Source organism: Lucilia sericata, unplaced genomic scaffold (genome assembly GCF_015586225.1).
Source record: "Lucilia sericata isolate MDLA Ls3-8-SP2 unplaced genomic scaffold, ASM1558622v1 Contig000079F_arrow, whole genome shotgun sequence".
In the NCBI taxonomy this organism is placed as follows: Eukaryota; Metazoa; Arthropoda; class Insecta; order Diptera; family Calliphoridae; genus Lucilia; species Lucilia sericata.
In genome coordinates this window covers 655,470-799,648 of record NW_023994112.1, presented here as the reverse complement: position 1 = coordinate 799,648, position 144,179 = coordinate 655,470, and the positions used below count along the sequence as shown (strand labels likewise).

Sequence of the window (144,179 nt, the reverse complement as noted above, 5' to 3'; positions counted from 1 at the left end):
GAAATTTTTCGTCAAATTTTCCTTTCTTATAAAAATTTTTCGTCAAATTTTCCTTTCTTATAGAAAATTTTCGTTAAATTTTCCTTTTTATATAAAATTTTCGTTAAATTTTCTTTTTATAGAAAATTTTCTTTTCTTTTTATATAAAATTTTCGTTAAATTATCCTTTTATAGAAAATGTTCGCTAAATTTAATTTTACTTTTTATAAAAAATTTTCTTTAAATTTCCTTTTTTATAAACAATTTTCGTTAAATTTCCCTTTTATATATAAAATTTTCGTTAAATTTTCCTTTCTTATAGAAATTTTTCGTCAAATTTTCCTTTCTTATAGAAAATTTTCGTTAAATTATCCTTTTTAATAGAAAATTTTCGTTAAATTTTTTATATAAATTTTTCGTTAAATTTTCTTTTTATAGAAAATTTTCATTAAATTTTCTTTTTATAGAAAATTCTTAGAAAATTTTTAATGAAAATGGTGTTGTTAAAATTCTACACTTAGTCTCTTTCACAGTTTTTTTTTTAAGTTCAACAGCCATTATAAATTTCATTTCTTTTTCTTTATTCATGGAATTTTTATTTAATTTTTCTTTTTATTTATTTCTTTATTGTGTGGAACTACTAGGAAAATTTAGAAGAAAAAAATTAAAAAGGATTTTCTTGTAATGTGTTTCTCAATCTCGATGTAGAATTTCGTTATCTCCAAGTAATAAACATGACTAAATAACCGGGCTAAAAGACTCGCAAGAAAAGATATAAAATGTTGGCAAAAAACAGGAAAAAAACACACAGTGAAAAGAATATTTTAGCATAAAGAATTATGTAACAATTAATGTACATAAAAAATGGCTAAAGCTCCATTAAAAATGGCCTAAATTGTGTTGTGTCGTTAAAAGCCAAGCACTCCAACTGGCAAAGAAACTCATAAATGAATGACAAAGGCTGGTGGATGTGTCAGTGTCTGTGTCTCTGTCACTGACTCTGGCACTGTCGTCGCAGCCTGTCTAAGCGTTGTACTAGATTTAATTTACTTTATAGTGCCGCATTGTCGTTAATATTGTTGGACTAAAAGAAGGAGCAAAAAAAAACTTAAAAAACATCTTTGATTGTTGGAAACAACTCTGTGAGTTTGTTTGAATATTAAATGTTTTTGTGTGAGTAAGCGCGGTAATTATTGAATTGTCTAGATCAAAGGCACGAGTTTAACATTTAAATGTTTGAATTAAAATACTTTTCTGGTTGTTATTTATAAATAACCCCTCTTTTTTATTTTTATTATAATTTATTAAGAGAAATAAAAGAAAAAGGAAGTAAATGTTTAAAGTTTCTTTAGCAAGGATGGGGTTATAAAACAGGGTCATTTCCGGTATAATTGTTTATATTTTATAATTGATTAAATTTCTCTATTAATTAAATATACACGGTCTTTATATTTTCGTTCGTTCGTTACCTTTTCTTCTTTTTCGAAATATATTTTGCTGTTTTGAACATTTATCAAGAGTTCTGGCTTATTTAATTTAGCTTAAAATCCTAAATAAATTTAATCATTAGTATAAGTTCTTTATGTTTTGTTTGTTTTTCAAGTTTTTAATGTTAAAATTGAAATAAATGTTAAGTTATTATTGCTAAATTCAAGATTTAATAAAAATGATTTATTTAATGGCAACAACAATTTAATAAAATTTAATTTATTGCAGATAAATGGAGGAATGATAATCCTTCATTTATCTGCAATAAATATATATATTTTCTATTTAGAGAACATATTGCACAAAGTTTAAAGGAAAATTTACAATTTTAAAGTTTAAAAGAAAAATACAATTTTAAGCAAAATTTGCAATAATTTTTTTTACAGACATTTTTTCAAAATTAAAATTTTTAAAAAATTTTCAATTTGATTTTCTTTTATAGAAAATTTTAATAAAATTTTCTTTTTATAAAAAATGTTCGATAAAATTGACTTTTTATAGAAAATTTTCGATATTTTCTTTTTATATAACATTTTTGATAAAATTTACTTTCTTTTTAGAGAAAATTTTCGATAAAATTTTCTTTTTAGAAAATATTTTCGATAAAATTTTCTTTTTAGAAAATATTATCGATAAAATTTTCTTTTTAGAGAAAATTTTCGATAACATTTTCTTTTTATAGAAAATTTTCGATAACATTTTCTTTTTATAGAAAATTTTCGATAACATTTTCTTTTTAAAGAAAATTTTCGATAAAATTTTCTTTTTATAGAAAATTTTCGATAAAAATTTCTTTTTATAGAAAATTTTCGATAAAAATTTCTTTTTATAGAAAATTTTCGATAAAAATTTCTTTTTATAGAAAATTTTCGATAAAATTTTCTTTTTATAGAAAATTTTCGATAAAAGTTTCTTTTTATAGAAAATTTTCGATAAAAGTTTCTTTTATAGAAAATTTTCGATAAAAGTTTCTTTTTATAGAAAATTTTCGATAAAAGTTTCTTTTTATAGAAAATTTTCGATAAAAGTTTCTTTTTATAGAAAATTTTCGATAAAAGTTTCTTTTTATAGAAAATTTTCGATAAAAGTTTCTTTTTATAGAAAATTTTCGATAAAAGTTTCTTTTTATAGAAAATTTTCGATAAAAGTTTCTTTTTATAGAAAATTTTCGATAAAAGTTTCTTTTTATAGAAAATTTTCGATAAAAGTTTCTTTTTATAGAAAATTTTCGATAAAATTTTCTTTTTATAGAAAATTTTCGATAAAATTTTCTTTTTATAGAAAATTTTCGATAAAATTTTCTTTTTATAGAAAATTTTCGATAAAATTTTCTTTTTATAGAAAATTTTCGATAAAATTTTCTTTTTATAGAAAATTTTCGATAAAATTTTCTTTTTATAGAAAATTTTCGATAAAATTTTCTTTTTATAGAAAATTTTCGATAAAATTTTCTTTTTATAGAAAATTTTCGATAAAATTTTATTTTTATAGAAAATTTTCGATAAAATTTTCTTTTTATAGAAAATTTTCGATAAAATTTTCTTTTTATAGAAAATTTTCGATAAAATTTTCTTTTTATAGAAAATTTTCGAAAGAATTTTCTTTTTATAGAAAATTTTTGAAAAAATTTTCTTTTTATAGAAAATTTTTGAAAAAATTTTCTTTTTATAGAAAATTTTTGAAAAAATTTTCTTGTTATAGAAAATTTTGAAAAAATTTTCTTTTTATAGAAAATTTTGAAAAAATTTTCTTTTTATAGAAAATTTTCGATAAAGTTTAAGAAAGTTATGGAAAATTTTCTATAAAATTTTCTTTTTATAGAAAATATTCCTAAAATTTTCCTTTTTTAGAAAATTTTTGATAAAATTTTACTTTTATAGAAAATTTTTGATAAAATTTTACTTTTATAGAAAATGTTCGATAAAAGTTTCCTTTTATAGACCATTTTCGATACAAATTTTTTCTATAAAAAGTAAATTTTATTAAAAATTTTCGAAAAAATTTTCTGTTTATGGATTTATGGATTAAGGGTTTCGATAAAATTTTCTCTTTTATAGAAAATTTTCGATAAAAATTTCCCTTTTACAGAAAATTTTCGATAAAAATTTCCCTTTTACAGAAAATTTTCGATAAAAATTTCCCTTTTACAGAAAATTTTCGAAAAAATTTTCTCTTTTATAGAAAACTTTCGATAAAATATTCTTTTTTATAAAAAAATTTTCAATAAAATTATGTCTTTAATGGAAGATTTTCGCTAAAATTCTTTTTTATGGAAAATTTTTGAAATAATTTTCTCTTTTATAGAAAATTTTCGATAAATTTTTCTCTTTTAAAGAAAATTTTCGATAAAGTTTTCTCATTTAAAGAAAATTTTCGATAAAATTTTCTCATTTAAAGAAAATTTTCTATAAATCTCTTCTTTTTATAGAAAGGTTTCGATAAATCTCTTCTTTTTATAGAAAATGTTCGATACATCTCTTCTTTTTATAGAAAATTTTCGTTATTTTCTTTTTATAGTAAATTTTCAATAAATCTCTTCATTTTTGCGATAAATCTTTTCTTTTTATAAAAAACTGCTCGATTAATATCTTCTTTTTATAAAAAATGTTCGATAAACCTATTCATTTTATAGAAAATGTTCGATAAATCTCTTCTTTTTATAGAAAATGTTCTTTAAATTTCTTTTTTTTTCTAGATATTTTTCGATAAACCTCTTCTTTTTACAGAAAATATTTGATAAATCTCTTTTTTTATAGAAAATGTTCGATAAATCTCTCCTTTTTATAAAAAAATATCCAATAAATCTCTTCTTTTGATAGAAAATGTTCGATAAATCTCTTTTTTTTATAAAAATATGTTCGATAAATCTTATATTTTTATAAAAAATGTTCAATAAATATCTTATCTTTATAGAAAATATTCAATAAGTTTCTTCTTTTTATAGAAAATCTTCGATAAATCTTTTCTTTTTATAGATAGTTTTCGTTAAATCCTTTCTTTTTTGTAGGAAAATTTCGATAAACTTCTCTATACAAAATGTTCAATAAAATTTTCTGAAATAAAGCGTATCCCAGAGAGAGCATTGTGCATCATCAGTAGAAATAAATAGTTGTCGGAAGGGACTCATTCTTAAGAGTTTTAATGGGTGATATGTGGCCAAACGTTGTTATGATAGAATGGCCGGTCAAAATCACCACATATTCACGGTGAGCAATCTTCTTTTCTTCTTTTTGGCTTAAAATTCTATATTTTTGAATCTCAAAAAAAACTTTGTTGTTTATATTAAAATTGTAAAGTAAATTCCTCATTTTTAAATTATACACCCAATTGAAAAATAATTTCCCCTTAAATTTGTCATTTATTTTAAACTGAATTTAATTTTTTTTAATTTATTTGCGAACATCACAATTTAATTAATTTGTCAATTTTTTGTATTATTTAAATATTTTTTAAGCAATCAAGGAGAAAAAATATGTATAAAACTGTAGTTTTTTCAAACAATTTAATATCGATATAAAATATTGCATTTGTTTGAGATTTTTTAATAAATGCAATTATAGATAAAAAAAGAAAGAAAGGATTTAATTTATATATTCAATATAAATTAATATATGCAATATACAGTTTTTAAAATGTATTATTATTATTTTTTTTTTATTAAGTCAAGCAAAAAATTTTACAGTGAATTATGATGACTGATAATAAACGTGTTTTGAATGACAACTATATACTGTTAGCATTACTTAGTTACTGTTATGTAATGAATGAATGATTTAAAATACATACACATGTATGTGAAGTAACCTTGTTATCTTCTGTAAAGGACTATGTGATCTTTACATGTTCTCCCATTTACTTAAAAGCTTTCTATCTGTATGCTATGTTCTTTCTCACTTGGCAGCAGAATTGAATGTGAAACATTTTGCTGGTTTAGTTTACGTTTAAAATTATTACGAATATTGATATAAAATCGTATTTATAACAAGTGAGAATCAATTTTTATCGACATTATTAAAATAAGTAATATCATTCGTTATTATTTCTTTAATAAGTTAAATATAAATTTATCAATTTAAAATATACACATTAACGGATTTTCAATATTATTTTTATATTTAAAATAAATTTAAGTTTTTCTAAGAATTTTAAAAAAGGTAAATAAATATTAAACATTCAACAGGTGTGATGAACTTAATAAATAATTTAATGTTAAAATAATAAGTATTATTATTATTATTTTTTTTAAATAAAAATAATGTTTCCATGACACCAGACTCCTTTTATCTGAGATACTGAGACATTATAAAAAAAAAAAAAAACAAAATATAATGTAAATATTAAATACCGAAAACAAAAATATATGATGATAATTGCAAATAAATGACATTATTATAAAGATAAATAAAACACATTATTTTAAATGTTAAACTTTCTACTTTAAAAAGTTAAGACAATTTTGAATTTGCCGAATTTTATGTGAAGCAAAAAAAGTGTTTACTTTTAAAGAATACAGTTGAAATCAAAATTTGTTTAATCAAGGGTTTTCTGTGAAAAAAATCATGTGTTAATATCAGGTAACTGAACATGTTTTATTTTCTTTGAGATACTGATGACAAACGATTCCTTTAAAATATAAAAAATGTTGGCTGTCATGTTGAAAACAAGTTTATCAGTTGTCACGAGTTGTCAATTTTTCACTCTACTTGAGATAATAATGATAAACGACTCCTTAATCATACCACTGTTGTTCGGTGTCATTAACTCACATTGTCAGTTAAGAATATTTGAAAAAATTTGTTCTTTTATATGATAAAACTCGAAGTTTGTCTTTTCTACAATACTTAAGTAAAAAACTTGTAAATTCTTTAATTCGTTAGTTAAAAAAAATAATGGGAAAATAATGTAATAATTTCCAGTTCGTGAATATTCAAAGAGTTACTTTCTCATTATTTAGGGATTAGTGAAGAAATGTGGCATATTTTCAGGCTTTAGTTAAAATATCAAATATTTAGCCTATACCATCTTAGTGGACAGAAATAATGCGTTTGTGCATAATTTGTAATTATGCACAAACGCATAATTTCTTTGGACAAATAGATTGGTCCTGTATCCAGCTTAAAGCACACTTATCATATTCCAAGTCTATTAAGCTTTATCACCCTTCCGACCATTTGAAAAGTTTTAACCAAACTATTGGCCTCAATATTGTTAAGTTAATTCGATAATATTTTATAAAATTGTCATTTTTGGCCCAAAGATGAATCATTTTGATTTTGGTTGAAATCGATCCACTACTTTAACTTGCCTATATATCAACCGAGTCCCCATATAGGGAGCAAGATATCTAAGTGCTTAATACCTGCCTGGAAGGCCTTATTTCGCGGTCGTCATTTTCATCCACTGCGTAGACTTGAGATGGTCTACCACGCGCCCCTGAATTCTTTTATGAAAAACTCAGGTGACAATTTGTGTACATGGGTGTGCCGGTCCATGTACAAGCTCTCTGCTGAAGTATTCGAGCCATAGTAGCCCCGTTGCGGAATGACAGACAGCATGGGATCAATCCCAATGCAAACCCCGACAAGGTAAAAGCAGTCACTGGCCTATAGTCAATTCGTTAAAACACGTTTAAATGGAAAAATAAGCTTATTTTGTGATCACTCATGTTTTTCTTTAAAAGTTGATTTTTTTGCCAAAAAACTTTAGAAAACTAAAATCGCTTATAACTTCGTTAAAATCAGGTAAAATCAATCTTCCGGTGTACCAGAAGGTGACCACCCTTTTGATATCATGAAAGATTGCATTATTTAAACTGCAATCTCCATCAACTAATGATCCATTCCAGTGTATTCCTTAACCTTTTAAAGCCCGCGCAACCACACTACTGAGATGGCCCTGTTAGTTCGACAACAGCACCTAGAGACGTATTTGGTAATGTGACAAAGGATGTAGGAATTTCTAATGTCAATTCGAACCTAATAATTGCCCCGACAAGTTGAGTGAACGGAAGTCAACCATAAGTTGCGTAGCATGAAACAATATGAATCCTGTTGAGATGGCAACAGCACCGAGAACTTCCCTGAAGTAAGAGGTCTACTAAATCAGTACTAGTCTCCTGTCGGGCAGAGGAGTCTTTCCCGTTCATTCACCAACCTACATTAGTTTCATTCTCATCATCAGACTACCAAGTGTCAACCTGAAAATTCCCCAACATATACTGGCGCCCTACTACGCAAAGAGTAAGAGATACTCAACGGGTTCAGGAATCCACCATAAGTTACTCTGTCACATCATCTAGTGACATCTGTTGAGATGGCAACAGTATCGGAGCTAGAATCCAGATATATGTATGTATATGGCATTTGGATATATCAGTCCTTAAACAAAGATTCTCCTCCCGCGAATTTGGGTTTAAACCACAGCCACCACTTGGATCCTGAAAGAACCTCAACCAATTGACCGGCCAGAACTAGGTCCTGTGGACATCCGACCACCCATAGTGCCAGATTATATGGTTAGACCCCATGTTAAATCATCACACAAGGCCGAGGATACATTTGATAATCACCAGTTTATAGTCCCGGCAGACTAGAGGTATTGGTAGCACCTCTTTTCCGCGGGATATTGCAATAACACTAAGATGGAGATTTCACCAAACTAACATGCCCCCGCGGGAGCCCAAATAGGAGACGCTATATATACTTGTTTCTTCACAAAAGCAGGAAATTGAAAAATGTAACCATTACGATAACCAGAATCGACATCAAAGTCAAATATCCATGGTGCTAAGGTAATGCTTTGTATATGCAGGGGCGAAAGGTATCCTATCTATTATGGTCTGGCTGTAATCAGGCCGGAATATCATAGGAAACATATAATAATTGCAACTAATTCATTTCAAGCGAGCATTGGTCGAAAAACTTCCATAATTTTCCAGACATGAAAGCTTAATATTCCACGCCCGGCCACATATTGCAATATGTGTTAAAAACTATGTGGTTTAAGCCTAATTAGAAGTTTTTCCTCACTCACTTTATAAACAAAACCTTGCCCCTTCCGATTACTATTTGTTTCGATAGATGGAGAATGATCTCTTTAGGATACACTCACTTCACCAGTTTACTATTCCCAAATCTCAAGTGATTCTCATTCAAGAAATAGCTATATTTCAAATTACAAACAAAGAAGCCCTATTATTATTATTTGTTTGTAGTTTAAATTAAACAATTTCATAAAAATGAAAACCCCTTTAAGGCGTATAAGTAATATTAATTAAAAACACAAACAATCACATAACTTATACGCTCTATTAAGTTATTAGGTTTCCTTAATCAATTGAATATAATACTTACAACATCAAAGAAAATATTATAAAACTTTTTTATTTTTCAATTAAATTCTTAACAGTAATTAACATTTTCTATTAAACTTCTGGGAATTTTCTTCTGCAAACATATAATTCCTTTAACCCAACTAACTACTAGTAATATAATACTTTTAAATCTTTTTTTCTAACCACAAATAAACTACTGCTGGCATTTAAACAAATATTTAAAACAAAATTAAGTTAAACATATACTTACATATACATATGTATGTATGTATGTATTTTTCCACTAAAGTTTCAATTCTTAGAATTTGTATTATTTGTATTTACATTTTCAGTAAAATGACAATTATTCTCCATTTCCCAGAGAAATAAATATTTTGTTCATTTTTTTCCTGAAAATGTCATGTATATCCTTTTTCACTCTCTTTCTCTGCATCTCTTATTCTGCCGTTGACTCTACATTTACATTTCAAATACGACAAAAATTACATCATGCCCTGCAGCTGTAGTCAAACATCCAATCAACCAGTATTCGCTTGAAATGTCAGTTTATAATAGATTAAATTGTAATGGATGTTGTTACTATTTTTGATTTACTTTTGTTAATATTTTCATTTTCAATTTTTAATGTTTTTTTTTTGGGAATTTTAAATTTTGTTTTTAACAGCATGCAAAATAGTTCAAAGGTTGTGTAATGGCCAAAAGGCATTTGAATTTGTTAACAAAAATCTAGTGATTATTTTGTTAGAGATAATTTGAAACAGTTTTTGCTTATTTAAGCAAATGAGATTGTGTAGGAAAATAAGTAGGAAAAAAGTATTTTTGACATGAGTTTATTTATAAATTTATTTAAATACAGTAGAAAAGAGAAAAAAGAAATTCTTAGAAACCTCTCTTCTATAAATAGATTAATTTTAAGATTTTATAGCCTCCTTAAAGTATGCCACGTTTTTGTATATAGTATTTAGTACAACAACGACTTCTTGGAATATTCTCGAAAAAAATTAGGTTGTTGTTTTTTAAAAATATATTTACAATCAATTTATACCAAATATTGGTTATTGTTAGGTATGACCTCTTCCCATCATTCTGGCGGCATATGGATTTCACGTCAAAGTAACTGGTCAGCTTTTGGCAGCAATAATGAATTAAGCTAATTTAGGATATGCTGCTTTGAAGTGAATCGTATCCTGGAGAGAGCATTCTGACTCGATCGAAAGAAATAGTTGTAGGGCGGTGTAAGGTCTGAACTATAAGGACCGAACCTTGTCCTGATGGAATACTACGCTTTCATGTCTGACCGCATATTCTGAGCATTGTTTAGGCCAGTGCTCTCCAAACGAATCAGTTGCATTCGATACAAATTCCTTAATGGTCTAGCCAGATTTCAGCAGATAATACATTCTACCTTTTTGGTCCCACCAAATACATAAAGCATTACTTCAGCGCCCTGAATATTTGACTTTGCTTTCGATTTGGCTAGTTGGAAGAGCTTCACATTAGATCTATGAAGTTTCGGGTTATCTTAATGGTCCATCTTAAGTAAAGATTGGATGAACTCTGTTGCTCTTAAATTTTTTAAAAATGCTGCTTTATTAGCACCTAATGATCTTGCAAGCTCTTGTTGAGTTCGACAACAATCTTTAACGTGTAATGTTTCCAATTAATGGTCTTTAAACTTCATCTTCCGTGTTAACAATCACCACTTTTGAACCGCACAAAATATCTCCATCGCATATTCATAAGCTTTAGAAAGCAAAACTTCCCGCATATGAAGCTTTTTTTGATACAAAACTCGAAGCAGAAAAAAATTAAAAAATTAATAAAAGCAAATTTAAAATCACCAGAGGATCCTAGAATAAGTCAAGATATAACTATTCATAGTTGAAGACTTTATACACATTTAGTGCCTTAAAGTATGCAATTTTTAATAGTTTATATTTTGAACTTGTTTAAATAACAAAAGAAGAATTGTTCTCGGAATATTTGCGAAACTAATTTAAACCAAAATTTTACAAATTTTTATAATGCAGAAAATTTCATTAATTTCACAACTAAACCTTTATCACAATTTATATTCTGTTATTGTTATATACAGTTCCTTTCAGATTTTCAAACATACAACATAAATCACTTATTTCCGTTCCCTAATTTGAACAAGTCAAAGCTTTTCATCAACAAGACTATAGTAACATTATCTTAGTAACATTATGTTAAGATATAAAATCTTAGTTTAATAACTCTAAGTAAAAAGCTACAAATTACCTTTCGTGCAAAACATTTTATTCTTAATAAACAAAATTTAAAAGCCTCTAAAAAAAAGAGTTTAAAATTTCAACATTTTCTTTCAATTTCCACTTAAAAATATCTATCATATAAAAAATTTTAATTAAACATTAATAAAGTTTTAAACTAAAGCCATTTTAGACAGTTTAACAATTCATAAAATAATATTTTTATTATATGGTTTAATACTAAAATATAACAAAATAACAACATTAACCCATATACATAAATATAAAAATATTAAGAATATTATATATTTTACACATTATGACATTAAACCCTTTTGAACCCTTGATTATTATTTCTTATTAGATTGTATTAAATTAAATATACTCTAATAACAAACGCACACACACACACATAGAGATATAAAAAGGTATAAAAAGGGATTTTATAGAGATATGCCAAAATAAAATGATAAACATTTAAACGCTAATATTAAGAAATGGTTTGCTATTAAAGTATTTGATAAGGATATTGACAAGGAAATGGATAGAAATCAAAGTGATATTAAGTAGGTCGATGATACAATAAATTAAAGATAGAAAAGAAGAAGCTAAATTATTGTTTAAATATATGAAAATGAAACTTCAATCAGAAGCAAAACTTTTAAATTTAAATAAACTAAATTTGTATTTAAAATAAATTTGAAATTGTTTAAGTTATTACAGTTTCAATTAAGTTTTTAAACACTCTAGTTTAAATAAAATACAAATTTTTCTGTGACAGTTTGCAATAAAAACTCATAGCAATGTAAGGTGCGTATGATTGTTATTGAATTAATTATAACTCATACGTGCCTAGAACCCCGCAAACATAAGCCGACAAATTTTATAAAAAGTCATATTTAAGGACCAAATTTAACTTTTATACAGGATTAAGTTAAGCTGAAACTAAATCTGACTATAGAATTTATCAATCGTAACAGATTTTCAGATATTTTTCAATTGAAGTTTGAAAAAACTCCCTTTTTCGTAACGTTATAATAGTGCAAAGTCAGCTTTATTTATAAAACTTGTTATGTCGCCGGAAAGACCTAAACATTAGCTTTAATATAAAGTTTTAACTTGTTTTATATCTTGTTCATTCCTTTAGACATCTTAACGATATGAAACTATACGTATGATTGTTGTTATTGAATTATTTATAACTCATACGCACTCGGAAATCAAAAAAGCAAATTATGTAGTTCTAAGTAATTTGTTGAAATATTGTTTATTTAAAATTGAATACAAAACTATTTAATCAATTCTATAGAAGATCCTATTATCTTTACAAATTATTTAAATTTTATCAAGATTAAGACACTTTTTACAAATTTATTACACCACTACATATATACAATTATTTAAAAAAAAAATTTAACTAAATGACTCCGAAAGCCTTTAGAAAAACTTATTTATTATTTAAATTCAAAAAAAAAATTGTTTACAATTTAAATTCTCTGTGTATAAGCCAATCTATACATCTGCTTTTGAAAGAAATGTAAATTAGAAATATTTTACTCAAAACAACAAAATGAACAACAAGACATTTTCTTGGAATTTCCCTTTTTAGAATATAAATAACTGCTAGTTAAGTAGTACATTTCTCTAACTAAAAAGTATTTTTTTAGAATTCAGAAAAGAAAAATTCTTAGACATTTTTCATACTACTAATCCAATGCTGTTTTTTTGGCCAAATAAAAAAAAATTAAAATTAAATAAGTTTTTGAAGTTTTCAAAGTATATTTCTAGTGAATTCCTATTCATGTTAAAGATTGAAATGCTTTAAAATTTTTGCCTAAAAAGCCTTTAGAGAAATGTTTAAATGTTTGTTTTTATATTAAGAAAAATTTATATAATTTTTAATGAAATGAAATTGCTCGCCGAAGCTTATGATGAATGAGTTCCACAGGTTTCAAAGATTGAGGTATGTTTATTAGTGGTTCATTACTGGTGATTTTGACACGAAAGACAAATATCGCGAAGATCATCTAAAAAGTTTGAGATTCACGAATTTGCGGCATCACTCCATGAAAATTGTTGTAGAACTCAACAAGAGTTTCCAAATTAAAGGATGCTAATCAAGCTGATATTGCAAAATGTTTAGGAACAGCAAGATTCATCCAAAAACAGGTAAATTGGATACCATACGAATTGTAGCCATGAAAACATTGCTTCTAATCATTACTTGCAATACCCTATCAAAATTGATACATGATTGGGCTTTGAGTGAGACGGAACTCAGGTGGTCAAATATCACCATTTGTAGAATAGCGAGAGTGCTCTGGCCCACTCTGACAACGGATAGGACTAAGACTCTCTTGTCTCTTAATAAGAACTCGATTAGGCTTCTAACTGTTATAATTACTGGGCACTGTATGATTGCACCTATGTCGAAACATATGGGCTACCCACATTATAGCTACTATAGAAGCTGTTTGGACGAAGAGAAAATGGAATCGGTACAACATCTTCTACACCAGCCTTACAAGAGCACAGACTACTCTATCTTGGTAGAGCTCTTTTTCATGATCTGAATAGTCTCAGAGATACATCACTAGTAAACATGATCGTTTTTATTAGGAACACCGGCTGGTTTTGACGAAGAGGGAAAACATTCTCCCAACATAAGGAAATGACAATTCTAAGGGTAATGGGCCACAAGGCCTCCGAGTGAACTCGCTAACTAGCGAGCAACCCACGTAACTTAACCTATTACTTGCAATAAAAATAAATCAATTATGATTACCAGAAGCATAAGAGATCGTATATGAATCCCGGCAAACCAGTCAAATCGTTATCAAAGCCATATATCAATGGCGCTAAGGCGAACATTGACTGAAAAACGCCCATAATATACGTTCCATCATGACAGCGCTCGGTCACTATTATAGAACAGATCATTCCCCATACGACTACTATTTGTATCGATTGATGGTGAATGATCCCTCTCGCGAATATTACTAGAATTTATTTTGGAAAAAAGTAGCATACTTTAGGGCATTTTTCTGTGAACGAAAGAGTGGGGGTTATCAAAGTAAAACTAATCCTGAAATTGCTTGGAACGAGAACACTTTATATGGTACCGACCTATCAGTAGCAAAAATTTAAGATTCTAATATTAAAAATTAAAATGTTGTCTTAAAATGAATGTGTAAAAAACGGCATCTTTAAAGCTTCTCAAAAACTAATCTTGAGAGTTAATACAAACAAAATTTCCACAAAAATACACCTCAAGAAACAAGAACAACAATTTTGTTTTTTAGTTTAAGTCTCTAAAATTTGTGTTTTATTTTTGTACACATCATACTAGAACATTTGATGATGTCGACCAACGTCTTTAAATAGCATGCACTATAGACTTGTATGTTCTCTTAAAGCGTTCAAAAAATCCATTTATATACATTTAGTGTGTTGGTTTTCGTTCAAACATTTTTTAAATTGGAACAATTTTATTGATTTTCAATCCCAAACTGCTTGAAATAATGACAAATATTATGGTTAAAAAAGCATTTATATTGTTTTTGAAATTTGAGACGTGATCTGTGGTTAACATAGAGTGACAAGAAAGGTTAAGACTATAGTTAGTTCGATATATTTTAAGTGCAACACATGGTATGATGATATTAGAATGGTATAGCTGCTAAGAAAATTAAATACAACAAAACTTTTGCCTTTTTTTACTAAATAAAAATATAGATTTTATGTCTACAGATATGAATATTTTAATATTTATAGTATATATAGTATATTTTAATATTTATCAAAATTTTTACTTTTTGAAATTTTTTCAAAAAATGTTTGATTTTTTTTTATAAAATGTTTTTAACTTTTACTAAAAAAATTCACTTTTAAACTAGAATTAATGCACACCAAACGAAAGGTTTCCTTCGATATGCATATTACATATGGCTATATTTACATATCGAACATAGGATTCGAAATATATTACAAAATCTAAAAAGTCACTTCTGTATATATCTTCAAACTTCGCGATAGCATGTATTATAGAACTGAAAAAGATCAGGATCTTGAAGATATATGGGGTCCTCAAAAAGACAGACAGACCGACAAAAAGACAGACAGACAGACAGACAGACAGACAGACAGGCAGACAGACAGACAGACAGACAGACAGACAGACAGACAGACAGACAGACAGACAGACAGACAGAAAGAAAGAAAGAAAGAAAGAAAGAAAGAAAGAAAGAAAGACAAACAGACGGACATATTGACAGACATCGCTAAATCGATTCTCACGAATAAAACATATCAAACTCTAAGAAAACAGACTATTTTCTCTGCTATTTATTAACTAAACGTAAATTGATGTTTTGGACAGATCACTAATATTAAACAAATATAGCCAATTGACATTATTGGATGTTTAGATCAGGAATGAAATGGAGATAGCTAACTTTGCTTCTATACCTAGTTAGCAATTAAAAAATAATGTAAGATCAAAAAAAAAAAAATTAGAATAAATAGTGTCTTATGTCTTTTTAACCAAATATTTATTAGGTGTGAACGTACCTTAAGTAACATCAAAATACTACCAAGAAACAGTTAATTTAACTCTCTTTGAAAGGTATTTTATGACTTTCTTTAAGTCATTATACAAATCTTCAAAAGAATTAACACGTAACGATTTAAAGAATTTTTTGAAATAAATTTTATCAAAAAAAGTTTAAAATGTTACAAATTCCTTTAAAATTAAAGTTGACAAAATAAGGTATTTTCTTAAATAAACTCTGACTGGCAAAATTCCAACGAAAAAAATTGTATTAAAGCAAAAACAAGAGAAAAATTAAATACAACAATGTTTTCATAACTACCTGCAGTTCTCTGTTTATGTTCTTAATGTTGTAGTTGTTGTTTGTGCTGAATATGAGTTATATCCTTAATTACAATGGCGTCACAACAACAACAACAGCAGCAGCAAAGTTTGTTTGTTGTTTTTGTGGGTTTCGTTGTAATCCGTTGTGGCTGGTTGGTTGGCTGACATACATTTGCCAACATTTCTTAATAATTCAAAAGTATTTTAAAGAATTCTTTTCCACACACATACACTCACTACATACAGAGCAACTTTTTCTTATTAGATTTTTTTTGTATAATTTTGCTTTATTTTATGCTTCTTCTGGGTGTTTTCTTTAGAAATATTAAAGCTGGAAAATTTTTACAAACACACACGTTTTTTCAACTTTTTATAAATACATTTTTTTCACAATGTTTTATGGTTACTAGTAGTTGGCAGCTGCCAAGGAAGGCAGTGCTTGAGATTATTTTGCTGTAAATAGCTAACTGTGGGTTTTACAGCCGCTAATATTTTAAGCTTCAGTAAGTTATCGATTGTGGTAAAGTAAACACACGTTTTTCATAAATACTGTCATATATACACGTTTACAACAAACACTAATATAGATTTATTTCCACACATTCAGTATTAAAATTTAGTTGTGTTAGTAGTAAAATGGCGTATTAAACTGTATATGTTTTTTCTTTTAAACGCCCCTTAACATATACTTTGCTTTTTTTATTTCCTTTTCATTTAACAGTATTTAACACTGGTTTGTTGTTGCAGCATATTATTATCTCACATTTTTTTTTTGGTTTTTACTTTAATTATATCACTGACTGCTACAACTGCAGTTAGTAGTTATGGTTGGTTGTTGACAATTGTATGCCCTTGGAATATTTTTAAATAGAATTTTTACTCTTCTCCTTTTAATTTCTTTACGTTTTTTTCCTTATCTCTTTAATCATGAATTATAAATTTTTCACATTTTGTTTAATTTATAATTTGTTATACATGTTTGCTTAAAACTGTTTTGTTAAATAAATTTTGTATTTTTTAAATAATTTATTCATAAACAATTCGTGCCTACACGTTGCAAAGAAGAAAAAAACAGACAGACAGCCTATCTTCTGAATTTTCTCTGCTCTTTGTTATTTTATTATAACGTAACGCCTTAACATAGGCAACAAAATCTGTTTTGCAAATGATTTATTTGTATTACACTTATTTTTCTATATTAATTCAATTAAAATTTTCTAAATTCCGTTTATTATCTCCTTCCAATTTTTTGTAACTTTAATAAGTCTGAGAGATTTTTTTTTTAAATTTTTTCAATATTAAGTATTTTTCTTTAAAAAAAACACACACACAACAATAAAATTACCACATTTGACTAAGTGAATGACTAAAATATTGTGGTGGTCATACACTTTTCATTTAAAAATTTATACTTTAACGAAAATCCGTTTTTAGGCGAGACGTCTTTACTACACAATTGAACTAGAAACACTGCCAGAAGGGATGAAAAATATTGCATGAGTTTGCATGGAAATGGAAAGTGAGCTGGTTCTAATGATAACAACAACGTCCAAATGTTAATGCTCAAAAAGCTCTTTTCTGATTTCTTTCAAAAACTTACCAAATAAATGGAAAAATCCAACATGTGTGTGAACACAACTCTATATTAGAACCAAGGCAAAAAGTTCATTTTTTTCAAACAAAACGAGAGCAAGGAAATTACTCTCCAAAAGACTCTCTTAAATAAAACTAACTGTAAATAATAAACAAACCAAACATATTATTTAACAAACCATAACCTTACATTTAGTAAGAGTAAGCCAAAAGTAAAGAAAGCTTTCATTCTATTTCCTTAAGAGCTTTAATCTATAAATTTCCATTGGAAATTTAGCCAAGATATTTCTCCCTTAAATCTCTCTTTATTTTGTTAAAGCTTTTCATAAACTTCCCTTTAACTTCCTCTTTGTTTTGTATTTGAAAATACCTTTTGCCGGGTATTTTTTCACCAAGGTAATTTTAAAAGATATTTTTAATAAAGAGAAAAAGTTGATATTATGTTGTGGCAGTACTCTATATTTTCTGTTAACCTTTAGAATATACAAATTGACCAGGATTTCTTAGAATTTGAAAGAGCTAAAAAAAGTTGTATAAAACCTAAGAGCATTTATACGACCATGTGTTGGCCATAAAAGCATTATAAATATTTAAAGCTCGTTTACTATTTTACAGAGGTGAGCAAACTTTTAATATTAGGGACCGTACATATTTTGGTTAACTCAACAATTCCATGTTTTATTAATTAAATTGTTTGGACTACGGTTAAGACTATAATCTGAACTATCTTTAGGCTAAAATTAATTAAAGTGTGGACTACTGCAATAATTATAGTCTGGACTATAGACTAGACTATATTCTGGACTATAGACTGGACTATAGACTGGACTATAGACTGGACTATAGACTGGACTATAGACTGGACTATAGACTGGACTATAGTCTGGACTATAGATTGGACTATAGTCTGGACTATAGACTGGGCTATAGTCTGGACTATAGACTGGACTATAGTCTGGACTATAGACTGGACTATAGTCTGGACTATATACTGGACTATAGTCTGGACTATATACTGGACTATAGTCTGGACTATATACTGGACTATAGTGTGGACTATAGACTGGACTATAGGCTGGACTATATACTGGACTATAGTCTGGACTATATACTGGACTATAGTCTGGACTATAGGCTGGACTATAGTCTAGACTATATACTGGACTATAGTGTGGACTATAGACTGGACTATAGGCTGGATTATAGGCTGCACTATAGTCTGGTATGGACTGTAGACTGAACTATAGTTTCGACTATAGTCTGGACTATAGTCTGGACTATAGACTGGACTATAGTCTGGACTATATACTGGACTATAGTCTGGACTATAGACTGGACTATAGTCTGGACTATATACTGGACTATAGGCTGGACTATAGTCTAGACTATAGTTTTGACTATAGACTGGACTATAGGCTGGATTATAGGCTGCACTATAAACTGGACTATAGGCTGCATTATAGGCTGCACTAGTCTGGTATGGTATATAGATTGGACTACAGTCTGGACTGTAGACTGTGTTGGAATATGAAAATGAATTTCTAAACTATCTGGCAACTTTTATTATTATTCATTATATAACAACTCTGTAAATATTTGACATTTATATTTTATGTATCTATTAATAAAATTAATCTTATGTGAAAGGACGCGCGTTTTTACTTTTGAATATTATCTCTGCAAATACTGCGTAATATCAACAGGTTATGGGCCCAGGTGCGCAAAATGGAGCGAGTTATTGAAATAGAAAAGTTAACGGGCAGAGATAACTATCATAGATGGAGATTTGCTGCTGAGCATGCACTAAAGCTTCAAGGCTACTGGCAGGCAATTCTGGGTACTGAAACAAAAACCGATGTTCAGGAGAAAGCGCTGTCTAGACTGCTGTATATTTCACCGAATTTGTATATACACATCCAGGGAATAGCAACAGCTAAAGAGATGTGGGATAAGTTGAAATCAACATATGATGACTCCGGTCTGACAAGACGCTGCGGTTTGTTGAGAAAGTTAACGACTACACATTTGGTGAATTGTGAGAATATCAGCGAATATGTCGATACAATAATAGCTACAGCGCAGAAACTAAACGAAATAGGAATGGTTGTGAGCGATGAATGTGTAGGCAGTTTGTTACTGAGTGGTTTACCGGATCATTTTACACCAATGATTATGGCAATAGAGAGCAGCAATATTGAAATAACAACGGATTCAATAAAGACAAAACTATTGCAAGATTTTGACAACTACAACAACTCGGCAGGTGCAATGACGTCATCCGATGCAGCATTGTACAGCAGACAAAAGTTTACAAAAACTAAGGATGCGAACAAGAAGAAAAACATTGTTTGTTTTAAGTGTAAGAAAGAAGGCCACATGGCGAAAAATTGCAAGTCTAAAAAATTCAACCAGGCTGGAAACTCGAATGCTACAACGTTGACAGCGGCGTTCAACTCGCAGTATGTTTACAATGGGGAGTCTTGGTTGATTCATTCAGGCGCTACGACCCATATGACGAATAATAGAAATTGTTTTAAATACTTTATGGAATTTTCTATGGATGAAAGTGTAGTAGTTGCAAACAATTGTAGTTTAAAGGCATTGGGTAAAGATGATGTTGTTGTAAAATTAAATGTGGACAACAAAATGATTGATGCGACAATTGAGAATGTTATTTACGTGCCACATATTTGTACGAATTTGATATCTGTGAGTCAATTGGTTAAAAAAGGTTATGAAATAGAGTTTACAAGTGAAAGCTGTTTCATTAGGTGTGGTGAAAGAATTATAGCCACTGGTACTCTTTACAGAGATGTTTATCAATTGGATCTTTACACAGCGCGTGAAAATTTTGCTGGTGTTTCGAAGGAGCTTTTGCATAAAAGATTGGGCCATCCTGGTTATATGAATAAATGCTTAGAGGATAATTTTTGCGAGCAGGGCGAATCGAAAAATGAGAAATGTATCTCCTGTCTACAGGGCAAACAAACAAACTTACGTTTCAAATCATCGACTAGTAAAACGAACGATGTTCTTGAATTGGTACATGGAGATGTATGCGGTCCCATGGAGGAGCCATCAATGGGTGGAGGCCTGTATTTTCTTTTATTTCTGGATGATTATTCCCACAAGGTATTTATTTACATATTGAGGCACAAATCCGAGGTTCCGGCAAAATTTAAAATATTTAAGGAGATGGTGGAGAATCAAACGAATAGGAAGATTAAAATATTCCGTTCAGATAATGGTTTAGAGTTCTGCAACAAAGACATCAGGCAAATTTGTGAAAATAGCGGTATAGTTCATCAAACGTCAGCACCATATACCCCGCAGCAGAATGGAAAAGCTGAACGAATGAACAGAACCATAGTTGAAAAAGCGCGGACCATGTTGTATGACGCTGGTTTGAGAAAGTGTTATTGGGCTGAGACGATAAGTACGGCAGCTTATTTATTAAATAGAACACCTCACAAAATGTTGAATGAAAAATCGTCTGAGGAGGTATGGAGTGGCCGTAAACAGAACTTATCATACTTAAAGGTCTTTGGATGCGTGGCAATGATGATGACACCAAAACAGTTGCGAAAGAAATGGGATCCTAGATCGGTGAAGTGTATAATGCTTGGATACTGTGAATTTTCGAAGGCATATAGGCTGTACAATCCAATATCAAGGAAAATGCATGTAAGTAGAAATGCAGTATTCATGGAAAATGAGATGTATTTTGCGAAGAACCAAGCCCCAGTTATAGATAATGGTCGGTTAATTGAGAGATCTCAATCATTGAATGATGGTAATTTAGTGAGGATGATACTTGAGGAAAATTCCAATCATTCCAATGATGATTCTGTTATTGAGGAACCACAAGACAACTCGGAATATGATGATGAGGATGAACTACTTGGTTTTACATCTAGCGAAGTTACGGAAGAAAGTGAGGAGGTAAACGAGGTTCAAACTCTCCGGCGTTCATCGAGAATATCCCGACCAACTAATATGAACGATTTTGTAACATATGCAGCTATAGGTGCAATAGTAGAGCCACAAAATTTTGTCGAAGCTGTCAACTGCAAAGAAAGAGAATTTTGGAAAGCTGCGATCACTGATGAAATTAATTCATTAATAGAAAATAACACATGGAGCATTGTAGATTGCAACGGCAATGAAAGAAAACTTTCTACGAAATGGATATTTAAATTAAAGCATGATGAACATGGTAATGTCGATCGCTACAAGGCTCGACTGGTGGCAAGAGGCTGTGCTCAACGTTCCAATATAGATTACAACGAGACTTATTCGCCGGTTATAAGGTATTCCTCATTGAGATATTTATTTTCGTTAGCTGTTGAATTCAATTTGGAAATAAATAATTTGGATGTATGCACTGCCTTCCTACAGGGTGATTTGGAGGAAGAGATTTTTATAGAGGCACCTGAAGGTTTTGAAATCCCTGATGGTAAAACGTTAAAGTTGAATAGACCAATATATGGTTTAAAGCAATCGTCCAGAATGTGGAATTTGAAATTGAGTGACACACTAAGAAATCTTGGTCTGACGCAGTTGAAAAGTGATCAGTGTATTTATTTCAGAATTGAAGACGATAGCATATTCATATTGGCCATTTATGTGGATGATATAATAATTTTTTGGAACAACGAACAGCAGAAGAATCTATTAATTGAAAAATTGAAGAATGTATTTAAACTCCGAGATTTAGGAAGTGCTAAATCATTTCTAGGACTACGCATTGAGAGGACAAATGGTTGCTTGACAATAGATCAGTCAGCGTATATTCAGAAAGTTCTACAGCGTTTCTCAATGACAACAAGTAATCCGGTATCTACCCCAATGGATGTGAACGTGAAGTTAAGTAAAGAGCAATGTCCTAAAAGCGAAGAGGAGAAATTGGAAATGCAGAAATACCCGTACCAGGAGCTTATTGGAAGTTTGTTATTCGCAGCACAATTAACAAGACCCGATATATGTTATGCAGTCAATTTTTTGAGTCGTTTCAACAACAATTATGGTATGCAACATTGGCAAGCAGCTAAGAGAATTCTGCGTTATCTAAAGGGCACGATAAATTACAAAATAATATTTAAGAATGGAAACTTGAAATTAGAAGGCTATTGCGATGCTGATTATGCAGGTGACTTGGATGAGAGAAAATCCGTAAGCGGCTATGTATTTATGAAACAGGGAGCGCCAATTACTTGGACATCCAAGAAACAAAACACAACAGCGTTATCTACATGTGAAACCGAATACATGTCAATGGGTGCAGCAGTTCAAGAAGCCATATGGTTGAAAGGTTTTGAAGAGAAACTATTTGGAGAACAGACTGAGCCCATTAAGATATTTTGCGACAACCATGCTGCAACACAGTTAGCCATGAATGAATCCTATCATCCCAGAACGAAGCACATAGATGTTCGTCATCACTTTATTAGAGACTGCTTGTTTAATGGAAAGGTAGTTTTGAAGAAGATAGCCTCAGATGACATGATTGCAGATTTACTAACCAAACCCCTAGTGAAGATGAAATTTTTGAAATTCGTGAATCAGTTGGGAATGGTTTAGGATTTCATTTTAGTGAGGATGTTGGAATATGAAAATGAATTTCTAAACTATCTGGCAACTTTTATTATTATTCATTATATAACAACTCTGTAAATATTTGACATTTATATTTTATGTATCTATTAATAAAATTAATCTTATGTGAAAGGACGCGCGTTTTTACTTTTGAATATTATCTCTGCAAATACTGCGTAATATCAACAGACTGGACTATAGTCTGGACTGTAGACTGGACTATAGTCTGGAATATAGCCTGGACTATACATAGTCTAGTCAATATAGTCTAGTCAATATAGTCTGGACTATAGTCTAGTCAATATAGTCTGGACTATAGTCTGGACTATAGTCTGGACTATAGACTGGACTATAGTCTGGACTATAGACTGGACTATAGACTGGACTATAGTCTGGACTATAGGCTGGACTATAGTTTGGACTATAGTCTGGACTATAGTCTGGACTATAGACTGGATTATAGTTTAGACTATATACTGAACTAAAGTCTGGACTATAGACTGGACACTAGTTTGGAATATATAGACCATAGTTTGAACTAGTCTATAGACTGTGACCGATCAAATAAATTATCTCCGGAAAAACTTATTTTATATCGTTTGTCATTACAATATAGTTAAGACTAGACACTATAGGACTATAATGTGGACTATATTTAAAACAATAATTTGGACTACAGTTAAGACTACAATTATGAGTATAGTCTGGATAAAGTGAGACTACAAATAAGATTATAGTCTGCTTTATAGTTAATACAGTCTGATCTATAATTGTCGGGTATATACGTAAGATAGTATGTATAAACTATTGTTTAGACAGTCTTACCTATAATTAAGACTATATAAAGTCTGGTAAATTTTTGACCTAATTCTAATGTTGAACTCTTATATTAATTTATTTTTCATTATTTTAAATTATTGAGAAAAAAAATTGAGCCAAATAACTTACCTTTATTAATACGTAAGTATACAATGCTTACACCATTGGTGTCTGTAACATAAAGAAATGATAAATGTGCATAAAAAATGTAAAGGAATAAATGTAAATGAAATGAATGAAATAAAATAACAAACAAACGTCATCAATGTTTTTTTTTTTCATAAATTTTTTTATTCTAGTTATAGTTTTGTTTGTCTTAATAATTAGAAAAAGAAAACTAAACCTTTTTTTAAACTTAATCTTTTAGACATCTTAAAAAAAGCCTGCTCTCCCCCAAAATTGGCTCTTAAGAGGAAAAAATGGGGGAGCCAAATTCGACTTTTAGCTAAATTTGTTTCAAAAACTAATACACACTTATAAAATATCGTTTATCATTACACATACGTAGTATTATTATTTATAATTAATATTAGGCTTATTAAAAATTATGATTATTAAGAGAAAACAAAAAGAAAGAACTACATATTATACACCTGCCAAGACGCCTAACTACACATACACATATACAAACATTTCAATTTAATTTAATTAATTTGAGGGGATGTAGTAAATATTGCATAGTTGTAGCGTATTTTGTAGAGGGGCAGGTGTAATATATTAATATTTTCTTTACTTTTTTTTTAAATATTATTATCGTGGTAATTTTATATGATATTAAATATGAACGAGCTGACTCTGTTTCACAAAATAGCAATTTATGCATGTGGATAGAATGTGTTTGAGAGTGCACTAGGGTCACACCACATATTCTAGAGCTCTAGCTAACTTATATACTATTGAAACACAAAGCGTTTGCTAAATTTAATAATTAAATATTTATATACTTTTGTTTAATACATTGTATGTTTGTTTTTTGTTTATGTTATAAATTTAAATTTAAGATATTTAAGAGTAGAGACTAATGATAAACAGTTCCAAGAGATAGAGAGTTAGTTAAATATCTACAGTTAATACGAACGATGATTACATTATGAAACGAATTTTTTGTTTGTAGCGAAAAAAAGAACGACAAACAAACAAATAAATGTCCTATTGCTGTCATTACTTTCTATACTCAATAGTAATTGAATCGTTTTGAATGGGTTTAAGATTGCATTAAAGCAAATTTAAATTCATATCGGTTTCATATTATTTAGTATTATTATTATTTTTGTTTATGGGTATTTACATGGTATTGTTGTGGCCTAATGTCTGCCTTTTATAAAGTATTGCTGCTGCTTATATTCTCCACTCGCTACTGTTGCAAATGATTGTTGGAACAAATAATAATAAATTTAATAAAAAAAAATACAAATAAACAAATAATATAAAAATAGAATATACAAACTTAAAAACATTTATACAGAAGGAGTGAGTAGAATTGGAAGCTGTTTTAGGAGACAGCAGTAAAAGAATGAATTTCCCATTTATGAATACAAAATTTCAATTTTCTTTGTCAACAACTAAAGAAAAAAAGAAATTCTTTATGTTAACTGTGTGTGTGTGTATGTATGTAATAGATTTGTTTAGAAAAATAATTCGTTGATTGCAACTTCGTGACTCTTTTTTAAAGAGAGAGAGAGCGTAGGAAAATTATTATTTTTAAAAATAAACAGGAATATTTTTAAATGTATATATAAATGTATAAATATAGTCGTTGTTTTTTGTTTTTTTGGGAGGTTCGTTTTAATAATTGAGTTAGTACGCTAAAGTTTGCTTAAAACAGCCAACACAGGATACAGGAAACACAAAAAATAAGGACAATTTTTGTTTTACCTCTGCTTTTGTTTTTTTGTTTTTTTTTTTTCTTTCGTTTCATTTCAATTGTTACTGCTTGTTACAGCTGCAGTCAAAAACGACAAGATTTAGTGAATCTCTATAAATTTATGTAGAGCTGTGGGCACTGAGTCATATTTGATGTTGTGTTTTTGTATGGTTTTCGCTGCTAGACAGGCCAATGTGGTGTATTTGAGTGGATTGCAGATTTCATGGATTTTCTTGGGTTTTATAAGAGATTCAAATGTGTCACCAGCATTATTACGGGCATCCTGTAAAGAATGAAACAAAGAAAAATATAAGTAAAAAAATGTTGTTTTAAAAATTTCTTTATACCAAATTTTTGGACTTTTTAAAGTGAATCAAATTAGATCTTCAATAAAATGCAAACCTAACTTACCAAATGAGCCCCATGATCCAGTAAAATCTTTGCCATATCCTTTTGACACGGCTGGGCAATAGCAGCTAAATGTAAAGGCGTATTACCACCATCATCGGTTGCATTGGGATCGGCACCAACCTCTAATAAAGCCTTAGCCAAAGATGGAGAAGGAAACTGACAAGCCGGATACCGGCCAACAAGAGTTCCCTCCCTATAACAAGCATAATGCAAAGCTGTGCGACCCGAACGCACCGCCACATTAAGACGATTTAACTTATAAAGCGCCACCAAAATATCACGGCGCATTTTCGGACAGAAAGTCTCATCTTCGACCAACCAGGCCAATAGGCAACCAATATGTAAAGCACTAACAAGAGCGCGACTTAAAGCATTGGGATCATGATTGCAATCGTGAACATTTGTAACAGTCTGCTGTGACTGCTGCTGCTGCTGCTGAGACTGTGTCGATGTTTGTTGCGTTGTCTGCTGATGTTGCTGCGCTGATGTAGCGGCACTTTTCTGCTGTTCCACCGACCAACTTTGTCCTGCAAGTGAGGAGGAGACGTTTGCACCTGATTGTAGCATTTGATAGTTTGACAAACCTCTCTCAACCTCCAAGACAGCCTTATTGAAAATCATAAGCATATCGCAAGCCTCAATGGGTGGCACCACACGACCACGAGGCAGCAAGCGTCCAGCTTCCATCAACATGAAACTGAATAATTCGGCAAAAGACAAAAGAGAAGACTGTGTCATAGGACTGAGGGGTGGTAAGATTTTTTGTTGCATAGTTAAAGCATAAGTCCAAAGATCAATACAACGGTCAAAACGACCTGCGTCGGCATAATGGGCCCCTCTGCAAGAGAAACAAAAATTGAATATATTTTGTATTATTTATTATATAAGATAGTTATACTTACCTAAAACGTATATAATAACTTGTGTCGGGATGTGTTGGACCCAATATTCTTTGACGTATGACCAAAGCTTGCATACGCATTTCGTCCGGATCCAAAACCAGCTCTTCTAAATCCTCAATTGTTGTCACTTCTGATACATACTCGTAGGCCGCAATGGGCTCGTTCACTACTTTGGGTATCTTTGGCTCCTGATTGCGTTCCTCCATGGCTCGTCTCCACAATGACAATGCACTAACCATATCACGTTTCTTATCCACATATGTGGCACCCAATAGCTCTAAAGCATCAATGCGACTTTCACGACTAACACTGGGCAATGTGATGAGATGTTCTACAATGGGCAAATGACCGGTAACACTAGCTGCCAGCAGAGGTGTCATGCCATAATAATCCACCTCCATTGTGGCACCATGTTTCAAAAGTAACTGTAAAATTTCCAAAGAACCCGATTCGGCACAATCGTGCAAGGCGGTATTACCCTTAACACTGCAACGATTGACATTCGCATTCAACGACAATAAATACTGTGCAATTTTGAAATGTCCCTTATAGCAGGCAATCATTAAACAAGTATGGCCATGACGATTCGCTACCTCAAAGTCAGCTCCATTGTGTATTAGAAATTTGACTATTTCAAAATGTCCATCAAAGCAGGCCGCCCTTAAAGGTGTTGAATTCGTACGTGTTGTACTATTAACATTGGCGCCATGTCTAACTAATAGCTTTACTATGCCCAAATGGCCGGCAGCCGAAGCACACCAGAGTGGGGGAGCATCTTCAATTGGTTCACCATCGAAACTAACGGAGCCGACCTGTTCAACATCAGCTTGACACCATGTCAATAAATATTCTACAATTTCACTGTGTCCATTGCGGCAGGATATAACCAGGGGTGTGGCTCCACTAACTTTTGACGATATAAGCATTGCAATCTCTGAAGCTGATCTGCCATTGAGAGCATTCTGAAAGGAAGAAGAAAGGATAAGAAATTAGTTGATGTGGCAGCATAATTCCCCCCGGGGAGGGGCTATGATGTCAGCTTATAAATGCTAATATTTGTAGGTTCTTTACAAATCCAAAGAAGTACTTTTTTAAAGAAAAACATTTATAAAATTTGCGTGTTTTGAGGAAGAGTATAAGAAAGAAACCTTTTCTTTATGAAAAGTCCCCTTAAATTTGTACAAAAAAGGAAAAGTAATATTTATTCTCCATAAATACTTCAAGACAATTGGTACTTTTTGATAACAATTAATATTTATAGAATTGTTTAAAGAATTTGTTTATGTCTATTATTAATTCCAGGGAATTTACTTGAATTGTTGTTTAAACAGCGGAAAAAGTTTGCAAAGTGTTTTCTACAGAAAAAAACCCACATTTTTAGTAAAATAAATAGACATTTTAAAAGTATTTTATAAGATTTTCCCTAATTTTACATTAATGGGGTTTTTGAAATTACTATAACAAACAATTAAATTTATTTGCTAAACAATGAAATCTACACAAAAGATAAGATTTTCTAACGACTAGAAAATCCATATTAAGAAAAAGCTTCTTTCCCAAAGTGTAACTCGAAACACCTGGGGGGTTTCCTATTATTTATTTAGTTTAATGACATTAACTACAAACTTAATAAAGGCGGCTTATGTAAAAATATTCATAAAACAAACAATAACGATTTATTACTCATCATCATCATCGTTAAATGCTTCCGTATTGTCTCTCAAAATACAAAAATTCATGGCAACAAACTGCCGCTAAATAAAACACTCTAATAATACTAATAATAGCACATAGTCAGTCTAAATGGTACCAAGTCTAGTTTTATTTTTAAGCCCATCCAACAAATTAAATTAACCAACCATCACTACTGTTTACCTACACTTCCACATACTATACTCAACACACTATAGGCCCGACACAATTGTTTTCTAGTTTGGTTGGTTGATGGGTCTTTTGTACGCAATTTTTCGATCTGTTTTAGTTTTTTCTTTTCGTTTATGTCATTTAGTTTTTTTTATTATTTTATTCTTATTCGATTTTTAATTTAAACTTGGCAATGAACTCGTACAATGTCAATGCATTGAAGAGTTGAATGAAATAAGAAGAAAAAACACAACAAAATTTACAAAACAAAAGAAAAAAAATACTATACTAAAATAAAAACTATTTTTTGTTTGCAAAAACCATGTGCATCTAAAAATATAAATGGGTGAAAAATAAATAAAAAAAAAAAACAATAACAAAAACGCAAAAAAATAAAATTTTGCAATGAAGACAAAAACATCAACACTGCTCGCTGCCAACTTTGACGATTCGGCGTTATTTTGACAAATTAGTAGGTAGGTAGGTAGGTAGGTACTAAATTCTCTTTTTTTTTTTTTTTTGCTATAAAATATTAGGCAAGTGTTTTGCTTGACTACTAACTAGAATATTAAAATATTTTTTTAACTTTTTTGATAAATTAGTGAATATGTTTATTTTTTATCCACTTTCATTTTAGCAAGCTTCGAAAGCAAGTATGCATGTTTAAACTTGTTTTTAATTTAAAAGTCTTTTAACTAGTTCCTGAGAAACAAAAATGTATCTGAAAGTTAAACATATTAAATAAATATAGCGAAAATTAGTCATTTCAAAAAGTTTTCTTATTTGGTTATAATTTCTAAGAAAAATTACTTAAATTTTTATAAATATTACTATAAATAATAATTATTAGTTCTAGTTCAGTTCTAGTTCAGTTCTAGTTCAGTTCTAGTTCAGTTCTAGTTCAGTTCTAGTTCAGTTCTAGTTCAGTTCTAGTTCAGTTCTAGTTCAGTTCTAGTTCAGTTCTAGTTCAGTTCTAGTTCAGTTCTAGTTCAGTTCTAGTTCAGTTCTAGTTCAGTTCTAGTTCAGTTCTAGTTCAGTTCTAGTTCAGTTCTAGTTCAGTTCTAGTTCAGTTCTAGTTCAGTTCTAGTTCAGTTCTAGTTCAGTTCTAGTTCAGTTCTAGTTCAGTTCTAGTTCAGTTCTAGTTCAGTTCTAGTTCAGTTCTAGTTCAGTTCTAGTTCAGTTCTAGTTCAGTTCTAGTTCAGTTCTAGTTCAGTTCTAGTTCATTTCTAGTTCAGTTCTAGTTCAGTTCTAGTTCTGTTCTAATTCAACATTATGAATTTTATAACATTTTAAGGTACGTGCTCAGAATATAAGCTTTTTGAAAAAAAATTAAATTCGAACATCATTTGTATAGTTTTTATGGCTTGTTATTGAAAAACGAATACATTCGATATTAAGCGAAATCCTTATAGAATTTAAATAGAGATTTCTATCGATATAACCTATCACGTGTTTGGTAATTTAAGAAAAATATTTAAATGGAAAAAAACAAGAAATTTATTAAAACTTTACTAAAATTTGAAATTTGTATTTAAAGTGAAATTAATTTTTAGTAAAATTTTAATTATACCCTACACCACTTTAGTAGGGAGGGTATATTGGATTTGTGCTGATGTTTGTAACATACAAAAATATTCGTCCTAGACCCACCTTAAAGTATACCAATCGGCTTAGAATCGTTTTTTGAGTCGATTAAGCTATGTCCGTCCGTCTGGCTGGCTGGCTGTCCATGTAAACCTTGTGCGCAAGGAACAGGTCGCAATTTTCAAGATAATTGGATGAAATTTGGCACGCACGTTTTATTTGACCCAAGGACGAAGCCCATTGAAAATGGTTAAAATCGGTCCATTATTTCACCTAGCCCCCATAGAACAGAACCCCCCGAAAAGGGCTCCTGAGCTCATAATTATGTTAAATATACAGATATATCGATAAAATATGGCACAACTAAGTTTTATAGAAGTCTTGATGACCCTGCCAAATTTCATAAAGATCGGGCCCCATTTGACCCTAGCTCCTAGAAAATTACTTGAATGTCCCAAATTAACTTATAAACACAAATATCGCGATGAAATTCAGCACAATAAAATATTATGTAAATATAAATATATTCACAAAATTTTATCGGGCTTGGTCCATATTTGCCCCTAGCCCCCATATAAAGCCTCTTTCAGAAAATAAGTTTTTCATCCATAAATTGCTTAAATGTATCGGAACAAGGGAATATTGAAGATAAATGCTTTATTATGAAAAATAAATCACATTTAATATTCATAACTATGGTCGGCCACGCCCGACTATACTTTCTTACTTGTTTTTATATTAAATATTTTTTTTTTGTGGAAATTCGAATTTTAATAAAAAAAAATTAGGAAAATTTTAATGAAAAAAATATAGTGAAAATTGTAAAGTAATAATCTTAATCGTTAATCCGGACTTGTGATATTGAAAATCATTTATAGGATTGAAACTAAATAGAAAGAATAAAAAATAGGTTATTGCACCAGATAATAATTTGTGGGAAATTCCGGAAAATTTGTTTATTATTATTTTTTTTTTTTTTTGAAATGGGGAATTATCAAATAATTATAAAATTATACAATATTCAATTCGTGCATTCAATAATGCTAAAAACAACAATAATAGTTTAAATTACTTAAATAATACAACAAAATCTATCAAAATATGCATTGACATATTAAAATGTTCTCTTTCTTTAATACTATTTTTAAAAATTCCCAAGAATGGAAACCTAGAATAAAAATGGACTTTTTAATTTGTTTATTTTTGTCTGTTGGCCATAAAATTTGTAAATAAACAAACAAATTCAGACAAAGAAGATATTTTTACCAAAAAATTTAAAAATTTTTATTAATGTTATTTTCAAAATTTATGTTTTCTAGGAATAAAATGTATTCAAAAGTCATTGTTTTTTTTTCAAAATTAGACTTTAATTTAAAAAACATGTTCGAATATTATAAGCAATTTAAAATTGAGCCTGAATAAATTTATTAATTAACTTTATTATTAAACATTTAAAGCTTGGTTAGAATTTTAAGTTTAAGATGATAAAAAAATAACAAAAATGTTATTATTCTTATTATTTGTTATGTATACATTTTTATTTTTATCGATTTTTATTTATAAAACAATAAGCAAAACGCGTTTAATGACATTTAATGACTCATAAATATTTAAACGTAAAATATGCAAACTTACGTATGCATCATGCTAATTTAAATATTAATAATTATCCCAACAACAGTTTAATTTTTTTGAATTAAAAAAATCACCGAAAAATTCACGTTTATTTTCTTAAGAATTCTTTGTTTTTTAGATAATAATTTGTTGATAGTTAACGAGTGAAAAATTCATTAATCATGCAAGAAAACAAGTTTAAATGAAAATTAGTTAAAACAAGGAACCAATAGAAAATTTTTAAAAAAAGAGGCAGGTATTTCTATAAAAAGTAATTTAACTAGTTTATGCAAAAAAAAAATAAAAAAATAAACTTTGTCTAAATATAACTACTTTCAATTTTAATAATTTAAATATTTATTGAATTTATAATTCTTACCAATTTATATTCTATTTCAAAATTCAAAACAGCATATTTCATTCTTAACTATCAGGAAGAGAAAATTGAATTCGAAATTAAAAACAATCAATCCTTCACTTTGCATACACGGGTGTTAAGACCGACAGACAGACAACTAACTAATAGTTAATGAAATGGAATTTTAAACCAGTCTGTAGATCGTACAGACACTCTACTGGTTTCAAATAATTTATACACGCTTTTTGTTTATTTTATATCATTATTTTTGTTTTGTCGATATGACTCTCGAATGATCGGCAGAACTACTTTAATAAATAAGTTATCGAAATTGTTGCGTATCTATTGATGTGATGATTAACATCTGACTGTTTGTCTGGCGGACTTTCAATTAATTCATTTCAAGTAGAGTGCACATGACCTTGATTGTTTCTTTTTTTTTTTTTTGTTTAAAAAGACAAGTACCTGCTCGTATAGGTTCTCGACTATAAATAAACTTGATACTCATACAATTCTTGAAAAGTTTTTCTGTTGACTTTATGTTTTTGTTATATAGTTTTGAATGTATTATTTAATTTGATTTAAATAAGTATATAAATACTTTAAAGTACAGAATTAATTAATTAAAATATATAAAATGATTGCATATTTAAAGCAGTGATCAACTAATTAGTTTGTCTCATTTTTACTTAAACCAAACTTTATTTACTCTAGCAATTTGTAAATTATAATTCGAATTTGAACTTTAAAAGAGATTTTTTTCAATATTTTTGGGCCCTCTTGAAAAAGCAATTTTCAAAATTGTTAAGTTCGAAGTTTAAAAAAAAAATTTGAATATTAACCTTAAGATTAACAGATTTTTTAACAGTTTTAAAAAATGTTTCGAAATTAAATTTAATTTTTCGCATACAGCCGAGATTTGGAGGGGTTATGCATCATAAAGAGTTGCAACTCCACTTGAAGGCCATAAGGTTCATTGTGATTTCCATCGTAGAGTATGAAGAACCAAAGATGGGGAAATAATAGTAAAATATAGAGAGGAATAAAGACAGGCCGATTCCTAAGGTGATTTCAACCTGGAAGTATTACCGAAACGATTCACTAAAGAAAGTGTTGTTCCCACGACAATTGGATCTTCGCTCCGAAACGAACCGATTCACAATCGGCCGACGTCCAGTCACAGCTACAAAAGAAAGAGTTTTAAGAGAAACTGAAACTCCCTATAAATCCAGTCGAAGAAGACTTGTTCCCCCTGATAAAACTTAGTAGACTGCAAGTGTTGAGTCCCGCCATTTCCACCAGTTCGTCAGTGAACCTATTTCCCAGCCATTTCAAGCTAAGATTCTGTATTCTAGGACATTGACAAATTGAGTGCTCAATCCTCACTAGGTCTTTTTGCATATCCTGGAATAGCCTGGTATATTACTGTCTTTCTTACTGACAAAGGTCCTAATCGAGCAATGGTCCTATAAAATCCCTGTCATAATCCCTAGACTGTCACCATTAAGTCCTATAAGTATTTTGGTAGACCTAACATCAAATGTTGGCCAAAAGGCCTTTGATATTCGGCAACCTGCTTGGAAGACATTACATTCGACAGGGAATCTGAAGGACCTTTTTATAACGGCAACGATACGATATAGATATCGGTACCCGTACCTATATTCATCTTGGACCCGTCGTTAAAAATGGACACCCATCAAACAGTCTATCATATACAAGCCAATCGTCCCTAGATAGAAATTCTATTAGAGGTGTTACCCCAAGTCTACAGTCGTAATTCTATGATCGTAATTCCATAAGGAGAGTTGATTGCCGCGCAAATGTTTGACTAACGAAGACTCATAGAGTCTTAGTAGATTCCTAGCCGTCATATGCGCTACAAAATGTTCTATAGGTGACAGTTAAAGAATGATGTTTAAAGCCGCTTGTAGAGTACTATTAATCGCACCAGCAATGCCAAGAGAGGCAAGCACACCTTTGAGTTTTATTTAGCATATTCAAATAACTGTCCTTACACAAAGCCTCTTACAAGGTAAGACAATTTACGATATCAGTTTGCAGACCCCAATACTTTTCTTTCGAATTCTTGAATATGTAGTAGGTATTGAGTACTTTTCTCTTCCTTTCCTGAATACTTTCATTCCATGAAAGAATTCTACCTTATACAGTCTGGTAAAGCCCCCTTCACATGAGCATACAAGTAATATGATCTGTAAAAATTATGTGTAGAAAAGTACGGATGGGATCGTCTAAACGTATGTAATGAAACAAACACACATTAAGAGAAAATACTGATGGAAAATTTTACAGTCGTATGGCTCTTTTCATTTTTTGAAATGATTCCAAAAAACAAGCAAGTCGCATTAGGTCAGGGATGTATTTTTATGTAAACACATACAAAAAGGTGAAACAGCTGTTACGTAAAGTGTGATCGTGTGAAGGCCCCTTCAATAATAATGGTTCAGTTTTCCCAATATTAACGGGACAGAAAAATAGTATTGGTTGGACTAATTACAACACCACCACTGTTTATGTATAAAGAAAACTGTAAAACATTTGTCATTGAGTTCTCCAAAACTGTAGTATAAATCTAAGTTAAATAAAACTGAAATCTTTTAAAATGTACTTTCACTTTCCTCAACCCCCTTAAAAAAAAACTTGCTTAATATCTACTATGTTTGACCTTTAATTGCATGAAGCTTCAATATTTTTTTTCTTCTTTTAACCTTGACATTTTGCTAAAAGATAAATCTCAGCGACAACTTTAATAAAAATGCATCCTCTAAAATAAAAAACCGTTATTTGCTTTCCATTCAAGCATCATTTTAGTTATAACATACATACACCACTTTGATTTAATGTTATTGAATTTATTTTTTACAAATTTTAAATCATTTTAATACAACACAAAAATTAATGTTTTCATTTAAATATATAAAGGTAAACTAAGGTCAAAACGACCTAGACCATTCATACACCTCTGAATGCTTTTAAATACAAACTTTAATTTATGACAAAATTTACCGCCTAAATACGCTGCAGTTAAATACTGCTTACTATCTGAATAAAAAGTGTTTTCTAATGTTTTAAAATTAAATTAATTAATGTTATTTTTTTTTTTTTCTTTTTATCACAGAATTCAGACAAAATAATTTTGTTTAATTGTGTTGTTAACTTTGAGTAGGTAGTTGCTATAAATTTAAAAAATACTACTTAAATATGTACTGTTAATTAATAAGTTGCAAAAAAAAAATTATTGAAATTGTTGTTTATTTATTTGCTGAGTAAATCAGTGGCAAAAAGCTTAGTAAATTTTTTATTTCAAGTTTTTCAGAGAAAATTATTAAATAGAATTTATTGTAATTTTAGTTATTTATTGTTATTGACGATTAGCTTTTTTGAAAATAAGCTTTTCTTCGAAAAATTTTATTAAGGTTTTTTTTTATAAAAAAGCTTTTGATTACATTTTGTTCTGAAAAATGTAGTCTTTTAAAAAAAATTAAAGCTTTTAAAAAAATTAATTTTTTTCTGAAAAATTAAAGGTTTTTCGAAAAAAATTAAAGCTTTTTCTGTAAAATGTCTTTAAAAACATTTTTTGTAAAAAAAAAGCTTTAGAAGTTCTTCTGGGAAAAATATTTAAAAATTCTTTGTGAATTTTTGTTGTGTAAAAGCTTTAGATTTTAGTGTAAAAGCTTAATAATTGGTTTGCTTTTTATAATCAAAAAATTAAAATGGTTTTTGGTTTAAAAACTTTAATAAAAAAGTTCTTTTTATTAAAAATCTTTTTAATAAATATGCTTCCAAAAACTTTATTATGAAGATCGTTTAAGAAAAAGCTTTAGATTGATTTTTGATGAAAAAGCTTAAAACTGTTTTTCATAAAAAAAGCTTTAATATACTTGTGAAATAAAGATCTAAAAAAACAGCTTTAAAAAGATGTTTCTGAAGTAAAAGCTTTTTATTATTTATTGAAAAACGGATTACTTTGGAAAAATAAATCAAAAAAATTGTCAAATAAAAGCTTATTATGAAAAATATTAAAAGATTTTTATGAAAAAAGCTAAAAAAGATGTTAGAAAAAGATAAAAAGCTTTTTATGAAAATATATGACTTAAAAAAACCTTTTTATGAAATTAAATGAAAAAAACTTTGTAAAACAGTTTGTGAAATAAATACCACATATTTGTGAAAAGAGCCTTAAAAAGATTTTTGTGGAAAGAGCGTTAAAAAATGGTTTCTATATAAAAGCGCTTTTCTAGAAAAAAAACTTTTAAATGTGTTTTTTCAAAGAAAGGTTTTTATGAAAAAGTGCTTTTTATCAAAAAGCTCTTTTTATGGGAAAAAAACTGAGAAAAGCATTTTTGAAAAAGAGCTTTTTGTGAAAAAGGCTATTAAAAGCTTTTTGTGAAAAAAGTTATAAAAAACTTTTTGTGAAAAAGCCATAAAAAGCTTTTTGTGAAAAAAGTTATAAAAAACTTTTTGTGAAAAAAGCTATAAAAAGCTTTTTGTGAAAAAAGCTATAAAAAGCTTTTTGTGAAAAAAGCTATAAAAAGCTTTTTGTGAAAAAAGCTATAAAAAGCTTTTTATGAAAAAAACTATAAAAAGCTTTTGTGAAAAAAGCTATAAAAAGCTTTTTGTAAAAAAAAGCTATAAAAAGCTTTGTGTGATAAAAAATTTTAAAAACTCGTTTGTAAAGATTTTTTCAGAAAAATATTTTTTCTTCTATTACATCAGCTCCACTGTACCTGCAACTGCATTAAATATGCTGCACTATTTATTGTGTGTAATTACAACAAAATAAAAATGCTTACAGAAAAAAATAAACTGTTAAAATCAACACACATGTCAATCTAAAAAAACATTCATTATAAATTTATGGCCATAAAGTAGATTTCTGCTAAGATTCATTGTCACAGAATTCTTTGTTTAAAATTCATTTAATATTAATGTAAATATGTATGTGTATTTAACAGACCTGTGTGTCTGAGTGTGTTTTTATATGGACTTTTTTTGTATATGTATGACCCAGAACAGATTGTAAAAACTAAAAATTATAGTTTGCCTTCTAACAGGAATTAAAAACAAACAAAAAAACTCATTCCAAGGGCTTCAAAAAAAAATCATAAAACTTAAAAATTGAAATATGTAGTGGCGAAAAATTTTAATATTGAGAATGAAATAATAAAACATGTTTGTTTTTATCTCAATCTCCAATGTAAACAAAAACATAACGCACACATAAAGCGAAATAAAAACAAAAACAAACTAACTTACAACAAACAAGTAAGGAAGTATAGAGTCGGTCAAGATCGACTAAATGTTACCCTAGTTTTTGAATGTAGGCCTTGTATTGAAGATTTATACCACTGTAAACTGATCAGTTACTTGAGCGGTTTTAGAAGGACATTTCTATTTGCGATATGTGAATAAAAGAACCGTTAGAAACTATTTTAGTCGCAACCTTGATGGGGCACTTTCCAGTTGGTTTATCTTAAAAATTGCGGCCTTTATTATAATAAGAAGCCATGTCAAATAAAAGCAAACTTATCTGAACCGATGAGTATACTTCAAGAGTAGGGATGGGATGTTTCAAACATCTGCACAAATCCATTATACCCTATCCCGACTATAGCGGTGTAAATTATAAGAATAATATTTATTACTCTTCATATTTACTGCTATAACAATTATACAATAAATACAATAACGTCGTAGACGACGGCAGCGGCTACGCACGAGTAAATAGTTTGTGTGTTGGTGTGACAGGCAAACAGTCAGTCAGTTAGTCCGTCAGTTAAGCGGAAGTATTATAAATTCGTAAACTATTCCGGTTCAAACAAATTAACAAGCAATAAAACAAACCTACAAAAACCACAAATAACATAGAAAAAAATACACACAGTGTCTTTGTTTATATTTATTTTTGTTTTAGTTTTATTTTTTCAAAGTGTTTTTTGTTGTTAATTAATTAATAAAAAGTCAGCGCCTCTTTTTAATATTAACTGCACATTACGACAATTTAGCGTTTGTATTCTTTTGTTAGATTTTTTTTGTTCATATTTATTTAATCGCTTATTTTAAATAAGTTCATCGATTAAACAAACAAACGTTACAATATCGGTCAATGTCAGAACAAATTATTTTGTGATTCAAGAATTAATTAAATCGCACGTTTATGTTCTGCGTGTTTAATTGAATTTCAAATTGAGTTTTTTCTATTTTGCGATGATTTTACAAAATAAAATTGTATTTAATATAATTTATTTAAAAATAAAAAAATAGAAGTTGTGTTAAAAAGTCAAACACCTATAACAGTCTGATGTTAATTTCATTGAACATATTTTATTAAATAAATTAAATTTGAAATAAATTATATTTTTAACATAAATTTAACGAAATCTTTGACACACTTTATCTTAATCGTTTTATTACAAAATTAAAACTGAAAAAAATAAACTTTCTGAAGATCACGACAATTTCCTTGATAAATTTTCCGGAAGTTTTTCTTATTTTTTCACTTCCCGATTTCCAAGATTTTTCGTTGAGTATTGAAAACTTTTGTATACATTTATAAAATAAATTTTATACAAATGTTTAAAAGGTTAAATTTAATTTTCCAAAAGACTATATTATTAGACTATAGACTAGACTATAGACCAGACTATACATTCGACTATACACCAGACTGTATACTAGACTATACAGTAAACTGTAGACTAGACTATAGACTAGATTATAGACTAGACTATGGACTAGACTATGGACTAGACTATGGACTAGACTAGACTATAGACTAGACTATAGACTAGACTATAGACTACACTATAGACTAGACTATAGACTACACTATAGACTAGACTATAGACTACACTATAGACTAGACTATAGACCAGACTATAGACTAGACTAAAGACTAGACTATAGACTAGACTATAGACTAGACTATAGACTAGACTACATACTAGACTATAGACTAGACTATAGACTAGACTGTAGACTAGACTGTAGACTAGACTGTAGACTAGACTATAGACTAGACTATAGACTAGACTATAGACTAGGCTATAGACTAGGCTATAGTCTAGACTATAGACTAGACTATAAACTAGACTATAGACTAGACTAGACTATAAACTAGACTAGACTATAGACTAGACTATAGACTAGACTATAGACTAGACTATAGACTAGACTATAGACTAGACTATAGACTAGACTATAGACTAGACTATAGACCAGACTATAGACCAGACTATAGACTAGACTATAGACTAGACTATAGACTAGACTATAGACTAGACTATAGACTAGACTATAGACTAGACTATAGACTAGACTAACTAGACTAGACTATAGACTAGACTATAGACTAGACTATAGACTTGACTATAGACTAGACTATAGACAAGACTATAGACTCGACTATAGACTCGACTATAGACTAGACTATAGACTAGACTGTAGACTAGACTATAGACTAGACTATAGACTAGACTATAGACTAGACTGTAGACTAGACTATAGACTAGACTATAGACTAGACTATAGACTAGACTGTAGACTAGACTATAGACTAGACTATAGACTAGACTATAGACTAGACTATAGACTAGACTGTAGACTAGACTATAGACTAGACTATAGACTAGACTATAGACTAGACTATAGACTAGACTATAGACTAGACTATAGACTAGACTATAGACTAGACTATAGACTAGACTATAGACTAGACTATAGACTAGACTATAGACTAGACTATAGACTAGACTATAGACTAGACTATAGACTAGACTATAGACTAGACTATAGACTAGACTATAGACTAGACTATAGACTAGACTATAGACTAGACTATAGACTAGACTATAGACTAGACTATAGACTAGACTATAGACTAGACTATAGACTAGACTATAGACTAGACTATAGACTAGACTATAGACTAGACTATAGACTAGACTATAGACTAGACTATAGACTAGACTATAGACTAGACTATAGACTAGACTATAGACTAGACTATAGACTAGACTATAGACTAGACTATAGACTAGACTATAGACTAGACTATAGACTAGACTATAGACTAGACTATAGACTAGACTATAGACTAGACCTATAGACTAGACTATAGACTAGACTATAGACTAGACTATAGACTAGACTATAGACTAGACTATAGACTAGACTATAGACTAGACTATAGACTAGACTATAGACTAGACTATAGACTAGACTATAGACTAGACTTACTAGACTAGACTATAGACTAGACTATAGACTAGACGATAGACTATACTATAGACTAGACTATAGACTAGACTATAGACTAGACTATAGACTAGACTATAGAACTAGACTACTATAGGACTATAGACTAGACTATAGACTAGACTATAGACTAGACTATAGACTAGACTATAGACTAGACTATAGACTAGACTATAGACTAGGACTATAGACTAGACTATAGACTAGACTATAGACTAGACTATAGACTAGACTATAGACTAGACTATAGGACTAGACTATAGACTAGACTATAGACTAGACTATAGACTAGACTATAGATAGACTAGACTAGACTATAGACTAGACTATAGACTAGACTATAGACTAGACTATAGACTAGACTATAGACTAGACTATAGACTAGACTATAGACTAGACTATAGACTAGACTATAGACAGACTATAGATAGACTATAGACTAGACTATAGACTAGACTATAGACTAGACTATAGACTAGACTATAGACTAGACTATAGACTAGACTATAGACTAGACTATAGACTAGACTATAGACTAGACTATAGACTAGACATAGACTAGACTATAGGACCTAGACTATAGACTAGACTATAGACTAGACTATAGACTAGACTATAGACTAGACTATAGACTAGACTAGACTATAGACTAGACTATAGACTAGACTATAGACTAGACTATAGACTAGACTATAGACTAGACTATAGACTAGACTATAGACTAGACTATAGACTAGACTATAGACTAGACTATAGACTAGACTATAGACTAGACTATAGACTAGACTATAGACTAGACTATAGACTAGACTATAGACTAGACTATAGACTAGACTATAGACTAGACTATAGACTAGACTATAGACTAGACTATAGACTAGACTATAGACTAGACTATAGACTATCGACTAGACTATAGAATAGACTAGACTATAGACTAGACTATAGACTAGACTATAGACTAGACTATAGACTAGACTATAGACTAGACTATAGACTAGACTATAGACTAGACTATAGACTAGACTATAGACTAGTCTATAAACTAGTCTATAGAGACTACACTACATACTAAACTACAGTCTTGACTGGGCTATTGTCTACTATGTGGACTACTTATTATAAGCTTATAAACTTATAATAAAAGTATCGATAATATCGATAATAGGTTTTAGCTCTAGTAAACTAGAGCTTTTAGTAAATTAGCTCTAGTAAATTAGACAAAAACACTTTTGTTATTGTTACTGTATAATGCTTTACAGATTTACTATAATATAAACGTTTAACCAAACTATTTAACTAATACTAAAAAACATTAAAAACTACATCATCATCATAAATATTAAACCACTTTCTGTTGTTGCGGCGGCTACTGCTATCGATTAAACACATGACAGTTTGTTGTTATAATCAATATTTGTGTGTGATTTTAGTTTGTTTTTATTTTTTGTTTTGTGAATTTGTTATTTATTGTTTATTTAATCATTTTACCGTTAGCTATTTGTTAGTTAGTTACAGCTACAGATATATGATTAATTTGCAATTGTTTTTTGGTCGGGAGAAGAGAATTATATTAAAAGTAAATTTTATTTCCAAATGACTAAATTTAGTAATTATTTTATTTTTGTTTATTTTAGGTAAATATCGTTTAATAAATGAATTATGGGAATTTTTTATACGATTTACAAAAGGCAAATAAGGAAAACTAAATATTTACAAAGTAATTTCCAAATATTTATCGTTTAATTTAATGAAACGAACTTTTAAAAGGCACCCGGAAACCTTTAGCAAACAGAATTTAGTTAATTCTTTTTAATTTAAATCAAGTTTTGTTTTCATTAGAAGCTAATAGTGTTAACTTTAAATGTTAAGTAGGATTTGAAATTAAGTAGAAAAACAATCGAAATACAAATTTAGGTGCAAATAAACTTTCTTATTTATTAAGAAAAAATATAACTAATTTCTAGATAGCTATCTTTGCTTCTAAACCTTTCAAATATAGACATTTTTCGAAACTAGTTGGTCACATTAAGTTTTCTTATAAAAATATGTGTGTCTCTTAAAAAGCCAATTTTACACATACTCGGTAGAGTAAGTAGTTTATTTAATATTAAACATACATAAATAAATAAATGAAAAAAATAATAACTGACGGCTGTTTGTTTTTATGTACAACGACAGCGAGTATGATCGGCAGGCAGCAAGTATAGAATCAACAAAATACTTATTGCTATTGTTAGTTAATAAATTGAAGAAAAAAAACTCAACATTCTCACTGGTTAATCGGTTGATGACTCGAAATATTTTCTGTCTATTTCAAAAATGACTGACTGATAGACAGACATACAGACAGACGGACAGACAGACAGAGACTCAGTCATTCGTGATTGTGATGACTATCGATTAAATACATACATATACAAATATTTAGCAACATAGACAAAAAATACGTTAAAAAAGAATATTATTAATATAATATTTTAAAATTTTATAAACAAAGAACAAAGCCAGTGCACACATGTTTTTAATTTTTTTTTTTTTATTAATTAATAAAAAAAAAAGCAATTACATACAATTTGCATATTTTCGGCTTATATGTACATATAAAGCTTGTTTTAATATGTATGTATATTTATTTAAATTTATTTGCTTTTAGTATTTATTTCCCCATTTCACTTTTATTCTGTTTAATTTTACAGATTCTTTTCATACATTTGAAATTGAAAAAATAAACAAACTACTTTAAACTACTTGTACTTTTAAATCTTTTTAGTTTAAATGCAAAATAACAAAACGAAGTATCTTATCAGAAGTGAGACACTTTAAATGACAAACACTTGAAATAATATAATTATATTTATTTCTATATATTTGTTTATAGAAAAAGACTGATATTTGTTTTAAATGTATTTTAACATTTACTATAAGTAACAGTATTGAATGGTGTAAATGGTTTAAAATAATAACGAATTTTGAAACCAAATTTAGAATTATTTTAAAACATTTAAAATTTCCTGTTTACATTTTGTTTCTTGTTTAAGTCATTATTAACATATCATTATCATTGAACTTTCTTTCATAATCGCTATTTTTATAGATTTTCTATTGAAAATCTTATTATTGTTTAGCAACTTTATTTAAATGCTAAATCTCGTTTTATTTATTTGAAAATTACATTGGGAAACCTTTTATTTAAAAAAAAAAAATCTAAAAATTCTCCATTTAAAGAAAATTTTTATTTTTTATAAGAAAATTATTTTTTTTTTTATGGAAATCTTCTAAATTTTTTTTTTTTTATTTAGAACATTTTTGTTAAATTCTTTTCTTTTTAGAAAATTTTCGAAAGATTCCCTTGTTTATAGAAAGACCATTATAATCAATTTCAATTTCTCTAAAAAATTCAAGCCTAAATTTAACAAATAACAAAAATTAACTCATTTATAAGCAACAAAAGACTATAAAAATAAAAATATGTAGTTTTCATCATCATTTTGTTGATAAAGAAACAAAAAAGAAATAAATTTCAAAATATTACATGTTCTTATTACAAATTTTCAAGCAAACTCTATCAAACCAAAGGGATCTTTTTGTCTTAAGACTAAACAAAAAAGTAAATCAGAACAAATGTAAAGCACAAACACAACTATGAACCACAACGAAAACAACAAAAACCTACAGAGTTAAGAGTGCTTTGACCTTCTTTTACTTTTCAACGTGTATATTAATTAAAAAAACAAAACTTTAAATCTAGCAATTGAGTAGTATTTTAGATTTATATGTCTTTAAACTCTTTATAACCTACACACACTACTGGTACATGTACCACAAATATATGTATACTTGATACGTGCATATTAATGAATATAGAATACAAAAAAAAAAAACTTAAGAGTTTTTAAACAACAAATTAACAGCAACATTGGCAAAATTTTTTTTATAAACATTAGATAATTTAAATCAAAATACATACTACAACAACTAAAATCAAATAAGCGTTAGTTTGTTAGTACACAAGAATTGCCTCGTCAATTGGGTTCAAAGTAAACCAGCTTTGGTCGAACAACCAAGAAACTGACCTTAAAATTCGGCAAATAAAACAACGTTTCGATCTGTAAACTGTGCTAGCACCTTTTAGAATTAACAAAAGCAAATAATAAACAAAATACATATAAAAAAAAAACAAAAACAAATAAAAATAATAATGGCAAAATAAATTTTGCCAAAGACATGAGATATAAAAGCCAACCAACTAACAAACACACACTTTTAAGATAAACATTTATCTAATGACTGTTTAGATTTTTTTATGTAATTGCAAGAGATTGCTTTTAAGACATTTAGCTACCATAGCTGTGCAAAGATTGAGAACACCTAAACCCTAACCTAAAAATGAATGTCATTCACACTAAATGTTAATAAAATGGAAGGGAAGTTTGTGTCTGAGTGAGTGAATCAATGAATACTAAATGCAAGTCTTTTTTTTAAACATGAAATACAAATCATAGAGGTCTTTTATTTAAACGAATATATTTTATTGAACTGCAAAGAAAAAGTCTTTTTAAAGGAAGTTGATTTCAACACTTTGATTTTATTGCTTTGTTTCAATTATTTCTTTGTTGATAAAATTTATTAATTTTTTTTCTTATTTTGCTTTATGTGTGAACTCATATTTTATCTATTTTTTGTTTTGATTTTGTTTATATTGATAAGATAAGATTTTTAGAATTATAAGAAAATCAGAAAAAATTGTTTAATTATTGGAAAGAGTTTTGAACTCCAGGGAACTACTAATGAATCTAAAGTTGGTGAAGCCTCTTGAGGAAATTATATAATCTTGACGAACCAATGGATATGTAAGGGGTTTTGAACTCCAGGGAACTATTAATAAATCTGAAGTTGATGAGGCCTCTTAGGGAAATTATATAATCTTGACGAACCAATGGATATGTAAGGGGTATCATACTTATTAAGTGTTTTCTACCTTTAAAGAACATTCAGAATTTGAATAACTCACATAAATGATCCTTGGAACATCAGTTGAACTCTAATTACCGCATTGATGCAGCAATCATGACAAATATATTTTGTAATTCGGATTCTATAAAATTTTATAATTATTTGTCTATATTTTATCACACCCCCATATAAGTTTGACATAAATCTTTGCTCTAAAATACAAATTTATCGATCCAAGAGTATGGAGTGCACCCATTAGACTTTGACGCATTCTAATCAGAATGGTATCAATACCGTAGTAACTTTTTAAATGCTGTTATCAGGGATGGAAAATGAAACCACTTTCAAAATTAACCAATTATATGTATCATTCATCAATAGATTAGTCTATAGATTAAACATTAGAGTAGTGTTATTGTCTAGTCTTAAGAATAGTCCGTATTCTAATCCAAAGACTAATTCATTGAGGATTTTATAAACTAAACAAGAGAATTGTATATAGACTAGGAAGTAGACCACTTTTAAGACTACATAGCAGACTAATTCATAGCCAAGTTAATAGACTAGCCCCTACAATAGCCATTAGACTAGTAAAAGATACTTTTAAGTTTTATTCAACTCAACGTACTCTTTGATAGTTGTTGTGATATAGTTCGCATGTGGCCGGGTTGACAATCTTTAGCCGAATATAACACCGGTCGTTCTGGAGCGAAGTTTCAATTTTTTGGTAAAACATATTACTGCTTGTCTGATTGTAATCTCTTTCATGTTTCATAACAATATGAAAGAATACCTATAAACAAGAATTTTATTTTTCTTATTCTAAAATTTTGTAAATATTTGACCCAAGTCGATAGTCCTTTCTTTCAATAAGGAAATACATTTAAAATTTAAGAAAATGGATCATTGGTGTACCATTTTGCTTTTGAAGATTAAATTGTACCAATTTTGTCGACCCTTGTTGTTACACCTTTTATAGGGTAAATGTACCAATAGTCGGCAGTTTAACTTTTTTCTCTTTTTCAAACTATCCCCCTAAAGAGTCGGAAAATGTTATTACGATGATTTTTAGTTATTTCAATTATGTGTTTAGTTAAGTTTTAGATCCATTTAACTTTTTTGAAAAACAAATAACTAGTTTTTAGTAATTTGTAAATTTTGTTAAAAACTCTACATTTTCCAATAGTCGGCACGAGTGTTCCTAAGTTCGACAAAAAATGTCCCTATAGTCGGCAGTAGATTTTTTGTTTGAAAAAAGCATATTTATTTATAGAAAAAAGTGATATATACACAATTTTCCAAAGAAAATATTTAATTAAATTTTTTCTATAGAAATAACTGTAATAATATCGTTTTTTCTGTAAAAAAATATGTTATAAACATAATTATAATTGTAATAAGTATACATAATAACATTTTTTTCTATAGAAAAAGAGTTATACATGCAATTTTCTATACAATATTATATTTTTTGTTAGAAAAAAAAGTAATTTTTTATAGGGAAAAGTGTTATATGTACTGTTTTTTAAAGAAAATCTTTTATAAAAATATGCAATTTCCCATAGGAAAAAAATTAAACATAAGTTTCGTAGAGGATATTATAATAAGAACACTTTTCTATAGAAAAATTGTCATACTAGGAATTTTCTATAGAAAAAAATTGTTATACTCATAATTTTTTTGTAAAAAAACAGTTAAGAAGCAATTTTTGTTAGAAAAAATGTCTATATGCAAAATTTTTAATAGAAAAAACTGTTATACACATATTTTTTGTATAGAAAATTGTATTCTGTAGTAGAAAATTGTAATCTTCTATAGAAAAAGCTATTATAGAAGTAATTTTCTATAGAAAAAAAGGGTATACACACAATTTTTCATAGAGAAAACTGATATACACATAATTTTTTGTATCAAAGATTGTTATACATAAAATTTTCTATAGAAAAAAATTGTATAGACATAATTCTCTATAGAAACAAATGTTGTACAATCAATTTTCTATAGAGGAAATTGTAATATACATAAATTTTTATAGAGAAAAGAGTTATACATAATTTTTTTTACAAAAATAACTGTTATACGTATAATTTTTGAAGAGAAAATTGTTATATAGAAATTTTTCATAGTAATATACCCAATTTTTCTATAGAGAAATAATAAATTTTAGAGTGCCGACTATAGAATACGTATGATCGAATTTAATACCCAGTAGTCGGCACCCCTATGCCGACAATAAGAATTCATAAAAAATTGTGTTCCTAATGGCGGCAGCGATTAAAATTACAAAAAAATATATTTTTAACTAACTTTTTCACTTTAAATTGAATATTTCAACTGTTTTCTTTCATTTAAATCAATTTTTGTCAAATAAATCTTTTAATTTCATATAAATATTCACTTGTTTAAGGTGGCACTAAAACTAATTTTTTTTAAGAAAACTGACAGTACTACAAATGCTGCAAAGCTGTCACTAAATAACGTCAAATATAAAGGAAATTAGTAATCCTACTTAAATTTACTCATTTCATAAAGCAAAAAGACCATATTTTCTATGAAATATAGATCAAACCTTAATAAATTTGTACAGCTTTTCTTATTTATTTACATTTTTATGTAAAAGATGCCGACTACTGGGTGATGCCGACATTAGGTGCATTTACCCTACAAAAACAATAATAAATTAATCAGCTGTACCACGATAAGAATTTTCCTAACATTGCGGTACATTTATTTAGTTGTTTGTAGTTTTTGTCTTCTTATCTACATAATTGTAGGTGTTGCCAATGCATTTTAATCATAATGTTTATTTTTATTATTTCTATGTCAATAGTTTTTCATGCATTTTATTGATTAGTCACCAATACAGCAACAATAGAAACCTCATGCACATGAATGTGTCAAAAGAAGATTTGTTGTTATGTCTCTTAACTCAAAACAGTGGGATAGTGAGGGGGAGATTTAATTTAAGAATTTAATGTTTTCGTTGCTCCCCAATAAAATAACAACAAAAGCAGCTCATTAAGAAAAGAAAACAAGAAAAGAAAAACAATAACATAACAAAAATACATACAGCAAACGGCTGCATTTCCTGTTAAACGCAAAACAAAAACAAATAGACCCATCATAGCGATAACAGACAGACAAATAAATAAGCAAATTAATGTTATTGTTGCTGTTGAATTTCCCCATAAATTTTTTTAGCGAATTTTCTTAATTTTTCTTAAGATATTTACGAGATACATAGATACCTATTCACTTGGCAGTTCTTTGTTCTGGCTGATTTTTTTTTTCGCGTAAAACGTAAAATGTTTTATTTATAAATTACACTCACCTTCAGTAGAGTTAAATTATTTTCTCTGGCTGCATTACAAACAATATATGAAAGATCCATGGCAATTATATATTTTGGAATATCTTTTTTGTGGTTAAGTGGTACTTGTCTTCTCTGTTCTATTCTATATGTTGTTTTTGTATTACGTTTGTATTGTTCTGTTGCTGATGCTTTATAATTATTCAGCAACAAAAACAATAATAATAATTATGATATTCCTTTGTTCTTTTGTTGGCGTTGATGATGTTATTATCGATGATAATGATGATGTTGATGCTTTCAAATTAAAATGGGGAACTTGCGTTATCTTTTTCTTTAAAATAAAAAGAATCGTTGAAATTGTTGTGTTATTTCTATTTTTTTCCTATTTTCAATACATTTGAAAGCTTATTTTAGGCAGACGTATTGAGACCCACCAACCCTCCTGTTTCGTTAATACCAATTTTTTTTTGGTTTCGTTAATAATTTTTCACTGGTGTTTTTTTGATATTTTTCTAATTTAATTTTCTTGTATTTTACACAAAAACAACAAAAAAAAAACAATTGCACAATTTTTCTAAAAATTATTTTTCTTTTCTTAAAATTTTCTTGTAAATTCTGTCGGATTTATTTCAAGTAAATTGCAACAAGAAACCAGCAAGAGAAAACTTTTTTTAGGTACGTAATTCTTTCTTTTTTTTTATGAAGCAGGAAGACAAAAATATTTTCTTATTTTTATATTTTTCCTCGTTTTTTATATTTATTATATGTATTCTTCTTCTTTGTTATTTTTATATTATGGACAAGGAAACGACGACGAAATACTGCTTTTGGTAGTTATTGTTGTTGTTGGTTATTTTAAAGCACTTTGATTTCGTTTTATTCTTATTTTTCTTCCTTTTTTGATTTCTCCCAGAAGAAGCACTGCTTTTTTATATTGGTTATTTCTTAGAGCAATTCTGGGCAAAATTTGTTTTTCTAACTAGTAATTTATTTTAATGGCGTTAACTTTTCTTTTTTATTTTTGAAAAAATACAATTTTAAGAAATAATCGCTTCTATAACGAATCACGAATCTTTTCAACGTTGTATTCTCATGCGCTCATTGTTAATTACTAATAAAAAAATATATTTTTGTTAAGAATATTATCGGCTGGTTATATTTTTAATTCTTCTTTTTTATTATTTCATTTCTCTGCTGTTTCATCTTATTTGTCTCATTCGTTGGGCGCAGAGTTGTATTTACGTTAAGATGTTTAAAAATGCAGAACAATATGGCAATCTTATTTAGCAAAAAAACGGGGAAAACAAATTGTGAATTTTATATTAACAAAACATATTACTTACTTCGGATTTAACTAATTTATAATTATTATCTATTTTAAAGTAGAGTTATATTATGTAAAATGTATGTTTTCTTTAAGAAACCAAAAAAATTAAGGTGGTGCTGCCACATGATACATTTTTCATATAACTACCGTTAATTATATAAGGCATTGCCAGATGCACTAATAACGACTAAATACAAATGACTTATGAAACAGTGTTATCACTGAATGTGTTTAAAAACTCGTTTAATTTGTTAAAATTTTCGAATAATCGAACTTTTTAAAAAAATCTAAATCTTTTACAAGAATGTTTGTGAGCTTTAATAATTTTCCATAATTCTGATGGGGAAAGTTTAAAGATTATATTAGATTTTATCAGCTGCAACAATACTCCTAAATAAAATGATAGTAAGACACATGCTGTATTTCGAGTGAAATAAATACTTTCCTATTAGAATTTTATAATAAGAAATTGGGTTCAATAAATTGAGTAATCGAGTTTGTAAATAAATATGTAGTATAAAAACTTGAAATACAGTTAAACCCTTTAATAACGAACTAACGAATGAAAGTCGACTTTTCAATAATTGCAATAAGTCGAGGGTCAAGTTATATGTTCTAGTTTGGCGGTTTTATTTGTGTTATTGACATGAGATCAATGATTCTTATTTATTTAAAATTGTCCCCTTAGGAACTGGTTCTGTGAAAGTGTTATCTATCTCTAGTTGACACTCGTTCTGTAGCAAGATTTATAAAACTATGTATTTCTAGAGAAGCTTTAGAGAACATTTTAAGATTAGAAGCAATTTTGAGCAATATTTAGATAAAAATTTTTATTAAAAAATTATTATATATTGCCTCAATCATATTAAGAAAAATTGTTCATATCTTGAGAAAAATTTATGTTATTTTGAAATCTTTTCATTTTTGGTGAAACAATTCTTCAAAAAGGATCATTTATTTACTACAAGACTGCCATAACATAAAATTAGATGTTTAAGTAAAAAATATAGTGAAACTATATGAATATATTATCTATTTTTAAAATATAGTTTATTTTTGATGTAAGAAACATTATTTGTTGTCAACGTCAATACTAAAACTTATGTTTTCAAGATGACTAATGATTTTATTCAATGTACGATCGACATTAAATATTTTTCTATATTTCTTTATTCTCTTAATATCATAATTTGATTAATATTATCACAAAAAATTATAAAAATTAAAAGTCCAGTCAATTTTGAATTTCTTATTTAGTCGGCCATAAATTTCTTTTAACTTCTTTTTAATCTCTTTCACACATTCTACTAAAACAAATACAATTACACACATTCATAAATTATAAACAACCCCCTAGTTCTTCTGCTTGCTTTCAATGAATCATACAATTTGTATACTTATTTTCTATAATATATTTAAAAAATATTTATTTGTATATTTCTTTATAATATACCTCATCTTATTCTCATTTACATATAGAGTATAGAAATCTCTAAAAAGAAAAACAAAAAAAAAAACTAACATTTCACTTAAATATAAATATTCTTTTTTTTTTATAGATTTTCATTCTTTTTAACATAATCCATGGCCAATAGCTTAACTCGTTGAACATTAGTGTCGTTGCCAAAACGTTCTTCGAATTCCAAATATTTTTTGAAAATTGTACGCATTTTCCGTAAAAGGTATTTTTTGTAACAACAGCACGTTCCAAGATATTTCTAGAGATGAAACAAATGAATATTTATTTTAAAGTAAATAATAATGTAAAAAAGCTTTTAAATTTAGGTGCAAAAGCTAGTGTGAACTAGTTGAGTTAAAATGAGAGAAATGTGAGCAAAATTTTTTAGATTTCCTAATAATTTGTTTTGTTAAGACAATGGATTCTGTCTAGTTTTTTATCAATGGAAAATTTTTGCTTAAAAAAACAAAATTGTCCAATTTGTAAATTTCATATAACTATGTGAAAAAATTCAAATTTCAGCCATAAATCTTAATTTGTATTAAAAGCAAAAAAGAAAGCGGGATATTTAAAAACGGAGGGGGGAAACGTGAATACGAAGCAAAGAAACGAACGTAACGAACGAACGAACGAACGAACGAACGAACGAACGAACGAACGAACGAACGAAACGAACGAACGAAACGAACGAACGAACGAAGAACGAACGAACGAACTAACGAACGAACGAACGAACGAACGAACGAAACGAACGAACGAACGAAACGAACGAACGAAAGAACGAACGAACGAACGAACGAAACGAACGAACGAACGAACGAACGAACGAACGAAGAAAACGAACGAACGAAACGAACGAACGAACGAACGAACGAACGAAAACGAACGAACGAACGAACGAACGAAACGAAGAACGAAACGAACGAACGAACGAACGAACGAACGAACGAACGAACGAACGAACGAACGAAGGAACGAACGAAGAACGAACGAACGAACGAACGAACGAACGAACGAACGAACAAACGAACGAACGAACGAACGAACAACGAACGAAGAACGAACGAACGAACGAAACGAACGAAACGAACGAAAACGAACGAACGAAAACGAACGAACGAAACGAACGAACGAAACGACGAACGAACGAACGAACGAACGAACGAACGAACAACGAACGAACGAACGAACGAACGAACGAACGAACGAACGAAAACGAACGAACTAAACGAAACGAACGAACGAACTAACGAACGAAACGAACGAACGAACGAACGAACGAACGAGAACGAACGAACGAACTAACTAACGAACTAACGAACTAACAACGAACGAACGAACGACGACGAAACGAACTAACTAACGAACTAACTAAACGAACTAACTAACGAACGAAACAACTAACTAACTAACTAACTAACTACGAACTAACGAACTAACTAACTAACTAAACTAACTACTAACTAACTAACTAACTAACTAACTAACTAACGAACGAACGAACGAACTAACTAACTAACTAACAACTAACTACTAACAACTAACTAACAATAACTAACTAACTAACTAACTAACTAACTAACTAACTAACTTCAAATTTTTATTAAAATTTTGTACTTTTATTTAAATTTTGTACTTTTATTTAAATTTTGAATTTTTATTCAAATTTTGAATTTTTATTCAAATTTTGAATTTTTATTAAATTTTTTATTTTTTTTTATTCAAATTTTGAATTTTTATTCAAATTTTGAATTTTTATTCAAATTTTGATTTTTTTATTCAAATTTTGAATTTTTGTTTTTTATTTTATTAAAATTATAAATTTTTTGTATAAAATTTTCTAATCTTTCTAAAAATTTCAAATTTTTATGAGAACTTTGAAGTATCAATCTTTTGAACTTCGAAACTTGATAATTTTCGATTCTTTATTATAATTTATTTTAAATCACACTTTTTTACTCACCTTGCTGAATCTATTAACTCTGCCTTAACCAACATGTCCACATATTGACACCAAACATCCACACGTTTGGGATAAGAAGTAACCACTTGATCCAATAAAGTCTGGGCCATTTCATTGTTGCCATGTCTGTGATTTAAGTTGGCAAACACGACAATAGTATTGACATCTAAACGAGAAAAAAACACACAAAATTAAACATTGAATAACCTAACAGATCCGTATCAAAACTTACGATCTCTTTCCGGTAGACAGGCTAGAGCTTTGTGCAACAATTGTTGTGCTCTTTCGGTCATACCCACTGTGAAGAAAGCATTTGCACATACGCGCCAAACTTCGGGTTCTGTTTTGAATTTTTTCGTTAAATTGCCAATGATTTCCACCAGTTCGGCGGTCTTTTGGGCATCTGTTATAATTTCCACGGTGCGCAGATAAATCTTTAAGGGTTCATTGTACATTAAGGCCTCCTTGAGGGTATCATTAAAGGTTTCCTTGCTGCCGTAGCGCAATTCCAAATTAAGTAAAGCCACCCAAATATTGATTTGATCATCGGAATTTCTAAAGGTAATGGTTTTTAAAGCTCTGCGTGCCACAGCTCTGGCTTTGTCGATTTCGGTCGATTGCAAATGAAATACCATATAATTGATCCAATGTTTGCTGTTATTAGGATCAGAGAGTACTAAACGATCGAATTGATCTACTGAATCGGGTAATTGATTGGGATCGGCATATTTTTCTTCTATGGCTCGTAGGCGGGCCTCCTCTTCACGTTGCTGTTTGAATTTTTCAGCGGCTGTAAGTTTCTTTTTATTGCTGGGTTTCTCATCCTTTTCATCGTTGTCATCATCGTCATCTGAGGATTCAACATTTGTGGAGATATTGTTTAAATCAAGATTCCAAAAATCATTAACACCTGTTAGGGATTTCACAACAGGTTTTTGGGGTTTTTTATTTGTGTTGGAGTTGGTAGTTGTTTTACTAACATCTATAACTTTTTCAGCTGCCTTTGTATCGGGTGCTTTATCTTCATAGAAGAGCAAGGTATCATCTTTAGTTTCATTATCGTTGTCACTATCACTGGCATTGTTACTGTCTTCTGTTTTAGTTTTCTTAGCTTTAGTTTTTGTAGTTTTTACCGTTTCCTGTGCTTTAGTTTCTGACGCTGTGCGCTTTTTTTCCTTTCTCTTTTCTAACATATCCAACTGATGTTTTTTAGCTTGCTCTATCTGTTTTTCCTTTTTACTTTTAGCTTCATTTTCCAATTTTTGTTTCTTAGTCAACACCGCCGGCTCTTGTTTTTCTTCCGTTTTGGTTTTCTCCAATTTCTGTTTCTTGGATTCCACCGCTTCTGTTGTCTTTTCCTCCTTGGCTAATTTACGTTTTCTATTGATTTCCTGCCACAATTTGTGTGTATCATCTAGTATGGCTATGGGTTGTGACTCATGTATAAAGGCCAATTTACAAAATTGTCCCTCGGCTATTGTTTTACTGGCGGTATATTCAAAATCATTGTAATGCAATTGGGTAGGACAAAAGACCACAGGATTTTTACCCTTCTTTAGGGAACACACGAAAACACTTTCGTTTTTGAATAAAACTTTAGCATTAATGCCAGATTTACCAACTAGATTTGCGGGTATATTCTTCTCTGTCGATATATGTTCCAAATCTCCAGGTTTATTACTAAGAAATACCAATTGATTGCTATAGTCAACCCATAGTATAACACATTCTTGTTTAGTTCCCTTTTTGGGTGGCTTGGCTTTACCCACTACTGATGTTTTTACAATTCCCACAACTTCAGTTTCGTTTAGCACATATTCCCAATCGTTGGTGACCTCATTGACATCACGAAATTGGGCAGTAACTTTATCGCCGGGAGAATAACGAGCTATGGCATGGCCTTGTTTCTTAAGTTGTTGTTTGATATCAGAAATTTCCGTTAAATAGCTTGAGTTGGAAAAGAGTGAGAAAGAGAATGAAAATGGTTTTAAATTAATATTAGAAAAAACTATAAAAATAAAAGAGGGAGGACCTTGATGTCTTTGTTAGAGGTATAATGATAAAAAATTGTTATTGTGTAAGCTGATTAATGGAAAACATTATCCCATCCTTATATTCTTCCTAGACTGAACACATCTTTGTCTCGTTAAACTAATAATTACCAGGAACTGAGTTTTATTTCTATAATTTTCCAAATTAAATCAACACAATTAAGGTTATAGTTCTCTCAATATCTCATTTTCTGCTTTAAGAAATAGTAGCAAACAATTTGCTTAATCACTCTTTAAAAAAAAAATGTGCAAAAATAGCTTTAATATTTCTAGATATGACGTTGTGATTAAAAAAAAATCTTTTGCAGACTCGCAAAAGTCCAATAATTTGATCTTTGCTCTAATTAGCATTAAATATAGAAATAAAAATAAATTAATAATAAAAAATCAACCATAAAATACACATTTTGTCTGAGTCTGAAGTGAATAAATTAATATGCAAAGAAAGGAAATCATGTATTTTAGCTTTGACCTATCTTTAGCAAACTATTGTTTAAACGTATAACGAAAAAAAATGTGCGTTAATCACGTAAAAATTTATTTAAAAAAAAGTGTTGTGTTTATCACGTAAAATTTGCCAATTGCAAAAAAGGTTAACTTTTTTTTGCATTTAACACTTTTTAACTGATTTTGGAAGTTTTATTGTTTTGAAAAAGTTATAGCAGCTGTTATTTGTATAAAATCGTAAGATTATCTAGCCTATTGTATAAAATTAACTTTGGAAAGTAGTTCAAAATTTGACATAAGAGTAAAAGGTTATTTAGTGGAATTTGCATAATTTCACTATTAATTGATCGCATTTCATTTGAAGAAACAACTAAGTTTTTTCCACTAGAGAAGATCTTTTAATAACAGCTGACCTATTACTCAATTATGCAAAACAATATCCACTATTTAAATTTCCAAAAAAAAAGATATGTTTACTACACCGATAGTTCAAAATGATTCGAATAACTTTCCTTACAATTCTTAATTCAGCAATTGTACCATCTGTGAGTTTTTCTAACAACAGACGACTTCATACTCGATAATAATTTCAATACCTATAAATGTTTTCCTGTGGGAAATACATGAATTGGATCTTAACTCCGACAAGATTCGAATAACTCTCCCTACAATTGTTAATTCAGCGATAGTTGTACCATTCAAGAGTTTTCCCCCTAGGAAAAAGCAGAAAATCTCATACTCGATAATGAACATTCAGTATTTTGAATCTTAATTTGAAGATATGTTTTAGAGGAATGGGAACGTAGCCATCACTGGTTTTTCATAACATATCCTCAAAATGATCCTAAACTTCTATATATATATATATATATATATATATATATTTGTTACTTTTACCCTTCGTAAAGAGGGAATTTTACAATCCTATAGACAGAAAAATTGATCTGGCCCTCAAATAACTTGGAATTCCAATGTTGGAATCTGAAGCAAAGAGATATTTCAAATACCTTTAATTTGATATACAAAGTGTCTAGGAAAGGGTTTATGATTTTGAGTAAAGATTTTTGCTGCTAAACGCCAATACTAACAATATTTATAACACAATATCTGATGGTCCTAATATCGAAGTTATATGGCTTTATAAGGAAAAGATTGGGAACTGTAGGTCAATATTAATATAAGTCAAAACGCTAAACATTGGCCAAGTAATCTGCAAGTTTTCTATACATAAATTTTTTACAAAAAAAAACTACAAATTTCCATAAAATAAGTAAAATTTCCAAACCCCCCATATTTTTTGAACATATAATGCAGATCGTATGAAAAGACTTTAGAATATCTTTCTTTTGATGTACATATTACCTAAGGTATCCAATTCTGAAATAGAGTGTTTTTTTCGAAATTTTTTTCTTATATCTGTTATTTATTAGCCGATTTTGTTGATTTGCAATAGCAAACTTCTCGAAGGTATGTCTGCTAAAAATATTGATAATATAGATCTGGAGACTTGGGAAAACAACATAGAGACAGACAGGCATCGTTAAATTGACTTTTCTATCAAACTCTCTATCTAAACAATTGTTTCATAAACAAGTGAACTGTGACAATTTTCTAGTTTGACAATATATTCCGAATTTTACGAAATCATACCTATTCGACATTATGATTCGAATCTAAATTTTCTACATTTGCCAAATTCCGTTACATTTCTATGTTTTAATTTATAGTTGCTACATCCGATTCAGTTTATTGTTGCAATGTCTTTATTGATCTTTGTGTAACTGAATAAAGGCGCGTAATGGAAATGTAGAATAGAGACGAATAGAAACCGTTTCTAGACAAGAGGTCTAAACAAACTATCGCTTGTTTAGCCTATTGAAAGCGAGATATCACTTGAATACTACAACGAAAAAAGTTCCCCTTAATGGAACACAATTTCCTTTAAAGTTCAAAGAATAATAGAAGAAATATTGAGGATGTATTTTGTGCAATAAGTTTCATTCTTAATAAGATTTGTGAAAAGTTTGATATTTTGTTAAAAAACGTGTCTAAATTTTAACTAACTATATATTTAGTCTATTGAAAGCGAGATATCGCTTGAATACTATAACGAAAAAGTTCCCCTTAATGGAACACAATTTGCTTTTAAGTTCAAAGAATAAATGACCAAATATTGGACATATTTTTTAAGCAATAAGTTTCATTCTTAATAAGATTTTGTTTGCCCCCAGAGAAGATTGTGAAAAGTTTGATATTGTGTTAAAAAACGTGTTTCAGTTTTAACTATATAAAATTCCACACCATCTTCTCAAGCTTTCGTTATTATTTTTATTTATCTATTCAATTTAAACCTTTATTTTCATCAATTATATAGAGTAAACAAAACTCCTATTGTCAGTTGAAAAACGCCCCTCAAATAACGTAAGACAACAATTGTATTGGCAACTCACACACATATAAAAATTCTAAAGTAAATAAACGTTAGCGGAAGCATTAAATTGCAGCGGTAACTAACCAAAGCCGGGCTTGATTATTAATTTAATAAAAAAAACAATAGCGGGATAACACTAAGCTGTAAAGGAAACAAAACAACATTAAAGGCAAAACAAGGAACTGAGGAATGTTAGAGCTTAATATTCACAAATATTAACAGTTTCTTTTAATTGAAATTTGTTTTTCAAAAATTTACAAAACGCTTTGAAAAATATAGGTAAGGATTTTTTTCTAAGTTTCTTTTTATTTTATTAGGTCCATTCTAAGAATGAAATTATGACCTTATATATATATTAACAATTTATAGCTAAATAATACAAGTTTACAACAATAGTTTTTTTTAAGATTTAATTAATTATTATTAAAAATTATACAATTAAACAAATCTATCATTAAAAAATGAATTTAAAGATTGATAAATGAGAGATAGTAATTGTTTAACTTTAATAATTACACATTTTCTTTTCTTTTTGCTGCTTTCGATTGGTGTGTGAAAATTATTAATAAATTTTATAATAAAATAACTAAAGCAAACATTTAATAAAACGGTGATGTAGGTAGGTAGGTAGGGTAGGGTATAGTACAGTAGGTATGTATATATGTCTTTTGTGTTTATATGTATGTATAAGTTGATATATAGTATATACTTTAATAAAATACTAAATAATATACAATTTATATTTATTTAAGAAATTAACATGCTTTAGTTTAAAATATTTAGTATTTGCCAAAAAAAGTAGAGAAAAAAATGAAATAAAAAAAGTAATATTGAGTAATTTTTTATGAACTTTTTTTAAATTTTCTTTAAAAAAAATCAAATAAATTTATTTTATATTTTTTGTTTAAATATTGAGTTGCATTTCACACAGTGAAAAAAAATTATAATTATTTTGTATACGTTTAGACATCTTCACAGATATTACAAGTACTTGGGATCATTATAACAGTCATTTGATTTATTATTTTTGTTGTTTTTTTGTTTTCTTCTTCTATATATAAATATATTAATTTAAGATTATTTAATTATACATAGTTAAGTATAGCAAACAAATTAATGTGTGTTTTTTTTTTGTTTGTCTTTCATAAAATTAAAAACAAATTAATAATAAATTTTTTAACTTTAAATTAAAAATAAATTTTTTACGTTTTTTTTTAATTTTTTCATTAATAAAAATTTAGGGAAAATAATAATAATAATAATGAAATATCTATATAGTTTTTTTTGACAGACTTATTTATAATTTGAAACGGAAATTCCTCATTATCATTGGAAACAAAAAAAAAATTATAAAACAAACCTAGTGAAAAAAAAATGAAAATAAAATTTAATTATAACAACAACAAAAGAACATTGACTATGAATTTATATGGCTTAAAAGTTAGAGATACGACGACGTATGTATGTTGTTACTGCGATAAAATGAATTTTTGTTAATAAATTTTATGTTTTCTGTTTGTTTTCGTTTTGTTTTTGTATTTTCATTTTTTTTTTTTTTGAGACTTCGTGTGTTAGAATTACAAATAATAAAAATCGAAATAAAATAAAAAGACAATAAATAAAAACTACAACTTACAACTAGAGATAGTACAAGTACATTTATACTAGTATTTAGTTAGTATTTTTTTTTTAATTTTTTTAAACAATTACTGGAATAGTGCAATATGTATGCTGATTTTTTGTTTTAACACGGCTAGATAACAATTTAAATTGGAGGTTATATATTGTTTAACAAACGACTTAAAAAAAAAAAATTTAAACAAAACAATAATAATATTTTCAAACGTTACTCTCGTTCTCATTCTATAACTATAAGAAACTTACAAACTTAAAATTTATACTAACATTAACAAAAAAAAAAAAAAAAAACAATTTAGGGCTAAATATAAACTTAACAAGGAATTAAACAAACAGTAAAATACTATACAAATAAAAATGTTTAAAAATAAAAAGCAACAGTTTAGTAATTTAACTAAGATTAGTAGTAGTAAAAGTAAGTAAATAGAAGAAGTTATTTATATATATATTTTTTTAATTACAATTTTTAATATAAAACTCAGGTAAAAGAAGTCAGATTAGAGTCATTGAGAATGACATGAATACTAATTATTTTCATTATTGTTTACCCCCCTTTTTTCACGGGTGGGAACAATAATAATTACTTTGGGGGATAGAAAAGTTTCAAATTTGTTAAATTATGAAAAAAGAGATCTTATAAATATATATATTTTCTGTTTGTAAATAAAGTTTAAAAGAATTAAGTAGTAATAATGCCTTAAATATATGAAAGCAATGTCTTTTAGTAGGGAAGGCGCCAAAAACAAAAGCATTTTTTGTGCCATTTATTAAATATTGCACATTTTTTTTTATACAACTGCAGCAGCGGCGGCGGCGGCCTGCAAAGCGTTGCCAATTAAGTATTTATTTTTTCAAATATTTTTGCTTGTCTTAAAACTTTGTTCTTTTTTATAAAAAAAATATTTATACAACAAATAAGTTTTTGCACCAAACGAACACATGTACAATATATTTAGTTATATGGCTTGTGATTTTATGGCTTTCTATAATTTTCAAAAACTTAATAGTTTTTGCAGCATTTTTAAGTCAAGAATTGGGATTTTTTAGGATTTTCAGACAGTTATGATATGTTTAAAGTAATAGTTTATTAAAGTTTGTTAAACTTTTTTTAAATATTCATATTCCAAAGAAGTTTTTCTTCTTTGCTGCCAAAAATGCCAGTTTAATGCCCAATTAATGGCCTTTAAAATAGCTTTTCTCCCTAAATCTTACGTTTCTGGCCATATTTTCATTTTATCTTAGCTTAACTTTACTTGTTAGGGCTAGTTTTTGAATGTTTAATAAGAAACCAATTTAATTTTGGAAAAAAAGAAGGAAGGGACAAATTTAGCAAACGTTTTTTTAAATTCCAAAGCCAAACAAAAATTCAGACAAAAAAAGCAAAGAAAACATTGAGACATTTGAACAGGAAGCAAATGTTATCTGAAAAAAAACTACTTGAACTATAAACATACGTTTAATTTTTGTTTAAATAAATCACAGCCCTTATTTAAAGCCACTAGAAACAAAATAATGATAAAGAAAATCTATAAATTTAATTAATTGTTGGAATTAGCAGCAAATATATGACACAAATTGCAAAAAAAAAATTGCAAATATTTAAGAGAAAGTTTAATTGATATAAAAAAAAAGATTCTTTCTGTTAAGGTTGCGCAAAAAAAAAACGTGTGGAGTACTTAACAATGTTATGTATTTTGAGCAATATATTTCTTCTCCTTATCTGTGTTGCTCTTTTTCTCTCTCTCTCTTGCTCCCTGTTTCTTTTTCACTAAAATTTTTTGCTAATTTTCTGAGCACAATATTTAAAATTCAATCTTTGTTTGACTGTACACCATAACTATCACGACATGTCAATGTCAAGGAAATCCGATGATAGCAGTATAGATTCAGAGGGATTGGATGAGACAAGCGATAAAGTATCACTCATTATAGCACTGGCGAGATCAACAGAATGATGATGCTGATGATGATCCATATCATCAGGATCATCATGCAGCTGATGATGATGATGGTGTAGATCATGTTGATGCGGATCTAGTGTATCCAAATGACTGTGAGCATCGAGGGGATGTTGATGAGAGGAGGATAGCAAAGGATCTCGTCCGTGCTGTAATGATGTGGGTGATGCAGCCAAACTGTCACTGTTATTATGATGATGATGGTGATGATGATGATGGCAATCGCCAAGTGAGTCGGAACCACAAGCTACCATTAGATCGAAATTTGCTGAGGTATTGTTGGGACTGGGTTGACATTGTTGTAGAGTGCTATTTGATCCGTGCTGATATTTATGATGACAATTATTTGAGCAACTACTGGATAGGCAGCCGAGACTACCCCCAGCGCCACAGCATGTATTTAGGGGGGTTTGATGGTGATTGGTGGGAGTTGGTGTCGTAGAGGTAGTGTTTGAATGTGTGTGATGCGCTGGTGAAGATACCGGTGAACTGCTGGCATAAATATCATCTAAGGACAATTGATGACTACTACTGCAACAGCTGTCATTGTGATTGTGTTCGTTGCAATCATTGCCACCATTCGATGTGTAACTGTGAATACTACACTGCATTTGTAGATTGGGTGAGTGGGGTGCGGATTGTAGGAGTTGATTGCTCGGTATTGTAAGCATGGTATCAATTCCAAGGCCACCACCGCCGCCACTACCCTGTAACAAATTGTGCTTACTATCCTCCATGAGGTCTTCCATAGTGTTAATATTTATATTGAGGCTATTATCATTATTATTAGTACTATTATTATTATGATTAGAGGCATTTGTTGACTGCTGTTCTTGTGACACTTCATTGTTGATTAACGGTGTAGAATGATGATTCATATTATTAGAAGGACTAGCATTTTTTAAGTAGGAAGTTGTTGGTGTTGGAGCCGAAACGGAGGTATTATTGAAGTCTGATAATGGTATGCCATGGGATTTGGCTTGCATTTCCAGTTCTTTGATGCGATTAAGCAGCCGTCTATTTTGCACTTCAATCTGTCTTTGACGGTATTCGTTTTGTTTCAAACGTGCCACTTCATGTTTTAAACATTTGATATAGTCAACAGAGCTTTTTAGTATAGTGCCCTTGTTGGGTCTAATATCACGCACCACTTCATAGTAGGGATCGTTGGTTTTAGGCAGCAGGGTACCCAATTCCTTAATGCGATCGTTTATATTGAAACGACGACGACGTTCTATCATATTGTGATTATCCTTTTTCTGGCGATCTTTAGCTAAAGCACTGGCTTCTGCTTCGCTCATAGAGTGTGGCTCCTGTTTAATGTTCAGCTCCGTCGAGAATGAATCATCAAACTTAAGGGTGTCATTAAGATTATTGTTGTGCAAAATATCCTCAAAATCCAAATCGGCATCACTTTCAAACGATGGCGGTAATTCCGAATTACTGGTCGCTACTGAACTCAAACTGGGTGTGGCGGATTGTATAGGACTGGCCATGCCACTGGGACCGGATGAATTCATAAAATTAGTGTTACGCATCATTTTAACTAGATTACCAGGATTTGAACGACTGCCCAAAGAGGTATTATTGGCACTTTTACTATTGCCCAAGTTACTGGCAGAATTATTGCCAAACGATTTGAGCGATGATTGTTGATTGCCATTATCTGAGCCGGTATAAGGCATATAATAGGAGTTGGCACCATTGCTATTATTATTGCCCATACTGTAGGGCGACAAGGGCATATTGTCGTCGAGTATGGTGGCACTGTTAGGCGAAGCAGCCGGTGTTATACGCATTTGACGCGGAGAGCTGTTTACCGATGAACAGTTGTCGTTTACAATACTGTTATTGGCATTCATGCCAAGTGTATAGCTGCTGCTGGAACGTTCATTATTTTGATGTGTTTGTTGTTGATTGGGATTTGAACTGGCCACCGTAACTCTGAGATTGGCCAGGGAACTGGCAGCTCTACCGCTCCAATCGGTTTGATTTTTGAATGATTCACTAAGGTATTGACGCACTTGATTCTTTTGCTTTTGTATGACATGATAACGCGTGGGATTTTCTAAAATTGTTCGCACTTGCAAAACCTGTTGGGGCAACTCGACACCGATCGAGTTGAGGGGCACCTTAACTGTAACGGGACTCGACTGAGCTTGCGGTATCATTAAGGTGTCCATATTTTTTGACCCATAACTATCCGAACTCGAATTGCGATTCTGGTTGTTGCCGCTACTATTGTTGTGATTAGACTGAATTTGCACTTGGGGACTAGAGCCCACATTGTTATTGTTGTTATTATTGTTATTGTTGTTGCTATTATTATGCTGTTGCTGTTCTAAATTGATTTGCTGCTTCTGCTGTTGTTGATTGTGATAAACACTTTGCAATTGATGATGTTGTTGCTGCTGCTGCTGCTGTTGAAAAGCATCAGTTTCTCTCTTTTCGGCCTCTCTTCGTTCTAACTCTTGCTGTTGTTGCTCTCTCTGCAACTGTAATTTCAATTGTGTCCTTGAGGTGGGTGTAACGGTTTTAAACGTTGGTATGTTATCGGGTCTAATCGTGCGTGTAGCCGATTTAAGCTCATAGAATTCAACATCACTAGAATTTGGACCGGAGACTTTGACTGAAGGCAACACATCTTCGAGTCTATCTTCATCCATGGGACATTGATAATCAATTTCAAAGTCAAAATCTAAATCAATACCAGATTCAGCCATTTTGTTTTCTTTTTCAGTTATGTACTTTACTTTTTATTACTTTATTGTTATTGTTTTTATTATTTTGATTATTGTTATTATAATTGTTGTTGTTGTTGTTGTTTTATTCGTAATTCGTAAATCGTTTTCTTCTTTATCGTCGTCTGTTTTTCCCGTTTAATTATTATTGTTATTTGTATTGTAGTTTAAAATCAATCATCACTTTATATTAATATAATACTTCTTTACATTAATTACTTTCGGTTTTTTGTTATTTCCACGTAATCCATCATAAAGTTTATCATCGCGGTTTTCTATTTAGAATTTATTAATTTTTTGTGTTTTCTTTTTCTAATTTTTTATTAATACTTTTAACGCAGTTTATCTTAAAGTTTCACTTGTTATGTTAAAATTAATTTTTATTTAATGAAGTGTTTTTTTTTTGTTGCTAACCAGCCACCAGCGTTTTATATTATTACAATAATAATGGTCGAACGTCTTTGCTTCGAAATTAATGGCTGTACTCCGTTTACCAACGTATTTTTTCTATATTATTATTTTTTTTTATTTTTTTTCTTCTTCATATAATAAAAGTTTATAAATTAGCACATACGCATATGTTTACCACCATACAGCCAAACCATATCGTACCGTACCACCACCACCACCATCTATCTTTCTACTGCACGATCCCCATACTATAGTGCTCCTCAGTCGATCAGTCGTACGTACAATAAGCACCAACAACAACAGCAAAACAAACAACAACAATAAAGATAAAAAACGATTGACAAAAATCTTTCATATAGAAAAAATTATTTAATTTTTTTCTATAATTTTCGGCGCATATAAAAATTTTATATTTTATTTAAAGCTGATCGTAGAAATTTCTCTCCTTTAACTTCGTTTAAAGTTGTAAAACGTTTCTTTTTTAATTTTTCAATAAAAATATTCAAATAACGGCACTTCTTTAGTAAAAATATTTTTTCGTTAACACAATTTCACAACGATTTCAGTTCACTTATTTAGTATTAATTGTTAAAACAGAAAAGAAAACGATAATTAAATAAATTTATTTTTAATTGTTTGATTAAAAATAGAAGAATAATAAAAGGTAAACGAAAGAATATTATATAACCACTACTGGCTACTACTACTCAGTACGATCAATTGTGACAGAACTAAAAAAAAAAAACTGAAAAGCGAAAAACTCAAATCATATGGCCGCTCTATGCACACACGGAATATCACAATGTAGTGTTGCCACAAGAGTAACATCCACCAAGCACAGCCCCAAGTTCCAATAACAAAATATACAAATCCCCAATACAAAATTCTTAAATAAATTTTAAAAAATCTCCACATTTGTATGAAGAGTCAATAATACTGTTTGTTATTCATTTCAGTTCATTTAAAGTAGGGTGGGTAATTTTTTTTTATTTTATTTATTTTAAATGAAGTACAAATGTTCTTATTCTTAAATGACGTTTGTTCAAAATTTATTTATCGTTTAATTCCTCGAGTCTAGACGTCAACGTGTAATTGAATTGAAATGTGCTGGTTTTTTTTTTTGTGTGTTGAGCGTGCGTGTGTGTATATATACAAAAATTTTCCAAATATATAAATATAACAGTTACAAAATTATCAGTCGAGGGTTTTGAGTTTCAATACTAATGTACATAACAGAGAAGTGCATGTCTTAAGAAACCGCGAAATTTGATTCGTAATACTTTTACACAGTTACACATTTATATGTACTCTATAGTTAGTGGAGTAAGAATAAATTTTATTAATTGGCCTGATGATTTTTCGTCTTTCGAAATTCCAAGTTTATTATTAATACAGTTTTAAAAGTAATTAGTGAAATACACTGCACGAAAGAAACAAAACATACAAAAATTTAAAAAAATATTTTTTTAATAAAAAAAATCCACTTTGTTCAAGTAATCGTTCTACAAATTCAAGTTCTAAAGACATAGAACTAAAAAGTACACTATCCTAAATAAGTCTTAACCCTAAGTTATTAAGTTTGAAAGGAGGATGTATGTTATATTAAATCCGAAGAAATACGCCTAGGCCACAGTGCCATACGTGCCTCAGTGCCCCACGACCTCCGGCCTAACGGACTAAAACACTAACCTATCGGAGATCACTCAAACCCTTAAATCGTAAAAACATTGGATTATTGTTGTTAGGCAGAATATCAAAGTTGGCAAACGTAGAAAATTTCGACTCGAATTGATTAAGTTTCTGTGATCTCTTCATTTCAATTCTGTATTCACATTGTTTTAGTATCGAGCTTTGCCTTACAATAGGTTCTATTGTATCGTGATTGTTTGGTATTGTCTCGGAACCTGTTGAAGATGAACATATAATAATAATAATACTAATGTTCTATTTTTAATTAAGTCTGAGTACTTTGGTTAGGTTTTCACAGGATTTTAGCAGTGCGTTCCTATTTGGAAATTGTACTAAGGCTTAAACACCGCTATCTATTGTAGCAAGTTTGTTCCTTGTACCTTTCTTCCTGAGGAAAAGGACCTATTAAGTTGTCGATGTTGAGCAATGGTTTTCAATGGGGGTACATAGCAACATTCTAGAGCAACGGTTGACAAATGGAAGACCGTAGCAAATTTCAGGAAATCCGTAGAGTTTAAAGACGAATGATAAAAATCACACAGAGTTAAACAATGTGGGGTTTTCGACACTCATCTTTAAATCGGAAAATCACGTCATAACAACTTCGTCAAAGTCTAAGTAACTTTTCTCTATTTCTCAAACATGTTTGATGTCATTACGGTAAAGAAATTTCACTGGAATGTCATAGAGGTGTAATTCTAACTTCAATTGAAGCCTTCCAAAAGATTGTTTGTTCTTTACATATAGAGAATAGCCAAGTTTGCTGCTTTCCGGACTGTAGCACCGCTATTTTACACCTTGGTCTCATATTCAAAACAATAGCACGGACAATAGAATCTGGACTCAGAATTTCTACATTAAATCAAGCTTTTGTTATATCATGTACTCAATTTTGAAAAACAAAATCCATTTCTGACTAACGTATTTGAGAAACTCAGACAATTACAACAAACCGCTGAACCAATCATTTTAAAGTTTGAGGAGTATTTAACGGCCATTAAAGCAGTTTGGACTCAACTAGTTAATACACAAACCCACTTTGCCAGAATTATAAATGAATATTGTACAGCTCTTAACATTCGAATAGAGCAATGAAAATTATAGCTTTTATAAGCAATTTTGATTGAATTTTAAGCACTTAAATTTAAAAAAGATAACAACAAAATTCTAAGGAATTAATTATATATTTAACATTTAAATAAAATGTATGTAAAGTACATAAAATAAAAAATATTATAAAGTTTGACGACATTTTTTTATGGGAAATTTAAATAAGTATAAAATTACCAATGACTATATAAGTTTAATTAATTAAATAACATATTAAAAGGTATTGAAGTTTTATTGAAATGAGAAGTGTTTAAGTCAGAGTATTAATTTTCGAAATTTTATAATATTTAATAGTTAATAAATGTTACTATTTGTATTTAAAACAAATATTAAGGATTTGGGAAGTTGTTTAGTAGTATTTATAATATTGGAAATAAAATTAATTGTTAATCAATTATAAAAACTCAAAGCGAAAGACTATCTTCCATAGGGACTCTATTCAAAATTTTGTTTTAAAAACTATATTACAGCTTTAGCTTTTTACTAAAATGAACATTATTTTCGGTGAGAGGTTGATTTTTTTGTAAAAATAAAACTTTTTCAAAGCCATGATTTGTGTTAAATCAAATTATATCAATGAATCAAGTTTTTAAAGTTTTTTTATTGTAAAAAGAATCTAGAAACAAATTAAGCGATATGTATTTTGAAAAGTAAGGAAGAAGCTTTAATATAAACTAAGTAAAATAGTCGAATTGTAACAATTTATGGTAAAGTACACAAAAATCCTAAAATCATTTGTTTTTAAAATCGATTAAATTGCAAATAAATTAAAATTCTTAAAACAAAGTATTAACAACAACAGTAAACGCTTTCTTAGAATTCCGTGCAAACCTTTAACTTAAATTTGTTTAAAAACAAAATAAATATGTTAATTTTATAAATTATGTAAAGTTAAAATAAACACAAAGAGCAAAGAGTAGAAAAATAAACAACAATCGTATCGAATTCAAATAAGTTACCAGTTAAAATCTTTATTTTTTATTACTTTTTTCTGATTTCTTTTATTGTAAACAAGTTTTGTTAAAAATCGTACAAAAAAAATCAGTCAACAAATTCAAATTCAAAAAAAAAAAAATATATATATATAATGACACTGCTAATTTTTAAAATTGCAATCAAATACATACACACGCACACACCAATCAACACATCAATAAAAAAAATTGAAAAAAATCACACAAATTTTGTTGTACATGACTTCATGAGTGTACATTTGTATTTTTGATTAATTTCGATGTAATTTGATAAATATGTACAGAATGTGTACTTGGGTAGTAGACAAAAGATACACAAATGTATTGTGTAGTATATATTGTAAAAAAAAACAATATTACCACTTGTTCACTACTGCAGCGAACTTTCAGATACTTTTCATTCAAAAACCGTTAAATGCAATGATTGTATATGTCCCCAGTTTTGTATATAGAAGCCCCTTATCTGGCAACATAGCACAGGTGAATCATGTAGAGAATGAGATAGCAAGTACTTGATCGTTTTGGGGGAAAAATGTGCTCTCTTTTCTGGCTCTTGTCGAACAAATACAAAATGTAAACAAAAACCACTTGGATCACTGAAAGAGCGAAAGGCAAATATTTAACAAAATAAAACGAATGAAAAATTTACAGGTGTGCACACAAATATAGTGTAGTACATGTATCTCTACCTGAAAGCCATATAGAAATCCATCATTTTTTTTTTAAAGCAAACAAACACTTGCTATCTTTGTTGACTTATCTTATTAAAAAGATTAAATGAAAATTAAACCAACTACATGCGTTACAATAACGTGGTATCTTTTCTTGACATCCCTTAATACTGAGCAGAAAACGTGTTTCAATTTAAAGTATAATAAAACAAAAAGCAAATAGAGAGAAACATGAAAATTATAACAATAAGAAAAATATATATTCATAGTATAATCATAAATATTGCTGTTGTTAAACCTCGATAATTGATAGTTCAATCAAATTTGTTTATTTGCTTTTTTAAGAAAAACACTTTTTGTGTTGTGTTACACAAAAACATTGATTTTTATGCTCAAAACTTTATGTCGATTTATATAGTTTTATGTAGTTTATAAAGATTATTATGAATGTGCGTAAAAGTTGTTAGTTATTAATTGTTATATACATACCCTCCCATTTTAAAAATTTCTGCCTAGTCATGAATGAATTTATGATATTTTAATGAGATTTTTAAGATTTAAATTAATTCAAATCAGTTATCACACCTATTTGCAATCAAATACATATAAAAATCTGTACAGTGAAAAAAATTGAACTTAAATTTGTAATAAATGTTATGATGAACTGAACTGATCGACTTCCCAAACTGTTTTCTTTAATAATAAGAAAAATTCATAAATAGTATGATATTGTACATAATGAAATTTCTTTTTTGTTTTTTACATATTTGACTTTGCTTCCCAAACCGATTTCGTGATAATCGAAAAAAAATTGTTTTTGTAACAGTTCTTTTGTTGCTTATAGTTTTTCCTAGGACTAAGTAGGACTCGTGTCGTTCTTGAGCATATAGCCCACAAATAAAAAAATCTCCGAAAAGACCATCTCATGACTAAATTGATACTTTTTAATCCCATTTAGCCCCGTTAACTCCACCTCCGGTTATCGTTTAACCTGTAGATATTGTTTGTATGAAAACTGTCAATTTAACCTTACGATAAAATATAACCAGGGATTAGTCCTATAAAAACGTATTTACCCATCATTGGACATTTGAATTCAAATAAATACTTGCTGAAAAGCTTGATTTTTTGGCCGCTTATGGATTTCTATCAATTAGGGAAGTAAATTTTGAAAAATTTTAAAAATTTAAAATTCTCTCTTTGAAGGTACTCATTTGATAAAATTTTAAATCGAAAATTGTAGACCATTGAAAGCCAAAAATTGCTCGGCATATGAACCTTAATCAACTTTTCTTAAGAACACAAAACAAACTTTCAAGTAAATTCACCAAAAAGCTGAATTGCTAGATAGCTTGTTTCAACACAGACTCGTCCTAATTGTTCACTAATTTGAGGCATTACCCATTCCAGTACAAATCCATAATACCCTATAGTAATGTAGGATATAAAATCTGGAAAGAATTCTGAATATCCCTTATGAAATGCCCGATAATTTGGTTTTAAAGAGTTATTCAATCATCTTTGAAGAAATTGTTTTCAAATCTTGGAGACAATTTCTAGAAAAGATTTATAGGCGGTATGAAGTGTTAATTTTTTAAACCTTTACAATGGACACTTTTTCGTTGATATACATATGGTCGAATCAATACATTATTTGAAACAGTAAAATACAACATTGATGCCCAACTAAAGAACCATAAGTTCGAGATCCAAAAATATAGGAAAAATCAAGGAATTTTTTCGGAATTATATCATATCTCTGATATTAATAAACAATTTTTGGATTATGGATACCGAAGAAAGTGAAATGTCATATTACGTTTGCAAATTCGAAGATATGTTCCACAGAATTTCGAAAATACATAATAAGGGGATTCATGAAACACGTCAGCCAACTTGCACATTTGCACGAATGGCTATCTATATTATTTAGAAGAGAAAATAATGAAATAATCAGTTCATATAGGCTATCTAATGTATCAATGTTGTGGAAGTAAAATCTAATTGATTGCATAGTTTTGCGAGGCTTTTGAACGTTTATATGAAAACCCTTAATATAAAATCTAGAATTGGATAAACAACTTCAATCATAAGAATTCACAAAATAATATATTTACTTTTATTTATAAGACCAATTTTTTATATTTTTCAATTTCAAATAGAAACAAATTTATAATATTTTTAAAATGTTCATTAATTTAATGTACATCGCAAAAACTTTGTAATCCCACTTATAACAGTTTAACAAAACGACGCATTTTTGAATACGATAACACCTCTCGTAATAAGGCAGAATGGCCAAATCAGTTGTAACCACTTACCTTTTAACATACTTTTCAATAACTACTACTTATCATCCTGATTACATAAATGTAGTCTAATAGCGTGTTATTAATGTTTTATATAAATACTTTCTTATTCATTATTAATCTCTCTGCGAAGCTGTGTTTCTTGTACGATTTACATTGACTAATTTTTCTAAACCGATTTTAGCTAGTCGTCAATACGTTTTGTTCGCAAAAAAGTTAATTTTTACCTAATATTAGAAATTCATGTTTGCATTTTTAAACCCCAAACACAATCACAACTTATGTTTTTTACACACAAAAAAAGAATAATAACAAGTTCACTTACCTTTCACAAAAGTTAGCTGTAGAAGACATTTTGCCATCCCAAACATCAGTTAATTTTGCCGAAACTGTTATTGTTTTTGTAGAGTCCTCTTTGCCCAACACTTTAACGTAAACAACTTGATCGGGTGATAATTCAATATTATCATCTTTGAAAGCATTTACCAGCATCATTTTCAAATGAACTTTAACGGTTTTCGTATAACCCTCGATGGGTACCACAATTTCCACAACATCTTCGTTAACATCTTTAACATAACTCTTTAGAATATTACCAATTTTCAATGATTTCCAATCACATGTTAAATGTTCCGAAAAGTATTTAACATCTCTCAAGCTGAAAATACTGCCAGAAATGCAGACAGCTTTTAATTCCTCACCCACAGGATATAGATGAAGTTTAGCTCTTAATAAGTCAATGTAATCCGACAACAGTCTTACGGGTATGAGACCTTTTTGTTCCATATCTTCACCTTCATTATTGAAATAGTTTACTTTTATTTCCAAACCAGATTCGAGGGTGTGTACAACTGTAACGGGACAGATTTCACCCAATTTGAAAGCATTTTCCACTAAACCCAATATAAGCTGGTCATCTTTTTTACTGGCTATGCGAAATTGTATAGTTTGTCCCTCCTCTAAATTTTCCAATTGTCCCGGCAAGGCATTTTGTTTATAAAAGACACCTTTTACATCTCCAAAGAATTTTACCAAAGCAAAGGTGTTGGTACACTTGACAACGGTACCAAGATAATTGCTGTTTACTTTGGCTTCATCTAAACTTAAAAGTGGCTTGCTAGATTTGTTCATGTATTCAGAACGATTGGTTAAATATACTAATTTACGTTCGGGATTAACGTGAACGACACGGCATTTTACTTTGGTCTTGGGATCCAAAGTTTTGGCCGAGGGAGCCAAAAATAATTTTTCAATAAAAGCTGTTTGAAAACAATAAGAAAATTATCAATACATAAGTACAAACTTTTAATTCAGTAGCTACTAACCATTAATTCTTCCCAGTTGTAGAGAATAACCGCCAACTTTGTGATTTATTTCCTTAACGGTAGCAGTCACAAAATCACCAGGTTTAATATCGTTGAAACTGAAATATTTCTCATTAACAGCAGCAGCATCATCTGTGCAGATGTACATAGAGTCCATGATATCATAGTTGGTAATTCTAACTGTATGTTTTGATTTGCGTGCATATTTCGCCAAAAGCTCATCCTGATCATAGTTGCCTTTATAGTTAGCTTTAATGGTTTTATAGGAAATGATGCCTTTAAATTTATTATTTAATATCAAAACTACACCACCAGTGCCTAAATGGTGAACCTTGGCATTTTCCACAATATCGCCAGGATTTAATTTAGTTTTTGTGGATTCTTCATCATCGCCCTCTTCAGATGTTTCCGTTTTGGTATCGACATTATTGCGTAGATTCAAGGTCAAGTAGACGAACTTAGTTAAAGGCATAACATACAAAATGCGTGCTTCATACTTAACATTAACTTCATAATCTTCGGGCAAAGTTAAGGGATCTGCGAGTTGATGCTCATTCACATAAGCCGTATACACTTCGTTCATTATTGAACCCTGTAAACCATTCTTCAGCACTTTACTGACCTGGAAATTCACTATGGTTGTGGGTAGTATGTAGTCCAAGTTGGGATCATTTTGATCTTTAATTTTTAGTTTGTTAGGCTTTATTTCTGCACAGATACAAGTGCTCACTGATTTGTCGGCGGTTACCTTGTCCACTTTAAGGTATATCAATTCTCCTACAGCATGACCAGCTTCAGATTTTTCTATGGGAACAAAACAACGCAGGCCTTTAATGCCAGATTCTATAATATAACCATGTTCCTGGATTTCCTCTACGGCGCCATTGAATACAAATCCCTTCTTAATGTTGGCATGTACAAGTTCGGCATGTACTTCGCTGGGCTTTAAAGTCATATCGACTTGTATTTCACCCTTATCTCCTTGTTTGATTTCCTTAATACGGCCATAGACAATTTTTCCCACACTATATAAATCCTGTAGAGGTTTATAACCTTCTGATTGTGAATTTTGTAAGAATTCTTTCATGGACTTGGTATAAGCATCAGATACTTCCAAAACAGACACCCTAGCACTTATACGTCCCGGCAATGTGACATTCAAATATAATTGATCCACGCTTTTGACTATGCCCATAACAATCATACCATCCTGTATGGTGTCATAAGTTAAAAGTTCTGCTGAACGTGGCTTCAAATCTTCATCTTCTTCTACTAATGCAGCAGTTGTTTTAGTTTTGTTTTTCTTGATTTTTCTTTGTACGGCACCGAAAATCTAAAATAAAATTATTTTTTCTTGAAATTCATTTTTTATTTCGCTTCGCAGTTTATTGTTGTTACCTGTTCGGGCTTTGTGGCTACAGCTTCTTTGGATTCCACAATTCCTCCACGAGGAAAACTTTTTTCCACTATCACCATTTTCTTAAACGCTTATTTATTTGTTTTTTTATTTCACAATATATTTTTTCTAGGATTTTCGTTTTAAAAACGACACAAAAATTTAAAATAAAAATAAAACTTCAGCTACACGTGCAGAATCGATGAAATGTTTTGAATATTGTTGCCGGACTGTTGGTGGGGATTTAGAATAGCCAGATTATAATGTTTTTAAGGGGCAGTGCAACACTGCCGTAAAAGTTGAGATGTGATTTGAATAATGTAACCAACTATAAAAAAGTAAAGAATATTTTTGATTATTCTGTAATGATCAGAACTTTAAAGAAGTAATCAGGATACACTTATTACATCATGGAAATAATTCCTAATTCGGATTAATTTAAATTTTTTTTGACATAAGTTATCAACTCTAAATTTGCAAATAACCCAATGAGCAACAACTTGTACAATATTGATTTTTAGTTCGGATGTTTTTTTTTACAAATTTACGGATATGAACAAGAAAATCGAATAGAAGACCGGATGAACTTCTATTTGAGGAACATTTCACTCCTATCTCATTCAATGCCTTAGAATTGTAGAATTAAAAACTTAATTTTCAATATTTTAAGAAATTGTTGAAAAACAAAAGCTGAAATAAAAAGATAGAAAATCGAACAAAAGACAGAATGAGCTTATTTCACGTACATCTCATTCCTAGCCCATTCAATGCCTTAGAATTTTTAAATATTTTAAATAAATTTAAAATTCATACAATTTAGGAACTTATTCTGAAACATTATTCATTTTACTCAATGGAAGCTGAAACTTTTGTCAGCAACAAAGATTCTTTCATTTGGAATATAATTTTTTTCATTTTTTCGTAAATCTTCATAACTGTTTTTGACATCAATGTGTACTAAATGCAAAAACTGAATACATGGAAAATTTTGTTGGTTGTCGAACTGACACCACCTTGTGTGAATTCGCCTTAATACATGTGTTTACAAAAATTGTAAACATTGTGACCGCTTGAAATTTTGTTAATTTAATTTTTATTTTATTTAAATAAAAATAAAATTAAAATTGAATTTTTAAAATAAGATTAACCTGTTAAAAACAAATTTAATAAAACCATAAATATAAAAAAGAAAAAATGCAGACTATACGAGAATTTACGCGCAAAACAAAAAGGGGCAACATTTTAAAAGTGAGTGATAATAAAAATTAAAAAAATAATTATAATTAATAAATTTATTATATTTCAAAACAAAATTAGATTGTGCGGGAACATTATTTGCGTATAGATTTGGGTTGTGGCTCTGATTTGTGTAATGCCTGTCAACAGGAGGAAGCCGGTGTACAATTACGCTCTGATCGTATGGTCCGCTCTACTTTGTTCAATTTCCCCCATTATTTGGTTTTGGATACCAATGTAGTACTACAACAAATGGATGCTTTAGAGGAGGATGCTATAAAAAATGTTATAGTATTATCTACGGTTTTAAATGAAGTGAAACATCGTAGCACCACTGTCTACAAAAGATTCCATGAAGTTGTACAGCATAAGCCACGTGGTTTCTTTGTGTTTGTCAATGAACACCACAAGTAAGGAAGGACGCACATGAATTTGTAATCATTTAATATATTTTTATTCAATTTTCTAGAGATACTTACGTAGAACGTCAGCCAGGTGAATCGGCCAATGATCGTAACGATCGCGCCATACGTTTTGCCACCAATTGGTATGATTCTCACATCTTGGAGGCCCAAGAGAAGAAATCATTTAAGAAGAATGCCCCAAAGGGAGATAAAACTCGTGTAGTTTTAATAACAGACGATGCTGCCAATAAGGAAAAGGCTGAAAAGGAAGGTATTCTAGTGGCTACTGCAGAGGAATATATTAAATCTTTGGTGGATTATCCCATGTTGGTTGATAAATTGGCTCGTAAGAGTTTTGAAAATGAAAAGGAATCACTGCCTTTGTTCCCCGTTCACCTTAGTCCATCGGAAATCCTGGAGGGCATAAGGAATAATCGTCTCCTGCAGGGTTCTTTCCAGGCATCAAGGGAAAATTTCCTTGAGGGTGCCGTAAGAGTGGAGAGTTATGAAAATCCGGTTAGTTTAAAATAATTTTAAAAGAAACGAATCAAATAATTTTTAATATAATAATTTACCTCTGCTATAGATTTTAATACAAGGACGCGAGGCTCTAAATCGTGCTGTTGATGGTGATCTTGTGGCCATAGAACTGTTGCCCGAATCCGAATGGTCAGCTCCTAGTGAAATTGTACTAGAGGAATCTGAAGTAGTAGATGCTGGCGATGAGCCGGGAACAACACCGGAAGAAATTCTAGCTGCTGCTGCATTGGAAGCCTCAACAACGGCCCAAAAGACTCCTACAGCCAAAGTTGTGGGTATTATTAGACGCAAACGACGACAATACTGTGGTATTCTACAACCCAGTCATATGCTTAATGCAACAAGACACATATTTGTGCCAGCCGATCGTAAAGCTCCTCGCATACGTATCGAAACCAGGCAAGCAGAAAAATTACAAAATCAAAGAATCATTGTGGCCATAGATACATGGCCAAGATCGTCGCGCTATCCTCATGGTCACTTTGTTAGATCGTTGGGTCCTCTGGGAGATGTAGAAACCGAAAATGAGGTTATTTTGCTGGAACATGATGTGCCGCATAGTAAATTTTCGGAAGAAGTTTTAAGTTTCCTGCCACAGATGCCTTGGGAAATTACCAAAGAGGTAAGGAATATTTTAAAATAACTATAAATAAATTCGTTGATAAATTTTTTCTCAAAACAGGATTACGAAAAACGTGTGGATCTAAGAGATTTATATATATGCTCTGTTGATCCTCCAGGCTGTACAGATATTGATGACGCTTTGCATTGTCGTGATTTGCCCAATGGCAACTTGGAAGTTGGTGTCCATATAGCCGATGTTAGTCATTTCATACGTCCCGGCAATGCTTTGGACAAGGAGGCTGCCTCTCGTGGTACTACCGTCTATTTGGTGGGTAAACGTATTGATATGGTGCCTGAATTGTTAAGTTCGAATTTGTGTTCTTTGGTGGGTGGCCAAGAGCGTTTTGCTTTCTCTTGTATATGGGAAATGGATCATAAGGCAAATATTATAAATAAACGTTTCCATAAGAGTATTATCAAATCAAAATCGGCCATGACTTATGAAATGGCTCAAATTATTATTGATGATGCTACGCAAAATAATGAAATTGCCAAATCTTTGCGTAATTTGAATCGTTTGGCGAAGATTCTCAAGAAAAGACGTATGGATAATGGGTAAGTGTAATGTTTAGAAACCTTTCTTTTTTTAATAAATCTTTCTGCGAAGAAAATTTTGTTAAAAAGTTAAGGTTTAAAATTTTTTTACTTAAAATATAAAATTGATGATTGATTTAATCTAGTGTTGACTGATAGATATACTCTTTCTGTAGAGTTAACTTAAAGTTACTAAATTCTTATAAAAAAATTGTTAAAAAATATAAAATACTTTCCTATTTTAGTGCCCTAGTTTTAGCCTCACCAGAAATTCGATTCCAAGTCGATAGTGAGACACATGAGCCTTTGGAAGTAGAAGCCAAACAATTGCGTGATACCAACTCAATGGTAGAAGAATTCATGTTGTTGGCCAACATAACAGTGGCCGAACATATAGCAAACGAATTCCCCGAATGTGCCATGTTGAGAAGACATCCCAAACCTCCCACCAGCAACTTTGATCCACTTATTAAAGCAGCACAAAATCAAGGTTTTGAAATTAAAACGGAAACTGGTTTAGAATTGGCCAAATCTTTGGATGAATGCGTTAAACCAGACAATCCTTATTTCAATACTATGATACGTATTCTCGCCACTAGATGTATGATGCAGGCTTTGTATTTCATAAGTGGTACATTGCAGAAGGATCAATTTGCTCATTATGGTTTAGCGGCTGACATTTATACACATTTTACCTCGCCCATTAGAAGGTAGGAATTTATATTATTAAGCAATTAAAATATTTTTAATTTCAATTGGTTTTTGTCGTTTTTATAGATATTCAGATATTATAGTACATCGTTTATTGGCGGCTTCCATAGGTGCCGATAGCACATATGCCCAATTGTTGGATAAGAAATCCAATGAAGAACTTTGTCAAAACTTAAATTATCGCAACAAAATGGCTCAATATGCTGGTCGTGCTTCGGTGGGTCTTAATACCCATCTATTTTTCCGTGGCAAAGTTCAACACGAAGAAGGGTATGGTTCTATTAATTTCCATTAAACGCGCTGGTTTTAATAAAAACACTTTGGTTTTTTTCTTTTAGTTACATATTATTTGTGCGCAAAAATGCTTTGCAGGTGCTTATACCCAAATTCGGTTTAGAGGGCACGGTTTATTTAAATTCTTTAAAAGACGATGCAAAAAAACTACCCGGAAATGTTACATTTACATTTAATGAAGAGGTAAACTATTTAAATACTATACCCTAATATCAATTGCCAAAAAATAATCATTTAATTCTATACTTTCTACAGGACTATACACAACGTTGCGGTAATGTAATATTCCATGCCTTTGATCCCGTCACAGTACGTTTAAGCTTGGATTCCACAAATGTTCAGCATGAAAAACTGGTCTTCGAATTGGTTAAACCTTATATTAAAGGCTTTAGTGTAGAGCCTGAAGAAACCGGTGAAGCAGTGAAGGAAAATAATGACGTAGAGATGTCAACGGCTCCTCCACAAAAGAAAAGCAAAAAATCAAAACAAAATAAAAATAAATAAAATAAAATATTCTTAAATGAATGTTTTTTATTCAAATATATAGTACTAAGCTAAAACTGGACTAAACAATTTGTAGTAGAAATAATAAATCACAGATTCGTATATGCCACGAATAAATACATTTGTTTCATTAACATCATACGACATTAACATCATCAACAACAATTACAAATTGTAAAAAGCCTTTGGTCACACAATTTTTAAAGTCAATGTTTTGTTAGCTTCTTAAATTTCATTTATAAACGATTCCCTATCGTTGTTTCGATAGGGAAATTAATAACAAAAAAATATATATCAGAATAAAGGAATGATTGAAGCAAAGAAATGTTAATGTTTGTATAATTAAGTTTACAATTAAAACAAGCAAGCAGCGTATTTGCATATTAATTTGCAATTTTTTTTTAATTTCTACATTACTTTTAGCTAATAACCCCAAGACTTCAGTTAGCTGCTTTAGGTTCCATAGAACGGGCGTGATTTAGACATACAACGGATTTTTAAATTTTTTTGTTAAAGAAAAGTGAAAATTTTATTAAACTATTTTAAGGACTAATTTTATAAGAAAAATATTATTAAACACTATGGATGGAAATGCAGAATACTATGGTGATGGTAAGTTAACTACGACAATAACGAAATATACAGATAAATTACATTACAACTAAATTTAGAGAAAAGTGGTAAAATAAACTGTAAATATAATTTTTTATATTTAAACCAAATAAAACATTTTCTTTTTTTCTTACCTTTCAATTTTAAATAAAAAAAATCTACTACAAAAGTTATAAAAAAAGAGTTGCGCATAATGGAACAAATATCCAAGACTAGATTTGATAAAATTAAAAATTTCATTAAAAAATTCGAAATTTCTTTAAAAATTTACAATTTTACTAAAAAAAATAAATTTTTACTAAAAAAAACAAAATTTTAAAACAATTTCAAAAACTTAAAATCGAAAATTCCATTAAAAATTTGAAATTGTTTTAAAAGTTTGAAATTTTACTAAAAATTCAATACTTAATTACAATTTGAAAATATCCTTTAAAATTTGAATACGAAATTGAAATTTGCTTACAAATTTAAAATTTCACAAAATTCAAAATTTTATACAATTTCAAAAACTTTTAAAAAAAAAAAAATAATTTTCATGTTAAATTGAAATTTTTTACTAAAAATCCAAAATATTAAAAATATTTTTAAAATTTTTAAATTTCACTAAAAATTCATAATTTTAATACACGACATAATTTAATTTAAAAATCCAAAATTTTACTAGATTAGGTAAGGTTGATAGGAGGAAGGGGCTTGATATGCGCTCATTTTCAAAACAAAAACTTTATATAGTGATTCATGACGATATTATCGACCTGGTCATAATTCCTAAGAATTTTCCAAGTAGTGTTCGTGAGGGATGTTATATCCGAATATTATCACTCCCAAAATATTTGGATCTAATTTCGACCAAAGCCTGGCAATGCCAAAGAAAGTGTTCCAGAATTTCAATGTCCTCTCCACAAGATCTACATTAATTTATCCTGTGTGTCCAACTCAAAATACATACCATCATACTTACCTCAGACTTGCTCATTTTGAAGATGCTTCTCGTCCAGTTCTTATTAGGGTCGCCCCATAGGATTCTTGTGGTTGTACCCACCCGCCCTCGTTACGTCGAATGGTTTTGAGTTCCCTTGCAAATAAAGCAAGTAAATAGGTTCTTTCGTTGCCGACTACTCGCGAGTGGCCTGGTACACACATGAGTTAAAATTTAACTCTGTGAGAGTATTTGGATAAAATTTCTTACAATCCAATACGGTCTTAGATTTAACCTTATTACCTGATATCGTCCTAATTTTCTTCTGGCTGTTGGTAAATATGTTAACCCCTGTTGGCGCCATATTTATTGTAATAAAATGTACGCATTCCGATATTGGTCGGACTTCTACCAAAAATTTAATATTTTATCCGGTTGTTTAAGGATAAATTCAATTCATGTTTTACTCGATTAACCGAATACTTTTACTACTATAAACCGGCTAAGCCAAAACCTTAAATAATTATTTGTCGAATAAACTGAATTAAAACCAAACCCTTAATAAATGAGTATCCTAGTGTTTACCATCAGCTCTTGTTTTTTTAAACATTTGACCTTTGACCCTGCAGGTTTTTATATTATGAATTCGTTATATTAAAATTTATACTGAAGTAAAAATATTGACCTAATTATTTACTAACTCTTTTCAATGAATAAATTTGTAAAATCATAAATCTGTGTCGAAACTATGAGAGTGATAATTCGTTTTTCGTCGTTTAACTTCGTGTAATTTAATAAAAAATATTTCATAAATCATTTTCTTAATCCAAATAAAATCTTATTTCAGTTACTGACGACTTACCCGATGATGTACACGATCCCATTTATTTGGATAGCTATAGAAGATCTATACATCAACCCACAGACTTTTGGGATAAATTGGGACATTTGTTAGACTGGATGCGACCATGGGATCGTGTATTAGATAATTCTAATCCTCCTTTTACGAAATGGTATGTTGGAGGTTATCTTAACGCCTGCTACAACGCCGTTGATCGTCATGTTAAACAAGGGAAAGGCAGTAAAGTAGCTATCATACATGATAGTCCTTTGACTAATACTGTACGACATGTAACCTATCAGGAATTATATGATGAGGTAGGAGTTACTGTAACTTTTTCTTAAGCTTGAGTTTATATCGTATCCATATTTATAGATTACCAAACTAGCCGGTGGAATGGCTAATTTGGGCGTAAAAAGAGGAGACAAAGTTGTCATCTATATGCCTCGTATACCTGAAACCATAATGGCTATGCTGGCTACTGTACGTTTGGGTGCAGTGCATTCTGTGGTATTTGGTGGTTTTGCTGCCAATGAATTGTGTGCTCGCATAGAACATGCTGAACCTAAACTTGTTATTGCTGCCAATTGTGGCGTGGAACCGGGAAAGATTATTTCGTATATAGATATTTTACACAACGCAATCAACATGTCTAAATGGAAGCCAGATTGCAATATTATTTTCCAACGCACTAATGTTTTGCAATCGACTTTAAATACTAAAACCGATATTGATTGGATGACTGTACAAAATTTAGGCGAACCCGTAGATTGTGTACCAGTAGAGGCTAATGATCCTCTTTATATACTTTATACATCGGGCACCACAGATAAACCCAAAGGAGTACAAAGACCTACAGGTGGTCATTTGGTGACATTGATGTATACCATGAAAGCTTTCTATGGCTTGAATACCGATGATGTTTGGTGGGGAGCCTCAGATTTTGGTTGGGTAGTAGGACATTCTTATATATGTTATGGTCCTTTATTATACGGAGCCACCACTGTTTTATATGAAGGAAAACCTGATAGAACACCAGATCCTGGACAGTATTTTCGGTAGGTTAAAAGAAAATTAAAAATGTTCCTACCTAATAATTGTCCACTTTCATGTTTTCCAGCATTATTGATCAGCACAAAGTTGCTTCACTATTTTCAGTACCCACCGCTTTTCGCGTCTTACGTCGTGTAGATCCCGAATCCAAATTTGGTCGCAAATACTCTTTAAAATCTTTACGTTCCATTTTTATAGCCGGCGAACATTGCGATTTGGAAACGATGAATTGGATTGAGAATACCTTTAAAGTACCGGTTTTAAATAATTGGTGGCAAACAGAGACTGGATCTCCTGTAACAGGCACATGTTTAGGATTTAGACACAATTTAAATGTGCCACAATTTACAACTGGTTTACCTTTTATAGGATACAATAGTAAGTTTATAAACATATTTTTGGAAATATATTTTAAGGTTTTGTAATTATTAAATTTTAGTTAAAGTTGTACAACCTGATGGTAGCGAATGCGAGGCAAATAAATTAGGTAGAATTGTTTTTAAATTACCATTGCCACCTGGCAATATGTCCACTTTGTATGGAAATGATGAACTTTTTAAGAAATTATATTTCACTAAATTTCCGGTAAGTAGGCCATTTATTAAAATGTATAAATTATTCCTATATACATTAACCTTTCTATACCCGCAACAAAAAACTGAAACACTTATACCAACGTCGGTCTATATTTTAACTGAAATTTATTAAAACCATTTCGTGGATATAAAGATTATTGTGTATAACTGGTCTCGCCCTTGCTCGGGTATAGGAAGGTTAAGCATAACGCTCTAATTGCAAACAATTTCAAAACATACCATACTATATACATATTTCTATTATACCTTTCAGGGTTACTATGACACCATGGATGCCGGTTACAAAGATGAGAACGGCTATATATTCGTTACAGCCAGAGCAGATGATATAATTAACGTTGCGGGTCATCGTATTTCTACTCAATCTCTTGAAGACGCCGTCCTCCGTCACCCCGATGTTGTGGATGCAGCCGTATTTGGTGTACCCGAATCCACTAAGGGTCAAGTGCCACTTTGTCTATATATTCCACGAGATAATTGCTTAAAAACTAGTGCCAAATTATCGGCAGAAATTGTACAGAAAATACGAGATGTTGTTGGTCCCATAGCTTCATTTCGTTTAGTAGCACCTGTTAAAGCATTACCACGCACCCGTTCTGGCAAAACCATGCGTAAAGTTTTGGCAGATTTTGCTAAAAATGAATTAGTAGTTTTACCCGCAACTATAGAAGATCCCACTGTATTTGGCGATATACGTAGAGCTCTACAATGTTTGGGCTATGCCATGAACACCCCTGAGCCCATAATGATCAATCCAAATTAATATTTAATAACATTTTGTGGAATGTTTAATTTTAGTTTGTTATAAAATGTTTAGTTTAACATTATAAAAAAATAATAATAAAATCACATACATACATATACAGTGGAAAACTAAAGAAACCAAGCAAATTCGTGTCAATTTAATTTCTATTTAAGTTCAAAAACAAATCAACTGGAAAATAACAATTTTATGCGAAATTTATTCAAAATATCTGCACATGTACGCTTTCATAATAATAGTTCTATAGACTTTAGCCTACTCCCTAAAGTAAACAAGTTAAGAGTGCTATATTCGGCTGTGCCGAATCTTAAATACTCTCCACCAGCAAGCTATTTTTAATTAAAACCCATTTAGCTATCAAATTTTTACATAACTTGACAAAATTGTTGTTTCCGTATTGATATGCATATGTCAATCAAATTTTAATTAAGTCCAGAAAAATTTATATTAATAGGCCAGTTCGAAAACATTTTAATATAATTATATATCTATACACTGATATAATCATTTAATAACGAATTAAGTGGTGTTAAATGATTTTCAGAAATAATCCTTGTACGGGAGCTAAGACAACTTATGGACCGTTCCGAAAAAAATTCCGTTGAATGATTTATATGCTCACAACACATATTCAAGTCGAATTTTATAGAATTTTATGAAATATATGCGTTTAAGTGATTTTCGGAAGTGGACCTTATATGGGAGCTATGACCAATTATGGGCCTATCCGGAAAAAACTTTCATAGAGTGATTCATATTTAGACAAAAAATATTTGTGTCGAATTTTATAAAGATAGCTTTATTTGACAATGAAATATGTGCTTTTAAGTGATTTTCGGAAGTGGGCCTTATATGGGAGCTATGACCAATAATGGTCCGATCCGTAAAAAATTTAGTAGAATGATTTGTATGTACGCAAAACATATCTGTGTCGATTTTAACACAATAGCTTTATTTATCAATGAAATATGTGCGTTTAGGTGATTTTCGGAAGTGGACCTTATATGGGAGCTATGACCAATTGTGGACCGACTGAGATCTACGTTGATATTATGATTTCTGTTTACATTATATTGGCATGTACAAAATTTTGTGTTGATACCGATATATTTGAGGGAGTTATTAACGATAAACCAATTTCCGGGAATATATACTTTTGTATGGGGGCTATGGGAAATATTGGATCGATTGTAAAGATTTTGAACATAATTAATCACTGCCTTGAAAAAATAATGTGTGACAAAATTCATCGCAATATCTTTGGTAGTTTCTGAGAAAACTTCAAAAGAATTAGGAAAAAACATTTTTTTTCGAGGTAGTCTGAAATTTTTACTCATAAGTTATTACGTTGTGAACCGATTTTGCTGATTTTCAATACCAAACTGCTTAGGATAATAATAAATATTTTAAGTGAATTTGGTTCATTTCCTTTGCTTAGTTTTAACATGAACGTGTTTTAGGCAGACAGACAGACAGACAGACGGACATAGCTAAATCGACTCAGAATTTCATAAGGACCAAGAATATATATACTTTGTTGGGTCTTAAATGAATATTTCTTGGTGTTACACATGGAACGACAAACTTATATATACCCTCTATCACCACTGATGGTGGTGTAGGGTATAAAAAGTCAAATATCTTGCCACACGTACATATAACATTCAAACTATTTAAAAATCAAATAGTAATTTATTTATTTAAATTTTATGCAAATACTATATTGATTGATTGGAACTAGAAAAAAGTAGTTGTACTTTGGAGACTTTTAAAGTTTAGAAACGAAATTTTAAAATGTTTACAAAAAATAAACTTTGGCATTTTAAATCGTTGCACAAATTAAAATTAAAATTTTATATGTATAGATAGTTTAGTTTCAGATTAGCTTTTTTTATTCCGATTTGTAAAGTCAAAACATAAAGATCAAATAATTTCCACTATTTTATAATCACCTAGTTCAGTCACATTCTCTTATATTGGTTAATGACGAATATTCACTTTGTAATGCAGAGCGAATACTTTAGTTATCCAAAATAGTCTAGAACGTGGACACTTAAAATTCGTTTTATTTTATATGTACGTACTTCAGAATAAATAATAAAGTCTTTCATATAGTTTAGTATAGTTTTAGAAAATTTCATCAAATATTTCAATGCGATATCCCTTTTCTTGTTGTAAACGTAAAAACTAAAACTTATGTTTTCACGAATAAAAGACCTCTACTATCTAAAAATCTGCTCTAACTTTTCACATCGCTTGATTTGTTTAAATGTTATATAAAAAATAGTAAAATGTCTTAATACATTTAAAAGTCATCTTTCTCGAAGCGACTTTTTTGGATTATGCCAGTCTTGTAGTAAATGAGCGATATGTACATTAGTGATATAGGTTAGGTTGATAGGAGGATGTAACTACATCAAATCCGAAGAAATACACCTAGGCAACTATCGGGCCTAGTGTGCGCTGCTTTTCATGGAAAATGTTTGTTGGTAAAAACAAAAACCTTATATAGTATTCACTTAATGTATTATTGTCCGATGTTCAGAAACTCAGTTTCCTGGACGCAATTCCTAAGAATTTTCCAATCAGTACACAGAGGCAAAAAATATACACGCCTGGTACCAAATTGACACCAAATGTTTTAATAACATCCGTTGTCAAGTATATACATACATACAACAACAACATGTAATGTAGACCACACAACTTTGTCAACATTGCAACAAATCGTTGTCGCAATCTAAACTTTATGCACATCCGTTGTCTAAATGTTAACAAACGTGATAAGCTCACTATGTACAACGCATTATGAGCTTACCACGTTTGTTAACTTTAAGACAACGGATGTGCATAAAGTTTAGTTAAAAGTTCACGCACCAAATGACTTCTCGTCTGTTTTTTTAATCAGTTTTTGAAGACCCCATATATCTTCTAAGTCCAAATCTTAGATAATTCAATTAGATATGCTTTTAAAACCAGTAAAATCGGTCCATAATACAGTGCACTCGCGGTAACGTGAACTAATTAAAACCAAGGGAGTTCATGTTAGCGAAATTGTTCACGTTAGCGATTGTCAAATTTCATGAAAAAAATGTGAAATTTTAATTTATAAATCTGTATTTTACACACTTGAGCGTGATATTCTTTTATTATTATTTATATTATTATAATATAAAACTAAAATTTTATTAAAATCCATTTTCTTTTAACATTAGACCACTTACAGGCCAATTCCTATCACGCATTCGGAGAAACCAACGGTAAAGAGTTTTTTCATTAACTGGAAGTTCTGATGATTTTAAAGTTTGTCTTTTTCCCGGTCCTTGGTATGTGTTGTTTGCACAACTCAAAATTGCTTCTTTTTATACCCTACACCACTTTAGTGGGGAGGGTATATTGTGTTTGTGCTGATGTTTGTAACGCACAATAATATTGGTCCTATACCCACCTTAAAGTATACCAATCGGCTTAGAATCATTTTCTGAGTCGGTTTAGCTATGTCCGTCCGTCCATGTAAACTTTGTAATCAAACTACAGGCCGCAATTTTGAAGATAATTGAATGAAATTTGGTACATGATCTTCTATTGTCCCAGGGACAAACCCTATTGAAAATGGTTAAGATCGGTCCATTATTTCACCTAGCCCCCATACAACTATACCCCCCAAAAAGGGTTGGAAACATTGTAATCAAACTACAGGTCGAAATTTTGGAGATAATTCAATGAAATTTGGCACATGATCTTTTATGGTACTGTAGACAAAGCCTATTGAAAATGGTTAACATCGGTCCATTATTTCACCTAGGCCCCATAGAATTGAACCCGCCAAATAGGGCTTTTAAGTTCATAATTATGCTTAATATACTCGTATCTCGACAAAAAGCTGCAAAACCAAGTTCTATACTAGTCTTGATGACCCTGATAAAATTTTTAATTATAGGGCCTCATTTGACCCTTAGCCCCTCTAAAAAGCCCCATCAAAATTTTACTTAAATATCCACAGTTTTATTAAACTGTAAACGGCTTCAGTATATCTGAGGCAAGGTACAATTCAACTTAAATGCTTTATTATGAAAACCACATCACATTTTATTCGTATACAGGTGTAGGGTAATATATGGACGGCGTCGCCCGACTATAACTTCTTACTTGTTTCTTTTTAATACTGCATATTGTTGACTTAGCGACATTATACTTTTTTGATAAACTAGTCACACTTGTTCCTCTTTGCAAACTATCTAAAATGTCTGCCTTTTCTTTTAACTGCAAACATTAAGATTTTTTTACACTCATAACTTCAAATTTCTTTGCCATATAAACAAAATAACTTAGGGGATATACATTCATTTATATAAGGAGATTCCCAAAATTTTAAAATTCGAATTTAATGAATGGATTTCAATGTTGTCTACATGCTTAGAAAACATATACATATTGTGAAAAAAATTGTTCACCTTATAGAGCTTTCTGTGTTTGTTCACGTTACAGAGTAGTCAATGTAAAAAACATCTTGTTCACGTTAGGCGGTGTTCACGTTAGGCGGTGTTCACGTTACCGCGAGTGCACTGTAATTGGAAATATGATCGAAATAAAAATGATCAACAAATTATTTTTTATGGACTTTTTGATTAGAAGATGTAAAATAGCATATTCCAGTTAAAATCAAAAAATCCTGTGATGTGACGAGTCGACATGGGAAAAAGTAGACTTTTTCATCTATTGCTTAATTCAAAATTCAGGTTTTTTGAACCGAGTACAAGAAAATCTGTGTAAAATTAAAGCCTTGTTTATTGTAAAAGTTTGGGTATATTGAAAAATAAATATACACGCCTGGTACCAAATTGACAGAAAATTTGTCAATAACATCCGTTGTCAAGTATATACATACGTACGACAACACTATGCAATGATGTTGATTTGGAACCAGGCGAGTATATATTTTTTCCCTCTGTTTATGTTTCTGAAAACCGCACATATGTACATAAATACACATCTTCGGTATCCATATTAAAATATACTATGGTGAAGGGTTTATAATATTCGTCATAGCCGAATTTAGTATTATAACTTATTTATATAAAGAAATTTGTTCGATTATATTAATTCAGAGTACTGTCACAGAATTTTTAAAAAATTTTAATTTACATTCCTATATTAAAGAGATATGACGAGTTCGTTTAAGGGTTTCTAACCAAAAGTAGGTTTCCGGCAAATTTCGAGAATTTTTTTAACGATTTCTTCATAAATTTACAATAATGTGTTGAATAAATTTAGTTTAAAACGGTTTGGGATTCAAACTTTATATACATTGAAAACAAGAAGAAATTTTTGAATTTATGTATTTATTTGTTGCTTTCAGTGAGAAACTAAAAATCGTTTGCATTTAGAGGAACAGTCCCTTATAACAATAGATTATTGGTCAATAATATTTTTACCTTTACTATCCCAACAAAAAAAATTTTGAAGTTGTTAAAGAAGAAGGGATATTTTCATGATTTCTTTAGTAAGTATTCTATTTAATGCGTTTTAAATACATGCCTAAATTCTAATAAATTTGTCATCAGTGAAGGCATGAAAAATGCACTCAAATTCACTCATTTAACTCCGCTATAGGAATTTGTAATATTTTATTATAATTTGGTATTCTCTTAGGAGATTTAACGAAAACGTGCATTTCATACAATAAATATTAAAAATTAGTAATATTAAGTCCATTTTAACATTAATAAGAGAAGGAAAAAACCAAGACTGCTTAACGAATTTTAAAACACAATGGGTATTTTTCCTCTGCATGAATTTATCAAAAAAAATCCAATCAAAATCAGTTAATTATGTTTTATCTTATTTTATTTTTATCAATATCACGCAGAAAAATTATTTAAATATTGATAATTAAATCGAAATACCATTATTAATGCATTTTTAAATAAATATAGTGCACCAATGAAAATTCGCTTGAGAATCATCGAATATTCATTGGTTATAAGAACTCATTTAAATGACGAACTATTTTTCCAAATACGAACCCATGCATGCCAAGACACGCTAATGTTAAAATCATACATGTTTCCCCTAAATATGAATCAGTTCATTATCAGTTCAACCCATGCATTTACTACTTTTTTGCACGTCTTTTTTTGCTGGGATGTATTGATAGAACTTTTAGAACTACATACTATAATTGTATATACATAAGTTCTACGGGACGCAAATAGTTCTTTCGTTATGTTTTGATATTGAGATACGAGATACTGTAAGACAAAGTTGGTTTGATAAAAGACTCTGTTTTCTAATGGATGAATAAATTACCTATTTAGACTTCCTGTAATATAGACGTTAAATCGGTACTGAAAAGCAATTTTATATTGCAAAATACTTTAAAAGGTTTCAAAATTATTCTGAATTCTTTTAGTTTTTTAATAATTGGGTATTTAATAAAATTTCTGTTAATGAAAGAAATATTTTTCAATTTCCAGTAATTAAAAAGTACGATATATGAGACCCTTACTAAAGTTCGATAGAACTTGAATTTGTAATAAATAACAGAAAAATGAAAATTAAATTACATTTGAAATTGATTTCGGACATACACCGAAGTGCATTATGGATCAGCATAAACTACTGAATTCTCCTGGCCTTACAGGAAATAATCGAGACGTGTCAAATTGCACGACTTTGTAGGCCATTTCCACTTCTGGAAATGAAGTGATTGATACATTTTGATTTAAATAAATCGACGGTTGCGGTCGCCGTATGAAACTATACTATTAAAACCACAACTCGTCAAATCGCACGACTTTGGAGGCCAATTCTATTTCTCGAAATAAAGTGATTGATAAATTTTGATTTCAATAAATCGACGGTTGCAGTCGCCGTATGAAACTATTCCATTGAAACCACATCTTGCCCGGATTAGTCCGTATGAAACTATTCTATTGAAACCACACCACGCCGGATCAGTCTCATTGTTTATTAACAAACCCGTTTATCCAGAAATTAGGCTCATAAATGAACACAAATTTGCGATAAAACATCGTTGACTGATTTTCAAAGTAAATTTTAGTAATTTGGTATTATTCATGAGTATTTGTCAGAGTATACTGATGAAATAAACTGATGAATCTACCGAGCTTAAAAAACTCCCATTACTATAAAGTATAGGAGCTAGAACTGAACTCTCCAATTATCTTTAGCTTATTATTGCTTAAGTTCATTTTGTCTTTAAGATCTAACAAATTTTAAACTATTGATATTTCAGGAAAACTTTTTCTCCATCCTAGATTTGCTAAATTACTCAATATTTAAGGATTTCTTTCTTTTTACTTTAAATACGATATTAGCAAGTTATTTTTGCTACTGCAGTAAAATAACGGAAACTAATTTTATTAAATATAAAGGACCATTAGAGGGAGAAAAGTAAAATAAGCACACATATGATATTATATATAACTAAAGATATGGACTAATATTAAATTAGATGAAAAGCACTAGATAAAAGAAATTAAATTAAATAATAAAAGCATAACATAAAGAGATACTAAGATAGTTTGAAAAATATATTCTAATAAAAAATGGATAATATTAAAAAAACTAAAAAAACTACATTATTAATAGTTAATTTTATTACAAACATGATATTTTACAGCTAACATAAACTTTTTATTTATCTAAGTAATTATTAATAGAAAGAACATAAATATTCGTTATTAATTAAAAATACTAGTAAAAAAATGTTAAACAATTACCTCAGTAGAAGTTTAAAAACAAACAAAATACTAAAACAAGTAAGAAATTATAGTCGGGCGTGGCCGACCATATGATACCCTACACCAGTTATGAATATTAAATGTGATTTATTTTTCATAATAAAGCATTTATCTTCAATATTCCCTTGTTCCGATACATTTAAGCAATTTATGGATGAAAAACTAATTTTCTGAAAGAGGCTTTATATGGGGGCTAGGGGCAAATATGGACCAAGCCCGATAAAATTTTGTGAATATATTTATATTTACATAATATTTTATTGTGCTGAATTTCATCGCGATATTTGTGTTTATAAGCTAATTTGGGACATTCAAGTAATTTTCTGAAGGGGACTTTGTATGGGAGCTAGGGTCAAATGTGGCCCGATCTTTATGAAATTTGGCAGGGTCATCAAGACTTCTATAAAACTTAGTTGTGCCATATTTTATCGATATATCTGTATATTTAACATAATTATGAGCTCAGAAGCCCTTTTCGGGGGGTTCTGTTGTATGGGGGCTAGGTGAAATAATGGACCGATTTTAACCATTTTCAATAGGCTTCGTCCTTAGGTCAAATAAAACGTGAGTGCCAAATTTCATCCAATTATCTTGAAAATTGCGACCTGTACCTTGCGCACAAGGTTTACATGGACAGCCAGCCAGCCAGCCAGCCAGCCGGCCAGACGGACGCACGGACATAGCTTAATCGACTCAGAAAACGATTCTAAGCCGATTGGTATACTTTAAGGTGGGTCTAGGACGAATATTTTTGTATGTTACAAACATCAGCACAAATCCAATATACCCTCCCCACTAAAGTGGTGTAGGGTATAACTATCAAAACAAATCTATAGATAAATGGTGTTTATTAGAAGTGGTATTGGGTTTTGTTTTAACAAAGAGGGTGTTTAAAAGGACATTAAAGGACTGTTAATGCATTTAAACCTATTTAATGATATGACACATAATATACAACAAAAAAACATAACGACATCCATCAAACTCATCATTTTAAGAAGCATTTTCATTATGCTGTTAATACATTTACACACACACACATACATACATACGTAAATACTGGTGTAAATGCTATTGTGTGTATCCTAACTGTATGGGGTTGTCTTATGGAACCGCCTATAAGCAACAAGTTGCTGCTTCGTTTTTTATCGTAGTTTTTACGAACATTTTTCCTTTAGCCAATAGAATGTCTGTTTGATTTCCTTTGAAGGCTGCTGTTGCCTAAATTTGAATAAAAGCTGAAGTCCTTTCGTCTAAATCATCAGTCAAGTTTACGAACTCAACAAGTGAGCAACTCAACTAGTATTCAACCAACTAAGTAATAATTCTTAGTAAATTCTTTTTAATAAACAAATACCACTACAACTTCAATTAATCTATTAAAAATGTAAGTTTTTAATTGGAAAAAAGTGTTTAAAGTGTATAACAAGGTGTTCTTTAATTATCTGCAAAACTTCTTTAAAAGCCATCTTAAAAATTGCTTTAATGTATAACAGTTTATAACAGATTTTGTGTAAAGTTTAAAATATTTTTTTTTTTTTTTTTTTTTTTTTTGTTTAAATGAAAGTTTCATTCACAGAATTATTTTTTGTTAAAAAAAATATGCATTTTGAACTTTTGAAAAAAAAAATATTTCAAAAAATTTATAGAAAAAAGACTTTAAAATAATTTTTTCTATTTGCAAAAATTTGTTTTGAAAACTAAAAAATTTAAAATTTTTTTAATAAAAGACTATTCTTTAAATCGGTGATTATTTAAAAGAAATGTGTATATAAAAAGATTTATAAAAAATATACTTTTAATTCAAAAATCAAATCATACACAAAATGTAATTTTACACAGAAATTTTTATTAAATTATTTTTATAAATTTGTTTAACAAAAAAGTGATTTTATACACAAATAATTAAAATTTACTTCAAACATTTTATTTTGTTCAAAATATATTTTTTAACAAAAATAATGTTTTTTACGAAAATTACATTTTAACAAAAAATGTAATTTTACACAAGAAACTGAATTATAAAAAATAAAATACATAGAAAACTGAATTTTACACTAAAAAATACATTTTCAAAAAAATCACATTGTACATCAAAATTAAATTTTACATTTTACACAAAATGAAATTCTTTCACTAAATACAAATTTTTACATAAAGTGTAATTTTACACAAAGTATAATGTTTTACATAACATGTAATTTTTGATACAATGTAATTTTTTACACAAAATATAAGTTTTGTGAAATTTTTTACAAAAAATGTTATCTTTTACACCAAGTGTAATTTTACATAAAGTGCAATATTTTATACAAAAATGTAATTTTTTACACAAAATGTAATTTTTTAAACAAAATGTAATTTTTCACACAAAATGTAATTTTTTAAACAAAATGTAATTTTTCACACAAAATGTAATTTTTTACCAAAAACGTATTCTTTTAGATAAAGTATATGTTTTACATAAAACATAATTTTTTACACAAAAATATATTTTTTTACACAAAATTTAATATTTTACACAGTGTAATTTTTACATAAAGTGTAATGTTTTAAAAATTTTTACACATAATGTAATTTTTTACACAAAATTTAATCTTCTTTAACTTTTTACATAATCTGTAATATTTTACATAGAATCAAATTTTTTACCAAAAACATATTCTTTTGCATAAAGTGTAATGTTTTACATAAAATATATTTTTTTTTGTAATTTACATTTTTCTATTCTTTACATAAAGAGTAAAATCACCTTGATGTTTTAAAAAATAAACCGATTTCAAACAAAAATGTCAAATAATCCCATAACGTATACGCAACAAAACATTTTTTTGTTGATCATACGTACTAGGTTAGTTATTGGGAAAATTGATTCATAATTTGCAAATATTTTCCTTCTAAAAATGTTGTCTAACAAAAATTCCAAAGTTTTGTACATTAATTAAACGATTACACTTTAATTAGCATAATTCTGTAACTAACGTCATTGTTTTGACATTATGAACTTGTGTGAGAAATAAGCTTTTTTGAGGCAACCACATCACGTTGTCCAAAGTAGGAATTTATACATGATTCCATTACATACTGCACTAAATGCAAACTTAGACAACAACTACAACTACATAGTTACAGTCGACTAAAGTTTAACACATATTTTGCTGTTATAAAATTAACTATAAATTGAATTTAAAGATACAATTTCTATTAATAATTTAATACTCTAACCTTAGGAGTACTTTTACCATATGAAAGCATATTTATGCATATTACATACAAACCTACATTCTTCTTAAACTAAAAGAGTAAACATGTTAAATTATAACAATATGTCTTCATTTCCACATATGCGTATCCTGTGTAGTTGTTTATACCTACCTGTATATTAAAACTAAACACATCCTGTTGATGTTTCTATAAAACATTTCATTGTCATTGGGTTGCTGTGCTCAAGACAATCCATCCACTTGTTACTTTACGTCAATCAATGCTAATATCCTGTGTCTAATATTTAGTCCTTTTTATCATGTTTAAAATACATAATGGATAAAAATTGTCAACATGTTTCAATGCAATTTACACTCCTTAAGACTTAATGCCTCTAAAGTCAATTTTCTTGGGCTTTTCATATACACAACAAATTGGCTGCTTAGGAAAGTACCATGATACAGATTAATGTTTATACTGTTTTAAATTGTTTGTTGTTGCTTTTGTTGTGTGTAGAGAGGCGGAGTTAAGAAAAATCAGCACAAAGTTACAAAAGTAATTTTGTAAATTAGAAATGCCGAAAGGTGTAATTATACATAAACATAAAATACCTTCTACACTTTACTGTAAATGGTATTTACTTTACAATTCTTTATAATAATGGGATTTAGCATTTGTTGTGGCATATATTCGTATGAAAAATTATTATTATAATCAGGCGAATAAATTCATTGCTTCTACTTGTAACACACTTAAATGTAGACATTCAAGGTTTGGAATATTAAATATGTTGTAGTTTATTGAACGAAATAGTTTCACTTTCCATAGTATTTCTTAATTTACTTTATAATTAATATTAATCATAGAATATGTTTAAAAATTGGCAAAAAAAAAACATTTTATTTATTGTTGGTCTTTACAGAAAAATTTCTAATAAACTTTTTATTATAACTTATAGTAAATTAACAGTTAAATCAAACTGTTATTATAGGATTAATACAAATCTGGGAACATGTCGAACTATGCTCTGCATTCTTAATTAACATTAAGTACGGCAATTTATAGTCCTTCGGTTAACAGATGGCTAGAATTAATACAAATCTGGCATAATGTCAAAATAGGCTTTTCTTTCTTAATTAGCACTAAATAAGACTATTTATGTTCCTGGGTTACAAAACTATTTTTGTATGAACATCGCTTTCACCTTTATAAAAACGTATTTAGCTTCAAAAAGAGATTTTAATTTTGTTAATCCTTTATAGAAATTTATGTGGCTATAAATTCATTACTTATTTTAAATTGGTCCTTCGGCTTTGGTAACACACCGTCAACTTTAGCTCTAAGCAGTTTTTATTTCAAGAATCTTCGTCCTGTGAGATTTTCAGCAAATTTTGTATTCTTTACTTTGCAGTTCCTCTGCTTTTTGTAGCAGAATGACAGAATTAAATCTGTAAATAGTTTCATTACTTCCACTTTGTGGTCCCACGAGACTTTTTATCACATTTTAAATTAATAAATTTCCAAAAAACACATTTCTGTATAAACATTGTGCTTTTCTTTATAAGAAGTTATATATCCATCTATACATTATTCACTTTTAATGGTCCTTCGACTTCTGTTTCACAACGCCACTTTATCTCTAAACGGTTTTTTCAATAACTTAAAAATCACCAAACCTATTACGATTCATCTGTACTTCATTATATTCATATAACTTTTTATTTATATTAAGTTATATTCATATAACTTTTTTATTTAAACGGTTTTTATTTCAACTTTATGGTCCTTCGAGACTTTATTCATTGTTTCAATTTTTGTATAGACAAATTTCAAACCAGATATATATTTCTAGAGAACTCAGATAAATATTTTCTATTTGAGTATTGTACTCTTCTTTATAAAAGTCTCAAATTCTTCATTCACATTAATGGTCCTTTGGTTTTAATATCAAAACGTTAACTTTATATATAACTAGTAACTTAAATTTTATATTTTATAATATTTTGATCCAGTTTTCTTTATTGCAAGACTTTTTATCATATTTGGTCTTTCTTTTATAATGATTAAATTCTAATCTCTTTTAATCAAGTTTGAAGCGTTAACTTATAAATTTTTTTTAGAAACAAAGGATATCTTTGAGATATGAGCAAAATCCTTAAAACCCCATAACTTTTTTAAACATCTTGAACATCCAGTTCTTGTCTTATGTATGTGTGAACATACATATATCAAATGAAAGGTTTTTCGAATACCTTTCTTCATAGAAAGGTCTTTCGAATACCTTTCTTTATTAAACATATTTCATTTAAATTTCTTTAAACAATTTGCCTTTGCATTTAAATTTCTTTAAACAATTTGCCTTAGAGCCGAAGGACCTTTCATGGTCCTTCGGCTCTAGCATCTCTTATAAAAGTCTTGAATTCTTAATACCCTTTTATGATCCTTTGGTTTCAATATCCGAACGTTAACTTTATTTCTAAACAATTCTTATTTTCAATTAATTTTAATTCCAAATTATTTATTGGTTTACATGGTCCTCCGGTTCTAGTATTCATTCTTATGGTCCTTCAGTAAACTTTTTTGGAATACTTTCCACCTCATTTTTGACCTTCATTTTATAAAGATTATTTGCAAACAACTTGCAAAAAACAATTGCTGTTTGCATCCGATGTTCATGGTCCTTCGGTTCTACTATTAAACATTATTTTTCGAATACAATATAATGCATTCTAAGGATCCTCTTTCTCAAGCTCTACTAACTCCAAATGTTACATTTTTTCTTCATTTACTTAATATTGTTTTAGAGTGCAACCATGTTTTCCATATTTATGTACAAAAAACCCGAATACATAGAAACGGTTGCAAATCCTGATTTCCTTTTAAAGATTTTCCCCTCAAATAATTCCATGAAATCACTAACAAACATTGCATCAAACATGCTTTTAATGTCAAGTAAACTATACTGTTGTTTGTGAAATCAGTTATTTTTTCCACATTTTTCTTTTAAATCGTATATCATATTACTTTGTTTTGGTGTTTCCTTATTACAGCTGCAAAAGGAAACACGTATAATTTTTCATTTGTTATCATTTCCCCATGGTGTTGGTGAAAATGAAAAATGATAAAAAACAATGCATTTTGATATCCTTGCGAACTTATAAAATGATGAAAAATTTGCATACAATGCAAATTCTATTAATTTAGTTATAGTTAGCACACAGCAATAAAATATGTAATTTTAATTTATTTTAATCAGGATGTCTAACCAAATTGTATCCGCTGTTGTCTGTGGTCTTGTCTTCTTTGCCGCCTTATCATCATGCTATGGTGCTACAATGGCTCCCTTGTGTCAACCTGGCATCTTGGAAGAAATGCCAACACATATTAAGAAAGTATGCATGGCTTTAGAAAATTCGGATCAATTGTCTACAGCTTTAAAATCGTACATTAACAATGAGGCAGCCAGTAAGTAAATGTATTAATTTCAAAACCATTTTAATTCAAAATAATATTTTTCCTTTAGCTTTGGTTTCCAAACAAGACGAACTCATTAACAACTATGGCAAGCGTACCGATGTCGATCACGTTTTCTTGCGTTTCGGCAAAAGACGTTAAATTATTCTTCAACAATACTAACTGCGCTGACAACAGATCCCCAAACCCCCCTCAAAACAACACCACTGGCTAACGGAAACATAATTGCAGACTTGGATCAAACAAATTTGCTCATGAAAAATAAAATTTAAAAAAAAATAGTAACTTGCATAAATACTTAAATTGATCTCTTTGTAATATTACAATAACACCACCCTTTAACAACTTTTACACGTTTAAAAACCACACAATACCAAAAAAAAAAAAAAACTTAGCCGTAGAAAATTGTTTGATTGTAATCATTGTAGTATTGTATATTGTCATAAAACAAATTATGTACATAAATAAATTATTGTAAAAAAAATAATTAAAATCATTTCATTATTACAAAAAATCAACAATTAATTACTTATATAGTACATACAAGTCTTTATGTACAATGTTTAATCCATATATGTGTCATAATATAGAAGCAACAAATTTCATATACCAACTAAAATTATGTATACAATATGGGGCAGAGCGGTACATACATACTTTTTCTATTCATATTTATTAAATTAATTTAAATGTAATATTTATTATAATTTATTTTTAATTTTTAAGTAATAAAAATTAATTGAAATAAAATTAATATGTGTGTATTTTAGTTATAAATTTGACGAAGAATTAATAAATTATTTTAAATGAAAAATTTAAATGACTCCTTTTCGAATTAACTTATTTATATGATTTGAAATACTAAATACTTGGTTAAAAATTGAAATTGATTACCGAATAAGTATCGTCATCGATTATCATTTAACATGAAATTGCAATTTAAAAGGAATATTTTTACTTCAGATGGAAAATAATCCGGCAAAATTTACATTATTTCCACAACTAGTTCTAGGTAGAATGGGTTATTTTAGGCTGTTCTCATTTTAGTTGAGACCAATAATTTTTGTTCTAAATTGCCACCTTCGAAACTGGTTCTAAGGAAGCATTATGGAGTCGATACTCGTTCTTTGGAATATTAGCGTTTATAAGTGTGATATTAGCTTTTATAAGTGAATTATGAGTGATTTTCTGAAGGGGACTTTGTATAGGGGCTAGGGTCAAATAAATCCCGATCATTACGAAAATTGGCAGTACCATTTGAACTTGCATAAAATTAAGTTTTGGCGATTTTTGAAAAGATAAAATCTTTCTAGGGTGAATAACTACTTATTTTTGTTCGACGATGACCAAAAAATTACTGTTTACAAATGCGCTTATCCGGCAATTCAGGGTTTAAAACCGGCCTTACCATTATTTCCCATGTTTATTAGTCCATTCCCTTACTCAATGCTCTATTAACATTATTATTTTATCATGCTATCTAGATATACATAATATAGGAGTGACAAGAACTTTTGCAAATTACGGCAATTTTTGGTCAACGAAACCGAAACAAAACAAAACGAATCGACTTGCTGGTTTTTTTACGAGTTATTTTTGATGAATTATGCGTCCTGGATGAAGGATATAAACTTAACTCTTGTCGTCGTGGTATAATGGAGTCCAAATTTCGACCGTGCACCACCCAGAAGTCTTGGGGGTCACATTTGATAGCCTCTTTATTTCCTCAGCTCATGTCACTGCAATCACGCACAAAGTAGAAACAAGGTCCTCAAAGTGCTAGCACTTGGGGTATGGATAAAGTAACCTTGTTTGCTACATATAGAACGATTCGTCATTCAGTAGTTAATTATGCTGCTCCAGTGTGGTCACCTTTACTCAGTGATACCCAGAGGAGAAACATTCAAAGGAGTGTAACGGGCTACCTATAAATTACCTCGGAACATTATCTGCACAAGAAAACGAAGGTCCCGGTTAAGGAAAACAATGTCATGTTGCCTAAACAGTTCCTTCTGGGATGTAATCGGAGAAGTCATTCCAACGTTAACATCACACAGTTGGATACTCTCCCGAGGCATGGCAGGAAGGATCTTCGTATATACGAGGAGAAAATACGCAAATATGTGCAGGATCCATTAGATCAGTCCTCGTATAAAGCAGCTTTGAATGACATTCATTGAGACGCCATCAATTTCGCGGTCGCAGGATACCGCATGAATGTCGTACTTGGAAGAAAACCTGCCGCGGAAAACAATAATAGTTCTAGCACAACTAAGAGATGTAACCGGACGAGTCATTCCAACGTTAACATCACACAGTGGATACTCCCCCGAGAAAGGATCTTCCTATATAAGAGGAGATAATACGCAAATATGTGCAGGATCCATTAGATCAGTCCTCGTATACAGCAGCTTTGAATGACATTCATTGAGACGGCATCAATTTCGCGGTGGCAGGATACCACATGAATGTCGTACTTGGAAGAAAACCTGCCGCGGAAAACAATAATAGTTTTAGCACAACTAAAATCGGGATTGTGCCACATGCTTAATGCCTACTGGTCACGCATAGAGCGTGCCGTCCCCAACGAATGTCCTGCATGTGGTCCGCATTGTTTCTGTTGAAATACCAATTTTCGATCGTAGAGTAACTGCAGAATAGACACAATCGTAAATCATTGAAACGAAATCGAATTGGTTTCAATGGGGTTGGTCTTTGGGTTAAACATTTGTTGGCCTGTTATGGCCATGGCTCACAAAGTTAATCACCCCTATTCTGCAGAATACGTTACGATCGAAAAAAAAAGTATTTCAACAAAAAAACTGAATCGTAAGAAAAAGAAAAAGCAATTCAATTTCGTTTGTGTGTATTCTGCAATACGATGGTAACTACGTTTCTGTAATTTGTGTTTTAGTGACGGAGCGTCTAATCGAAATGCAGAATATCAAAATGGCTAAACGTACAAAATTTCAAATAACGTACAATTATTATTCAAATAATTTATGTATTGAAATGTGTTTTAGATACGAAAACTTATTCGATCACGTAAGCGGTTATTCGGCCTCTGACATTCCATTAAATATTACATTTTTTCTCAACACCATTTTTCCTTTGGTGAATGCTTAGGAAGAAGTTATGCCTTTAAGACTCGGTACCTTAAATAAAGCGATCCTACACTATGTAAATAAGAGATGAGAAATAAATACAATGAAAATAATTTTTTTAATAAGTAGCGATGTTTATATTTATATAAAAATGTATATTAGTACAATGAAATGAGTTTAATGTATATTAAAAATGATATAACAAATCCAAAAAAGTTCTGGAAACTCTTCTTAAGATTAAAAATAAAACCAAAAAGTATGATAAAAAGGTGTAATATGTATTTTTAAATTTTTATCTGAAAAATAAGTTTATAATGATAGTTAAGATATTTTATATGAATTACAAGGACTTACCCATTTCTTATTATTAAATTAGGAATATTATTTCCAGCTATTGGCACTTGTTTAAAGACTCAAATTATGTAAAAATAATATTTACACGCAAAATAAAAATACTTTGATTTGTTTGATGTTTGTGAAGAAAAAAAAACTTTATTTAAAAGAGCAGAGTTTGCCATATGATGGATAGCAGTTTCATTTATTGATTTATTTCATTTTAAAAGAAATAAAAATATTAACAAAGTAAAAGAAACAAAAAATTATATAAATAAATGAAAATATAAACTTAAAAGCAACAAATATATAAAAAGAAAAAATAATAATTTTGTTCTTTTTTTTCTTTTAATTTTCTATTATTTATTATTCAAAGTTTTGGTTATTTTAAAGTTTTTTTTTTGTGGAAGTATATATAAAATAAGTTTTCAATAACTTTTGAAAATTGTAATTGCTTGGACCTTTTTCTTTAGCGGTTTTAGGGTTTGTAAAATATTTATTTTAAAAAATGTTTTTTTAGTTGATTTCGTTTAAAAGAAATTTTTGCTTTAAATCCCAATATAATTTTTAATAGTTTCCTTTTTTGTTATTCTTGTGTTTAAATTTAAGTGTTTTACTATTTTAAGAAATCTTTACTGTAAAGATTTATTTTGTGTTTATTAAAATGCAACTTAAAAGTTTATAATTTTTGTTTAATTAAAATTTATCGCTTTGATAAGAAATTTTCTTTATATTTCAAATTTAATTTAATTTTTAATGAATTTTCTTAGAAAATAATATAAGAAAAATAACCAATATGGTTTTTAAATTGATAATTATTTATAAAAATATTTATAATTTAATTGTTAACCAATTAATGGTTAAAATTTTTTGTAATTTAGTTTTCTTTTCTTTATTGTTCCGTTTATTTTTCTAAATATTGTTTAATAGTGAAATTTTTTTTAAACTTTAACACGCCCTTGTAAAAAAATAATATGCGTTTTTCTTGTTTATGTTAAAAATATTTAAATTTAGTTTTCTTTTAAATTGTTTATTTTAAGATTTTTTCATTATCACTTATCTTGTTTGTTAATTATTTGCTTTTAAATTTCCTTTAGGGGTTTTGTTGTTTTTGTATGAATTCTTTTTTTTTATAATTTAAATCATAATTTTTTTAATAAAATTAAAATATACAAAATAATAATTTAATTAAATGTAATAAAAAAACAAATATGTAAAAACAAAATTATATTAATCTACTTAATTAGTTGTTGTTTTTTTTTTTCATTCAACAAGAGGTTGCAACAATTGTTTAAACTTTGTTTTTTGTAAATTTTTGATATGGTAGTAGATATAAATAATCTATAACTGAGTTTGAATCAATCAAACCTATTCTTTACGTTTGCGCATTCAGTTACGTTACGTAATCGAAAGAAAAATAAGATGAAATTTCATTTGATTTCAATGCTTTAGTAATAGTATAACTGCCAAGCGGAGAAAATTTCGATTAGAATTGAAATGCAGAATAGAAGTGAATATTAGAATTAGGATTAGTTTAAAAACAAGAATTCGAAAATGGTGAAATGCTAATAAATCACTACTAATAAATTAGTTTTGAGGTCGATTACTTACATTTTCAAATTTCAAATTTATAAATTTTGGAAAATAATTAAAATCTTATGAATTTTAAAGTATTTTCAATATAGTTTTAGAATAAAAACATTCATGTTCGAAAATTTAAATTCAAAAATTTTTACTTATTTTTGAAGATTTTTAAAAACTCTTCAGATCATGATATATTTTAGTTTTATTTGAGTTCAATTTCGTAAATTTTTCATTTCAAACGAAATATAAGCATTTTGAGACATGTTCGAAAATTCGAACTTATGTTCGAACATTTTTTAAAACTCTCCCAATCATGAGGAGTTACAAAGATATAATTTAAATCTTATTTCAGTTCAATTTCGTAAAATTTTCCCATTTTCGAACTTAAAAATTTTGAAAAATATTGTGGCAAATTTGTTTGTTATTCTACAGATAATTAAGATAAAGCCCTAAAGACAAGTGACAAAAATTTCAGCAGCAAAGAACTATCGATATTTTTTTTTTCTTTTTTCTTATTTATTTTACTTCTATCTACTACCATAGCAATTTTTTTACAAAAAAAGCATCAACTATGTTTTTTAACCTCTTGCAGATTTACAACTAATCGGTTTGCGTTTTTCCATTGTTTGATTTTAAATCTTTGATTTAATTTTTTTTATACTTATGTTTGGTTTTTGTTTTAGCTGAAATAAAATTAATTTATATATTGACTTATTAATATGTTGTATAAATATATATTTTGTTTTTTGTTTTAAATATTGATTTAAGAAAAAAAAATGTATACTTATTAAGCTTTGCTTTAAAGTTCACTTACCACTTATAACTTTTAGATTTGATTTAATTTGTTAATTATAGAAATATTTAGGTGTTTTTTCCAGTCTTTTTGTTTGGAACTTTGGCAGTAAAACTGTTTTAAATTATTGCTTACTTATTTTGACTTTGGGTGATATATAATTGTTATAATTATATTTTCTTTTTCTTTTGTAAATTATATTTAATCCTTCTTTTTTTAGTTATTAATATCAGTGTTTAAAAAACTAGACTACAAGTAGCTGTAGTAACGAAAAATAACTACTTTTGTAGTTAGAAAATGTTCAAAAACTAGCAGCAAATCATTTACTATTACTACTGATACCTTTAGATTTTGGTAGCAGTATTTATAGATGTAGCAAAAAAATAAAAAGTTTGATAGCAGTAGTACAGTCATTAGTATTTAAATGTTTCAATGTAGCAGTTGAATACTTCAAATAGTAGCAGTAAATATTTTCCTGAAGTAGCAATAAACGATATTATATTTTTCAACAATAAAAAATTTGGTAGCAACTGCTACCTAAATAAAGTAGCAATGCTATCAAAATTTTGGTAGCAATGCTACATAAATTTTGGTAGCATAAAAAAATAAAAATTTTATTAAAATACGAAAAAAAATTATGACATTCAGAAAAAGGCACAAGTAGCTGGGAAAAATGCTAGGACTTCGATTCGTGGGCCTTCTGAAGACATATTTATATATTATGAAAGTTTCTCATTACCTTTTCGCAAAAGATATTCAAGGAGGATTTTGTTTCCTCTACTAAAAGGATTCTTGCACATTTATCAAAGAATTATGAATCAAATTTTGTATGAAAATTTGCTTTATATAATTCTTATAAGTTCTAATGTATAATTATTAATGCAATTTCCTATAAGGCTATTTTACAAATCCTTCGACTGAAAATCTTCTAAAAAGCCTTTAACGGAAGACCTTTTTAAGTAAGCATGTAAAATTGAAACGATTTTGCAATGCGGCTGTATGTACTTGTGTCTATAGAAAAATGCCCTTAGTAAGGCCCCTATACTGAATCTTTTTCCCGTTGAGATATGTGTATTTGTTAGTTTATTTTTTTTTGTCGAAGTTTTTTGTTTTATTCTATTGCTACTTCAATAATTTGGTAGCAATAGAACGATCAACTAGTAGCAAATATTTCTTTATATTTTTATTTATTTTTATTTATATTTTTAAGCTACTACTCCATTTGTAGTTTATGTTTTATTTAGAACTATTTCTACTGCTACTGTTTTATTACTACTGCTATATTTTGAGATTTACTTTTTTATAAGTAGCAAAAGTTTTAAAAACGTATGATTATAAAACAAAACAAATGCTACTGCTACAACTTCAGACAATTGTTTGGAGCAGTAGTTAAAGCAATAATATAATACTTGGTAGCAACGTAGTTTTTCTAACACTGATTAATATCTTTATATGTAAAAGTGATATTCAACGTCGAGATTTGTATTGATTTTAAGGATATTATAAATTTTTGCGTCTAAAATTTTTGAATAAGAAGTTAAAAATTAATTAATTTATTTAAATAAAATTGGATTGGATTTTGGAAAAGTATTTGTAACAGCGTTTTATCCATTTGACAATATTTTGTTTGAAAATTCGAATTTAAATTGAAATTCGTAATTTTTAGAATTCGAATTTAAATTCGAATAACGATTAATGTTAAAGTAATATCTAATGATTTTATTAAAATATTCAAAATTTCAAACTTATGTTCGATATAATTCATCACCATTTACAATTCGAATCGAAAGTTTCGAAATGAGAATAATTTTCTTTAGATCACATCTGGAACTAATTATTTTCTCAGTTATTTTTGTTTGAAATCATTAAGTTTAGAACCATTATCTGCATTTCAATTCGAATCGAAAGTGTCATTTAGCAATTCGAACCAAAAGTTTCGAAATGTAGAATAGGGGTGAATAATTTTTGTTCGAATTTGTCACTCTCGTAACTAGTTCTAGGAAGTTTTAGAGAACTCTTTAGAACACATCTGAAACCAGTTCTTTTCTCAGCGATTTTTGTTTGAAATTCTTAAGAATGGAATCAATTTTAAGAAAGAGTACAATCACCCCTATTCAAATCGAAATTGCCACACTCCATTTGGCAACTTTACAATTCGAATCGAAAGTTTCGAAATTCAGAATAGGGGTGAATAATTGAATAAAAATTCTTTGAATTTATCACGATTACAATGAGTTCAAGGAAAGTTTTTAAAATAAAATATCCAACTTCTTTAAAATAGTTCTGGAACAAGTTCTTTTCTCGACGTTTTTTGTTTCAAATTATTAAGTTTAGAATCATTTCAATTCGATCGAATCGAAAATGTCTTCGTTTGGCACATTTGTTATTCTATATATCGATTCGACTCTTATTAAAAACGTAGCTATAGTTATCGTAATGCAGAATACATACAATCGTTAAACATTGAAATGAAATGGAATTGTATCTTCTTTTTCTTAGATCCCTTTTTTTGTTGGAATTTCTTTTTTCTATCGTTGTATAACTGAACTGAGCGGAAACGTCATCGAAATGCCGAATTGGGTGTGGATATGTTTCAATTTTGATGATATTTTGAAATCCTATTTTTCACAATGGATGTCACGTATCCAGATGCTGAACGCAGTTTATTCATTGTTCCATTCCTTAGATTAAATATATGAACGTTTTTAATGCATTTTTCTGAACGTAATTATTAACATTTCAATTCCAAGAAGTTGTTTCGGAACTAGTATACATTCCACTGAACTAATATAGTACCTTTGTATAACTAGTGCCAAAGAACTGGTTTATTAAAAACTCCTTAGAAATGCTTTAAAATCATAACAATGTTCGGGAGAGAGCAGACACTAGTTCCATGCATGTTTTTCAAGACTCTGAAGTCGTTCTGTTTACACTCCTTCTAGAACTAGAAGTTTTTGATTTCCACAACACTTTTCTAAAAATCCAATACAATTTTATAATTTTCTAAAAAAAAGGCCGCTTAATAAAACTGTTAAATGGTTTTAAATTTCTAAAATTTTAAAGCTCATAGTAACCAAATAGTTCTTTATATTTATAATTGAAAAATCACTTAAAAATAAAATTAAACTAAAAAAAATTGATAATAATATTATTTATAGGGCAACTGTTAATTAGTATTCTTCTATGAGCTTTTGTTTTAAAGTATTTTCTTATTATTTTTTTTTTTAATATTTTCTTTTAATGCCGTTAAAATTTATTTATTTATTCACGTTAATTTTATGTATATCGAGTAGGTAATATTTGTTTTAGCAATTTAATTAATATTTTATTTTTTTAAATTAATATTAATTAGTTTTCAATTTCTGCTCGTGTCTCATTAAATATTAAAGTAATGAAAATAATAAATATATTTAAAAAAAATATTGTATTTAACTTATTAAAACCTTTGAAATCTATTGAAATCATAACTAAAATGACGTTGACATTTAGAAAATATATGTATAATTTCCTTGTAAAGAGTACTTTCGTTTAAAGTTGGGTCATAAGAGAAAGCTTTTTCTCTTTAATGGTTTTCCTTTTTTTTTTTTGTAAAAAAATATCACAGTTTTGTTGCAATAGATGATCACAATAACTAGAGTTTTTTTTATATCACAGTTTGTTTTTTGTTTTAACATATTTTGAGTTCTTTTTTTTTTTGAGTTTGTTTTCCTTTTTCTCTTTAGTTTTAAATATTGAAAATAAAATATAAATAAATTAAAAATAATAAAGTATAAAGTTTTGTTCAAGTTTTTTTCTTGCTTGTAGTTTTTTTTTTTTTTTTTTTTTGTAAAGGGGTTAATAAAATTCTTGTAATGTTGGTTTTTTAATATATTTTTTGTTTTTTTTTTATCAGTTTGCTTTTTATTTATTTTTTTTTTTTTTTTTTTTTTTTGATATAATTGTAATAATAATTATTTTTTTTTTATATTTCCACTTGTGTATTTTTCTCTGAAATTAAGAAATATCATGCTTACAAATAAAAGTTATTTTAACTTGATTTTTTGTTGTTTTTGCTTTTTATTACAATTATTGTATTTTAAGGTTTTTTTCTTGATTACTTAAGCTAATAAAATGTTTAAATGTCAATGAGGCAGAAGAAAGGATTAAAGTTAGAGAAAGAGATAGTGGGGGAAAGAGTTTAGATATATTTTATAGTCAATATCTAAGTATAAAGTTAAAGAGTTGTGTCTGTAAATTTATAATATAAGAATTACACCGGCCGACAAGTTTTTAACTCAGAGACCAAATTATAGTATTCTAATGGATTGAGCTACGCTGAATTCGTTGACATATAACATTTTATAAATAAAGTTGTCTTGGCGCTGTTATAACGTCTCAAAAAGGGCAAATAATGGCGTTTTTTCAAACTTAAGGAAACGATATCTCATATGCCAGATTTGAAGGAGAAAATCAGATTCGCATTTAGCGCAGCTCAATCCTTTAGAAGAGTATAATCTGGTCTCAGGGTTTGTCGGCCTGTGTAATTTAACGAAACTCCGTTAAATCTATTTTTTTAAGAAATCCTTTTTAATGGCAAATTTTGATATTTGATTTCCAAATAAAACTGTAAATTGTTTAAATCTTCACACAATTTTACTCTCGGTTTATACTTAAATATTGATTATAGTCAAGATTTTTTTCTTTAATTTAAAGACCTAAACGTATTACTTTCTTATCTAGTTTAAAAAAGTCTACGTATCCTGATTTATTGTTTAATAATATTAAAAAAAATAAAGAAAAACACATAAATATTAGTTTTATCTTTGTATCTTAAATTTACAAAATTTGATGAATTTTTTGAATTTTTATTTTTAACATATTTTGTTTTGCTGTAATAAACAATAATCGTTTTAGTTTTTATGGTCCAAACAAAGAAATATAATTACATTAAAAATGTAGTATTGCATTAAGTGTTTGGTAAAGGTAAAGGAGAGAGAGAGTGTGAGAAAGAAAAAGAGTAGAAAACAAACTATATAGTGTATAAACGTTATTAATAGAAGAAAGATCAAATCGTCATATAGTTAAAATTTAATTTATAAAATAAAAAAGAAGAGAGTTAAAGAAAATAATCAAAATTCTTAAACAAAAATTAAGAAATATGTAGATTTTTGACTTATTTGCAGGAGTCATTACTTTGTCCGATTATTATTATTTGTTAATATTTTAATAATATATTTAGATTTTGTTGTTTGTCACTTGTTTTGTTTTTTTTTAAGTAAATGTAGAATAATTTATACACTGTTTAGCTTAATATATATAAAATTTAATCACTTAATTAAGAAAGTGTGAATGACTGACTAAATTCTAATAGTTTTGAATTAAAAAGAAACAAAATTAAACAAAAAAGTATTATTCTTTCTTTCTAAAGTACTTTTTCTTCAATCTATGATGCTTTAATATTTTTGTATTCTTTACTTTAAGGGGCATGCAACACGTTGATTCTGTTAATGTTGATAATTTTTGTTATAGATTTTATGTTTTCTTTTTTGGCATTACTCAATGATTTATAATTCAAGGTTGCAGCAAACTGTATCATCGGCACGCACAGCGTTATTGTGGTAGTAGTATTTTATGTCAATCTGTTATTGTTTAAATCATTTACTTTTTTATATATTTATCATATTTTAATAGTATCCTGTAGAGTTGGTGTAGCCTTGCTGATACGATTGTGTGTCTATTTGAATGAAGAAAAAAGATTTGTTTCGTCGATCGTAAATTAACGTTGTTAGCTATTTTAATAATAACAAAGTATTTTTCTTATTTTTCTATGTTTTATTATTTTTTTATTGACCCTAAGATTCTAAAAATTCATAGTGAAGATGGTATGTAGAGTATTCAACGGACGGACTTTGCAAATTATTATAACATTAAAGAAAGAAAAAGGACTTACCGTAACCGGCATATGCTCTTTCATCGTAGCTTTGCTGAGCATGTTGTGTATAATCTGCCTGAGATGTACTATAATCAACAGCAGGAGCACCATACTGTTGTGTATAGTCTTGGCCATATGTTTGATAGCGTGTGTCTGGTTGGGCATAAGCCGAACTGAAATTAAAATAAATAACATATTCAATAAAATATTTATAGATAAAAATCGTAAAACAAAATTAAAATCAGATCTTTATGCAAATAAAACCTTAATATTTAATTATTTAGTAGCTCTGAAGTATTTTCAACAATATCTTACCTGTAACCTTGATATTGACTCTGATCATACTCGGTAGCAGCATGTGTGGCATAACCACTGTTGGCTTGATGTGCTGTGGGATGAGTTGGCGCTGCTGCATGAGAATAAGCTGTCGTTTGACCATAACCATTATATGGTGCCTGTGTTTGAGGAGCAGCATATGATTGGGCATAGGGATCCATCGTTTGTGATGGATCATGTTGAGCATAAGCATGATGGCTAGAATTAAAGAAATAACAATTGAAGTAACAAATATTGAAAGTTAACAAAAAAATAAGTACCTTTGAGGTGGTGGTGGTGGAGCCTGCTGATGTTGTACTCCATAACTCGTTGGTGGTGCCATATGTGGTGGTTGATGGTATTTAGGAGCCGGTGCACGTTGAGAATAGGGTCCACCCTCATAACGACCACGTTTGGGACCTGGTGGTCCTCCGGGTGCTCCACGCTTCAGTGAATTTGGTTGTGTTACTTGTGTATTGACAACATGAGGCTGTTGTTGCATCATTGGTGGTCGTGTCATGCCAGTATTTGAATATTGACCGCGTCCACGAGGTGGTCCACCACGACGCATTACTCCATGTTCACCTATTTGTGGTCCACCACTGTACATAGAAGACATGCCAGCCGAACCATTATGAGGATTATAACCACCACGACCACGAGGTCCTCCCATACCTCTACCACGTCCAGTACCTCTATAATTTGGTGAAACTCCTGTTGAGATAGGTTTGGATGTGATGGGAGCAGCGGCCGCAACCGTAGTTGTAGCATTGGGATCAGTATTTGTAACTGGTGCCGGTTTAACTGAATTTGTTGTTGTTTCTTCTGTTCCTGCTACTACTTGATTAGCCACATTAGCTTGTACAGGCGATACGGTTTTATTATTATCCACCCCAGTATGTTGCTTTGGTGCTAAAAATTTCAAATCGTCAACGTATACATACAGAATTATTCATACACACGGTATTGATTTTTTTTACTACTTACGTTGACTGTATAAAGGCATACGACCAGTTCCTCTCATTGGTGGACCTCCCCTAGGTGCACCACCCCGCCCTTGATAACCACCCGGACCACCCATACCGGGTGCGCCACGCATGGGCGGCGCCCCACGGGGAGCATAACCGCCTCGGCCAGGATAACCCATTGGTGGTCCACCCATTCCACCACGTGGTACATAACCACCGCGACTTGGAAAACCTCCAGGTCCACCCACACCTCCGAAATGTCCCCTACCCATACCTCTGCCCCTACCGCGTTCGTAAGAACCACGCATTCCACCACCACGGCCACGTGTGGGTGCTACACCACCGGTCACCGGTGCCGTATCGATTGTAGTCGGTGGAGCTTCCATTTTTTTTATTAATTACCAAATTACACCAAGTAGTTTTTTGCTTTTCGTCTCACCTAAAAGATTGCGGCTACGTCCCGGCAAACTTTAGTTTTTATTTATTTTCAATTAACTTTTTACAAATTTTTCACAAATACTATTTTATGCACTTTATTTAATGAATTGGCATTGTTTTTTCTAATTGAATATGTTTAATTTTAGTTTATTTTATATATTTTTCTCAAGACGCTGCAAATTTTTACGTTTAGGTTCTTAAAAAAACATGGCTGCCAAAATATCGATTTTTCTTCTCTGGCATCTAAAGCAGAGCCCTGTGCCAACAAATATTAACGGCGGCGGCGACTGACACTAAATATGTCGGCGGCGGCTTAAAATCGACTGTAAGCCGGCTAAGTTTTCAACTACGTTTAGTTTTTAATTTTTCAACGATTTTAAATAAAACGGAATCCGAGAGATCATAAAGTGGGATTTTGGAAGCAAATATATTGTTTATAACAACAAAACAGAGCAAGCTCAAAAGTTGTGTGAGAAATTATGCAGGGATGAATAGGATCTGCCGATATTTAACCCTATCTTCCATATAAAACATCTTGCAGAAAATCAGTTTCTAAAAAATTTTGCATTAAGAAAATTATCAATAACGTAAAAACAAAGATATTTTATTTGTTTATTTACTAGCTATTCCCAGTGTGCTGTGCTACCCTAAAAGCACTATAAATAAGAAACCCACTTAATGATTTTGATGATTCTAACTACAATGGTTTTCCAGATATACAATTTGTTACATATGGGAGATTCCACGCAAATTATTGCAATTTCGCCAATTATTCCGAACGTTAATTAAGATTTTAATTTAATCTATGAAAAATTTGAATAATCTAAAAGTTTCCCAGATATACAAAATTTTGTATTTAATTCATATGGGAAGTGCCAAGCCCCCATTGAAAGTCCGCCCGTTATTCTCTAAATGTTCTTCAGTAACATTTGAAGATTCTAGCTCTAATAGTTTCTCAGATATACGAATTTTTCTATTTAATTCATATGGGAGCTCCAAGCCCCCAGATGAAAGTCCGCCCTTTTTTCTCCAAAATGTTCAGATGAATATTAAAGTTCTTCGTGCAAAATTTGAAGAATTTAGTTCTATTAGTTTCCCAGATAAACGAATTTTTGTATTTAATTCATATGGGAGGTTCCGCTCCCCTCATTGCTAGTCCCCCAATTTATTACCCAAAATGTTTACATGGATGTTAAAGTTCTTCCAGAACAACATCATTTAAAGGGATCCCAAAGAGATTGAAAAATATTCCAAAAGTTTCACTTTGAAAACATTATTAGAATGTATGAAAACTCGCAACTCTAAAGGCAGACTATTCCTATTTTAGCGGTAATTTATGATTAAAATAAGTAAGAAGTAAGAGTTATATTCGGCAAATCATATGTCGTAAAAAAGCAAATTTCGGAAGTGGTCCGATCATTAGATTAATAAGATCATTAGATTAATAAGAACATTAGATTAATAAGAACGTCACCGTGATTTTCGGATTAGGGACTTAAATGTGGAATTGGATCAATAATATATATAATTTAAAGTATTTTTTTTTAAAATTCTACAATAATTCTATCATAATGATAACTTTTGGAATGATGTATTGAAATATGTATTTTTTCATAAATGTAGGTTTCGGTTCCTAAAAATGTTTTTTTCGTCGACATCGACATTTGAAATCCATTTATGTGCGTTTAAGTCATTTTCTCAAGAAGATTTCATATACATATTTGCATTACATATTTTCGTTCCAACAAAAATTGTTTTATTATGGTATTATTTGTTACGTGTCCCTAAGGAGCACTGGGCTGAATCGTAGCCTGACTAACTTTCGGCATAACATACTCAGAGGTGGTCTCTCTCTTCAACCTAGACTCAGGACAGTACCAACAAAAAAAAAAAAGAAAGTAACTAACATTACAGAAACTAACACTTTACATTTGACATCAACACAACAGGAGATAGATGTTTCTCCAGCCGCCCATCCCAACCATGGTTACTATTTCCTCACGTTCCAAAGTAACCCCGTTAGACCGCTCGCAGCTCACCACTTACCTTCTCTCTTCCAACCCCTTACTTGTAATTAAATTAAGCCTTCATATTAGGATTATATCTTAATCCCATTATTCACAAACAAAATTTGTATTTTATAAAAGGTTTATAAAACAAAATGTCCATACAAAATCTAATTTATAAACCGTTTATAAAATAAAAATTTTGTTTGTGAATAAGGGGGTAAATGTAAAACATAATTTTATTTAATAAAATGTTGACTGAATTAAAACAATAAATGAATAAATAAACTAAAATATTATTAAATACAAAATGACGTATGATGACACAATATAACAATTAAATTTTTACTAACGTCTCTAAAATCTCTTAGTGATATTCACAATGACTGCTATCAGGCGTTTTTACACGCCGCAGGAAACAAATCTTACCCAAAATAAAACGCTTATTTTTCCAGCACAATATTGCCAGATACACGATATGGTCTTTACTATTTAATTTTCCTGTACCTGTTCTAAAGAGCTCTTTAAATCGAGGGGGAAGTATCTACGTTAAAAAAAATCAAACTTATAAAATATTTACGTGGTTTTCTTTTGGTTAGTGTTCCTACAACCTGATATTTTTCTTTCCTTGCGAGGCACACTAATTACAAACAAATATACATATACTTTTTAAATGAACTACTTAAAACTAATGGATAACAATAATAGAAATTTTAACCCTAAATTCGGTTCTGGATTTGCTGATACACAGCTTTAATATTATAAAAATTATCCTCTCAGATTATTTACATCGTATTTTCTTGTCTTTTGCTCGGCTATTAATCTTTGCTTTTATGCATGTATATATAAAGATAAGGTTACCTGTTATTGGTTATGGGGAGTTAAACTTCTGGAGAACCTTTTCCGAGATTCTTCCCAGGAAGAGTGTGGTTTCCGTTATGAATTGATTCTGGTCCTGCTCCAGATAGAAACCAGTCTCAAGCTATTTCAAAATATTAATATTCATAAGCTTTTGCCCAGAAAAACTAATAAATATCTAATAACTTACGTTCTCCAATTTTTTCATAAAATTTTGCAGGATCACACTTCTTGTTATTTCTAGCTTTCCCTGTTGCGGTAACCTTAGTTTTTTCCCTCTTCTTTAATAAAATTTAACGCCTCAAGCTTTTGCTATACCATAGATACCAAAATACACATATATATTGACCGACAAATATTATATATTTTTCTTATAAATTGTTGTGTTACCTTTTCTTTTATTTTAGATAAATTTTTAATTTAATTTAAATTTTTATTTTTAGTATTGAGTGCACTTTTTACGGTCTTCACTCCTTAACGTTCAGAATCTTTCTCATCTCACCTAATTTACAACCTATAAATTCATGTCTACTCTGGGTTAACTGACCATTCCAATACAGCCATCTTTTTTTTAATTCCCTCGAAATTTGGGTATCTGAACATATATACATATATCTCTTTCTACGAAAATTTATCTTTTTAAATACCCTTTGTCTCACTTTAATTTGAATTATCTACATTTGACACGCCGACGATATAACACATAAATTTTAAAACGAAAAGGAAACGTAAATTCATTCATTCGTCTCATTACTACGCACTCTACTGTAAAAATCATTCACAATAGAACCCAACACTGAACATACATATTAACGTTTACCAACACTGGACAACATATGTTTTTTACTTTCATTAAGAAAACAAAACATGGTAGCGTAAGTATCGTCACAAAGTATACAGAGGTGTCACTTTTGACATTTAAAAAAGTCTAAAATCAGCTTTTGTTTGATTTTGAAATTGTTTGGTGAGAAGAGGTATATAAAATACAGCTAAAAAAATTATTGAATTCGTTTTGTGCGAAAGAGAGGGAAATAGTTTTTTGCTCGTGACGCCTCTGTATAGCCTGTGGTATCGTTCTGGTCACATTTTTACAATTTTATTAATTTTCTTGTCTTTTCAGGTAAAAACAGCGGGGCTTAACTGCGATTCGTATGTCTGATCTACTGCGGATTGGCAATCCCCACTAATCAAAAAAAGTAGACCATTCCGACTTAAGAAAAATATTAAAATTTAAAAAAAATATATAAGAGCACGGCCAAGGGGTAAGGCGCTGGTGTCGCTGGCCAAATCATAGTGCTCGAAAATCGTTGGACTAGGGTACCCCCACGCAAAATGTTTTTTTAATATACACCCTACGTTCGGCACCCCAAAGTCCCACTGCAACATATTAAGTACTTAAAAAACATTAAAATCAATTATTGAAGGGGGCAGGGTCAATTATGGCATATAGAGATTTCGATTGATATCGAGCCCTTTTTGCAAAATGGACATAAGCGAGATAAATTTTCGTTCAATTAGGATACTGCGTGTTTAATTTTATGTTCATATATTCAATATTTTAGAAAATTCAAAAAGTACCAGTTAAAGAACGAAAAATTACGAGAAAAACTCCAGTTTAAATTTTCATTCACTCAAGTCCCTGATTGCTTAGTTTTATGTTTTTAGGTTCATTATAATAGAAAATTCAAATAGAACCAGTTGAAGAACGAAAAAGTTCCAAAAAGTGCCCTTTTATAGATTCTCACTTAATCCGGGCTGTGCATTCCTAATTTCATGATTCTAGGTTCAATATTATAAAAAATTCAAAAAATACCAGTCGAAGAACGAAAAAGTACCAAAAAGTCCCCTTTTAAATGTTATCACTTAATCCGGGCTGTACATTCTTAATTTAATTTTTCTAGGTTCAATATTATAAAAAAATTCAAAAAGTACCAGTCTAAGAACGAAAAAGTACTAAAAAGTCCCTTTTTATAGATTATAATTTACTCCGGGCTCTACATACATATTTATTTTCATGTTTCTAGGTTTAATTTTATGGAAAACTCAAAAAGTACCAGTCGAAGTACGATAAAGTTCCCATTTTATAGATTCTTATTTACTCCAGGCTCTAAGTGCTTAATTTCATGTTTCGAGGTTCAAATTTTGTAGCAAGCTCAACAAGTATCAGTCAAAGAACGAAAAAGTACCAAAAAGTGCCATTTTATAGATTCTCATTTACTCCAGGCTCTACGTGCATAATTTCATGTTTCTATGTTCAATTTAATAGAAAACTCAAAAAGTACCTTTTGAAGAACGAAAAAGTACCAAAAAGTCCACTTTTATAGATTCTCAAGTGCTTAATTACATGTTTCTAGGTTCTAAGTCAAAAAAGTACCAGTTGCAACATCGTATTGGGAGCCCGTTATTATGTATTCATATGTATAAGTTAATAAACCAAAAACAATGTTTTATAAAAAAGTACCAAAAACACCCCTTAAACGTCCGAATATCCAAAAAGTACTAAATTCATATTTTTATTTGTTCGTCAAGTTATGAAGGATTCAAAAATATTTTTTGACACCAGTCCGCTTTTTTTAAATGAATAACGATAAGCTTCAACTGTTTTTGTAACTTTTCTAGTTTAGGAGATTTGAGGTTACCGAATTTATGTTTTTACCCTTTTTTAACTCTCAAAAAATTCCAAAAATCCCGTCTTATTGGATACATTTGGTGGGAGACCCACCTCCTGCCCAAATTTCAGCTCTTTAGCTTCAAGGCTCTACGATGATGATCAGTCAGTCAGTAACGTTAGAATTTTATATACGTATGTATGTACATATGTATATAGATTTCGTGCATTGAATTATACTGTAAAAATATTGTAATGTTCGACTTGAATTCAAGTTTCGTTTTCACTGGAGAATGTTATTGAATTAAAGTGTAATGAAAGTGTATTTCAACACTTGAAATTTGAATGTTTTACTGGAATTAAACTTGTTTTAAACTTTAATTCCAGCAAGAATGCTTATTTGGTATAGTGTGACAACTATAAGGGATCTAAAGTCGACATAAAGCCCAAACAACATCTACATACCTAGCCAGGTTATATCCTCTAGGTCCGTGAAGACATTCTCTACAAAGCTATAAATTTGTATAAAAGACGGCTTTTGAAGTGGAACTTGTAACTATGTTAAATTTCGTCGCTAAACTGGTATTATGAAGACAGTTATGAGCGTTAAAGTAATTTTCTGTAGGAATCTTATATGAGACGTATGGTCAATTATGAACCAATTCTCATAAAATCTGACAGAGATATTATAGTTCCTTTAAAACTTGATTATGTTGAATTTTGTTGCTATATTGCAGTACATTATGAGCTTTAAAGTAATTTTCTGAGGAGACTTTTTATGAGGGATAGAGTCAATTATATACCGATCCTCATAAACTTTGACAAATACATTTCCAATAAAACTTTTTTATATTGAATTTCATCGCTATACATGCTTTTTTAAGCAATATAGTAATTTTCTGAATAGGGCATAATATAGGGGCTAGGTGAAATTGTTGACCGATATTTCGCATTTTCAATACCAAGCAAACTAGGTCAACTAAAAATATTTTGGCAAAATATTTCAGTTTTACATTCATAACTTCAGCAATATTTGTAAACGTAATCTATCCACATTATCCGACAAATTGACCAAAATTTAGAATTTAAGGCGGTAAAATAAAAACAAGTATACAACATTATATAAAAAAATGTAAATAAAGAACTAAAAGTCATGGTGAGATATTTAGTAGAAATCAAAGGTCATGAATATCAAATCTTTGCATATATCGCAATTATTTTTAGAATAAAAGCAAACAGCATTTAGTTCAATTGTTTGCAAAAAATAACCAAAACGAAAAAATAATTCACATGTACACATGCAAAATAAAAATAACCAATTTTGGTTAATAATAACCAGAGTGGCAACACTGATTACGAATACAAAAATTTCCTAATCTAGTAGACAATCCAGATTTTTAAAATACATATTTGCTTTCAAAATTCCACTTTTTAATCACTCGGATTCCGTTTTTAATTAATATCGTTGAAAATTTTAAGCCGCCGCTCACATTTCTAATAGCAGTCGCCGGTGCTGTTAATATTTGTCGGCGCGGGGCTCTGTGTTGAAGTTGTAGATTGTAAAAAGTTTTGTTTGCTTTTTTTCTTGTCCAGAGAAAAATCCACCAAATGAACAATGCCAGGCAAAGTGGGTGTCAAGATTAAAGCTGGCAGGAATCTGCCTGTTATGGACAAATCATCGGACACAACAGATGCCTACGTAGAAATTAAATTGGGCAATGTGACACACAAAACTGATGTCTGTAGAAAAAGTCTTAATCCACAATGGAATACAGATTGGTAGGTTTGACCAGTAAAAAACAGTAGTTTTTGAGCTGTTATCAATAATGATAGTAATCAATTGAAAGATAATCAGTTTAATAACTAATAATAGTTTCTGTAGGTATAGTTGAATATTTATATGAATGTGTGTTTTTCTTTTAAAGGTTTCGTTTTGAAGTTGATGATGCAGAGCTACAAGATGAACCATTGCAGATACGTCTTATGGACCATGACACCTACTCGGCTAATGATGCCATTGGCAAAGTAAATATTGGTTTAAATCCCTTATGTTTAGAAACTTCCGGCCAAACCACCCAAGGCAAAGGCACTGTCCTTTCTGGATGGATACCAGTGTTCGATACTATGCACGGCATACGTGGTGAAGTCAATGTCATTGTCAAAGTGGATTTATTTTCAGATGTTAACAAATTTCGCCAGAGTTCCTGTGGCATACCGTTCTTCCATTGTAGGTTTAGGAAAAGTGCAGAAATGTAGGAGAAATTTAATTCTCTGTTTTTGGCTTTCTAGCTCCCTGTATACCTATAGGTTATCGTGCTCAAGTTATTCATGGTTTTGTAGAGGAGTTAGTGGTCAATGATGATCCTGAATATCAGTGGATTGACAAGATACGAACACCTAGAGCTTCCAATGAAGCTCGTCAGGTGGTTTTTCTGAAATTATCGGGTCAGGTTAGTAATAAATTTAAGATATGCATAGAAAACTTTGTAAAAGTTGTGATTTTGCTTTAGGTTCAGCGAAAAATGGGACTGAAAGCCATAAATATGGGCGCCAATGCTGTTATAGCTTATACGCAATGCTTCGATTTAGAAGGTGATGTTGGCGTGGTGGCTCGTGGCATAGGCACTGCTGTGACCTTGATCAAAGACACTACTAATCAACCAGCTTCGGCAGACAATGCTTTAATTGAAGAGTGAGTATATTTATGAAAATATTCTTTTTAGAAAGTGTTTGAATAAAAGTAGAAGAAATATTTTTAAAATTCTAAATCGTTTCCATCGGATTATACAGTTTCGATAATATCAGGTTTAATCCGAAAATTGCATTTTTTTATGTCAGTTTTCGTATTCTGTAAACATCTCGGAAATTCTGTTAACATAACAGTTAAACTTTTGAATTGTTATAATAATGTTGTTTACAGCATTTTGATTAATGGCAGCTCTGTAAGTTAACGCATTCTGTAAACATCTAGTACAATCTGTTAACTTCATTAACATAACATCTTAATTTTGATTCAATTCAATTCAACAAATCACAAGATTTTTACAGAGTACAATGGTGTTAAAACTGTTAAATATAGTTCGTTAATAAAAGGACTCTCAACTTCACTTATATCGAACACTTTTATAATTTTTAATTATTTTCCTTTAATTTTTATAATTAAAAAACTCTTCAAAAATCCAATAAAAAAAATGAAAATTCTCCAAAATTTTGAAAATCAACAGGTTTTACAATATTTCTAAATAAAATATTTTAATCTCTTTTTCTGAATCACTAATTCGAATCGTATCGTTTAACCTCCCAAAAAATGCATATGTGTTAAAACGTTAATTGTTGCTCTTCTCTCTGTATTCATAAACAAATATTTATCAAATTATTCTAACACTCTTGCCAATGCGCTTTTAATAAAAAATAGACGCACTCTAAAATATTTAGAATTTTTAACAGGCGCTAGTATAAATCCCCGTCAGAAGTCTTCTTCAACGTTGTCATTTAGTAAACTAAATTTCGATAGTTCTCTGTTAGATGTCAGAGAAGCCGATTCAGATCCCGAGTCACAGCTAATGATGGATCTTATACGACAAGAGGAGGGTCGTGGCGGTAGACGCATAAAAAAGTTTACTCATAAAATGAAGCATCTTACCAATTCATCACGTAATATTTTAAATGATAAATATGCTTTATTGATGCGTAAAATTGATGAACATTCAAGATCATCCTCTAGTGGTTCAAGATCCCTAAGTAGTGTTATATATTTTCCCACCAAAAATGTGAACATGCGATCAGAATCGAATTCTATGTTGGATGTGCGTAAAGCGAAAAAAAGTTGGACGCACAGTGAACCCATAACAACTAGTAAGAAATTGCAAAAAACAACACATCCTATTGTGCGATCTGTCAGTGATGATTCGGCCATGAAGCAGCCGACACCATCCTTTAATACTCTAATTCATAAGACAACGTCAAAAGCTCAAAGAGTGGGCTCGGAATCGTCCATAAGCACACAATCATCTCCGGATGTGTGTTCTACCGAACAATGTTCTTGTAATTTTCCACACAATGTAGACATGTCCTCTTGTCTGGAAATGCATAAAATTGTGGCAAACGTCGAAGGCAATGTTGCCAATAAAAAAACTCATAATGTAGCCTCACTCAAGCAACTTTGTTTGCTTGCTACAGACGATAAGGTTAATTTTTTTAAGCATTGGGTAAACTCCACCATAGTATGGCATTGTGTAGAATTAAAAACGATATGTATTTTCCCCGTTGTTATTATGGTGGAGTTTATTTCATAGCTTTTACCTTACATTCTTCTTTCTATCAATACTCCTCTCCACTTCTATTACAGAAAGCTGACGACAATAGTTCGGACATTTTAGAAAATCCCGATGAATTTAGCTTTAATTCTGGTAGACGTTTCTCCTCACAGCCCGATTTAGTTAATTTTGCAACTAATAGCGCTAATACTCATATGCACTCACAATCTCTTAACAATGTAAATATAGCTCTAATACCAGCTAATTTAGCTTGCAAACAAACTATAAAAAAGAATTTCAATACTCGTCCAGCATCTATTGTTTTAGCCAGTACTACTGAGGGTAAATTTAAATTTCCCGTTTTAAAGCTTTGCCCCTCAACTCCCACTCCCTCCGAATCGGAAAGTTCGGCATCACAGCTGTCGCCATATTGTAGTAAAACATTAGATATCCATGCAAAACCCTACAATAGCCTCTTTCCCTTTAGCCATACAACGGTTAGAGATAATGCCAGCTTAAGGCCAGCATCCAGTGGTCGTTTTAGCAAACATTTTGATGCATCTGTGTTGTACTCCCCTAACAGTGATTCGAATTTAGGGCTCATTGATAAAAATACTAATTGTAATGCTAAAAAATCATTGCTTGTTCCATTCACTTCTAATGCTGACATCATCAATATCACTGCTATCCCTCACGAACATCCAAACAACCATCAACACCACCACCAACAACAACAACATTACGGTCAGCATAGGTCTTTAAATGAAATCAATGGCAGTGGCAGCTGTACTTCCAACAATAATAGTCCAAATCTAAGAAGTTCTATTTCGCCCAATACATCACTTATGGATGAAACGGTTACAGCGGGAAATACGTTTGCTGCTCCTGCTGCTGGCAATCGCAGTAAAATGTCTCCTACACCTTCACGGACTGGTGCCGTAGTTACTCCCATGAGTTTGCAATCTCAATCGGATAGTCTATCGTCGGCTACTACCGTATCAACGGCTACAACAATTATTCCCAAAGAGGTGGGTGAAATGGCTAGACGTTCTTCAGATTCGGATTTAAGTGTTACACCAAAAGGTATGTTGGAGTTTTTATTGTTTTTTTATATTCAAATTTGTGCTTTTCATAGTTGTAAGTTGGGGTTGTTTTTTGGGTAAGGGCGCGTAATTTCAATTGAATTTCATAAAGTTTTAAGAATCAAATTTTATAAAAAGGAACTAGTATGTATGTATATTCGAACTTAATTTCGGAATGAATTCACCTGATAACTATGCAATATTGTGTTCGAAATTTCGAAATTATTTAGAAAAAATTTAAAATATTTATGTCTACAGTATACTTAAAAATTTCGAAAATTCGAATTTTATGTTCGACAAAATTTTAAATCTGTTAAAATATTCTTTAATTTAAGAAAAAGTTCTTATATTTGAATATAAGTTATTTATGAAGTATTCGAAATTTTAATATTATGTATATTACTTATGAAATTCAACTGATTTTAAATAAAAAACACGATTTTTATGTAAATTGCAATAGATAATAAAGAAGATTTAAAAAACTAAAACCATAACTGTATAAAAATGTCCGCTAATTTAAATATTTTCAGAAAAATAATGGAGTATTTATTGAATTAAAACACAAACAAAATTAAATCCTGCAAAAGGATTCTATACTATTTAGTTTAAATTTAAAACAATTTATATAAGACATTTGTATGTGTGTGCGTGTTTTTGTGTTTGAGTGTCTGTACTGTGCTCTGTCCATGTGTAGCAACTCATTAGGACAATTAATGAATAATTTTATTATTATTATTTAAATGAATTAACATTTCATCCTAACATTATTATTATTATTATTACTATTGTATATGTATTCTACTCTACTCTCCACTGCCATGCTCTCGTTAAACAAACAAAAAAAATCTCTAAAAAACAAATCCATAAACCTGCTCTTAATAATTAAATAAAAACAGTTATACATCGTAAAAGTAAGTAGAGTGTATGCAAATTGTACATTAAATCTATGTACAATATTGTAACTATTTCTTTGTACGTTTTTTTTTTGTGTATCCTAAATTTAATTGTATGTACTACTACTACTTTTCTTACATATGTGTAGGTGTATTGTAAAAACCTAATTTTACTTAAACGTTTTTCTCCAACATAAGTAAATTCTCGAGTATGTGTATAATTATATTTTTCGTCTAATTTCTTTGTCATTCCTCGCTTTGTTGTTTCGGCTCGCAAGTTATTTTGAAATATGATGATAGTGTCAGTATTTAAGAAATTATCATATAGGAAAAGTTGTGTCCCTTTTATCCAACTAAAATCTAGAGAAATTTTGGATTCTTAAAACTTTTAAACTTAGATGTTATAATTTTTTCATATTTTAATATTCCTATCAAATTTTATTGTTGTTTATTTAAACATCTTGTTGGGTTAGATTTTACTAACATCAGAAGTTTATCTGTGGTTTAAACAAACCATTGTGGTAGTAACAAATCTATTTCACCTTCGAAGATTAATTTTTTGATGGTAGCTTTTAGTTCAGCTAATTAGACTATATATAGTCTACTCTATAGTCCAGACTATAGTCTACTCTATAATTCAGACTATAGTCTACTCCATAGTCCAGACTATATTATACTCCATAGTCCAGACTATAGTCCACTCTATAGTCCAGACTATAGTCTACTCTATAGTCCAGACTATAGTCTAATCTATAGTCCGGACTATAGTCTACTCTATAGTCCAGACTATAGTCTACTCTATAATCCAGACTATAGTCTACTCCATTGTCCAGACTGTAGTCTACTCCATAGTCCAGACTATAGTCCGGACTATAGTCTACATTATAATCCAGACTATAGTCTACTCCATAGTCCAGACTATATTATACTCCATAGTCCAGACTATATTATACTCCATAGTCCAGACTATAGTCTACATTATAATCCAGACTATAGTCTACTCTATAGTCCAGACTAAAGTCTAATCTATAGTCCGGACTATAGTCTACTCTATAGTCCAGACTATAGTCTACTCTATAATCCAGACTATAGTCTACTCCATAATCCAGACTATAGTCCATACTATAGTTTAGACTATAGTCTACACTATAATCCAGACTATAGTCTACTCTATAGTCCAGACTATAGTCTACTCTATAATCCAGACTATAGTCTACTCCATTGTCCAGACTGTAGTCTACTCCATAGTTCAGACTATAGTCCATACTATATTTTAGACTATAGTCTACTCCATTGTCCAGACTGTAGTCTACTCCATATTCCAGACTATAGTCCATACTATATTTTAGACTATAGTCTACACTATAATCCAAACTATAGTCTACTCCATAGTCCAGACTATAGTCCATACTATAGACTATAGTCTACACTATATACACATAATATGATTGAAAACTTCGATTCGAATGCAGAATAACGGTGAATTTTCTACGAACCCTAGATATCTTTAATTTCTTCGATAATTCTATGATATGTATGTTTTCGAGAATTTTGCTATTTATTTATTTATTCAGTAATATAACACCACTTTGGCCAAAATAACAATATTACATAGTAAAATATACATATATATAAGTAATAAATATATCAGCAAAATTCCGAAACAACATAAAAATTGATATTCTTAGAAAACTATTTTCAACAAAAAATAACGACAAACAAAGGATATCGACTCAGCTGTCTTCAACGATTCAGAATATAAAAATTGCAAATGAAATATCAAACTTATATATGTTTAGACTTTTCGCAAAGTTGAGTGATATAAATATAAAACCCCGATGAGCAATATTTATGTAGAAATATATACATACTTATGTAATTTCAAACAACTTATGGAAAAGCTAAATACCAAAAATTCAAAATTGATCAATTAATATTAAAAATACCTTGTGAGCGAGATCAGCATGGATTTGTAACAATAATAAACATAAATAGATAAATTTATATAGTATATGATGTATATCTTTTTTTGTTTTTTTGTCTATGTACATACAGTAATAAGAAAAATTAAAAAAAGTAATATTCGCATGAGAGCAATGGTATGAAATGTGTCTCTTGATAGATAATAAAACCAATACATTCAACTTCTAAAACTACAACTACTGCTACTACTTTTAATCTTAACTATTTGTGGTATTTAAGTTGAAAAACTATAGACATATAATATAATACAAAACCGAAATGTATATCCTTGCCTGTAGTTCTTATAAATATGCATCCATCACTCACGTTTACACATTTACATCCATTTCACTCCCTTCTCCATTCACTCTGACTAACTAACTCACTGTTTCGCTCATTCACTGACACATGTCCATCCACCAAATGGCTGTCAATGTTTAACTCTCTCCGTATTCTTTTTATAATTGTTTCCACATTGAAAGTTCTCTCAGTGATTTTGGTGTTATCGTTTAGGAAATTCATTTTGTGTGGCCAGTGATCGTTTGATGGCAGCAACAGCTATGATGCGTATGGGTCCAGCTATAGGTAAATCATCAAATTCTGAAGGCATGGATATGTTGGAATATCCATTTCTAACTATGACCAAATATCCACCTGGTCTTATATTACATATTGGAGCAACTGTGGCGGCTAGATCGGTAAAGCTATTGGAAAGAGTACCCAATCCAGATGAGCCAGAAATCCGTGATTCCTGGTGGACAGAATTGCGCATGGAGATTAGATCACATGCCAGATCTTTAGGTTGTAATGTGGTGCTAGGTTATTCCGAGTTAACCACTATATCGTAAGTAGTACTAAATTTTTTCTTAAAAACCAAAAAAGTTGTAAAAAAATAAATTTTGTTTAAAACAGCGATGATGTTTGTGTTCTCTCGGCCACTGGCACTGCGGCCATTATAAATATGGGCTATAATCGTTCCATATCCCAAAATGATATTTTCAATATAACAAAAACTGCTGGTGGCAGTGGCATGTCAGTATCTCTAGAAGAGAGAAATGTTATTAACAGTGATCCTAACTCTAAGGATATGGGTAGTGGTATATCCAATGGTTCTGTAGGTAAACGTTATGGACTTCCTGGTCTGCTAAATGTGTCAAAAACTTCCTGTACCGTGTGTCATGTACCCTATAATGTCACCTCGGTGCCATTCAATGTTAAAATGAAAAAATGTGCAATATGCTTAAAGGGTCGTGTGCCAGATGTACTACTGGCCACTTTAGAAGTACCCGAGTCAATACAAGTAACAGGTAACACTGCCTAAAACATACAATATTTTTCTCTTCAATAATCTATGTAATTTTAGGACGTGGTTGTTTTCTGCAGGCTCAAGTAGTTAGAGCCAAAAAAGATTTACGCTCCGAACTCAATGCTAAAGAAATTTCCGATGGTCTACCCTTTCTGGAATACGAACTGCATCGTGTGCTTATTAATAAACTTAAAGCCAAGGGCATGAATGCTATATTTGGCTTGAAAGTACAAGTTTCTATAGGTGAACGTATGATTGCCTTGGTAGCCACTGGCACTGCTCTCTTCATCACAGCATTACCCGTACCACAAGTACCTAAAATAGTTGCTGGCAACTCTTGGACTGATAAGCAAAAACTAAATGAATTACAAAAGAAACTGCAGGAGACATTTGAACGTTATCAGGAAATCTATCAATTGAAATCCATAGATCAGGATATGTTAGATAAAAGTTCCGATACTGACGACTCCGATGAAGAAGGTGTCGATGTAGATTTGAATTGCGGCAATAAGGATACTTGTGTTTTGGAAGTTGATGATATCGAAGATTTAGAAATTATATCACTGCTAATGGAATCGCAACCACCAGAAGGTTTTCATGTCGTTAGTACTCAAAAAGTACCGGGCATGATGGATATGGAGGCGGTTAAGAATTTGCAAATGTTTACTCAGGTGTGGAGGGCAAAAACCGATACGGGACAAACTGTTACTGGTTTTCCCAAGCATTTTCAAAGGTGAGAGCATTTATTGACCTTAAATGTTCCATAATTTCTTTGAAAATTCGAAATTGAAAACAAAATCTCTAGATCATGTGGTCTTTTAAAAAAGTCTAAAAATTTCAAACTATTTCACGAAAAGTAGTTTCAGAAACAGGTTCCAAAATTCGAATTTAAATTCGAACTTAAGTTTTAAGCTCTTAATCTAGTTTAAAACATTGTTTTTAATATGTTATTTTATTTATTTTTTCTATAGATTGATGCAGATTATTTATTTCAAATTGCGCACTATGATACCATGCGCCATTTGTGATTTAAAATTTAAATTGGACTTCCCAGAAAGTGTAAGTCTCATACTTTAAATGTATTGACATTGGTATAGACATGGATATAAACTTTGGTATAGACAGTGACATAAATATTGACATCGACTTATAGATTGACATAGACATATAGATATTAACAATTATTTCGTATTTCATTTAGGATCAAATTCAAATTTTAGTAACCGGCATGGCTTTGGGTCTAGGCGATCCCAATAAATTGAAAAACAAACGTAAAAATATAAGCAATGGCCAATCGGATAGTAATAACTCTATGAGTCATACCTATTCGGCCGGTGAGATTAATAATAAAAAATTGCAACAGCTGCAACAAGAGGAAGATTATATTTTCCCACTGGATGAAGATCATATGGTGGAGACACCAACACCAGCCACCAATATACCGCTGTTTGGAGCACAATTATTCAAAAATCGTAAATCATCACCCATACAATTGTCTTCAGCACCCGGATCAATGCGTCAAAGACATGTAGGTTCTAGCTAAACGAGAATTGTGATTTTTTAATATTTATCAAAACCTTATACATTTTAGAATCGTGTATACGAAAGGAATGGTGTGGATATAACGCCTTTGAGTTTTATACCGGGAGGCAAAATTGAAAAGTATTTGGGTAATTTAAATTTCTTCTTTATAAGAGAGAGCACATCTATAAGGGAAAATGGTGGCATAAGTGGATTTGTCCATGGCTTTATCACAGAGGTGAGTAAATGTTTTAAATTTTAAAATCAGTAAACAGAAATGAAAATCTATATTTTGCAACAGCTTTTGGCTGTTGTCAGAGCTCATATATCGGCCTTGGGCGGCAATGCCATGGTGTCCTTTTACTTAACTGAATTAATATTATTCGATAATCAACATAAAAATCAAGTAAGTTTTGAGCACGATTTTTAGAGTTAAATGGATTAATAATGTTACTTTCTCTTCAGGGTCAATGTCTTATAAGTATTGGTGGCGATGCGGTTTATGTTTCATATCATCAAGATGACTAATATGTTTGCTGCTACAATAAAGAGAATTAAAAATAGTTCTAAAAGCAACCTAATCACAAATTTAACTTAAAGTTGTTTACTAAACAATCTTAAATTGCAATAATTTAGCCAATTTATTTCCTAAAAAAGCAATTACTAAAAAAAACTAATATAACTACTCCTACCACTACTGTTGCTCTCTATTTTATTTATTTTATTTGTTTTTACTATTTCTTTTATTTATTTTAACAAATTGTTTAAAGATTTTATTATTTGTTAATTAATCTTTGGACTATATAAAAATTTGCCAATTGTATTTAAATTTTTACTAAATTCAGTTTTAGCTTAGTTTCAATTCAATTTTAATAATGCAATAATTTCAACTGTGACTATACATAGAATGTACTTAAACTTGTATTAAAATTAAGGTTGAAATCTAAGCATAAAAACTTAACAACAAGTTTTTTGAAATGTATTTTTGTAAAAAGTGCATATATGTAACTTTAAATGAAATTGTGAGAAAAAAGTAAATAAATTTTAATTAAATTAAAACAAAAAATAATAAATCAAAACAATTTTCAAGAAGAAAAAATGTGTTTTCATATTCATACAACAAAAATTTAATTTTTTTAAATATGGACGAATTCATTATTTTTAATTTATGAATTTGTTATGAAACACAAATTTCTCACAGTGTACAATTGTAATTTCTACAAAATTTCCTACTGGCACTTGTAATGATGTCATCACTCACAGTGAATGACTACTGGCAAAATAAGAAGAAGCACAGATGAGTAATGTTTTCATTTTCTGTTGTGACAAAAACAAATAGAATTTTATAATAAAAACCGAATTTTTCGACAACTTCTCAGAACTAAAACGAAAAACTAAATAATTATAATATTAAGCTATTAATAGGAAATAAAATAATTGAAAATGGATTGGCTTTTTGGCAAGAAAATCTCACCCGATGAGATGCTACGCAAAAATCAAAGAGCTCTCAACAAAGCCATGAGAGATTTGGACAGGGAGCGTATGAAAATGGAGCAGCAAGAGAAGAAGATTATAGCCGACATCAAGAAAATGGCCAAGGAGGGACAAATGGATGCGGTTAAGATAATGGCCAAAGATTTGGTACGCACACGCCGCTACATCAAGAAGTTCATGCTAATGAAGGCCAACATACAGGCGGTGTCACTGAAAATACAAACACTTAAATCACAGAATACCATGGCCCAGGCAATGAAGGGTAAGTTGACTTTTGGAAATAATATAGATTTAATTAGCATTAATTGAGTTTCCGGCTAATTTTAGGCGTTACTAAGGCCATGCAGAATATGAATCGTCAATTGAATTTACCACAAATCCAAAAGATTTTACACGATTTCGAAAAACAATCAGAAATTATGGACATGAAAGAGGAAATGATCAACGATGCTATTGATGACGCCATGGAAGATGAGGGCGATGAGGAGGAGACCGATGCCGTTGTCTCTCAAGTTTTAGATGAATTGGGCTTGCAATTGGGCGAACAGTTAGGAGATCTACCGACCGCCTCTGGTTCATTATCTATAGCAGGCGGTGTAAAGAACACACCAGCTGCCGTAGCTGCTGGTGGTGCTATTAGCAGTCCAGTCGCAGGTGGAGGCGGAGCTACTGGCGGTAGTGGTGGGTCTACTCCCATGTCAGATGCGGATGCAGATTTACAGGCTCGTTTGGATAAACTACGACGAGATTAAACTCGGATTGGAAATGCTTTTTGTTTTTAAATAATTTTTTGGATTTTATTTTAATAATTATTTGGTAACTCATTTGTCGAATAATCGCCACACAAATATAAATATGTATATTGAAAAGTTAAGTTTTTGTCTGCACTGCAGTGGATTTTTTTAAATATGTATGTCTGCTGGCTAGAAGACGTGTTCTTTAATAAAAACTGCAATAAAGTTTTTTATTATTTTTGAAAAAACACAACTTTTCTAAATAACATAATTCTAATTCTAACTTGAATAATTTCCGCAGCTTTCTCAGACAAATCATTTGCAGAATCTAAATGTAATTCATATACAAAACAATAAATTTGAAGACGATGTTGTTTTGATCAACTTCGAAGTTGAAAATCATAATTGTGAGTTAAATTCAGATAAAACTTATTTTGTTTATATTTTTACTTAACGTTGCCCACTGTGTAACCTTCAAAGTTATCTTAAAAACATTTCGTTTTTTAACACACAAACTTTTTGCACTATACACATGAAATATCCATTAACAAATTACCCATCCCTAACACATCAAAATAAATAGATAATTTCAAATATTAAATTGAGCTTAATAAATAGTTTTATTTTGTTTAACCATAAACATAGAGTATATCGTATTTTATATCGATTTTTTTTGTTAAGAATTGAACTAATGTTAGTTTTTAATACGTGTTAAAAGACAAGACAAGAATTTAAAAGTAAGCAAATCGGCATAATCATTGTGTAAGTGTTTTCTTCTCCTCCTCCTCCTTTAACTAGGAAATTGCAGAGAATTAACAACAACAGCAACAATATTTATAACACTACCACCACCTCCAACAATTGTGTGTTGAAAGGGTTTTACTCGAAGCCACTTTCATTGAATACCTGCTCAACCTTGGCAAAAACTTCATCAGCCGAGGGGCTAGCATCGATTTGTTTCACTTTACCCAATTCTTCGAAATGCTTGATAATGGGCAGAGAATCGTTGTTATAGGTTTGAATACGTTTCTTTAAACTTTCCATATTATCGTCCGAACGACCGGAACCACTTTGGCCACGAGACAAACAACGATTAACACACACGTCCTCTGAGCAGTTGAAGAATAAAACAAATTGAAAATCTACTTTGTCGGACATTTGACGATTCCAGCCATCTAAATTGTCTTGATTACGTGGAAAACCATCAATTAGGAACTTAGTTTTGCCAGATTTTGTCATAGCCGCTTCCAGCAATGAACACGTCACCTCAACTGGTACAATTTTACCATTGCGTATGTAGTCTTCTATTAAAGCACCCACTTCGGAACCTTCACGGGCACGTTCTTCACGCAATAGATCTCCTGCCGATAAATGGACGAATTCGAAACGTTCTACAATCTTAGAGCACTGAGTACCCTTGCCAGCACCTGGGCCACCCAAAACAAACACAATTTTTGGCTTTTCACTCATTTCCGCTTGAACTTTAGTACGCGTTGCTGTGGTTAGGAAACGTTTGTATTGCAGCTGCCTTGTACTGGAATGCTTAGTGATTGGTGTAAATGTGTGTAAAGTACTACGCAAGACTTTTAACATTAAAATATAAAATCGTAATGACAAAATAGATAAAAAACGTTGTATGTATACAACGTTGAAAAAATATCACGGTATTGCACGGTTAAAACAAATTAAATAATTAATGGTTATGTACCGATGCAAAGGGAACGGTGGCGACGGCTTGACCTTTTTATGTCGGCGTCGGTGGTTTGCTAAAGATAGTTACGGCGTCGGCTAATTAAACTTACAATTTTTCTTTAAAAAATTGTTTGTAAACAATCACCGTAAACTGTTAACAAAAAGTAAACAAATATATAGTTGCCACTTTGTGGAAATAACATAACGAAAATGGGATTGCAATAATATTTAAAATACACTTAATTTTTAAAAATAAATAATATCTAAAATTACAAAATAATAAATGAAATATATTTCAATTGCAATTTCACCTCATTTTACTGCAAATCTGTAAAAAAATTGTCTTAATAAATTTTCAGTATGCTCTTAAAATCTGGCATCCCTTTTAGCATTTGACATTTTCCTACACGTGAGAATTTTTTGTTTTTTTTTTCAAGTTGTTTATTTTTTCGTTTGATAATTGCGGTTTTTTTATTTCGGTCTAAAATAAAATGAGTTTTCTTAAACCAAAAGATACAATCGACGAGGGCGATACGGTTATTTTATATTTAAGTGTTAATTCTATGCATGTCATTGAAGCAACTCCCACAATTGTAAATAAAAAGGGTGAAACCATCGAACACATCTTTCAAACATCTTTTGGCGCTTTAAAAGTGAAAAATATAATTGGTGTCAAATATGGTAGCCGCGTTGAATTATCGAAAGGTTGGGCCTATGTGCTACAACCAAATCCCGAATTATGGACCCAAACATTGCCACATAGGACACAAATTATATATACACCCGATATTAGCATGATTTTGCATCAGCTTGAAGTGAGACCCGGTTCAGTTGTAATAGAATCTGGCACGGGTTCTGGTTCGCTGTCACATTACTTCTTAAGGGCTGTTAAGCCTCATGGTCATCTGCATACATTTGACTTTCATGAAGCTCGTGCCAACCAGGCCCGGGAGGAATTTCAACATCACGGTTTGGGTGATTTCGTAACTGTCTATCATCGGGATGTGTGTCAGAATGGTTTTGGCGAAGAACTGAACGGTAAAGCTGATGCAGTATTTCTAGATTTACCAGCTCCTCAACAGGCAGTGGAACATGCGGTTAAGGCTTTAAAGAGTAGTGGTATGTATTGTTAGATCTTTAAATAATAGTTCCTTTTCCAACATATCATTTGTGTTTTAAGGTGGCCGTTTTTGTTCATTTTCTCCCTGCATTGAGCAATCACAACGTTGTTGCATTGCTTTACAGGAACAGGGATTTACAGAAATACAATCATTCGAAGTATTACAGCAAGAAGATGTAGTCAAAACCAAAACATTTCCGGTGATGAATTTGGAGTTTCTTAAACACAAGGTTTATAAAATATTTTATAATTTTTGTCACTAATTTTAACTGTCCACTGTTTTATTATATTCTAGAAACCTGAAGAACAAGATGCCACCAGTGATAAAGATATTTCAAGTCTTATGAAACAACCCAAGGAAACATTGAAGGTTTTGACATCATCAGCGCCACCCACACAACCGGGTCATACAGGATTTTTAACATTTGCCACCCTACCACCTGCATTTGCTAGATAATTTTAGTACACCTAATCACAAGATAATAAAAACAAAACAAACTCAAGATTTCCAAAAGATTTATACAAGAAACAATCAAGTTACAAATAATTTTCAATATCATATTTAACTACAATCAACATACCACGATTGTCTAGAAGGGTGAGTGTGTCTGTAGTTATTAAATTTGAGTTGTAGTCTTTTAATTAAACTTTAATATCGAGGTTGTTGTAAAGTTTTTATGTTAAATGATGAACGTGGCGGTTGCCATGGTACACGTTCTTCTGGTATTATCTGCAAAGAAAAAAAGGGAATGTACATTGTTTTCTTACCAGTAATAAAATTTACATACTATTTTGGGTCTTTCCGGTTGGCCTTTACAAGTGGGACATCTATTAGTCCTGGTAGCTTTAGCAGATTTGTGTACCGCTTCCTTTAAACCTTCTAAGGGAGTCCAATTCATATGAGTGGTACGAGGTCTTACTTCGAATAATTTTTCTCGACTTAAAAAGCTAAAAATTACAGAAACTTAAAACTAAATTTTAAAACATAAAAAAACAATAAAAACTTACTTTGGTCTTGGTTCTCTCCAAAAATCGGGCATACGTTTAGTTCTCATTATATCTGCTAAACGCTGGAGCAAACGTACATTTTCATTTTCCACATAAAGTGTACGTTCCTTTTCCGTTTGTTGTTTTTTGGCCTTTTGTACAATGTGCGGATAAAATACTGGTGGTGTACGATCTATAGCTGCCTTAGCCGATTTGACCTTTTCTCTATGATGTTCATAGCGGCGTTGTTCCCAGGGATGAATTAATAGTTTATCTCGTCTCGATATCATGTTGTAAACTGAAGTCAAGAATGTACAAGAATTTTATATAAATTATGTACGACAGTTAAGGAATTTTTACAATTATGGACTTCTGGGAAAGGCGTTGCTTTGGTTATTATTTCCAGGGAGTTGTTTTTGTGTGTTTTTAATGTTTACCAAGTGTTATATAAATAAATCTCCATGGATTTTTTGAAATTGAATAAACAAGAAAATAAACCGTATGTAGGGTAAATTTATATAATAAAGAATTTACATACTTGTAAATAAATTCTATTTTTAGACAAAAATTATTTAACTCCAAAACTAGAGCTGTTGAGAAATTTTGATATTCATGAAATTTTTGAGGCGTCCCTTCAATGGTTTTGGATAAAAAATTAATTTGTTCAACCCCTTAAAAATATTAATTGAACTAACATGGATAAGCCCACAAAGCCAACAGACGATGTTTAGATATAATTTGGAATTAGAACTGAACTAGAATTGAACTAGAAGTGAATGTTTAGATATAATTTGGAATTAGAACTGAACTAGAATTGAACTAGAAGTGAACTAGAAGTGAACTAGAAGTGAACTAGAAGTGAACTAGAACTGAACTAGAACTGTACTAGAACTGAACTAGAACTGAAGTAGAACTGAACTAGAACTGAACTAGAACTGAACTAGAACTGAACTAGAACTAACTGAACTAGAACTGAACTAGAACTGAACTAGAACTGAACTAGAACTGAACTAGAACTGAACTAGAACTGAACTAGAACTGAACTAGAACTGAACTAGAACTGAACTAGAACTGAACTAGAACTGAACTAGAACTGAACTAGAACTGAACTAGAACTGAACTAGAACTGAACTAGAACTGAACTAGAACTGAACTAGAACTGAACTAAACTGAACTAGAACTGAACTAGAACTGAACTAGAACTGAACTAGAACTGAACTAGAACTGAACTAGAACTGAACTAGAACTGAACTAGAACTGAACTAGAACTGAACTAGAACTGAACTAGAACTGAACTAGAACTGAACTAGAACGGAACTAGAACTGAACTTGTTCTAGAACTAGAACTAACTGACGGAAAAAAAGATTTTAACAGTTTATACTGCATCGATATTTGTAAGTTCGAAATATAAGAAAAATAGTTTTTAAAATTTATTCAATCAAGTTTATTATCTCTTAAAATTATTAAACTTATTCGAGAATATTTCAGGAATTTGTTTTCTTTTTAATCAATCCATTAACATTTCCGTTAAATTTGAAAAGATTAGCTAAAGAAGAGCTAAATTAACAAGTATACATTTAGGCATTTATTAAAATATATAATTTTTTATAAAACAATAGGAATATCAATAATTTTTTATAAAACAATAGGAATATCAAGATTATCATTATTATGTTGTTTTTTTGTAATAGCTCAAGTGGGTAGTTCCTAATCGAAGTTCCAATCAATTTATTGAAATTTACATTTTTTATATTTCTTAAGAAGTAAGTTTTCTTGAAGAAATATCACTTCTGTTAACTATTTAGTTGCTTTATAATTTTTTTTAGTAAAGACGTTGTAAATACATTCAAAATTTGAATATTCATACACAGACGCAAAATAATTTAACCAAAGTCCCCAATTTTTCATATTTAACAAAATCCTTGCTCATTAACAAAATTTCGCATTTATAAAAAAGTACGATGTATGCAGTTGATACCCTGGCGCGTTATTGTCTGCCACAGATGCTTGGCAATGTTGTTAATGCTGCTGCTGACGATGATGTTGATGATGATGGCGATGACGATGATGCGCAATAAATGCGGCGGCATCATTTCTTTTGTATGTCCGACTGTTTACTCACATGTCAACTGTCCTGTAGTTCTGGTGTTCATTGCCTGATTGATGTTAAGTGGTACTTTATGTGAGTATCCACTTCTACTTTACTCTTTTTTTCATCCATACATCCATTCGTCCATTCTACATATACGTAGTTATGTCCGTCCTTTTGTTCAATCATACGTAATCTGTACGACAGACGTTTGTTTGTTCTCGCAGTTTTTTGTTGCTCTTTACTAAATTGTAAATGCTGATGTCACTACATATTAAACATATCTACTCAAGATTGCAGCAGCAACAACAGTTGTTGTTATTTTGTTGTTGATGGAATGTTGTTTTTTGTGTTCGTTTGTCCGTTGGTTGTTTAATTTATTTGACCAGTAATCAAACGGCAAACAGAGTTACATTAAACTTGTTAAAAGAAATACAAACAACAACAACAACAACAGAAGAAAAATCACAAATTGTCGTCACATTGTAAAGTGAATGAAATAAATTTAAAAATGATGAACATAATGAGAATTAGTTACCACCTCAATTATATGTTATTTGCATGTTTATATGAAATTTTCGTATTTAGCTTGTTTTCGTAAATCTTGATTGGAATTGTTAACAAATGTTTGTAATACTTAAAATATTATTAAAAGGAAAGTAATGTAATTTCGATAAACTTTGTATTATAAAGATTTTTAAAAAAGGTTTTTGTTTAGAAGAGAGATCTATTACGGGTTATAGTTTGAAACATGGTTAAAAGCGTTCATTACATTCTGCATTACTTAATTGAACTTTTTTTTATTGTGTAGTAGCGAAAATATCATTTTTTATATATCCTTAAGAAATTTCCCTTTACACCCTCATAATCAACAACATACCAAACTTTATGTGTTGACATTTGTCTTTAGTTTGGAAAAAATTTAACAAAGTTAAACTTAAATTAAAACAGTAGCTACTAGTTAGTTAGTTTATGCTGATGCCACTAAACCACAAACAGAAACAACAAGATTATATTTGTTTTTTGTTTGTTTCTTAAGGTCTAGGTTCCCAACAATAACAATTACGTTTAACCTCACGTTTTATCATTGTATATGCATCATTGCATTTATAAAATAACAAAAATATATGTATAAATACAAATATTTTAAACTATTTTACTTACATACATATGTATGTAAATGTTTGTATGTTGTAAATGCATTTAAATGTGACAATATGTAAATATAACAACAACAAATTCCATTAAGAGTCCAAAAGTCAAAGAAGGATTTTTAGGAGTTGTAATAGTAGGAATATGATTAATAAGGCGACAAAAATTACACTAATATTAAGGGTAAAGGAAGCAAAAGGGAAGTTTGAAATACCCTACTTAAAATTTTAAAAATTTTGAACTAGAATAGAACCAGAACTAGAACTAAAACTAGTATAGAACTAGAACTGAACTAGAAAAGAACTAGAACAGAACTAGAACAGAACTAGAACAGAACTAGAACAGAACTAGAACAGAACTAGAACAGAACTAGAACAGAACTAGAACAGAACTAGAACTAGAACAGAACTAGAACAGAACTAGAACAGAACTAGAACAGAACTAGAACAGAACTAGAACAGAACTAGAACAGAACTAGAACAGAACTAGAACAGAACTAGAACAGAACTAGAACAGAACTAGAACAGAACTAGAACAGAACTAGAACAGAACTAGAACAGAACTAGAACAGAACTAGAACAGAACTAGAACAGAACTAGAACAGAACTAGAACAGAACTAGAACAGAACTAGAACAGAACTAGAACAGAACTAGAACAGAACTAGAACAGAACTAGAACAGAACTAGAACAGAACTAGAACAGAACTAGAACAGAACTAGAACAGAACTAGAACAGAACTAGAACAGAACTAGAACAGAACTAGAACAGAACTAGAACAGAACTAGAACAGAACTAGAACAGAACTAGAACAGAACTAGAACAGAACTAGAACAGAACTAGAACAGAACTAGAACAGAACTAGAACAGTACTAGAACAGAAGTAGAATTTCAGTTTCAAAAATGAGAATTTTGTACACTTCTTTTAAAGATTCATGCGACTTCTCAGAGTCTAATATAATCCGACCTGGCACATAATTCTAGAATTAAACAGAAAAAAAATTAAAAAGTTTCATGAGTTAACTTTACATTTATTTGTTTTGTTCCTTTTTTATAGACAACATTATGCAAATGTAAAACACTCTCTCCCGCTAATAGAGCATGTTAAACTTCCAAGAATAATGGAAACACAATAAAAAATAGGTAGTAGTAAAAAAGGAGGCTTTTTCATTCTAAGAATTGTCTTTATCACGTATTTAAAGCGTTGTAAATGTTGATATGTTTGGAAAAAAATACAATAGTATTTCTCCAAAAAGAACAAAACCAACAACGACAAATAGATGAACAGACTGTCCGGGGATAAAAAGTGAGGAAATAAAAAAAAAAGAAAACAATGCTGAATTTAAGTAGCCAAAACATTTAAAGTAAGACACAAGGAAGCAGTACCAGTACACAGTTCCTTTTTTATTTTGGGCTATTGGATTATTTTAGTTTTAGTTTGAAGCTAAATGTTACTTCTTTGAAAGAATGTCCTCATCTATGTCTAGCAACATTTTAACACATTTGGTAAATTTTTTAAACAATGTTTCTTTACACATTTTTCTCTTTAAAGATTTTGATGAAAGATTAAAAATATGGTCTTTCTAGTTATAATATTTAAATATATTTGAAAGATTGTTTAACTTTACCAAAGATTATTTGTACAAGATTTTTTAATACATAATGATTTTGATTTCAAATAACGTATATTAGTTTTCTCCATTTCCAGGGAATAAGAAATAAGCAATTGCATGTTTTGAAGTGCATATTTTGTATATTTAGGGCATATTTTACTCTTCACAAAATCTGTTTCTTAATACATTTTGACATTTTCGATCATATGTATATTTCCAAGTGTCGAAGACGATTATGAGAAACATAGTTATTTTTTTTCCTTTACTCCCTCCCACTATGTTATGATTTAAATAAGAATTTATTTTATTGCTTTAATAGTGTTGCTGCTTTTTTTTCTCTCTGTGGTTGCCAAATTATCTTAGACAAATCATCAATGATTTGTAGCAATTTGTAAAGTAACAAATGCATAAATGATTTGTTGGTTTCTACCTCTTCTCTTCTTGTTGGCAAAGATGCAAGTAAAATTTTTGGTAAGATCACTACCAATAATGGCTGCATTACCAGAAAAAAACCTTTGCGTGAAATGATTAACACGCCACTTGTTGTATTTGCTGTTGGTTTTTTGCTTTTTTTTTTTGAGATTTTATTTCTCTTTAATGCAACACGAGTATTTATCAACAATTGTATCGATACTCAACGGTTGTGACCCTGAGGTTTTTAACAATATGTTTATTGTTGTTGTGGCAGTTGCTGCTTTTATTCTTGTTTTAATTCGAATGGTTTAAAAAAAAGTCTCTTTCTTCACACTTTTACCCATTGAAATGAAATTCTTAACATCACCTCAGCCTGGCAGGCAGGCTGGCGGTGTAGTTGGAGGAGGGTCCTTTGGACAATACTAGCAAACAATTGTACAATATGATTTTTAAAATATTATTTATACAGTGCTCTTACGAGTAAAATAAAATTTTTGGTATCAAGTATGAATTCAGAATCTAATTTAGCTTTAATTCTAGTTCAGTTCTAGTTCAGTTCTAGTTCAGTTCTAGTTCAGTTCTAGTTCAGTTCTAGTTCAGTTCTAGTTCAGTTCTAGTTCAGTTCTAGTTCAGTTCTAGTTCAGTTCTAGTTCAGTTCTAGTTCAGTTCTAGTTCAGTTCTAGTTCAGTTCTAGTTCAGTTCTAGTTCAGTTCTTGTTCAGTTTCTAGTTCAGTTCTAGTTCAGTTCTAGTTCAGTTCTAGTTCAGTTCTAGTTCAGTTCTAGTTCAGTTCTAGTTCAGTTCTAGTTCAGTTCTAGTTCAGTTCTAGTTCAGTTCTAGTTTCAGTTCTAGTTCAGTTCTAGTTCAGTTCTAGTTCAGTTCTAGTTCAGTTCTAGTTCAGTTCTAGTTCAGTTCTAGTTCAGTTCTAGTTCAGTTCTAGTTCAGTTCTAGTTCAGTTCTAGTTCAGTTCTAGTTCAGTTCTAGTTCAGTTCTAGTTCAGTTCTAGTTCAGTTCTAGTTCAGTTCTAGTTCAGTTCTAGTTCAGTTTCTAGTTCAGTTCTAGTTCAGTTCTAGTTCAGTTCTAGTTCAGTTCTAGTTCAGTTCTAGTTCAGTTCTAGTTCAGTTCTAGTTCAGTTCTAGTTCAGTTCTAGTTCAGTTCTAGTTCAGTTCTAGTTCAGTTCTAGTTCAGTTCTAGTTCAGTTCTAGTTCAGTTCTAGTTCAGTTCTAGTTCAGTTCTAGTTCAGTTCTAGTTCATTTCTAGTTCAGTTCTAGTTCAGTTCTAGTTCAGTTCTAGTTTCAGTTCTAGTTCAGTTCTAGTTCAGTTCTAGTTCAGTTCAGTTTAGTTCAGTTCTAGTTCAGTTCTAGTTCAGTTCTAGTTCAGTTCTAGTTCAGTTCTAGTTCAGTTCTAGTTCAGTTCTAGTTCAGTTCTAGTTCAGTTCTAGTTCAGTTCTAGTTCAGTTCTAGTTCAGTTCTAGTTCAGTTCTAGTTCAGTTCTAGTTCAGTTCTAGTTCAGTTCTAGTTCAGTTCTAGTTCAGTTCTAGTTCAGTTCTAGTTCAGTTCTAGTTCAGTTCTAGTTCAGTTCTAGTTCAGTTCTAGTTCAGTTCTAGTTCAGTTCTAGTTCAGTTCTAGTTCAGTTCTAGTTCAGTTCTAGTTCAGTTCTAGTTCAGTTCTAGTTCAGTTCTAGTTCAGTTCTAGTTCAGTTCTAGTTCAGTTCTAGTTCAGTTCTAGTTCAGTTCTAGTTCAGTTCTAGTTCAGTTCTAGTTCAGTTCTAGTTCAGTTCTAGTTCAGTTCTAGTTCAGTTCTAGTTCAGTTCTAGTTCAGTTCTAGTTCAGTTCTAGTTCAGTTCTAGTTCAGTTCTAGTTCAGTTCTAGTTCAGTTCTAGTTCAGTTCTAGTTCAGTTCTAGTTCAGTTCTAGTTCAGTTCTAGTTCAGTTCTAGTTCAGTTCTAGTTCAGTTCTAGTTCAGTTCTAGTTCAGTTCTAGTTCAGTTCTAGTTCAGTTCTAGTTCAGTTCTAGTTCAGTTCTAGTTCAGTTCTAGTTCAGTTCTAGTTCAGTTCTAGTTCAGTTCTAGTTCAGTTCTAGTTCAGTTCTAGTTCAGTTCTAGTTCAGTTCTAGTTCAGTTCTAGTTCAGTTCTAGTTCAGTTCTAGTTCAGTTCTAGTTCAGTTCTAGTTCAGTTCAGTTCAGTCTAGTTCAGTTCTAGTTCAGTTCTAGTTCAGTTCTAGTTCAGTTCTAGTTCAGTTCTAGTTCAGTTCTAGTTCAGTTCTAGTTCAGTTCTAGTTTCTAGTTCAGTTCTAGTTCAGTTCTAGTTCAGTTCTAGTTCAGTTCTAGTTCAGTTCTAGTTCAGTTCTAGTTAGTTCAGTTCTAGTTCAGTTCTAGTTCAGTTCTAGTTCAGTTCTAGTTAGTTCTAGTTCAGTTCTAGTTCAGTTCTAGTTCAGTTCTAATTCAGTTCTGGTTCATTGAACTACAAGCTGAATTAAGTGATTTCAACTGTTTCAATTTTGTGTTAGTCCCACTGTCCATCTGGTGCCCGTTTTGTATTGATCTCATATTGGTATGATTACTTTTGTGCGAAAATTTGCTTTTAAACAAAAAGAAGAAATTCAAAAAAAATGCATTAAATTATATTTGAAGCCTGATTAACAGTTCAATTTATGGTTTTGTGGGCGTGCTTATTTTATTCTAAAGAGGGGCGTTCTCGCTTTTAATATTGAGAATATGATTTGTGGCCAATAATAACAATAACAATCAGCAACTACAACAAGAACAAAAATGTCTTACCAAAAAAGGTAAAACAATGTGATACATTTGAACCAGATTCTTTTCAAATTAATTACGATTGTAAATAAGTTTTTTTTCTACATTCTGTTACCGGGCCTAAAAAAGTTCTCATGTTTAAAATTCAAAATGTCCTTTTAAATAAAATTAAAATACAAACAATGTTGGAGAAAAAAAGAACTTTAAGAACTTAAGAATAGCTAGCATTTAAAGGCAAATAAAAGTCCTTTTCGATTTCCATTTATTTGCCTTTTAAGCGCCTAGACATTGGGGAAAAAACAAAGAGTTTTATTTTTGTTGTTGCTAGATTTTCTATTATATAGTCCGTGGGAATTTGTGCACGATTTGAGCAATGGCAACAACAACAACTGTAATAATAATACCAATAATGATGAAGATGATGACGACGGCGACAAAGAGTAGGATGATGATGAGGATGCCTATTAATGTGCAACCACATTTACAACATTTACGACTAAACAAAAAATCACCCAAGTCTGGGCCAACAACTAAAAAGACTATATGATTTTCTACTTTAGTCTGATTTAAAAACTTGCCAACAAAGAAGAGGCAGCCAAAAACAATAACAATGGAAAGATGACATCCTCGAATGAATGTAATGGTTAACAATTGACGCCAAATAAATCAGAGCAAATATGAAATCAAAACGCTGCATATATTGTGTTACAACAAACATCATGCCAGCAAACAAACAGCAAACGATACAATTTGATTCGAAACCAATTCAATTCCTTTACAATACATTTTGGTTAGTTTCTCTACGTTTTTTCTTTATGTTTGAGGACCATTCAAGAAATCTTGTATTGGTTGGTTACAGCAGTTTTTTTTATCCAAAATCCTCAATATTATATTTTTCGATATTGTTTGTTTTATTGTGTCTGCACAAAAAAGTTGTAATAATATTTTAAACATTATTTAAACAATAATAATAACAAAAAATGTTCATCTGATTTGTTTATTCAGTTATTGTATTTGTATTTTAAATTTTATTCAAACAAAAGTGATCACTACTTATGTAACTTGTCAACATTTTTTTTTAAAGACAATGAATTTTTAATATTGTTTTCAATTAACTTTTAAAATCTATAAAATGTAAGTTTTTTTAACGTACTGATTAGAGATTACTG

General features: G+C 30.0%; 12 protein-coding genes across 13 annotated transcripts in view; 6 read left to right on the top strand and 6 right to left on the bottom strand.

Annotated features, from left to right (window-relative positions):
• LOC119616547 (uncharacterized protein DDB_G0271670-like) overlaps positions 1-17,360 on the bottom strand; it is a gene marked incomplete at its 3' end in the record, with an annotated part of 36,940 nt that extends 19,580 nt beyond the window's left edge. The window contains exon 1 of the mRNA XM_037972963.1: positions 15,903-17,360. The remainder of the gene's footprint in view (positions 1-15,902) is intronic.
• A 7,706-nt stretch (positions 17,361-25,066) lies between these two features.
• On the bottom strand, positions 25,067-50,234 carry LOC119616536 (protein fem-1 homolog CG6966). 2 transcript variants are annotated; one of them, XM_037972945.1, is made up of 5 exons: positions 49,072-50,234; positions 27,089-28,050; positions 26,771-27,024; positions 26,187-26,713; positions 25,067-26,058 (listed from the first exon to the last, which is right to left on the bottom strand). In XM_037972945.1, exons 1-5 carry the CDS (start codon positions 49,129-49,131, stop codon positions 25,876-25,878), a joined length of 1,986 nt encoding a protein of 661 aa, XP_037828873.1. In that variant the 5' UTR covers positions 49,132-50,234; the 3' UTR covers positions 25,067-25,875. The 2 variants fall into 2 exon arrangements, with proteins under 2 accessions (XP_037828873.1, XP_037828872.1); XM_037972944.1 differs by having other exon boundaries at positions 25,793-26,058; positions 26,187-27,024.
• Positions 50,235-51,777: 1,543 nt separating this feature from the next.
• Positions 51,778-75,196, bottom strand: LOC119616548 (protein RRP5 homolog). The gene is given in 7 exon segments (XM_037972964.1): positions 51,778-52,071; positions 52,074-52,098; positions 53,803-53,968; positions 54,035-55,749; positions 72,558-73,491; positions 73,558-74,890; positions 74,956-75,196. Coding segments are annotated over 7 exon segments (4,389 nt in total). The 5' UTR covers positions 75,034-75,196; the 3' UTR covers positions 51,778-51,933.
• Positions 75,197-75,936: 740 nt separating this feature from the next.
• On the top strand, positions 75,937-79,917 carry LOC119616549 (exosome complex exonuclease RRP44). Its single transcript, XM_037972965.1, has 9 exons — positions 75,937-76,201; positions 76,271-76,599; positions 76,659-77,109; positions 77,180-77,755; positions 77,816-78,312; positions 78,537-79,001; positions 79,069-79,272; positions 79,341-79,479; positions 79,552-79,917. Exons 1-9 carry the CDS (start codon positions 76,148-76,150, stop codon positions 79,798-79,800), a joined length of 2,964 nt encoding a protein of 987 aa, XP_037828893.1. The 5' UTR covers positions 75,937-76,147; the 3' UTR covers positions 79,801-79,917.
• Positions 79,918-80,212: 295 nt separating this feature from the next.
• On the top strand, positions 80,213-84,703 carry LOC119616550 (acyl-CoA synthetase short-chain family member 3, mitochondrial). The gene is made up of 6 exons (XM_037972966.1): positions 80,213-80,412; positions 82,179-82,489; positions 82,548-83,230; positions 83,293-83,603; positions 83,665-83,810; positions 84,075-84,703. The coding sequence occupies exons 1-6, from the start codon at positions 80,382-80,384 to the stop codon at positions 84,582-84,584; spliced, it is 1,992 nt and encodes a 663-aa protein (XP_037828894.1). The 5' UTR covers positions 80,213-80,381; the 3' UTR covers positions 84,585-84,703.
• Positions 84,704-93,615: 8,912 nt separating this feature from the next.
• Positions 93,616-99,515, top strand: LOC119599530 (dromyosuppressin). The gene is made up of 3 exons (XM_037949308.1): positions 93,616-93,737; positions 98,811-99,019; positions 99,078-99,515. Coding segments are annotated over exons 1-3 (303 nt in total). The 5' UTR covers positions 93,616-93,735; the 3' UTR covers positions 99,170-99,515.
• A 10,117-nt stretch (positions 99,516-109,632) lies between these two features.
• On the bottom strand, positions 109,633-112,711 carry LOC119616559 (trithorax group protein osa). The gene is made up of 5 exons (XM_037972981.1): positions 112,056-112,711; positions 111,350-111,980; positions 111,069-111,287; positions 110,772-110,926; positions 109,633-110,555 (listed from the first exon to the last, which is right to left on the bottom strand). The coding sequence occupies exons 1-5, from the start codon at positions 112,420-112,422 to the stop codon at positions 110,506-110,508; spliced, it is 1,422 nt and encodes a 473-aa protein (XP_037828909.1). The 5' UTR covers positions 112,423-112,711; the 3' UTR covers positions 109,633-110,505.
• Positions 112,712-119,442: 6,731 nt separating this feature from the next.
• LOC119616551 (C2 domain-containing protein 5) lies at positions 119,443-130,056 on the top strand. Its single transcript, XM_037972968.1, has 13 exons — positions 119,443-119,725; positions 119,872-120,173; positions 120,236-120,396; positions 120,457-120,638; positions 122,957-123,285; positions 126,653-126,983; positions 127,052-127,446; positions 127,503-128,178; positions 128,417-128,504; positions 128,647-128,973; positions 129,037-129,204; positions 129,268-129,372; positions 129,432-130,056. Exons 1-13 carry the CDS (start codon positions 119,562-119,564, stop codon positions 129,492-129,494), a joined length of 3,291 nt encoding a protein of 1,096 aa, XP_037828896.1. The 5' UTR covers positions 119,443-119,561; the 3' UTR covers positions 129,495-130,056.
• A 183-nt stretch (positions 130,057-130,239) lies between these two features.
• Positions 130,240-131,447, top strand: LOC119616544 (charged multivesicular body protein 2a). The gene is made up of 2 exons (XM_037972959.1): positions 130,240-130,722; positions 130,788-131,447. The coding sequence occupies exons 1-2, from the start codon at positions 130,410-130,412 to the stop codon at positions 131,210-131,212; spliced, it is 738 nt and encodes a 245-aa protein (XP_037828887.1). The 5' UTR covers positions 130,240-130,409; the 3' UTR covers positions 131,213-131,447.
• A 343-nt stretch (positions 131,448-131,790) lies between these two features.
• LOC119616545 (UMP-CMP kinase) lies at positions 131,791-132,953 on the bottom strand. The gene has a single exon (XM_037972961.1). The coding sequence runs from the start codon at positions 132,785-132,787 to the stop codon at positions 132,074-132,076; it is 714 nt and encodes a 237-aa protein (XP_037828889.1). The 5' UTR covers positions 132,788-132,953; the 3' UTR covers positions 131,791-132,073.
• Positions 132,954-133,275: 322 nt separating this feature from the next.
• On the top strand, positions 133,276-134,509 carry LOC119616541 (tRNA (adenine(58)-N(1))-methyltransferase catalytic subunit TRMT61A). Its single transcript, XM_037972956.1, has 3 exons — positions 133,276-134,005; positions 134,067-134,236; positions 134,302-134,509. The coding sequence occupies exons 1-3, from the start codon at positions 133,378-133,380 to the stop codon at positions 134,461-134,463; spliced, it is 960 nt and encodes a 319-aa protein (XP_037828884.1). The 5' UTR covers positions 133,276-133,377; the 3' UTR covers positions 134,464-134,509.
• LOC119616546 (uncharacterized protein CFAP97D1) lies at positions 134,506-135,283 on the bottom strand. The gene is made up of 3 exons (XM_037972962.1): positions 135,015-135,283; positions 134,795-134,954; positions 134,506-134,736 (listed from the first exon to the last, which is right to left on the bottom strand). Exons 1-3 carry the CDS (start codon positions 135,281-135,283, stop codon positions 134,656-134,658), a joined length of 510 nt encoding a protein of 169 aa, XP_037828890.1. The 3' UTR covers positions 134,506-134,655.
• Positions 135,284-144,179: the final 8,896 nt, after the last annotated feature.

What these genes read in the sequence shown, in the direction of transcription:
- LOC119599530 (XM_037949308.1), top strand. An exon ending in CATTAACAATGAGGCAGCCA is followed by an intron (nt 99,020 to 99,077) that starts GTAAGTAAATGT and finishes TTTTTCCTTTAG; the next exon opens with CTTTGGTTTCCAAACAAGAC.
- LOC119616545 (XM_037972961.1), bottom strand. Translation starts at nt 132,787, where the DNA reads ATGTTAAAAGTCTTGCGTAGTACTTTACACACATTTACACCAATCACT.
- LOC119616551 (XM_037972968.1), top strand. Translation starts at nt 119,562, where the DNA reads ATGCCAGGCAAAGTGGGTGTCAAGATTAAAGCTGGCAGGAATCTGCCT. An exon ending in TTTCCCAAGCATTTTCAAAG is followed by an intron (nt 128,179 to 128,416) that starts GTGAGAGCATTT and finishes TTTTTTCTATAG; the next exon opens with ATTGATGCAGATTATTTATT. An exon ending in ATAATCAACATAAAAATCAA is followed by an intron (nt 129,373 to 129,431) that starts GTAAGTTTTGAG and finishes CTTTCTCTTCAG; the next exon opens with GGTCAATGTCTTATAAGTAT.
- LOC119616549 (XM_037972965.1), top strand. Translation starts at nt 76,148, where the DNA reads ATGCAGACTATACGAGAATTTACGCGCAAAACAAAAAGGGGCAACATT. An exon ending in AAAGGGGCAACATTTTAAAA is followed by an intron (nt 76,202 to 76,270) that starts GTGAGTGATAAT and finishes AAACAAAATTAG; the next exon opens with ATTGTGCGGGAACATTATTT. An exon ending in AAAAGACGTATGGATAATGG is followed by an intron (nt 78,313 to 78,536) that starts GTAAGTGTAATG and finishes TTCCTATTTTAG; the next exon opens with TGCCCTAGTTTTAGCCTCAC.
- LOC119616541 (XM_037972956.1), top strand. Translation starts at nt 133,378, where the DNA reads ATGAGTTTTCTTAAACCAAAAGATACAATCGACGAGGGCGATACGGTT. An exon ending in TAAGGCTTTAAAGAGTAGTG is followed by an intron (nt 134,006 to 134,066) that starts GTATGTATTGTT and finishes TTGTGTTTTAAG; the next exon opens with GTGGCCGTTTTTGTTCATTT. An exon ending in TGGAGTTTCTTAAACACAAG is followed by an intron (nt 134,237 to 134,301) that starts GTTTATAAAATA and finishes ATTATATTCTAG; the next exon opens with AAACCTGAAGAACAAGATGC.
- LOC119616550 (XM_037972966.1), top strand. Translation starts at nt 80,382, where the DNA reads ATGGATGGAAATGCAGAATACTATGGTGATG. An exon ending in TGCAGAATACTATGGTGATG is followed by an intron (nt 80,413 to 82,178) that starts GTAAGTTAACTA and finishes ATCTTATTTCAG; the next exon opens with TTACTGACGACTTACCCGAT. An exon ending in GATCCTGGACAGTATTTTCG is followed by an intron (nt 83,231 to 83,292) that starts GTAGGTTAAAAG and finishes CATGTTTTCCAG; the next exon opens with CATTATTGATCAGCACAAAG.
- LOC119616559 (XM_037972981.1), bottom strand. Translation starts at nt 112,422, where the DNA reads ATGGAAGCTCCACCGACTACAATCGATACGGCACCGGTGACCGGTGGT. An exon ending in CCACCACCACCACCTCAAAG is followed by an intron (nt 111,288 to 111,349) that starts GTACTTATTTTT and finishes CTTTAATTCTAG; the next exon opens with CCATCATGCTTATGCTCAAC. An exon ending in AGTCAATATCAAGGTTACAG is followed by an intron (nt 110,927 to 111,068) that starts GTAAGATATTGT and finishes TTTTAATTTCAG; the next exon opens with TTCGGCTTATGCCCAACCAG.
- LOC119616546 (XM_037972962.1), bottom strand. Translation starts at nt 135,283, where the DNA reads ATGATATCGAGACGAGATAAACTATTAATTCATCCCTGGGAACAACGC. An exon ending in TGGAGAGAACCAAGACCAAA is followed by an intron (nt 134,955 to 135,014) that starts GTAAGTTTTTAT and finishes TGTAATTTTTAG; the next exon opens with CTTTTTAAGTCGAGAAAAAT. An exon ending in AACCGGAAAGACCCAAAATA is followed by an intron (nt 134,737 to 134,794) that starts GTATGTAAATTT and finishes TTTTCTTTGCAG; the next exon opens with ATAATACCAGAAGAACGTGT.
- LOC119616536 (XM_037972944.1), bottom strand. Translation starts at nt 49,131, where the DNA reads ATGGATCTTTCATATATTGTTTGTAATGCAGCCAGAGAAAATAATTTA. An exon ending in ATAATTTAACTCTACTGAAG is followed by an intron (nt 28,051 to 49,071) that starts GTGAGTGTAATT and finishes TCTTCCTTTCAG; the next exon opens with AATGCTCTCAATGGCAGATC. An exon ending in AGTTATTATATACGTTTTAG is followed by an intron (nt 27,025 to 27,088) that starts GTAAGTATAACT and finishes TTTCTCTTGCAG; the next exon opens with AGGGGCCCATTATGCCGACG.
- LOC119616544 (XM_037972959.1), top strand. Translation starts at nt 130,410, where the DNA reads ATGGATTGGCTTTTTGGCAAGAAAATCTCACCCGATGAGATGCTACGC. An exon ending in CATGGCCCAGGCAATGAAGG is followed by an intron (nt 130,723 to 130,787) that starts GTAAGTTGACTT and finishes GGCTAATTTTAG; the next exon opens with GCGTTACTAAGGCCATGCAG.